At 43.7% G+C, this 144,179-nt stretch overlaps 2 protein-coding genes and 1 long non-coding RNA gene across 5 annotated transcripts; 1 reads left to right on the plus strand and 2 right to left on the minus strand.

The window, feature by feature from the left end:
* Positions 1–9,059: 9,059 nt before the first annotated feature.
* Positions 9,060–73,047, minus strand: TAPT1 (transmembrane anterior posterior transformation 1). 3 transcript variants are annotated; one of them, XM_081876283.1, is made up of 15 exons: positions 73,017–73,047; positions 47,194–47,324; positions 44,740–44,858; positions 39,255–39,278; positions 31,843–32,005; positions 25,446–25,581; positions 24,359–24,456; positions 24,142–24,211; positions 21,533–21,613; positions 19,883–19,992; positions 18,074–18,133; positions 16,084–16,152; positions 14,339–14,415; positions 13,212–13,372; positions 9,060–10,876 (listed from the first exon to the last, which is right to left on the minus strand). In XM_081876283.1, exons 1-15 carry the CDS (start codon positions 73,030–73,032, stop codon positions 10,659–10,661), a joined length of 1,533 nt encoding a protein of 510 aa, XP_081732409.1. In that variant the 5' UTR covers positions 73,033–73,047; the 3' UTR covers positions 9,060–10,658. The 3 variants fall into 3 exon arrangements, with proteins under 3 accessions (XP_081732409.1, XP_081732407.1, XP_081732408.1); XM_081876281.1 differs by lacking the exon at positions 73,017–73,047 and adding an exon at positions 63,580–63,978; XM_081876282.1 differs by lacking the exons at positions 39,255–39,278; positions 73,017–73,047 and adding an exon at positions 63,580–63,978.
* Positions 17,025–18,067, minus strand: LOC309350020. Its single transcript, XR_014160261.1, has 2 exons — positions 17,728–18,067; positions 17,025–17,674 (listed from the first exon to the last, which is right to left on the minus strand). It is a non-coding gene; the product is annotated as an uncharacterized lncRNA (long non-coding RNA).
* Positions 73,048–116,390: 43,343 nt separating the features above from the next.
* Positions 116,391–123,084, plus strand: LOC309350553 (uncharacterized protein; the record flags this gene model as incomplete). Its single annotated transcript, XM_081877519.1, has 7 exons — positions 116,391–116,596; positions 120,294–120,392; positions 120,544–120,618; positions 120,926–121,021; positions 121,173–121,247; positions 121,573–121,719; positions 122,857–123,084. Exons 1-7 carry the CDS (start codon positions 116,594–116,596, stop codon positions 123,082–123,084), a joined length of 723 nt encoding a protein of 240 aa, XP_081733645.1. The 5' UTR covers positions 116,391–116,593.
* Positions 123,085–144,179: the final 21,095 nt, after the last annotated feature.

Here is a 144,179-nt window from a genome sequence, read left to right on the forward strand (position 1 = left end):
AATCTGATTTTCCCAGTTAATTTATCCAGTTCTGCATAGTCTGTTAATTTTGTCCTCCATTCTTCCAAAGTCGGTACTTCTTCTTGTTTCCATTTTTGGGCCAACAGTGTTCTTGCTGCGGTGATTGCATACTGAAAAAGTTTACAGTCTCTCCTATTTATGTCCATTCTTGTTATTCCCAGCAGAAAGGTTTCTGGTTTCTTAACAAAGCTATATTTTAGCATTTTCTTTAGTTCATTATATATCATCTCCCAGAACCCCCTTACTTTCTTACAATCCCACCACATATGCATGAATGTACCTTCTTTCTCCTTACATCTCCAACATTTGTTACAAGTTTTGTACATTTTTGCTAATTTTACTGGTGTCATATACCACCTATATACCATCTTCATAACATTTTCTTTCAATGTCACACATGCTGTAAACTTCAGGTTTTCATTCCATATTCTTTGCCAATCATCCATTTCTATGTTATATCCTAAATCTTTGGCCCATTGAATCATGACCACTTTTACTTCCTCATCCATTGTATGCCATTCCAACAGAATTTTATACATTTTGGAAATTATCTTACAATCATTATTGACAATTTCTGTTTGAAATTTTGAGTCTTTTTCTTTGTACCTTTTTTCTTTCACATCCTTTTTAAACATTTCACTTATTTGATAGTAGTGCAACCAGTCATAAACATGTTCTTTTACTTGTTTGTATGGTTTTAATCTCCACTTTCCCCCCTTCCTTCACCACCAAATCTCCATAGGTAATCCAGTCACTTCTCATATTAATTTTTTTGACACCTATAACCTCTAATGGGGATAACCAATGTGGGACCCCCATTTCTAATATATTTTTGTATCTGTCCCAAACTTCCAATAACGATCTCCGGAAGATATGATTTTCAAATGATTTATTACCCTTTTTCTTTTCTTTCCAAAGGTGCGCGTGCCATCCAAATCTGTTATCAAATCCTTCCAAATCCAGGAGCTTTGTATTTTTAAGTTTAATCCATTCTTTTAACCAGCAAAGACATGATGCTTCATAATATAACTTCAAATCTGGCAGGGAATTTTTTAATGGAGTCTGTCTCATAAGAGAGGGGCAGTGGTTTGTGGGGACTTGTGCCAGCCAGGAGGCAAGAATCTGAGGCAGGGGAAACTTCAGGGCTGGAGGGTGGAGCACAGGATGGGTCGGAAGAAGAGGAGGAAAAAGCAGGCCAGGCAATTGAAGGACTGGGTGCTTCCCCACACTCTCCTGCATCACTATTACCCAGAACCAGGAAGGGACTGAAGAGCGCAGAGCAGAGGAAATTGTCACGCAGACACAATCTCCAGCTGCATGCACACAGCCCATCAGGAAAAGGTACATAAACTGGTAGAGAGGGAGTGGTCCATGGAGCATGGACCTGGAATTAGCTGCCTAGCCTTTAGACTGGTGTGCTGGAGAGCTGTAGAAGCAACTGTGTTATCTTTAAATTAAATTAATTTTTGTTGGAATTTTATCTACAACATAACACAAACCCCCCACCCCCCAATACCAAAATCCACCCTCATTAAACGTGAACATAACATACATTGAACATAACATACAACAATACAAACAACCAAATAAAAGACTTCCTTTATCCTGTATCTGGCCTCCTTATTTACTTCTTATATTATTCCTTTATGAATAATTATTAAGATTTTTCTAATGTCCTGCAGACATTAATCGAAACAAGTCCAGGTATGCATTTTAGGGCACTGTTTTGTGAAGTATTCTCTCCATTTTCCCTATGCTTTTTGAAACTCTTGTGTTAGACAAGAGAAAAGAGCAACTGTGTTATCTTTGACAATAAATACTTAACTATCTGCTGTGCACATTCCTTTGGCTGAGAAGTGCTCCTGACACCTGGCATTTCAATGAAGCTGTAAAGAGAAGGGATGGTTAAATATCATTTGGCCTCAACTTGCATCTTTTATTTTCTCCAACAGCAACCTTGAGGAGAAAGCAAAGCCTTGGGTGGCTGGCTGGCTGAGAACGCACATAGACAAAAATCATTTGAGATACCAAGCTATTGTGGACCTGCACTCGCCCTGTTTTGGTCAATTTCCACTGTAGGATCAAGGTCAAGAGAAATCTGGTTCTGGTAGTTCCCAGCAGAAGCCAGCTGCATACAGAAATAGTTGGCTGGCCTTTGGGACATCATGAAGTCACCTCCTGTCAGCCCAGGCACAAGAATGAAAACTTTCTTCATATGAGAATGGGGAGGATATTTGAATAAAGCAGAGCTTTCCAAACTTTTCATGTTGGTGACACACTTTTAGACATGCATCATTTCACGACACAGTAATTCAGTTTTACAGTGGTACCTTGGGTTATGAATTTAATTTGTTCCGGAGGTCTGTTCTGAACCCGAAACTGTTCTTAACCTGAGGTGCGCTTTCGCTAATGGGGCCTCCTGCTGCCGCCACGCCGCCAGCGTGCGATTTCCATTCTCATCCTGGGGCAAAGTTCTTAACCCAAGGTACTACTTCCGGGTTAGTGGAGTTTGTAACCCGAAGTGTTTGTAACCTGAAGTGTTTGCAACCCGAGGTACCACTGTACTAGCAAATCAAATGTTAAACCAACCCCTTATAAGAGCTTTTGCATGATACACCTAAACACTGCGGCCAACACAGTAACATGTCACAACACCCAGTATGGAAAGTATCAACTGCTCTAATTAGTTTGGCCCTCAGTTTGAACTCTTAAAGTGGTTTCACACTGGGTGGCTAAAGACAGTTCACCAAATAGTTGTTTGCCAACTAACAGGCACTCACTATGGTTTGTGGCAAAGGCAAAGGGCCCCTGGATGGTTAAGTCCAGTCAAAGGCGACTATAGGGTGTGGTGCTCATCTCACTTCAGGTTGAGGGAGCTGGTGTTTGTCCACAGACAGCTTTCAGGGTTTGTGCATGATATACCAGCCATATTTTAACATGTTAGAATTCTTACCACACACCCACAGTCACTCACAAATCAGGAGAGCAATAAAATACCTTCACCACTTAACACAACCAATCTGCCAAGTGATTACAAGACAACCGTGTTAAATTACTGCGCAGGAAATATATACTGTAATCTGTAATCTACCCCCAGCGGCCAACAGTTCTAAACCATAGTGTTGTGCTATAAATATAATGCTTGTTTCTACTCGGAAGAACTATCAGAATTTTGACTCTGAGTCATTTGGAGTCAAGGATTTCATTCAAACATCTTCTGCTGAAGGAAGCAGCGATTTTATTTAATACAAAGTTCCCCAATCCAGAGCAAGTTAGCTACATTTATATCCTAATGAAATCAAGTGGGTCACTGTGGAGAATACATCTAAGATCTGCAGCTCAACTGGGTGTTCCTATTGAGTTGGCAATGCAGACAGGTCAGAAAATAAGTACTGTATTATATTCCTGTAGCTGCTGCTGCATTCAACCACTGCTGTTGAGCTCATAGGTGCAAATATATTGAACTCAAACCTGACGCTTATTTTAGCGGGACAGTTTAAGTGGGTGATATTTAAGCTGCCATTCTACACACATAAACTGAGGAATAGGACTAACACCTGGGTCTGGCTTTGGAGCATATTGTACATTTCTCTGAAATGACCCAGAAAGAGTATGAGAGTTAGAATTTTATTCCTTATCCAGCAAAATGTTTTAAGCAACTGTCATTGATCTTGTTTATGAGCTGGAATTTTGTATGTGAAATCTCTCCCTGCTGAAGATCAAGTTTGTTACATTATACCCGCCCTCCCAATCTTCCTTTAAAAAGTATTCTGTGGCATATTTGATACAGAATTCATCCTTCCCTCATCTGTCACCAGGTATCATAATTGCAACAACAAAATGTGGAAACTCAATTATAGCCATGAGAAGAAACAGAGTATCATCTTCTAAAATGAATCTGTGGATGTAACTGGACCATTTACTTACTACAGCATAGGGTCAAGTGAATAGGAAACTATTTGTACTGGGACACAAAGGTGCATTATTTATCGTTACAAAGAGGACTTTGAATCAAAGTCTTTCAATTGCCCCCACCTTCAATCTAAATCTGAAGAGTTATACTGCTATTGCAATTTGCTTGCGGGTGACGGACGGGAATTGAACCTTGCCCAAACCACAAAGGGAAGACCGTAGGATGTTCATTGTACCAGCATTTTCTCAACACAATCGCTAAGGCTTGTGCAATCTGTGTTCACCGCTGGCATGCAGACTTGTGGGGCTGCTGGCAAGGCTACTGCATGTGAACAAGGAGCTCAAACTGATTTGTGGTACTCAAAGGCAAGTGGGCACTGATAGATTCCATTCCAATAAATAAAAATAATAAAAGACTTGTGCTAAAGTTTCAGTTGCCCCTTAAAAGGGGTGGGGGTAGGGAAGAGACCCTAGTCTTGCATGAAAACCTAGGAATTGTATTTTGGTATATATATATTTTTTCTGTCACCTCCTCCAGGCAATCAAGTCAACCCAGGCTTGCTGTCCAACATGAATCACTTGCCTGAGGTCTATATAAGTGAGCTGTGGACCTGCAGCTAATGCTGGCCGGTTCACTAGGCAAACACATGAGCAGCTGTGCTCACATGTAAGGCCAGAGCAGTCAAATCATCTGGATTTCTGTTTCCCTGATTAAGGGTACAGAGGCTGGCTTTCTTTTGACATAGGCTGACTAAATGCAGCTCCCCACTCTTTAGCCCGAAGCAAGCCCTGTGGACTGAATTGAACACAGCTGCTTCATTCTTGCAAAGGAGAAACCGTAGATGGGAAGGAATCTCAGGTCTCGGTGGTAGGGACACTTATTTAGAAACAAGTCCAGTTGCCATCAGCGGGACTTACTCTGAAGACATGAATACTAGTGGTTTGTCTTATACACAGAGCCATGCAAGCTGTTTACAATCAATTCAATCATAAAATAAAGAAATTAAGTTAGCTGAGCTCTGGTACTGCAGCAATGGCCAGCACCAATAGTCTGAAATCCTGGCAAGTGCATTTACACTAAAGGTGCCATGTGCATGCATGTGAGGAATATAAACCACAATGCAGTATGCAATAAAATTCAACACATGAACCCTACTCCAACCCTACAGTCTATTAGATGAATTGTAGTACATGCACATTGTGCATAAAAAGTGTCAATGCAACTTGAGAGTTTTGGCCAGCACTGTTCATGAATGCATACCCAATTCAGTTGCTGGAGGAGACTCTTGAGAGTCCCATGGATTGCAAGAAGATCAAACCTATCCATTCTAAAGGAAATCAGCCCTGAGTGCTGACTGGAAGGACAGATCCTGAAGCTGAGGCTCCAATACTTTGGCCACCTCATGAGAAGAGAAGACTCCCTGGAAAAGACCCTGATGTTGGGAAAGATGGAGGGCACAAGGAGAAGGGGACGGCAGAGGACGAGGTGGTTGGACAGTGTTTTCGAAGCTGCTAACGTGACTTTGACCAAACTGCAAGAGGCAGTGGAAGACAGAAGTGCCTGGCGTGCTCTGGTCCATGGGGTCACGAAGAGTCGGACACGACTAAATGACTAAACAACAATCCAATTCAGAGTCCATGAAAGTGCAATGTCTGAAAACTATGGCTCTATTTTGCTCACACTGTATTAAGGCAGCCCTGTTCAGGGATGTTTTTAATATGTAATGCTGTATTGTTTTTAATACTGATTGGGAGCCGCCCAGAGTGGCTGGGGAAACTCAGCCAGATGGGCGGGGTATAAATAATAAATTATTATTATTATTATTATTATAACCAACTAATGTGGTTAATGTAGAAATTTTGTTTGAAATTTGGGAGAGATAGGAGAAATAACTTAAGTCTTGCAAGGGTAGAAATGTTTTCTGCTAGACTTCCGGGTTAGCGCGAACGGCTAATGGCGGATTCCCTCCGAGCTCCGGAGGGAATCGGCTCTACTGAGGACGGGTCTTGCCGTGCCGGCGACACGGGGACCCTTAGAAACCGCAGGCGCGGAAGCCTGCGGACTTGGTGACTCGGTGGGCACCTTAAGCGCCCTCCCCGACCCACGAAGAGCCTTTTTAAAGGCTGCGGAGAGGGTACGGAGAGTGGCGTGGTGCTGAGAGTAGACCGCTACCTCAGTGGAGTGAAGCCGCAAGCCATGGCCAGAGAGCGCTGACTTTCTTCCCAAAATTTGGACTGGATAACAAAGGACCCGTGAGTAGTGGAATTTGGACTTTAAAAATTTTATCCTGTGAATTCGGCACGATCGGGGGATGTGTTAAAGGGAAGTCCGCACCCCCTCTACTTATAGACGATTTAAAGCAAGGAACGGAGAATTAAGGCGGAATGAATACTGTTTTGATGATTTAAAAGTTTTTCACAAATTTGATAGAAGAAGATTTTGTGCTGGAGAGAAAGGGAATTTTGGAACTTTGTGTGTAATCCCCCCCCAAAACCCGGGAGTGTCCTATTTGGGTGCCGGAGGAAGAAGTGAAAGGAGTTTGACAGCTGTCAAAGAAGCTGTCAAACGGGCGGACAAAGTAAAGAATTTTGATATTTAACAACTCTTGGAATTAAAGTTGATACATTTGGACTGAGGCGATTGGAAACAAAGTATTGATAATAACAAAGTAACAGATTATTGGAAAAGGACTACTAAATAACTGAAAGCCCCCTAGGGGGAATTAGTGACATTACAATGGCTGCAGAGGGAAAATTACTGGCGAAGATAGAAAAAATGTTCTTTCTCGTGGGAATCCTGCAGGAGCAGAGTATGGCTTTGAGTAAAGTTTTTATGACCTTGAATTCTGAAACAAACAACTCTGCTGAATGCACAAAGGAGACGCATGATAAAAACTCTGCAGCTGAGCAGGAAGAGATGCCTTTGGAATTGACAGAGAAGAAAGAAGGAGTTCAGACACTACAAGTGGAAAATATCAACCAGGAATCTGTATTGTTAGAGTATGAGCAAGAAGACCTTTGGATTACAAACCTGCGAAAGATGAGAAAGAAGAAGAGAGAAGTCCCTGGAGTACTTGGAATATTAAAATTAAAAAGAATAAAGCAACATGATTGGGACTTTCCTCTTGAGTATGGAAAACTAGATGGTCTTTCGCAGCAAACACTCTTTAACATTCTGGATGAAAGAAAATATGATGTGACTCTGACTGAACTCCTTCGGGGTCATAGGACCAACAAAGAGGACTACCAACATAGTTGGCAGAGAGGGACTGACAGAGAATCAGACGCCTCGGACGTGAGGAATCCGGGCTAAGAACTATTTTTTTTTTTTTTTTTTTTAGACATTTGTCTGGGAAGGGACAGAAACCGGGGCAGGGGGGGAGAGAATAGAACTATAAAATGTTTTGTTTTGTTTTACTTGGTCAATGTGACCTATAATTAATATAATAAAGGGAAAATTTGTGGCGGGGAAGTTAGATCGACCTTAAAAAAAAAAAGAAATTAATGATTATAAGAGAATTGGATAAGTTGAATATAGATAAACAAAAAGAATTTAATTTTTAAAAAACAATATGAATATCTTTAAGAGGTTAGGTAAGAACTTGCTGAATTAATTTTGGAACTGGGATGTAAGAGGAGGGGGTGGGGGGAAGTCAATGAAAGTGGGTAAAGAAAATTAGGGTATGTAATTGTATTTGTGTGTTTGTGTGTTCTTGTCTTTGTGTGTGTGTTTGTTGTTATAAAATGTAAAAACCCAATAAAAATTATTTTTTTTTTTTAAAAAAAGAAATGTTTTCTGCTAACACAAGCCAGTTTAAAACAACCACACTGGCTGGAGCTGATCAGAATTGGGTTGGGTTGCTGTCTTCTTCTTCTTCTTCGGCGATCACTCGTAGCCGAGTTGAGTCCGTAAGTGCCTGTGGAGGCCAATTCTGGATCCACACGTCCTTCCACAGTGGGGACATTGGTGGGAGTTGATCACGGTGTGGATTTGCCAAGTGTGCCTTCCTCTTAGCACGTTTCTCCCTTGCGTCCTGAGTTTGAGTGTCTTCAAAGCCCATGACACCTTTGGTGAAGGCAGTTCTCCAGTTGGAGCGCTCACAGGCAAGTGTTTCCCAATTGTTGTGTGTTTATACTACATTTTTAAAGATTTGCCTTGAGACAGTCTTTAAACCTCTTTTGTTGACCACCAGCACTACGCTTTCCATTTTAAAGTTCGGAATAGAGTAGTTGCTTTGGAAGACGACAATCGGGCATCCGCACAACATTAAGCTACCATGGACTATTAGCTATTAACTACCGTGGACATGTGAATGAACAGGCAGAGTATGGATTTATTAAAAGTCGGTTCACGCTTGCAGAGGTTCATAAATCATCAGGATGGTAGAGTGAGCAGGGGAACAGTAACTTTTATTGAGTTCCAACATTCACCACAAAGTTGAGTCTCACACCTCTCATTCCTACCTAGCCTGGCTTTGGAACTCATGAAGAATCAGCAAATCCACAACATTATATCCGAAAGTGTCATCTAGACATTTCACATCAATTTAACTATGATCAGTTCTGTAGTAAATTCATGTCAGCTCCAGCAGCAAGCCCTCAAGTGAGGAACATGAAAACATATTTTTCCCAAGGGAGGTAGGTTGTTAACCAATCTTTGGGGGGGGGGGGAGTAGCATTTAGTTAATTGAAAGGTATTGACCAGGATCCAAATGACCACATACAGCACATCAACAGCACAGAGAGGTTTTCTTTGTTTATTTAGGTCTTCCTTCCACAGGCAGACTCCTGTCCTCCAAAATCATTGTGGAATGGCATGAGATGCTGCTACTGGAAGGAAGTATCACCCCTCATCTGTGTACACAGTAGCACTTTGTACTTACATACAAGGTATTCTGGACCCTAGTGTTAAGTATTATGTTCCATATAACAATATTCAACACTCAGTTTCATTCCAGCAAGAGAAGCAGAGCCTTGGATTTTTTTAAACAAAGGATACAAAATTGATTTTTTATTGTCACACAAGATGCACTTATAAAATTCATACAGAATATCATTTAAGAGGGAAAAAAATCATTCCAAGCTTCCCTTAAGCAACAATTAAATAAAAATTAAATTACAACAAATTCACAAATATTCTGAATTAAATTTTAATGATCAAAATTTGTCAAAATGAACACATCTGAAACAATCATTTCTGTATATTTCTAGCTTAGTTTTAAAATTCCTATTCCCACTGTATTCTTAACTTTGGCCACTTCTTCAAGTTGAAGTGGGAATAGAGGCTTGATAAAAGGGGTGTAGGCTGGTGAATGGCTACTTCAGAACAGCCTATATATTCCCACCTTTTCAGCATTCATTGAAGCCTCTTTATCTGAATTTAATTTCTGTACACTGATTTTATTTTAGCAACAGTATCTGCAGCTTTGGAGGAATAAACATGTATTTTGAATTTTAAAATTTAGTATAACTTATCATTTTTTTCTGGGCCACTTTGCAATAGCTAATAAATGAACCAACAAAGATCTAATCAGCACGAAAAAAATCTCATATTTAAAAAGTTTTAAATATTGCATTGTGTTTCTTAGACATTGCCGATCAGGTAGCAAGAAAGCACTTTGAGTGCAGCAGGCTTTCTCACTATGCTGAGCTGAAATGCCTGTTATTCCAGATTCAACCCTTCTTGAATTCCTCTTTGCCTGTTTCCCAAGCCCTATGCACCCCAAGTAACACATCTTAATACTTCAAAGCCCAAGTACTTCTAAAGCAACATTCATTCTACTTAAAAGTCTAAAACTAAAACCACCTATTTGAGGCTGTTTCCATTTTTGGCCATGTGCAGCTTTTCCAGCAAAGTCAAAGAAATGCTCTCAGCTGATTGACACATTACCATGTGCAAGTAACTTATTTTGTCTATTTCAATGCAAGGGCTCACAGTTGCAAGTGAAACATCTTTAAGTGCCAAGTGCAATCCCACATGTTGATTTTGCCCTTCCTCCCCCAAGCTTGTACACTTTTAACATTTACAAACTCAAGCTTTCATGTTTAAAACACAGTGCAAATTAAACAGAAAGGAAGAAAAAGCTGTTCTTGCCCAGTTATCGCACATTCCACTATTCCCTGTTGTTGGTCAATTTCTGGCTACAGTCTTAACATTTAGACAAAAATAGTATGCAGTAAATATTTCCTTTAAGGGTGATTTATTTGGATTAGATGAAATACATTTTGAACAATCCTCTCGTAGCAAGAATATCTTTATTATGTATTCTACTAAAAGTTTGAAAAAGTCTTTTGGCAGGTGAAGAATTTTGAAATGTTTTGTAGTGGCTTATGAAAGCAGAAAGGGATGCTTGTTGTTAAAGACGCAAACACGTTCCCAATGTTATCCTTCTAATTAAGGGGCTTTATGAATAGTGATGTGTTCTGGAAGCACTGTTTCGTAAAAATGGATTTAAATATATTTCACACGTTATTTTTCAGGAAAGCGATGCTGTAGCTCTGCCAAGCGGTAGATCTTTCAAAACTCACATTTCCCAAAACAACCAAGTTAACGATGTGAGGCTTGATTGGTTATCAAGCCAAGTTATTCACTGTAATAGGTCTGCCATTAATAATTTAAGTTTTTAAATAAATATTTTTAAGTGCCTTGTTTGGCACCCATCCATCGTGGCAGCGCCTGCTGTCCCAACAGCTCAGTATACTAAGCACATTTTATTTACAAAAGTTTAGTCAATTCTGTTTCCACAAATTGTAAACCTGTCTATCTCCAACAAATCTTTCTTTGCAGATCTGTGTTTTGACTCGGAACTGTCCTGGCTTATATCTTTCTCATCTCCATCAGGAGTTGTCAGGAACTGATCCGAGTTGCTTGTCACAAGTTGTGGCGCTGCATTTTCCTTCTGGTGTACAGGCTGACTGGTCACGGAAGCAGACAGGTTTTCATCTGTGGAAATTCATGCACAGAAAACAGAAATTAGGACTTCGCACAGTGGGAGAAGACGCTGATTACAGATCTGTATGTTTATTGGCTTGTCACTGCAATGCAGGGTTTGCAAGTTAAAGATCTGCTCAACAGATATGCAAGGCAACTCAGTAAACTTGGGGTATCAGGTGTATAAAATCCTGCCACTGAATTTCTCTCTTTTGTTGACAGTAGTGTTACATACTCCCGTTTAAGCCATGTCAGTAACCTTCTAACTTTTGCATTTCTAATGTAAAATAACCTTTTTGATACCTTCAGGTTTTTAAAGATAAAACCATACCAGCCCTCTCTGACAACTCTAGTAAGTAAGGGAGCTTAGTTATGGCAGAAGTTGCTAGTGATAACTATGTATGGGTACACAAAGAAATGCTAAACAAGAGCAGGGAAGGATGAATGGCTCGCTGACACATGATTTACACCAACTCTACACTTTACTGTCCTTCAAAAGCACAAATGGAGATACAGTGGTGCCTTGCAAGACGAAAAGAATCCGTTCCGCGATTCTCTTCGTCTAGCGGTTTTTTCGTCTTGCGAAGCAAGCCCATTGACAGCTTAGCGGATTAGCACTATTAGCGGTCTAGTGGCTTTTAGCGATCAGCTGTTAAGCGGCTTATCAGCGGAACAGCTGATAAGCGGCTTAGCGGCTTAGGAAAGGGGGGAAAAAACAAACAAAAAAACCCCGCGGGAACTCGCAAGATTTTTTCATCTTGCGAAGCAACCCCATAGAGAAATTCATTTAGCGAGGCGTTCGTCTTGCGGGGCACCACTGTAGTGATTTACCAGAGATCAATTTTTATTTCACTTTAATTTGCTACACTGGATGGAATGTTCTTTATTTTCTTTTGCCCGATTCTCTTTCACCTTTGAGCCTGCCCAACCCTTGGAAGGTTGGCTGTTGGGCCAAAAGAGGTTTCCCATCCCTTCTCTGATGAAATCATAATAATAATAATGTTATTATTTGTACCCCAGCCACTGGGTTGGGTGGCCTCAACCATGCCACATCAGATACTGAAGTTTTAAACTTTATGGAATTAATCAGGCTACATAGTAAATAAATAATAACTCGAAAACCATTTTATTGCATTTTCTTAAATGCTTAGTTCCTTGGAAGCCAAGTCTGTTGTAAAAGAGAGAGCAGGTGTTTGTCCACTGACAGTTTTTCCGGTTCATGTGGCCAGCATGACTAAGCCGCTTCTGGTGAAACCAGAGCAGCGCACAGAAACACCGTTTACCTTCCTGCCGAAGCGGTACCTATTTATCTACTTGCACTTTTTGGCGTGCTTTCGAACTGATAGGTTGGCAGGAGCTGGGACTGAGCAACGGGAGCTCACCCCGTCATGGGGATTTGAACTGCTGTCCTTCGGATTGGCAAGCCCAAGAGTCTCAGTGGTTTAGACCACAGCGCCACCTGCATCCCTAAGCCTGTTGTTAGGAGCAATGAAAACAAAGGCGAACCTTTTAAGAAATAAAATGATCAAATTCAATATAATTTTTGGAATTGCCCTGTTCAAAGTGCTTATAAATAACCCAGAAAAGATGAAGTAGTCTGTTAGAAGTTCGTCACTGACTGGACTAATATACTTTAATCCCAATACTGTGAGACCTGAGTTCCTCAGTTCTCAAATGTGGTGCTATTACTGTTCGAAGGGCATGAGGAATGGACCAGGAGTGAATGGTGTTTTAACATTACTGAAACTAATGGAGTGTAGACCTAGTAAGCTGCTTAACTGGAAAAATGCTGGAAGCACCTTGTAAGACTAGGATAAAACAAAAACCAAATTCTGTGCTTTGAAAAAAAATCTAGAAATGGAAAAGACCTTAACTTCCTGTGGGCTCACATACTCAGCTTTCTCCTCTCTGCAAGCATGGCTGCAAGAAGTTCAGAGGTTTTGCTTTAGATTTCAATTCAGCCTTAATTGTGAACCCCAAGCGGTGGTTAATTTTAACAATGGTTTGTTGAAACCAGCCAGTTTCATAAACTTTGCCCTGATCCCACAATAAGGCCTCTTACGTTCCCAGAGTTCTCCTGCCAAATTCTTCCTGGAGAAATTAAAAATCCAGGTCTGTTCTAATTCAGAACAGCGAATAGTTGGCATTTCCCCCAAACTGCCAGATATTTTTAAGTGATCAAAAACACGAAGATGTCTTTTGTTGGGTCAATACTGGAAGCAATGCTCTGAGTTACATGGAACCCTGCGGTTTCCTAACACTTTAGTTGGTGCTTCCACTGACAAAGCGAGGCTGCACAGTAGACGAGAGATATGACAGAAGTCCAGAAGTAAAAGGTTCCGCTCACCTTGAGTGGGCTTGTACTTGCTTTGTGATTTGCCTAGTGGTTTGCCTGGGGTGCTAGCAGGAGGCGGATTGAACAACTTCTCTTCCATGTTTGCTTCTTTGACGTACTGGCATGACTTTCCCAAGAGCACAATGCTATTCAGTACTTTGAGTGAGATCAACCTGCAAGCAACAAGTATGTATGAAGTGATTCCAAAAACAGGAAGTGGATATGTCAGAATCACCACTTCTTCCCTCTTAGTCTCCTCCATCCCTGCCTTATTCAATTTTCTGCCATTCTTTTAAGCCACCACTTTCCCCCTCTGAGTGTTTCCACCTTCTCATTCCCATGCCACGACCGCTGCTATTGTGCACCCTGCTTTCGTTTTGCTCCCCTACCCCATCCTGACTTCATGCAAATACAGTGGTGCCCCGCAAGACAAATGCCTCGCAAGACGAAAAACTCGCTAGACGAAAGGGTTTTCCGTTTTTCGAGGTGCTTCGCAAGACAAATTTCCCTATGGGCTTGCTTCACAAGACGAAAACGTCTTGCGAGTCTTTTCCCTTTTTTTCCTTTTTCTAAGCCGCTAATAGCCGCTAAGCCGCTAATAGCGCTAATCCGCTAATGGCCGTGCTTCGCAAGACGAAAAAAACGCTAGACGAAGAGACTCGCAGAACGAATTATTTTCGTCTTGCGAGGCACCACTGTACAGGATTCTGATGTAGCACTACAAATCCTGCAATCGGGGCTGCACATTATTATATATAAAGAAAAGCATTTTATCCTTGTGAAGTATGGTAAAGCCATCTAGTTGCTTGCATTTGTCATGACCCCCCACCACTGCTAAAGAGATGCCAAGGAAGGAAACCAAAATGAGTCAAGAGCAGAAGCATTTTGACAATTAGGGTCCCTGGACCACATAAATTGTCATTCAGATCCATAGGTGTATGTAGTATGGGTTGCTATAAAGAAGGTGCAAGTACATAATCAAGTGCTTTACATTATTGTCTAATACATAAAGAACACTTTCCCATGGCTCACTTCTGACTGTCAAAAGCGACTTTATCCAACTATACTGCTTACATCAATTCTTCCAATTAAAGTCTCCTAAATGAAACATTTTTACAAATTGTTTGATCTGTACTTACCCACAGTAGAAGAGAACAACACAAGCATAAGCCAAGACTCCTTGAACTTTTACTGAACTTGTAACAACTCTGATGAGCTAGAGGAAGAAATGAGTTAACACAGTTAAGCATTTTTTTAAATAAAAGAACGATAAATCTGGGCATTAAAAAATGAAAATAGTTCTAATAATTATGTAAAAGAATTTCAGATATTTTCTATCTTTCTACACATCATCCTTTTTAAGAAACCTTGCGTCTTTTGAAACACATACAGTAGAGTAATAATTTCAGTAGTGTGACATTATCTTAACTACTCTTCAAAGCTGGCTATGGGATCTCTCCTCCCCTTTCATATTGTCTTTTCATTCAGCAGTCCAAGGTAGTGGTGGCAGTACTGCTTGGTAGTGGTTCCAGTTCTACTTAGCCAATTCCAACAGGAGAAAGGGGAGTGTTGCTCAGATCCATAAGGTCGTCAAGGTGGGGCTCTGCAGGATTTGGGAATGTGTTGTCATCAATATGTTGATCACACAGCTCTATTTATTCCTTTCATCACAAGCAGTTGTGGTGGCTGATGTGGTGAACCAGTACTGACAAAGGTAATGGACTGGATGAGGGCCAATAATTGGAAGCTCAGTCCAGACAAGACAAATATACTGTTGGCGAGTGGTTCCTCTGGCAATGTAAATGATCATGATAAACCTGTCTGGAATGGGATTATGCTTTCCTTGAAGGACCAGGTTTGCAGCTTGTGGGATACTTCTGGCCCCAATACTGTCCAAGCAGCTCAGAGTGCCTTCTACCAGCTTTGGCTGGTGGTCCAGCAATGTGGATGTGGATAATCTTGCATCTAGTCCAGGCATAGGCAAACTCGGCCCTCCAGATGTTTTGGGACTACAACTCCCATCACCCCTGACCACTGGTCCTGTTAGCTAGGGATGATGGGAGTTGTAGTCCCAAAACAGCTGAAGGGCCAAGTTTGCCTCTGCTCTGGCAACTTCAAGGTTAGATTGCTGCAATGTGTGCCACCTGAGGCTGCCTTTGAAGATTGGCTGGAAACTACGGGTGGTGCATAACTTAGTTATTGAACATATGTACTGGCTTCCAATAAATTTCTGGAGCAAATTTTAAGTGCTGGTTTAGACCTATGAAGCGTTACATGGCTTGGGACTCCAATACCTTATAGAACACTTTTCCAGCAGTAGACTCCTTGTTATTAAAGGCCTTCCTCTGAGTGTCCCCTTCAGTAAAGATGTGGAGGCTGGTAACAAGTGGACCTCCATTTGTGGAGCACTCTCCTCAAGAAAGTTTGCCCGCCACCAACATCATCATCTTTCCAGTGCAAGGCTACAAGCCGTTTATTCTCCCAGGCATTTGTTAATTTTGCTCTCTCTCTCTCTGCTGGGGCTTTCTGCTGGTTGCTTTTTATAGAGAATATTTTTTCCCCTTTCGGACATTTTTGCAGGATCATTTTAGGTTTCGTTTATTACGTTTTTAACTTGGAAGTCTGTATCACCAAAACCCAAGCTCTCACAGTAAAGTCCAAAGAGACCTTTTAATTTTAAAAGCTAGCTACATAAGAATACATACCACTTTCAGCCAAGCTTTAACCTCACAGTAGTTGAGGAAACTATGTTCTGGAGCTACATCACATAATACCCCTCTTAAAAAATAGCAATTCAAGGGTTCGGGAATATATTTCATCCCTTGGTAAAATTTTCACCACTTACCAAGGGAGTCTGCAATATGACAAGAAATACATGACTTACTAGAACAGCCAATGGGAGAGGAATAAAGCCCATTCTCCTGGAAACTGAGTCACTGTAATCTGTGTATGCCTAGGAGACAAGAATTGAACCCGAGTTTTTAAATGAAGTGTAGAAAACAAAAATAACAGAGCAAGTTCCACTGGGACTGGCTACACATTTTGGATGGCATCAACCTTCCCTGAAGCATCCATTTAAAAAAAGAACAAAATCACATTTTAAAGTGGTGAAACTTGCCTCATAAAATGGCAAATATATTTGTGTGTGTGAATCCAATTAAAATTAATGCAATTTAAATTCACTGACCTATAAAGAAGGATCAAGCCATCACACATTGTATCAGCAGATTACAAAGACATTTAATGGCATACTACAGCTGCGTTATTTAAAGGAAGGACTTGAATGTCATAAACATTAAGGAAAATATGAAATGTGACAGCCATCACCATGCAGTTACAGATACTGCCTTTAAAACTAGGGTAGCTACCTCATCTATTTATTTCTTCCCCACTCCCCATCTCAGCTCTTCCATCTACTTACCAACACTGAAACCCAGCTTCAACACTCGAACAATGCGACTGTTGCTGCTCTTTCCCTCACAGGTATCTCATTCTCCCACAAATCGTGTCCTGAAGGTTGTGGCGGCCAGATGACTGCCCTCCGTCCAGATTTTGCCAGTCCCACCCATTGCCCACTTCCCCGCCCCACTTTTTCCTCTACCTCTGAAATGAATTCTCTTTAATTCTGCTCCCTTTGCATCTCTGCATTACACTTCTTTAGCACCCTATTCCATGACTCAATCTTCGTTACAGGCTGAGGCCGGGTTTGCCTTTCTTCCTCTCTGACAAAACTTCAAACTTGGTCCTTAGCAATTTCAACTTTTATGCTGACTTGCCCTCTGTCCTCTCTTCCTTACCTCCTCTTGATCCCGTCTTCACCAACAACTGCTCTCTCTTCTGTGAAATTCTTACTGTTTGATCATCAAATTCAACAGTGCACACAGCTGAACCTCCCCACATCCAGTTTCTACTGCTTCTGCAGCCTCCAAAACATTCAGCCATTCACAAGGCTTTTTCTGCTTGCTTCTTCGACCCTGCACTTTCTGGTTTCAATTATCACTGACTTCACCTCTCACATGTGGGACACGGGTGGCGCTGCGGGTTAAATCACAGAGCCTAGGACTTGCCGATCAGAAGGTCGGCGGTTCGAATCCCTGCGACGGGGTGAGCTCCCGTTTCTCGGTCCCTGCTCCTGCCAACCTGGCAGTTTGAAAGCACATCAAAGTGCAAGTAGATAAATAGGTACCGCTCTGGCGGAAAGGTAAATGGCGTTTCCGTGTGCTGCTCTGGCTTGCCAGAAGCGGCTTAGTCATGCTGGCCACATGACTGACAAGCTGTACACCGGCTCCCTCGGCCAATAAAGCGAGATGAGCGCTGCAACCCCAGAGTTGGTCACGACTGGACCTAATGGTCAGGGGTCCCTTTACCTTTACCTCACCTCTCACATATTTGCTCCATTCTTCAGTGAACTATACACATCCCTTTGATCTCTAGCCCTGACTCACATCCATGTTCTCATCCAGCCTCTCCCGCTTCTCACCTGCCCTCGGACTGAACAAACGACACTGCTACATCTGAACATGTGAACATGCTCTGCTGATGTGTTTGTGAAGTTTGCTCAGCTTCACATAGAGACGGGAACACAGCATAGTTAGGTACTAGCATCCTATTTAGTTTGAATGCTGAAGATTGTGAATAACAATATTTTAAAATAGAATGGCAAAAAAGAAAAACTAATATAAAACTAAATGTCAAGTGACTCACATTAAACTTGTGCACATCATTTTAATTCCCTGTGCAAAGAGTGAAGTAAGCTTTTTCAAACACTTAGAGACCAACACAGTTTCTGATTAACTGATGGATTCCATTTTCTGGAATAAAACCAGGCACGTCCTTTAGTGTAAGGAACAGGCATTTTTCATTCTGCTACTTACATTTTTCTGTCGACTGCTAACAAGGTCAAATGCAAGACTGGCTCTGTATTCACTGTAGACCTGAAAACAGAGCAACACAAGTCCTTTCATTCTGATCAAAGTAAATACCAGCAATAAAATCAGTACTGTAATTATTAAAAGTAAATTTAGGATTAGCACACTTAGCATTGCCGTACTGTTTCTCAGATACTCATTTATCATTGAAGAGTAAGCTTAACAACTGGATTCCTATGATATGGGATAGGAAAAAGCAGATTCTGTTGGATCAGTCCAGTGCCGTGTGGATATTCTTATCTACACAGGGTTCTGCTCAACCCATATGCAGAATCAAGCATAGAAAAAGATGCAGGTTCTAAGATGCAACATTTATTCAAGTGTATCCATGTAAGAGCTGCATAAGCATTTAAGAGCCCGTATCCAACAGTGTGCTGTAGATATGGCTGATAGTTAAGTGCTTTGTTCCAGAAAAGCTCAGTATGAATAGATAAAACATTGAGTCTATAAACCATTATACATCACTGACCTGCTTTGCTGCAATCACTTAAGTATGTTTCTCTCATAAAAACTAGTATATCTAGGATTGCTTGTTGATAAGTTAATCTTACCTCCAAGCAGATATAGCTGGAATAAGGTGCAACTCTTGTTTTTTGATATTATTCTAAAGAACATTAAAACATCTACTTGGACACTAGCTGAAAAAGCTTTTTTTTTTTTAAAGGTATGTGTCTACTTTCAGGCTACTAAGTCTAATTCTGATTCAGCATCTGCAACGGCCATTCGCTTCAAATGGTGTGTGTGTGAAATCAGGTACTTTGTAGTATCAGTATTATTTATTAATAAAATCTATGTGTTAATATGAAACCTCACAGGTCTGGGTACCAGAATAAATCTAGTAGGCTAGAGCTATCATTTCCATTTTTCACTGCATCATTTCTGCACTCATTATACAAAAGTAGGCCATGTATAACTGCCTTTGGCACAATATAACTTATTAAGTGCATTTATTAAATGTGCTTCCACACTATACTGCTGCTACTTTGCAAATCCAGCCACCCTGTCTAAATCTGACCTCGCTTCCTAAATGCACATATGCGCACACAAATGCAATGAAGGGATAATATTTGCCTCTATTCTTATTCTTTATAATGTCCTTGAAACTAAAACACAATTTTAATGGCTAATATGAGATGGACAAGGCTTGTGGCATTAGCAGACAACACCACTTCATCTTGTAATTTTGGGTTTGTTCCTTTTTTTACTAAAACCCCAAGATCAACCAAGCAGAGCTAGGTGCAGAAGATATACACTTTGAATTAAAGCATTCTAAAGCCCAGGAACTTGTTTTGTGTATCAGATCTGAACTGAGCTCACATTCCTTCCGCACTAAAAAGCTCCAGACATTGGAACCCTTTTTCATAGGGAAGTTACTCAAGTCTCATGATCATTTTTTCCCTTTGCTCTTTTCGGCACCTTTTACAGACCTTCAACAACCATTTTGAGGTGCGGCAACACAGCACTCCAAGTAACAGAGTGTAATGACATTATGATACTGGTAGCACATCTACGAAATTTGCATCATTTTACAGTTGCTTACAAGTGAACCGTATTTGCCATTGTAATGCCTACTTAACCAATATGGAGGGCTCCTTTTGGCAACTCCTCACAATTCTTGATTTACCACCCTGAATCAAAAAGAGGCATTTATTGAGCCCTACATGAGCCTTCTTCATACAGATACTGCATCCGTGCTAAGACCGCATCACACCCAATTTCAAATTTGAATGTACAGTGGTTCAACAATATACTTACATCAGCTGTGATGTCATTGAATTTTGTTATGAAAGCATGTTTTACAATATCTACAGCAATTTCTGATGCAATCACCATACAGACATCTGGAAACAATACCCAAAGATGATCTGTAAAGACAGGGTGAATGTCAGATGTACAAACGTGTCACAAAAAGCAATGACAGAAAAAGGTGAGTACATACTGTTTGGCCCAACAGTCAGAACCTGAATCTGTAAATGTCTACGTGTTTGAAATCTCAGGAAATGCCAAGGTAATAATTGCAGATGTTTTTTGCACCACACAAGCTACAATATTACACACTTGGCCATAATCCACACCAATGTAACTCTTCTGAAGAAAGTGTTGTGCATACAAATTAGGAAATTCTCATCTGTTTAATTTCTGTTCTTCTCATAGACAAGAGTGCCATTCATGACAGGGGGTAGGTCCCACTTCCTAGTATCAGAAGGCCTAAATTATGATCTGGATAGCTAGAATCTATGAGAATAACAGGTGTTCACCAAGTAAGATGTTTCTTCTTCTTCTTCTTCTCTCAACAGGGTCCTGCAGAATTTAATGAACATGGGGATAGCCAAAAGCAGTGCATCTGAGTGAAAGCATGAATACTCCTGTGCCAAAATAACAGGGCCTAAGCTTCCAGTCCTCTCTGGGAGGGCTTTGTGATCAAAGGCAGCCACAGGAAAAGAAAGGAGTCAATGATGCATTGTGAATTAAGACATGTGCTTTTGCTCTGAAAATCTTTTCAGTGAGGCTCTCTTAAAAAACACACCTGCAGACAACCTTCTAACAGAATGTGCCAGGAGAAGCTGGTGGAGGAATGAGTTAGGCCTATATTAACAGCCACCCAGAGAGCAGCAGTAGAAACATTTTTCTTTCTTTCTGAAAGACCTGGCAAGTATTAACCGCTTTCAGTTTTGACCTGAGGATTGCCATCTGTCCAGTTTTAACTTTAACATTAATTTATTTGAATGAATTTTGGGATGCATTTTAATTGATTGTTTGGTTTTATGCATATTGTATTATTTATATGATGTTAGCTGCTCTGAGCCCGGCTACGGCCAGGGAGGGCGGGGTACAAATAAAAATTTATTATTAATTATTTTTATTATTTATAGAATATAAGGTCCCTGCAGACGTCCAGCAAATGCCACTCCTTCTTAGGCACGACAGGGTATATACAAAAGAATGAGCCCTGGAGTGCTAACTTTTGGTATGAATGAAGAGTCTGGCAGGAAGATAACACCATTTTGTTGACAAAATAGAAAACTTCAGTCTACAGAAAACCACCTATATTCTTATTAGCATATAACACTATAGTGTTCATGACTCACTGTGAAAGAACAAGTGTGCTCGTGCACAGAGAGGAAATAGCAACACTGTGCTCCTCTCCTGCTCTGTTACCAAGAGCATTATGCATTATGTTTTAACCTGAATTAAAGCACTTGAATAAATCATTAATACAGCATACACACATGATAATAAGATCCAGTGACAGTACACAGATAACATACTGAAGAATTAATCAAGTCAACCACTTTTGCATTAAAATAGGTACAGCCAAATTATGTTTATGCTGCTGGCAGTCAATACAACTAAAATGTCTTCAAATTTTTATTCTATATTTGTTGTCTGGAAATAAGACTTTACCTGGATTCCATGAAAACTGTTCCATGTTTCTTAGACAAACTATCAGTAACAGCACATAGTTGGTGAATCTCTCCTTTATATCTAAAAAGAATAATAAACTTTTAAGGCTACAAAAATAGCAATTTGCATCACCATTCTACAGAAGAGTTCTTATACAGAGGCTAAATTTAGTAGTGGATTAATATTACTTATAAAAAGCTGCACTCTATGCAAGAGCATGGAACAAGTTTGCGACTGATGTATGGATCCATCAAATCCAACCTAACAATCTGAACATGGGAAATAAGTTCCCTTTATTGTTCATTTTTTCTATGTACATCTGGAATAATATACAACTGTATTCTTCCTCAGGGAGGGAACGGCATACATTCGACACAGCAAAAGTGATGCTCTACAATACTGGATCATAAGTTGGCTTGATTTAATAATTACTGCTATATGTAACATCTGAAAAAAAAAGAAAAATCATTGCTAATCACACAGTACAATCCTATGCATATTTTCTCAGAAAGTGAGTCCCACAGCATTCAATGGGTCTTCCGCACAGGCCTCTAGTTTAAGGAGGCAGGAATGAACTTAAATTTAAGTGTTTGAAACATGTAGAGAGTGACAAAAGATTCTCGGTATTTTTAACAGTGTTACAGTGGTGCCTCGCAAGACGAAATTAATCCATTCCGTGAGTCTCTTCGTATAGTGGTTATTTCGTCTTGCGAAGCAAGCCCATTGACAGCTTAGCGGATTAGCGCTATTAGCGGTTTAGCGGCTTTTAGCGGCTTATCAGCTTAGCGGATCAGCTTATAAGCGGCTTAGCTGCTTAGAAAAAGGGGGGGGGAGGGAAAAAAACCCGCAGGAACTCGCAAGACATTTTCATCTTGTGAAGCAAGCCCATAGGGAAATTCGTTTTGCGAAGCGCCTCCAAAACGGAAAACCCTTTCGTCTAGCGGGTTTTCCGTCTTGCGAGGCGTTCGTCTTGCGGGGCACCACTGTATGAATTTAACACACAATAAAATCTGAATATAGTGTAGCTGCATCACACCTGGGGGTTCCGCTCCAGAGGCAACGCATATAAGCAACACTGAATATAGTCAACGTTTACCTGGCTGCTAGCAAAGGGGGGTGTCTCTTAACTGCCTTCCCTTACTTTCTCTCTCCCCATTGCAAAGAAAGGCGGCTGCCAGAGCCAAGTGAGTTTAATTGAATTCATGCAAGTGATGCGCCTACACTGCACAGAATTAGAAGCAAAGCAAGGCAGCAGTGGGGTACATGGATGGAAGACTGGATTTCATCTCAAAACCAAGTAAGGTGGACAAACCTTGGTCACAATGTATGACTTATCTGGACAGCGTTAAAGCACGAGTCTGGTTGGGATGACATGCTAAACCAAACCATGGCTTAGGTCAGTGCAGGAGCAGACACAGCCTCTTCCCCAGGAGCCCATACATTTGCATTAGGCTATGGTTTGGCTTAATTTTATATGTTAACCAGACCAAAATAAATACATATCTATAAAAGAACTGCTACTTTGTTGTGGTGGGAGCCAAAGAACGTTACTCATGAGTTGGTTTCATGAAAGTCAGGATGAAACAATAGTCAACATGACTAATTTCATTATTCTGCTCTGTGGGACTTGATTAGAACTAACTTAGTCTGGTTCCATCTTTATTAGCCTGATTAAAAATAGTGAAACCTCAAAACAGGATTAAAATTGTACACCACTTCATAACTCACCTATGGTTTTATTTTCAGTACTGCTGTTCAAGAGCAAAACATATCCCAACCCAGATCAGGGTGGTGAATCATAGAATCATAGAGTTGGAAGAGACCACAAGGGCCATCGAGTCCAACCCCCTGCCAAGCGGGAAACACCATCAGAGCACTCCTGACATATGGTTGTCAAGCCTCTGCTTAAAGACCTCCAAAGAAGGAGACTCCACCACACTCCTTGGCAGGAAATTCCACTGTCGAACAGCTCTCACTGTCAGGAAGTTCTTCCTAATGTTTAGGTGGAATCTTTTTTCTTGTAGTTTGGAACCATTGCTCCGTGTCCGCTTCTTTGGAGCAGCAGAAAACAACCTTTCTCCCTCCTCTATGTGACATCCTTTTATATATTTGAACATGGCTATCATATCACCCCTTAACCTCCTCTTCTCCAGGCTAAACATGCCCAGCTCCCTTAGCCGTTCCTCATAAGGCATCGTTTCCAGGCCTTTGACCATTTTGGTTGCCCTCCTCTGGACACGTTCCAGTTTGTCAGTGTCCTTCTTGAACTGTGGTGCCCAGAACTGGACACAGTACTCCAGGTGAGGTCTGACCAGAGCAGAATACAGTGGCACTATTACTTCCCTTGATCTAGATGCTATACTCCTATTGATGCAGCCCAGAATTGCATTGGCTTTTTAAGCTGCCGTGTCACACTGTTGGCTCATGTCAAGTTTGTGGTCAAGTTTGTGTGAACAAGCCCCTTGCCATACTTGAAGAGGAACACCACAAATTACGATCACACAGGTTTTTATGAAATACTACCACCACTGATTTCACACATGCTACATGATATATGATGTATTAGAAGCACACACTCCTGAATTAGCAGCTCACATATATGTACATACCACTGTTGGACATCTGAAACAGATTATTCTTTTCAAACTTCTTGAAAACGCTTCCTTTAATTTCAACAAACTGCAATTTAAAGAAAGTAACACTCTTATACTTTTATTTTATAAAAAAACATTTTCTACAAAATATGTTGACTGAGAACATATAAATCATTTAACAGAAGTACTGTCACACATCAGTGTGATATTTATATATCTATAAATCACTTACATTGTTAGACATCATGATAGTAAGAAGTGACTTGTTGTGCGAGTTGAAGGCTACATTGAGTGTCGTTGCTTGGACCATTATCAAGATAGCATGCAAGACTGTAGTCATATATGTTAAGGTAAATGCTTTTTAGAAGAAAATATTAAATTGCAATATATATATTACGATAAGTTTTAAGATCTCCCCCCCATTAACCAAAGCAGACTTTTAAATATCATTGTGCTATACCAGGCATAGGCAAACTCCGCCCTCCAGTTGTTTTGGCACTACAACTCCCATCATCCCTGACCACTGGTCCTGTTAGCTAGGGATAATGGGAGTTGTAGTTCGAAAACAGCTGGAGGGCCGAGTTTGCCTATGCCTGTGCTATACTATGGAGTAGCTTGCTGATAAACATGCAGTTATATCAACCATGTCCATTGCATGGTTTTAAGCATTCCAAGAGAAGGTTCAGCAATTACTTGTACTGCTTTGCTACGACTATGCCTGAGAAACGTGGGTGTGCATGCCCTACTAATATTTATTATCCATTTCGTAATGTAGTGAACCACTGTTGTTGTTCTTCTCCAGACAAAATACAACTCTGGGTTTAGGTTTAACAATAAACACAACAATGGCTCAGCTCTAGGTAGCATCGCAGCAGCAGGGCCAGGGAAGGAAATAAATAGCTGCCATTTTTCCTCCCAGCACCTGCACGCTGGCTCCTTGGTTTAGCTAAGAGTTAATGCAAGATAGGCCAGGGGCAAGCATTAAAAGCAAGGCTAGCAGGAAAAACATGAAATGTGGACAAGGCTTGTTCTTGGCTATAGTTTGTGGTAAATGGACAGCTTAAGTACAAGTCCTGCATGGCTGGACTGAGGAATTCTCCTTAGTTAATTCTTGCCCAATAGAAGGTTTTCAATTTACTTTCTTTAAAAATCCAGTTCTAGTTCTTACATTAATTAAGATGAAGATTCTGACACAATCTCACAGAACTTTGAATAGGTTTGTAGATAAAATGTAATGGTCCTCAAATCCATGCATTTGAAGTACTATTTTAGCATTCATAGAGATGAAAATGAACTGCAATTCTGACACAAAAGGATACAGACGTACAGCACCGCCATGAAAAAATGGGGAATCACACCTATGTGTGCCCTTTTTCTCTCCTTTGGTTCTGTAGCTGTCCAGTAAAGAGCATCCAAAATATCTTGACCAAAAGATGAAAACAAACGATCAGCTACCTAGAAAGAAAGAGAAAATACACCAAGGAAGTATAAACCAAGATAGTTTAATTTTGTCAGTATGTTCCTCTTAAACAAAGGTAACAGAGTTTATTTTTCCATTAATTACTGCATACTCTCATCATGTCAGTGTCCAACATGAAATACAAATAGGATATTCAAAACAAAGTTAGCTACAATTTTTGTTTTCAAAGTTTCTACTTCCAAGTAGCTTTTCCCTCAACATCTGCAAAGTATCCTTGCTGCTGACTGGTCATGGAATGCCTGTGTGTTATAGAAGTTTTACAATTCTGCTTCAAGCACAAAGTCACCTTATGTGGAGCATTGGCCAGACCTATCAGATTCCACCATTAACCTGTGTGAACAAAACAGTGCAACCAGGAACCTTTGGGGTTCTACATTGCAGGGAACCATTGATAATGGTCAATAAATGTCCCTGATAGTCTTCTAAGAAACTAGAGTTCCATGGAATGTTGTTTGAAGCCACATCTTTAAAAGGATGCAGAAGTATTTATGCGCCCTCCAATTAATGTTTTTAAATTCAACTTGAAGAACTAAATCGTGGAGCAGAAAATGCCATATATTGATAATATAAACTGACTGCACATATAAGTTTCCCCCATAGGGCAATAGCAAAACTGCTGGAATGTCACGTCACTGCAGCTGTGGAAATGGAACTATGAATGTCTGGTCAGAGGGCTGATACAGTGCAGTTGCTGCAACAGAGGCAGGGTTTTGTTTTTTCCTCTGGGAAAATACAGTGGTACCTCAGGTTAAGTACTTAATTCGTTCTGGAGGTCCGTTCTTAACCTGAAACTGTTCTTAACCTGAAGCACCACTTTAGCTAATGGGACCTCCCACTGCTGCCACGCCGCCGGAGCCTGATTTCTGTTCTTATCCTGAAGCAAAGTTCTGAACCTGAAGCACTATTTCTGGGTTAGCGGAGTCTGTAACCTGAAGCGTATGTAACCTGAAGCGTATGTAACCCGAGGTACCACTGTACTCTCAAGAAAAAAGAAGATGCCAAAGAACCCCAAGAGCTGTGAAGGGGAGAAAAGGAGGCACCTTAAGAAAGAAATCTGGAGTGAGCCCTGAAATGCAAAATGGGGCCTGGGGGAAGATAAACAAGAGGCAGCAGATGGATGGGAAGGAAAGACATGTAGGAATCTGCACTGCCCACACCCATCCCAAGCAGGAGAATGAGAATAAGTGTGGATCATCTTCCCAGATAGAAAGCAAAGACACTGTGCCATGGGCCTGGCCTGTCAGAATTCAGCCTGGCGCTGCATGATTTGCCTGCTTGTTTGTACCTGCAGTGCTTTTGCAAGAGAGTCTCTTTCAAGACGGACCAGCCTGGCCTGACTCAGCAGTTCCAGCCAGCAGACACTCGCCAGCCAATTTCAACAGAAGCTTAACAGGAACACTGGGCGCAGTTTTAGGAGCTCTTTCGGGAGAAAAATGGGCAAGAGCACCACCACCCTTTCAATTTTGCTTAGCGTGTGCGCGCGCACCAGTTTGTTTGGCTTGCACTCCTTGCCGATCTTCTACACCCTCGCTGATGTGAGAAATATTCATAAAGCATGAACATTTCCTAAATGATCAAAATCTAGAAGGCAAATGTAACGGGTGATATCCACCTACATCATACTCAAGAGTAGACTCACTAAAATCTATTAGTTCATATTTCACATTAACCTTTAATTATTTTAAGGTCCAATTCTGATTTTTAACATTTCTAATTAGCAATTCTAGGGCTCTTTGTCACTTCAGCTAGCTGGAAGCCCCACCTGATGAAGGGGCTCCCATGCTTTCCAATATGCACAATGCCGTTAAGGCATACATCATCAAATGCACACAAAGAGCTTCCCTACTGCAAAAAGTGTGAACCATCCTCTCTAGATCCAGGTACAGATATTCACAGGGTTGCAGGTAGGCTGTGAATCATGCAGGGATCAAATGGAGACACTGGTTATATGAACTGGCACCTCAAACGGAAGGACGGATCCACTGTGCTTTATACAACTGTGAGTTCTCTCACCAATGTGCAAGCACTATTTCCTGACATACGTGAAGATGTTTTATGACTCTTTGTTTGCTCTGTCTGAACTACTATACAAGTCTTTGTTCTGAAGTGCCTCAGGACAGACCTTCTCAATAGGCACATTGAATTGAGTGAGCTCTGTCCTGTTGCAATAGCTATAATCAACGTTGGATGCCTCCTGGTTGCTGGACTCAAATTAGTCTCCTTGGTTCTGTGGTTTATTCAAAAGATGGTTGTTCCTCACCTTGGTAACAAACAAGGTGGTGTAGATGTGAATTCTTACCACAACTGGAAAATACAGAAGTGACAAAATGAAAGAACAGCTTGGTCCAGTGAGAAATGTCCTTCACATACAAATTATGTATGTTATGTACAAACAGTAAATTATTCAAGGCCTTCCAGTTTCATATATTTGTAAGTGTGCCTTTCTGCATACAAAAGCATATTTTAAGTGTTATCCTCCCCTCTATACTCTATGGGTATTGCCTATGGTTTAGGTTAGTTCAATGAAACTCTCAACAAAAGTACTCCCCCCCCCCCCAAACAACAAAGTAAATTCAACCTCTTCCAGCTCCTTCTTTCTCTTTTTTTGGGAAAAACCAAATTTAGTATAATAGCCCTAAAGTATATTGTGTGGTTTTTTAAAAAATAGTCTCTAAAAATTTTACTTTTAGTAGGACTCTAAATGCTTAGATGCCACACAATACCGCCCCTCTCTTTAAACTGGACTTACCTAAACCCTACATTCCGGCTCCAGACTCCAGAAGAATTCCATGATGGGGCTATGTCACTAGCATTATGTACATTGGGAGTTCAAAAAGGAGCAGGAGCCGGGAAAATATGAATCTAAAAACAAAAACAAAATGTCATTTGCGGGTATTCAGCAAATGCCTACATTACTGGAAAGATCCGGAAAGAGCTCACTCAAAAAATCTGGGGGATTTTTGGTTCGTTTTTCAGAAGTGGTGGGGTTTTTTTTTGGGGGGGGGGATCTTTCAGTGTTTAGTAAGCATGGATGGAAGAATAAACCTGCACATTTCTATTTATGGGGCAAATATAACAAATACATAATTGGCCAAGTTAATGGTTCACCATGAATGTGGAGATTTGCTCCCACTCTGCTCCTTCCCTCGTCAGTGGAAGTAACAAACCATGATCTACAGCATAGTGTCACATCTATCCCAAGTACTGTTTGTTTCACCCAAACAAACTATGATTAGTAAGTGATGACAAACCATTGCTTAACATGACAGTTTCTGACCCTCCAAGTGTCCCTAACTTTCCAGGGAAAAGCCATCCTGGTTTCTGATTTGATCCCAGAATGTCCCACTTTTCCTTAGGATGTCCCTATTTTCATTGGAGAAATGCTGGAGGGTATGCAGTTTGAAGAAAAACAAATCACAAGCTCCAGTTGAGATATAAACCGAAGCCATCATCTGTTGCTCTTGCTGGTTAGAGAAGTGGAGTGAAATGGGAGCCAAGTGACTGGCAGAAACTCTCCAGGATTTCAGATAGGAGTCTGTCCCAGCACTACCTGGAGATGTCAAATTGTATCTAGGACCTTCTGCATGCAAAGCAAATGCTGGCATGGCTTCAGCAAAGGGTAAGTCATGTCTGACTAACCTTTCAGAGTGTCAACATGCATATAGTGTTGATCCCGTTAACATTGTCAAAAGCTTTTTGACAATCAAAGTGCACAAAGTACCTAACCAAAAACTCCTGAGTAAGCTTAGCAGTCATAGAAAAGAGGCTCTCCTGTGGATTATTAGTAACTGGTAAAGAAACAGAAGGCAAAGGATAGGGAAAAAATTGAGTTTTCCCAATGGAGGGATGTAGAAACTGGAGTTCCCCCAAGAATTGGAACTTGGACCTGTGCTTTTTAAGTAGCCCATTAATGATTTAGTGTTGGAATGAGCAGTGAGGTAGCCATGTTTGCTGATGATACCAAATTGTTTTGCGTGGTGAGAACAAAAGGGATTGAGATGAGCTTCAAAAATATCTCTTCTAACTGGCTGAAAGGGATCATTATTTGGGATCATTAAGAAAGGGATCAAAAACGAAAATGCCAGTATCATAATGCTGTCGCAAGAATCTATGGCAAGACTACACTTGGAATACTGTGTTGCCACATCTCAAAAAGGTAACTGAAGAATGAAGGGGTTGGAGAAACTCTCCTACAAGGGACTTTTTAGTTTAGAAATAAGTCAAGTAAATGGAGACATGATAGAGATGCATAATATTATGCATGATGTAGAGAAGGTAGACAGGGAGAAGTTTTTGTCCCTCTCTCATACTAAACATATTGGAGAGCTGGGCCAATATGAATTTCAATAGGGACAAATGTAAGGTTCTACACTTAGGAAGGAATAATTTGTTGCACAAATATAAGATGGGGACACCTGGCTTGACCGTAGTATATGTGAAAGTGATCTAGGCTTAAATGAATTAACAGTGTGATGCAGGAGCAAAAAGGCTAATGCTATTCTAGGCTGCATCTAAAGAAGTATAGCGTCCAGATCAAGGAAAGTAATAGTATAGCGTCCAGATCAAGGAAAGTAATAGTATCACTCTATTCTGCTTTGGTCAGACCACACCTGGAGTACTGTGTCTGGGTGCCACAATTTCAGGAGGATATTGACAAGCTGGAACATGTGGAGAGGAGCACGAGCAAGATGATCCAGGGTCTTAATGTTTAGCCTGGAGAAGAGGACACTGAGAGAAGATACGGTAGCCATCTTCAAACAGAAAGCTGCAAAGCTTAGGACCTGAACCAATGGCTTCAAGTTGCAAGAAAAGAGATTCTGAATAAATATTAGGAAGAACTTTCTGATGGTAACAGCTGACTACCTCTAGAGTTGCCATACATCCAGGAAAACCTGGACATATCCTCTTTTGGGGGGGCCAACATGCCCATCTAGGTGGATATTTACGTTATAAAGGAAATGTCTGGGTTTGGGGTTATTAAAAAATAAATAAATGGGGTGTGTTGGTTTTTTTGGGGGGGCACGTGCATGCTCAGAAGGGCACTGTGTCCCAGAAGTGGAATCACCACAGCAGAGTGAAGCTATCACAGCGAAGATCAGGTAGGTGCTGGGGTCCTGCCTCCGCATGGGCTGCTCTGCATTGTGCAGCTGCTGCCAGCCCGTGCCAGGGAAAGAGGTGCACTAGAGCATCAGCAGCCCCACACGCCTCCTCGGGCTGGCAGCATCTTGGGCTGTCCTCTTTTTTGTTCTTCAAGATATGGCAACCCTACAGTGCCTCGGAAGGTGGTGGACTCTCCTTCATTAGAGAATGCTCTCGTTCATCTCTATTCCATTATTCTAAGGAAAAGACCAGCACGGCAGAAGGTGCATCTGCCTCATTTTCTAAAATCTTCCTAGTCCCTCAGCTCACACCATTCCAGAGAGACTACAGTCCATAGCTGCTGGGGAGAAATGGAGCAGGAAAGTCACACTTGGCCAACCTTTTTCTCCAGACAGATCTCAGGATCAAACCCAAAGTCCTGGATCTAAGGGTCAGCTTTGCACAAACAGGAGTATTTCCATTCACATGAAAGGGGATTGCTCTGGGATTAAACTGTATTTGGTGATGCTTCTGAAATATTTTGAAATATTTCAAAAGATAAATAATAGCAGAGCTGAAAAGGATTTTAAAAAAACCCACTTATGCACATTGCTATACTATTCTTCTGCTTGCTTTAATTATTTTCTTTTTATGCCTTCCTCCCGTCAAGAACATTTGGATGGCACTATTAATGGCAAATCAGTTGTTTTCAAAGACGCTGGACTTTGAAAAGCAGCTTGCTTTTTCACATGTAGGTCTACTATTCATAGAAAACAAAGTCTTAAGTTTCTTCAAACATGTCCAACTTTTGAGACACATGTGAAGTAATTCTTGAGATACCTACCATTTTTTATAAAACTCCTAAAATTGGTTGGGACTATATCTATTACTGTGTTAAATATACACCACACTTTTGTGAGAGTTGCTCTTTTAAAACCCATTACAAATTTAGCTGCTTACAAATACTAAAGAAACTATGGCATCCACAATACGACTTGTTGCTTATCATTGTTGAAGAAAAATGGATCTTTGTCCCATAACAGGGCAGGAAATATATTCCAGAATTACCATAATTCTTTTACCAACTTTGAAATTGTTCCACCTGGAATATTCAGGAAGGAAGCATGTTTTGACAGTTCTGATGGCCATTTGCTTACCTCAAGCATATTATAGATGATGTAGAGTTTAATGACAGACTGTCCTCTGATCAGGTGGTACATCATGGAATAGTCAACATAGTGCATCATGAAGTAGCAGATAAGCAATATAACTCCTTTGAAAATATCACACACCTGAGCGGGCTGCAGCAAGCGTCTATCACTGAAATATAGAAAGTACACAAAACAAATAGCACAATTGTAAACAATAGCCACATATTAAATATGTTTTTCAAAAGTACAGTGGTGCCCCGCAAGACAAACGCCTCGCAAGACGGAAAACCCGCTAGACAAAAGGGTTTTCCATTTGGAGGCGCTTCGCAAAACAAATTTCCCTATGGGCTTGCTTCGCAAGACAATAATCCGAGACCTGGGAGAGGAGAGGGATGAAGAAGATTGGAAGAAATTCAAGATTTATTTAAAAAAACACTGTAATTTGGTTGAATTTTAAGAAAGGACGCCAGATCATAAATCATTGTGCACCACTAAATTAGAAGGAATTAAGATGATAAGTAAATTTGAGAAAAAATTATAAACCTATTGGAGAATTCATAGATTATATTTAAATGAATTTGACACAAGAGTGTAAACAAGATGATAAATTGCTGGCAAGAATTGACAACGATGTAAATGGGAGCGGGAGGCGTGAGGGAGTCCAAAGATGTTAAGAAAAGATGTTATGATATATGTTATACTGTTCTTTATTTTTGCATTTATGTTTAAAAACCCAAATAAAATATATTTTTAAAAAAAGACAATAATGTCTTGCGAGTTCCTGCAGGGTTCCCCCCCCCTTTTCCTAAGCCCTAAGCCGCTTATCAGCTGATCCGCTGATAAGCCGCTAAACCGCTAATAGCGCTAATCCGCTAAGCTGTCAATGGGCTTGCTTCGCAAGACGAAAAAACCGCTATACGAAGAGCCTCACGGAACGGATTAATTTCGTCTTGCGAGGCACCACTGTACATAAAAAAGCACCAGAGCCATTCAACACAAAGCATTTGTACTGAATGGTACGTTTTCTATTTTAACAACAAATACTTAAATTGCTGCTGGTTTTGCCCCCAGTCAATCTAAAACTAACGATTCATACCTAACTCCTTGGTGAGGGTCACTCCGGACTTAAAAACGATACTGAAAGTAATTTGCAAGAGGAGAGCAGGCAACCTGTTTTGCTGAAAGCAGAATACCTCCTTTTTGAATTCAAAAAGATCAGCATTCCAAGAAGTAACCCAGAATAGTCTATTAGCATTACTATTAATTAAATTAACTAATTGGCAAACCAGTGAAGCTAGGGCCAGGCTTGGTGTAATCTGCCCAAACCGTCTTGCCCCCATGAGCAAGCGCTAAATTCTGTACCGGATGAACTATCCGAACTGTCTTCAATGGCAACCCCACCTTGCAACCTTTAATCTAACCTTAGATTACTTTAGATTAGGTTACTTTACAGGTGGCACAGAATCCCACAAACCACTGCCCAATTCCCCTGGATCCTTCTCCCCACCTGTCTGCTCTGCTCACTCAGGCTCCTGTCTGTTCCTAACAGTAATTTATTCTGGATTTTAAAACAAAAATGCAGGTTTATATCATGAGATGGAAATGCGATCAGCAAACAGACACTTAACAGAAATTGGTTTGTGGCCTTATTATGGCTTTGTGTTTGGAACGCTCAAAGAAATGTAGGGACATTTGTAGGCAAAAAGCTTTGGAAATTAATTGTTTTATTAAGGAGAAACATGAAGTAATGCAGAGGTTTTTTTAAAAAATCTGCACATTTTGCTGTTTGTCTCCTACAGATTAAACCAAATTAAATTAATGTGAGTTGGTTTGTGGTTTCCTAATTTTTAAAACTTCTTGATCCATTTATTTTGGGAAATGGTAAAAGCTGAACTCTTGAGGAAAACCATGTGGCTTCAACAGAGGGACTGTGGTTACCGATTAAGTAACAAGCCAGAATTTTAAACCAACTACAAAACCATGAGTCAAGATTCAAGATTGCTTTGAAGATGGAACAAGGTTTGGCTGAAATGGAAAATGAAGTTCACTTGGCTTAACAGCAAACATATGCTTCATTACTTGAGAGCATCTTACATTGCAATCAGGCATGCTGCAAACGGTGTAGAAAGGGGGATATATGCACAGGCAAATTCATATCTCGCTTTATCGAACTTGAGGTACAATTGTCTGAATGTGGCCATCATGTGCTTTAAATTGCCTGAACTATAGAAGAAAATGGATCATACTGATAACAGCTACACAATCTATCAAAAGTATATTGTACTGTCAGCATTAACTCAGAAGATGTGTGAATACATTTTGATGAAGAATAATTAAACCCTGAAATCTGACTCTGGTTCCATATTGGTAAAAAAATGTTTTGTAAAGCCAAGATTTACTGAAATAGTAATTTTACAAAATATTCAGAGGCATAAACATGTGATTAATTATTTTTTCTCTAAATGCTCAAGATTACTCCAAAGCAAGATTAGCCTGTAGCACACAAGAATTGCTATAATCTCAGATCCTCATATAGAATAACTCTTGTTTCAGTCCAAACTCAAATAAATTACAGAAAATGTTTTCAAGCTTCAGGACCTTTTCTTGACAATTTAGAAGTTTTTGTTAGTGTTCTGAATGACAGTGGGTAACTATACCAGTGCTCCCAGGTTCACCCTGGCTTCCTATTTTCTCCAGAGCATTTTCAGGTTACAAGCATAACAAAAAGTCAAGCTCTTCTAAGAGTTAAACTAGACACAACATAGTATAGGCCCAATCACCTAGACAAGGGTGAGTGGTCAGTCTGATTTTAACTGTACTAAACCCTTCCTTCCTTCAACCAAAAGGGGAGCAAAATTCTTTCTCCATCTTACTTTGCCACAATTACTCTCCCCAAGTGGACTTATTCTCAGCTGAGCTCCAATATTGGAAGTTAACGCAGCTAAGGCAAAATTACTTGCAGAGAAGGAGTCTGCCACACCCTTCCTGATGTCTTTTTCATTTTAAGCCCTCCATTCTTCTCTGTGTGCCAGTTACAGATAGGTAGCCGTGTTGGTCTGCCATGGTCAAAACAAAATAAAAAAATTCCTTCCAGTAGCACCTTAAAGACCAACTGAGTTAGTTCTAGGTATGAGCTTTCGTGTGTGTATCTGAAGAAGTGTGCATGCACACGAAAGCTCATACCTAGAACTAACTCAGTTGGTCTTTAAGGTGCTACTGGAAGGAATTTTCTTCTCTGTGTGATTAGGGTAGATTGTGTTCTCACACACACAAAGTTGCTACTATGACATTTAGGTGGGCTCCAACCTCTACCACAAATCTCCAAAAATTAACAAAAGTCCCACCTACCTGGTTACCGATTAAGAGCAACTAGCGCATGCAAAGGAGAGTGACCAATGGACATTCAGCTCAAATTGTCCCTAGACAAATGTGAGCCATTTCCAAAAAATCTGCAAGGTCTTTTCTACCTGAGCACAACACTTTAAAAAACTGTCTGATGTTTGTCAAATTGGTACATATCAAAGAAACTTTGTAATGTATATCAGAATATGTCAAAGAGTAAAGATAGCATTCCAGACAGATTGCAGTTAAGAGCTACCTTTATTATGCACTGTAAATTTAAATAAATTCTGAACCTGTTTCACATAATCGAAGAACTGACTCCATCTGCTGGTTAAGAAAAACACCTACATAGACAAGATTAACACAAGCATACCCTATGCCTGTACAGTAGTACCTTGGTTTACAACCATAATCTATTCCGGAAGTCCGGTTGTAAACCAAAACAGATTGTAACCCAAGGCGCTCTTTTGCCAATGGGGCCTCCCCCCCCCCCAAAAAAACGGGTTGTAATCCAAAAAGAGGGACATGCACTTCCGGGTTTAACGTGGTTGTAATCCCAAATGGTTGTAAGCCAAAGCGGTTGCAAACCAAGGTACCACTGTACTGAAAAAGCTTCAGGATCATACTTCACGGGATAAGCCCAGTGGTTCTCAAGCTTTTCTCAGGTCCATACTTTCAGAATAAAAATTTGATTGCGCCACACTGAATTTTTTATTGATAAAAATACATTGAAAAACAGTTAAGAAACAACTCCTAGCAGTACTCGGTTTTATAACACTGCTCCATATCTTCTTATGCAGCTTATGTTCTTATGCAGCTACATAAGAACAGGAATCATTTCCAAAATATAAACAAGCCTCTTAAATATGTATGCAAACGCAATGAGAGGTGTGAGCTTGTTTTTGCCGAGTAATCTCATTTATATTATGTCTAATTTATGACAAATGCTCATCTCCCTCATGAACACAAAGAAGCCTTTCTCTTTTCTGAACTTTCATATTTGTCAGAAGAAAATCCTTGTTCACAAGAATAAGTCGTAGAACAGCCAATGCTCTTGAAGAGAGGAGTGGATACTGCTTCTGTTGTTTATCCATACTACACATAAATGTTTAAATGTTTATTTGATTGTCCTTGAATCTTCCTGCCGCACTTGCCATCCTCTCCTGCCATACCCTTTTTGAACCACTGAATTATCCAATGTCAAACAATTATCCTATGAAGAGTTGTTCTCAAAATTCTGCAATACTGCACCTCCTAAAACTACTTCTGAAACATGCCTTCCGCTGAACGTATTTGGGGTGAACAGAAGTGTTTCCTGCTTCGTTTGTATGTGTCAGTAAATACTACTTATTTACTTATTATCAAACCTTTATTAGGCATTATGCAAATAAAACCATAAAAGAGAAAATAACATATAAAAACCTTGAAATGTATATAAAAAAGGCAGCAGATGGCTACATACATATATATATATATATATACATATAAAATCAGTGGTTTTCCTTGTTAACCTGCTCCTTGGAGGACTGCTGCCAAAAACTCAGCTACCCCCGCCGTTACCCTTTGGTCAGCGTCGGATAGGTAAAGTCCCACACATTTACCTTGCTGGGGTTCCAGACCACCCGAAAGAGGGGACAGCACGCGTTGACGGAGCGTACTGTGCAATGGGCAATGAAAGAGAATATGCTCTACAGTGTCCGGGACATTCATAGAGCATCTGCAGAATCTCTTGTTTCTAGGAACGTTTTGATATCTTCCCCTGACAAATGCTGAGGGAAAAACATTTAAACGGGCCAGCATAAAAGCCCTACGTTGGGCTGGGATTATTAATTTAGTGACGTAATTGGCTCTACTATCTAAGATATTTAAATCATAGAATGTGGGGGAGCAAATTTTGTTTACAGCTGCCATAATATTTTGTCTCTCGACATCCTTTAGTCTAGTTAGGATATTATGAAAAATGTACTGCTCATTAGAATTGTACAGGGGCTCCAGCTCGATGCCTAAAGATTCAATCTTTTTTTCGAGGTGCTGATACCATCTTGATTTATAGGAGTCTTTGAGCAAATCAGCGAGCAGACTTGATGGAGGGCAGCGAAAGTGGCAGCGTAACCAGTACTTTATTGAGGTGGACCATGCCCAATATTGCAGTGTGTGTATGCCTATTTCTGCACACATTGTTTCATATTTGATCACAGCTGGGAGTCCAAGAATACGTCTCAAAAAGCTGGAATGAATTTTTTTTAAATCACTGTTATATGCTTGGACCCATAGCGGGATTCCATAAAGTAACTGGGATTGCACTTTTGTTTGAAATATCTGAATGGCCGCAGGGATAAATTGATTACCTATCTGGTAATAAAAACGGGCAACTGCTGATGAGGTGCACTTTGCCTGTTTTATGGCATTTGTGCGATGGGTTACCCACCCTAGATTGCTCTGGAATAAGATTCCCAGATACCTATGGATTTTCACTTGTTGGATTTCTTGCCCTCTTATTTTCCATTTCTCTAATTTCCAACCATTCGAGAAGACCAAAATTTTTGTCTTCTCATAATTTATAGAGAGTTTGTTACATTCGCAGTAAAGGATCAGTGAGGATATAAGACGTTTCAGACCCAGGCTCGTTAATGATAGTAGGACAGCATCGTCTGCGTATAATAAGAGAGGAACTGGCTTCTGATTAAGTTTAGGGGCATGTGATTCTATTTTTTGAAGGTAATCTGTCAAGTCTGATAGGAATAAGTTAAATAGAAAGGGGGCAAGAATACACCCTTGTTTTACCCCTTTCGAGTTTGGGATATCTGATGAAAGGTGACCTTTGGTGTTAAGTTTGACTTGACAGGTATTAGAAGAGTGTAGATTTTGCATTAGAATCAATAAGCGCTGATCAATTTTTAATTATGCGAGTTTCCTCCACAACTTTGGGCGGTCAATTGAGTCGAATGCACCACGAAAATCTACAAAAGCAGCGTATATCTTAGATTGCCTTTGGGATCTGTATTTTTCAACCACACAAAGGATGCCTCACTTAGCAGTGCTCAAAGTATAATAGCTGGATCAGGAGTAGCCCTTCAGATGTTACTGCACTACAATTCCCATCATCCCTAATTCTATCGGTTATATTTTATCTGCACAATCAAAATGAATTTCTGGAACAAAAAATGGCAACTAGGCATTCTGTTTTGGCGACTGTAAAGGTAAAGGGACCCCTGACCATTAGGTCCAGTCGTGACCGACTCTGGGGTTGTGGCACTCATCTCGCTTTACTGGCCGAGGGAGCCGGCGTACAGCTTCCGGGTCATGTGGCCAGCATGACTAAGCCGCTTCTGGCGAACCAGAGCAGTGCACGGAAACGCCGTTTACCTTCCCGCCGGAGCGGTACCTATTTATCTACTTGCACTTTGATGTGCTTTCAAACTGCTAGGTTGGCAGGAGCAGGGACCGAGCAACAGGAGCTCACCCCGTGGCGGGGATTCGAACCGCCGACCTTCTGATCAGCAAGTCCTAGCATCTGTGGTTTAACCCACAGTGCCACCCGCGTCCCAACAGGAGTTGTAGTCCAATAATATTTGTAGGGCACCACATTGGCTTCCCCTTACCCAGATGATTCACAAATTGGGTGGAATTTCACGTTACACTTTTCCAATTGTTCCTTCATTTATGCTAAAAAAAACCCCACCCTCCTTCCCCTCATCTCTTCTCAGGGTTCTCCTGACTCTCCAGAAGCACATTTGGGGAAGTGCAAGACGGAAGGAGACAAGTCCCACTGCACCAGCAGGAACCCTTGCGCTGGCTTAATGGAATCCAGGCCCCTTTTTCAGTTATAACCTAAGTTTTTAAGAGCACTCCAAAAAATGTAGTATGTGAACGAGACCCGTTTGGAAACGCAGGCATCACTCAGATGCACTTAGAGAGCCAAGCTACTTCAAAGCATGCATTTTGTGTAAGAAGCATTATTTAAAAGAAGCTAAACTTCCGTAATGTGTTTGCTTGTAGCCTGATCAACAGCAAAAACTACATGCGCACAGATAGCACAACAGCATGCTAAGAAGAAGAAAAAAATCAACACCAACCTCATCCTTAGGCCTCGGTGAGAGCTGTCTCAAAACAAACAAGGCGAAATCAGAAATGGCACGACAATTAATAAGATTTCAAAACACTTTCCCTAAAGAAATTTATCTTAAAATTGAATGGGTGAGGTACTTTTCATGAGATATTTTAGTATCTATTGTTTTCATTCATCCCTGTATCTTAGCATGCACATTACTGACTTTATGTTTGTGTACGTGACAGAGTATGAGGGGGGGGGGGGGAGAAAGTAAAAGTCACATCTGGGCAGGATACTCGGCACTGTTGAAGATAAGCTTTCTTTCATAAAATCCAGAAATGAATGCACCAACCCACAAACCCTTCTTTTCATACCAGTTTTGGCATTTCATCCCTGTTTTAGATTAAGCCAGACTTTCTCCAAACCAGGGAACACTGTCTTAATTACTGTTTAAAGGTAAAGGGACCCCTGACCATTAGGTCCAGTCGTGGCCGACTCTGGGGTTGGGGCGCTCATCTCGCTTTATTGGCCGAGGAAGCCGGCGTACAGCTTTCGGGTCATGTGGCCAGCATGACTAAGCCAGCATGGCGAACCAGAGCAGCGCACGGAAACGCCGTTTACCTTCCCGCCGGAGCGGTACCCATTTATCTACTTGCACTTTGACGTGCTTTCGAACTAGGTTGGAAGGAGCAGGGACCGAGCAACGGGAGCTCACCCCGTTGTGGGGATTCGAACCGCCGACCTTCTGATCGGCAAGTCCTAGGCTCTGCGGTTTAACCCACAGTGCCACCCGCATCCCTAATTCCTGTTTAAACACCTAGATAATCCTGATCCCACCTTATTATCCTGGTTGTTAACAGTTATTAAGCCAAACTGAGACTTTATTATGCAGTAAAGCAAGGACTACAGTATGAAGAACACTTGATATGCCCTGCACATCATTTTTTAATTTAAAACTGATTTAGATACGGCTTATATCTGAACTATGTCTTGAATACAGAGGTGCTCTTGTGTGAATTGCGGGCAAGATGGTCCTTCAATTACTGAGGACTTCCTCCTTCTACAGCAGCCCCCTTTGTCAAATCCAGTACTAGTCTCAGGGGGGCAAAACGCTCATGAGTGGCTTTTCATGGACAAAGGGGACTGTAGCGAGGAAAAGAAGGTAAAAAAGCCCTATTAAGTGAGCAGAGTTCCACTTGCACAGTGATATTTATCTTTCAAAAGTAGCTAATACAGAATATTTTGAAACAAACCCATAGCATTCACAAAGTTTACTACTCACACACAAAAATGCTATTAGTCCTCCCTGCAATTGTTTGTGGCTCATGTGAAAGAAAAAAAAAAAAGAATCAAAAATTTGTCTGCCTGGTCTCTGGAGTTGATTTTTCACTTGCCACGGTTAACTTGACTAGTGGCCATTTACAAGCCTAGGATAACAATTCATTTGACAGCTCCTATTCATGGAAATTCGACTATTAAGATTTTTAGGCAAAAGTGCATGGCGTCTCTTAAAATTGACCGGACAATCTCATTTTAGATTTAATGTGAAAATGTACTCCAACTTAACAATTCATTTCATTACCTTCCTAAATAATTTTCAAAATAAATGATACTGCAACAGGTAGGTAGCATTTGGTTTTCTCTAATTTGTCTCATCCCTGGGTCTACTTTGGTCAGGAAATAGTTGAATACAACCCAGCAAAATTTATGAACAGAAGTGTGATGTTAATAATGTGATGTTGGCTTTTTAACAACATGACATACAATTTATGGGGAGAAATCATTTTAGCTGATAATTTAGAAGAAAAATCAGGATAGATACTCACCATGAAGGAGTCCCATGTGACATCATATTCCATCCTATAAAGGAAGTGAAAGTGCTCTTCCCTTCGGTCTGATTTACAAGAAATAAAAGAGAAAGAGAGAGAAAGAAGGTTGTAATGTTGCTACACTAGGTACGTTGACCATCATGGAAAAGAGGGAAAGTGATTGAAAACTTTATTTTCCCTCATGTAGCACATACAGATTGAAGCAGGAAAAGAGTGTTATTCTCTTTGAGATGAATGGAATATCTGCCTAATTAAGAATTTTGGGATAATCAAGAATTTAACTCAGCAAAAAGGAATTAGATCAAATCTGTGATTGTCAAACTTCCAATATGAGACAAAAGAAAAAGGAAACAGAAGAAAGCCTGTATTTCTAAAAAGCTGATATTACTATTTCGTGGAATTAAATCCGTCGATGGTATTATCTACCAAAAGACTGAAAGCCCTATGGTCTCATATAAGGGGAATACAACAGTACATATATTTATTTGTTAGTGAACACAAATTGATCCACAAAATGAGTTACATGAATTTATTATGCCTTTGGGATCACACTGCAAACTTGGCAGAACATGTAGTCACAAATTACTTAAAATGTGATAAGTTTGAAACAACAGGAAGGGAAATCTTAATGGAGGAGAAAGTATGTATTTCTCCAAAAAGAAATAAAAGATATGGCAGTGGAAATCCACTGTTTTCTGGGTACCAACAAAGGCTCAATTTGTGGCAAAAGTGATTGCTGTATTTAGCAGAATGTGCCCTGGACAGCGATAAATTTACCTTTGACAAAACTGCCATAATCTGTGCTGAGCCCATCACATAGGGCACAACATAAATATTTAAGTTACGAACAAAGCTTTGCTTAAAAGATCACCTTCTAGGAGGAAGGCTACCCCAAGTTTGATTTAATGCTGCAGCCCTACATCAGCTGTGGGAATGATGCAATAACACCTAACTTGGCTTTTCTTCCATGACTGCTGTTCTTTTGGGCAATGTTCCAAGTGCTACCTCGGGCCCCAGGCTTTGCTAGACCCAGATCTGCTATCTGGACCAGCAATGAGTGACACAGTCTCATTTGGCTTGCAGAAGTTGGGTGTACTGAGGCAGCATGACTGACATTCTGAAACTGTTCACCTGGAAATACTCAGGATTCTCAGGCATCAGAAGATACCAGTAAGTGTCCATTGCATGACTACAGAAGTACAAATTTTAATACAATTATTATTTTTTAAGTAATTAACCCTGTTAGCTAAACATCTTGCTCAAACAATCCAAAATTAATCTGGCAGTCTTGAAAGAACCCGTCCCCCTAAGATGCACAAGTACAAAAGAACAGGAAATAATCTTAGCTATGAAGAAATCGCCTTATTCTGTTTTTATCTAGTCCAAGAGTCTGGATGCAGAAACACAGCTATATGCAATATTTGCACTTTACATGAATCATGAGAACGTGAATGAGGATTAACCTCACAAAAGAAAAGGACTGCTATACTTTCAGAGCAATAAAGAATGGGAGAATAGAATCCCGTTTAAATAATTTCTAAGAGACTAGAATAAATGGAGTGTAAACAAAGGCTGGAGATATAGGATATTTAGTCTTTCTGCTGAGATCTTGAAAAAAAAAAAACCAGAATGAAGGGAGGAGCACTTTTGTTTTTACATAGAATGGAATATGATGTTGTGTCTATAGTCCTTAAAAACAGCTCAAACACACCAATGCCCACATAATACTGGAATATGATCTTAAATCTAATTATTTCAGTACTTTATTCCTCAGAATGTCATTTGTTAACAGGCCTACATATATTTTTCTACAGCAATATTTTCACTGTTAAAAACATGCAATAATCAAGAAACTTGAAAACAGCCATTTTTTAACCATGGAAGACAAAATTTATAGTGCATTGTGGAATTAGGTGCTGAATAAAATGACCCAATTAAAGGATTTATTAAACAAGTTGCAAATTATACAGCATCAAAAATGTATTTGCAGCACAGTTCAAAAGGGACATTTCATTCTAAAAAAAGGAGCACATAACCTGATTCTTTGCACTGACAAGCTCAATGGGGAACTGATACCAATTTTGATGTTTCTGGATCGTACTCAAACCTTTCAAAGAAGCTGGATATGCTGAAGTCTTAGCTTCTGACTTCAGTACCAGGTTTTTTCCAGTCCCCTACAACTGGTCTTAACAACAACAGCAACAATAAAACTAACTAACTAACAACTGAGTACAAGCACACCAGACATGGGATATATGGTACATTCCCAATTGTATCATGAAGAATGTGAATGTTTGTCGGCAAGACGATTAATTTATTAAGTGGGCAATACATGGTATGTTCTTTCTACAGACAGGACAGTTAATAAGATGGCCAGCACATCTCTCAATGTTTTCAAGCTGGCTTGTTTCAAAGAAACTAAAGCTAAAATTAACTACCATTTGATCATGTCTGGATGAGTTGACAAGCTGTTGTTAAGCAGAAGCTATTACTACTTACCTTGTCAGAGGAGGTGTGAGTATATGAGCCTGAGGCTTATAACAACTAACTCACATCACTCTGCATTATGATTAAGCCTAATGCTAAATAAATATTGCTACCTATTTAGAGGTATCTGAATGGGTTTATTTTATAATCCTATTATTCTACATTATCAGAGATGCTAAATGATCCTTGGAACTAAGAGGCTATCCTGTAGCATTCTCTTAAATGGTTACTGACAAAATTACCCTGCAGGAATTTAAATACTGGGGTAAAATTCATAAGCTTTAACACTTACATTTAAATAAAGGGTAACATCCTGAGATCCAGCACCGAGCGCCTTCTGACGGTTCCCTCACTGCGAGAAGCCAAGTTACAGGGAACCAGGCAGAGGGCCTTCTCGGTAGTGGCGCCTGCCCTGTGGAACACCCTCCCACCAGATGTCAAAGAGAACAACAACTACCAGAATTTTAGAAGACATCTGAAGGGAGCCCTGTTTACAGAAGCTTTTAATGTTTGATGGACTATTGTATTTTAGTATTTTGTTGAAAGCCACCCAGAGTGGCTGGAGAAACCCAGCTGGATGGGCAGGGTATAAATAAATAGTTGTTGTTGTTGTTGTTGTCCACCTGCAAGCTACAAATTCGGTAGCTAAAAAAAAGAGACATGGGCAGTATTCAACAAAGTAGTTCAATTAGCACAAGGATTTCTGTTGGTGCCCTGAAACTTCCCCTTCCTTTCTGATCTCCATGTGCCCCTGTGCCCTCCGCAGATCTGCTTCAGAGGGTTGGGAGGACCCACAGAACAGATTTGGAGGGTGTGCAGTGAGCATGAGGAGGGAGAGTTGTGTTGTGCAGCTAAGAGTTCTTGCACTAACAGAACTACTTTGTTATGTATTTTGATCCTTTTAGGAAAATCATTATAACTTAGTAAAACAAAAGCTAGAAAATAAGGTTCCTGGCATGCCCTTAACACCAAATTCTGGGAGAGCATGTAGAAATTTTGAGCTAACTGCTATTCAAAACCACAACTGGGTGAGGCTCAAAAATGAATGTCAAGTGTTAGGATTATTTTTTGTTTGCTTTTCAGCATGAAACTGTTTGCAATTTCAAACCAGCTCAAGCCTTAAGACTGACAAAGTTAAATAGGCCAATTAAAGTATATTTAGATCAACTAAGTAAGAGAAATAAAGGAACTTACCGCAAGCCATAACAAGGTAATGTGATGAACCTGAACACTGCCAGAAAAACTCTCAATGGGAGGAGTGTGAACACATAGAGAAAAGCATCCAGGCACAAAAAAATTCCAAAAATCATCAACTAGAGAGTAAAAGGAAAGAGAAATTAGAGTAAAAACTGTTACTTTAAAGATTTCCATGCTGATAAGCATCATAATTCTAAGTCTATAAAATCACCCTTACATTTACCCAAAAGTAATACACAGAAAGCACTTACACACCAAAGACCTTATTAAAACTGCCACAAATACAGAATGCAGAAATCCTCACAAAACCAACATCAGCCAACAAAAGAATAACCTAAATCTTTCTAAAGGTTTGGAAGAACAACTATTTTTTCACAATTTCCCTAAACCTAAATGTGTGACACCATGCCAGTAAAGTAGTGGTCATGATGTTATGAGACTGAAGCACTATTTGTTTAGTTTGGGAAACTTTGTGGAACAATACACTGTGCACTTGGAAAGCGTTCAAGAAAATGTCTGCACTGTAAGAATCAGTCAAAGTTTGCAAACGTTCATGGCTCAATGAGTCCAATCTTTCCTCAATAGATGACCTATTCCTGGACACAATTTTAGATAATCAGCCCTGACCTTCCTTTCACATCACATTGACTACAGTCTATCTGAAGTAGAGACAGGCAGCTTTTGCATAAGTTATTTTAATTTTGAAAGTTGCCTCTCAAATGGAACAATCTATGAAAAAATGTTCAGCTTTGCATACACCAGTATTTTTCAGTTTGTGAATTAGGGAATCCTGGGATTTCTCAATGAGAAAGAAAAGAAATCAAATATAGCTTTTCCGCTGTTGACATCCCATACAAGCCATCCATATATTAGGCACCTTCCTAGGTTGATACACCTCTTAGTTGATGCAGAGTAACAATGAGGTCTAATGGGCCTGGCCAATGTCCCATGTGAACTGAAGGTGTGTTTTAGCCTGGAACATATGGCAAAACCATTTGTATTAAATAGATGTGGAAAATATTTCCTGAAGATAAGGAGGGTGAAAATAATTAGTTTATGGTTCATGCGTTATATGTTAACTGTATAGTATGGAATTGTGTACAGTACTGTTAAATCATCTTTAAAATGACTTCTGAGTTATCACTTTAAAAGGTTTTTTAGAAACCCAGTAAGATTGATTAAATTAGATAAACATATTAATACTTAATCCCAATGTGTAAAAGTTATATTTGAAAAAAGAATCCCACCAATGTATTCTTATTTTATTCCTACCAGCCAATATTAAGTTCAAGTACCACTGTTTCAGTGAAAGAACTAAGTAGATTCTTATGGGCTATTACGTAGTCTGCTTTGGAGCCTTCAAAGAAGCTCACCACACTCAAAAAATGTAATAGTTCAGGGAGCTCAGCTTGTCATATACAACTATCTGCCCCCCAATGTACTTTCTGGGGATTCTCTCAAGTCTTTGGGGGAGATTCAGGGGGAAGAGGGGAGGAAGCCCTGTCGAGCAAATGGAACTCCTTATTCAGGCTTCTGCTAGTGGGACTCCTTACCTGAATCCTGCCAACCGTTAACAACTTTACAGTTTAATAATAATAATAATAATAATAATTAAAAAAAAAAAATTTTATTTATACCCCGCCCTCCCCAGCCAAGACCGGGCTCAGGGCGACTAACACCAGATATAAAACAATTGATTGAAATACAACTTGAAAAACAAGATTAAAATACAACATTAAAATGCAGCCTCATTTCAGCAGAAACTCAAAATAAAGCACACATGAAAAAACCCCACAAACTTCTTGAAGCAGGAAAATAGGAAGGTGCCTTAAACAGAGTCAGACTGTTGGTCCATCTTGCTCAGCATCTAACTCTAGCATTTCAGAAAGGATGATGCAGGATGTCAGTGTTGTCAATTGTTTTTGCTCGGCATCTTTTACAATAGAAATGATGTTTATAGCACCTACATAAGGTTTACCCATGGAAATAAGTTTACAGATAAACCATTTACGAAGGGGTTCCCATTAGTGTGTCTCGTAGGCTGAAACAAGATCCACTCATAATGACTGGCATCTGCTGGCTTTTTTGCCAGGGGCAAGCCACTTTGAAAATTGAGCTACTGCTTTTCTCTTTGGCAGTGGAACTGCTGCAGAGAAAACAACAAGTGAAGCTCTGGCTGCACATGCTGTTCTCTTCAGTCCACACACCCTTTGGACACAAGCCTACACATTCAATTATGGTATCACCATACAAAAGACAAAGTGATGCTTTTGGACTCCATACATAAGACACAGCCCTCAGACCGTGTACAGGGAAAAAGTAATTTTGAAAATTATTTTTTGTTATTTAAAACCTATTCAGAAGTGCATGTTTAGAAAGTTCTGTTATGCTTTTAATAAAATCAGAATTTGAATTTATCAGCCCAAGTAGAACGCTGAGAAAGTAGTTTACCTTTTCCAGCTCTCTTGGTATTCGCATGCACGTATACACTCGTTCCCTCCTTTCTGTGTACTTCGCTTCATTATGTTCCAGGAAGTAACCCCTTGTAAGCTCTGCATTGATGAACCTCAATAGTGAAAGATCTGCAATAGAAGAGGGGAAATTTGCTTTAAAGCAAGTTGTACTTCAATAAAAATAACTTTTTTTTTAGGCTAAAAATATTTGTTTTCCAAGTTCAAAACATGTATTCCAAGTATGGATGGGTTTAAATTAAGGCAGTTTAAATCAACATATTACCTATGACCACATAGTATCTTTTCAATGTTGTTGCTTTCCACTTCACATCTGCTCCTTTTGAGCCCCAAATCCTGCTCAAAACCCAGATGCAGAGTAAGCCAGCAATCAAAATGTTTGCTCATTGCAGCCCATGCGGTTAGAGGCAACCAGGGACGAAGATTTTACAGAACTGATCAGCTGTCAGCTATGGTTTGGTGGTCAACTGCGAACGCCTTAGATGTAACGACAGACTATGGTTTGCCCAAATCAGGAAGTCAGAGAGGAAATTTGGATATGTGAAGACATGCAAGAGGGAAAGGGGAGAACACCAGCATGATGATGGCCAAACCTTGGTTCAGAATTACAGTACAGTCCATACATAATACCAAACCATGGTTGTTCTCAATTTGTTATTCAATTTTAAGACATGATTAAATGTAGCTTTAACATTCTTGTTTTTAGATTTAACTTTAATTACTTTCCATCCACCCACTTCAAACATCTACCCATGTTATGAGCAACTTTTAAAGTGATTTTAGCTTTATTTTTTCATACAGATAGAATCAGAGAATAAAAAAAAATGTAGAAATGGAAGGGACCCCAAGGTCTAAAACCCTGAATGCAAGAATAGACGACTCATCCTGCAATCTCTTTTGGAAACGGGAGATCTAGTGTTTACACAGAGCTCTTTAAACAAGAACGGCATCCACATTTAATTCAGCGGATAAAAATTACCCATTTATGTTTTTCTTGACATGTTCAGGAAGAAAGTACCCCAAAGCCTCACATGAACTCCAGAACAAATTTAGAGTTCCAAATCCATCTACTCATTCCACATAAAACTATGGCCTAATGTGAAGTTAATGTGTAGCTGAAATGCAGACTTCGCAATTCATATTACACTCACTACACCTTACCACCATATAGAGAGCAGCATAATAAAGGAGTGGTGGTTTTAGCATTCTGCAAAATGCTATTCCCAGTTTGAAAGTGTGTGTACACACACACACACACACACACACACACACACGTGTGACAGATCAGCTCAGATTTGTTTATTTCTATCTAGGCATCAGACTCATAATAATAATTTATTTATTAAATTAAGCCACTCTGGGCGGCTTTCAACTGAATATTAAAAACAATGCAGAGTCAGACATTAAAAACTTCATCAAAAACAAACCTTTAACAGTACAAAAGGAGCCAATTAAAAGCTATAAAAATCTGTTCTTGCTTAGATACCAGAATTTGTCTTCTGATCCACTTATGTTATTTTGAGGAATGGGTTAACTGTACCCCTGAGATACTATTAGAAAAACTACAGTGTATCATGTCATTATCTCTACAGAAAGAGGTCTCCTGAATAGAAAGTGGTAAGGATGACATAGGCCAACTGAGGGCAGGGCTTGTGTCACCCTCCCAAACCTGGGAGATGACAATGCAGTCATTCCATACCTCCTTCCATTGACTTTGCACCATTTCCTTGTGCATGCACCCCAGTCTTACATGTCCCTGCTATGTCAGCTTGACCTTACTATTGATTGTTGTCTGCTCCAAAGGGACCCCTAAGACACACCTGAGCTCACCTGGACTGTACCTCTGCCTTTCTGTCACATGTCTTTTGGCTCCTGTACCTTATCCACTTCATGCCAATGACTTGGGCTTCCCTCCTGTGACCACTCACATCTGAAATGATGGGCAAGAGCTGCCTATCACCTAACAGTCAATGTTAGCATCGAAAGCAGCTCAGCTATTTCAGAGTTTGCACGGTTTTACTAGAATTTCTAAAGCTTCAGAGACCACCTCTCTGACATTGTCACTATGCCAATTTTGATAAACTCACACAGAAATTCAGGGCAATCGCCACACAAAGTGAAAACTGCTACAGCTACATTCATGTTTATTGCCCCAATAAAGGCATTCATGTTTATTGCCCCAATCAGCTTGCCTTTTGCTTGACTGGTTATTCTTTTGGGGGTTTTGGACTGTTTGTTGTTTTTAATCCACTGCAGATTTTGTATTCTGCTGAACCCTGGAAAAGTGGCTAGTAATTGTGCTTAATAAATATAATATAACCACTGGAATCTTGAACTCTTTGTTTCAAGAAGACACAGGGGAAAGTTGCACCAGTGCACCCCATTTTTATGTTTATTAATAATATAAACTACCAAATGGTAATTGCACTAACACTTTATCCTCTTTGGTGGAAAAATATATGAAAAGTTCTTAAGATGACAGGCTCAAATCTAATTAAACTGTATCTACCTGATCCCAGAGAGCTCAGCAACTGTTGGCTCAGTCCATTATAGACTATTTATTACTCCCTAGCTCAATTTCTGCTGTATGAGCCAAGAGCTATGCTCAGGAAACACAGATCTTGCCATGTCATCTGCCTAGTAAACAAAATCGCCGCTGTTCTCTGAACCTAATTTTTTAAAACAAGATTTAAAGAACAGAACTAACCTTTACAACCAAAAGCCACTGAAGTTCAACTGTGAAATCATTAGGTCAAGCACAAGTCAGGTAACCACAAACATACAAAAAAATATTGGAGTGGGGAATCACCTTCTCTACTGTTAACTCTACAATGGGAACGAAACTCTTATTTGCAGAGAATGAACCTACTATCTGACAAGTAAGGAACTTAAATGCATATCCAAAATCTCTGAATACAGTATAAAGGCTCCAATTTTGGTTAAGTAACTTGTGTATTCTGGAACGTTCACAAAGTACAGCCAGCTTCAAATATTTGCACATGTATATGAACTGCAGCTTTTCCAAACAAAAGAAACAGGTATGTTGCAATAAAAAAGGTTGGCTGCACAAGGGCATTTGTAACAGTCGTTGCATAAAGACAATAAACTGAACCATAACTTGGTGGATTGTAAGCCACAAATGAGATCTCATTTCCTTGAATGAAGCTCTTTATGCAGGAGGAGAAAGAAATGAGATCTCATTATTTCTTGTTTTGATCAAACCTTAGTTTCTTATTACATCTGAACACACAAACTCTGGTTTGAGCTATCCCTTCAAGTCACAATCAAACCATGCTTTGCAATGCAGACTTGAAGCTCCAGAAGAGAGGAGGAAGTGTTTAAGATGATTGCTTATTTGGGATATTCCAGAGAAAGATGGAAGATGTTCATCTGAATGAAGCCTCTACTTGACTGTGACCAAATAATAGGCAACCAACTGACCAGGTCAGCATTACAAGACCACCAAGAATTTACCCTGAAACCAGACAAGATGGGAAATGATGTTGGCAATCAAGCTGGGCTCTCTCTGAGGCTTCCTCTTGTTCTGTTGGACCAAACACAATGTGGGAGTGGTGGGTAGGCCTGGGTGATATATCGCCCAGGAGTTGCATGAGGGGAAGATCTTGATGACAGCTTCACTCGGCGGTATATTGCAGGTGAAACCGCCGTCTTCTGAGTCCCTCTGCTGCCGAGGGAGAAACAAGCTGCAGCCGGGTGCTGGAGGCAGAGGGACTCAAGAGCGGCGACAGCTTCACCAATATACCACTGAGTGAAACCACCATAGTAGTCTGCCCTCATACTGGCAGAGCGAGAAACCAGCTGCTCCGGCAAGGCACGATACAGCTTGTTCCTCCCTCTGCATCTTTAAACTGCTCAGCTGAGGAGCTCATGGCTGCCCTTGCCTCAGCCAAGCAGTTTTACAGAGCCCCCAGCCCGCCCCTGGCTCACACTCCCCAGCTGAGAGAGCCCTGATCTGGCTCCTGTTTGCACGAGAGTGGTATCAGGATCTCAGCTCCTCAGCTGGGGAGGTGTGCGTTCCGTCAAACTTCTCCCTTGCACCCCCCCAAGGGAAAAGGTTAAAGGAGACCCTACCTCGCCTCCAGCTCGTGCGAGGCAGGCTCATGCTCTTGTCTCATCCGCAGCAGCCTTGGCATGGGGTCGGGCAGGCTTAGCCAGGTGGTGTGAGGGCTCTCTGATGCTGCTGCATTGGCAGCCCCGCCTTGTGGACTTCGCCCGGGAGGGTGGGCTGCATCTTTCCTCCAGGGGTGAGCAACCACCCTAAGAGGAAAGCGGCAGCCACAGGTGAAGGTGACACCTGGTCCGTTTTTGGGTAGTGGGAGCCATGTGAGCAAGGTAGCTTGCCCACCACCCACACTGGCAAAGGGAGCCTCAGGAAGGAACCCCAAGGTCCTTTCTGTCCCCCAGCTGAGCAGCAGGCTGGGGCCAGCTGCATTGGCCCCAGCCCATGAGGCTCTGGTGTGAAAGTGCCTCAACTCCCATGGTGAGAGTTGAGGCAGTTTCACCCTGTGCCTCACTGGCTAGGGCCAATGCAACTTGTTTCAACATCGCGGTTTATCCTGGATAAGGTGTCAACCATTAAAATGAGTGTTTTACCAAGAATGCTTTTTATTTCAATCAGCTCCGGTGATTGGCAAAGTGGATTGCTTCTTGAAATGGTAAAAGGATATTTTGATATATATCTTGGCAAGGGAAAAAACCAAGAATAAAATATAAGATACTGATAGATCCCCCCTGCCAGATCTGAGACTTTATTATGAGGCATCCTGCCTATGTTGGTTAAAGGAGTGGTTGTCATTAAAGAATTCACATATTTTAGACTTAGAAGGGCATGACATTAAGTTTGGTTGGCATGCATATCTGTGGTATGAAAAGTTGAAAATACATAGAGGTTTCACAAATCATATTATTGGAGGGGGGAATGATTATAAGTATAAAAATTTGTTGGAATGGAAAACACCACTTTGGCTCTCGCCTTTAGAAGCCATAGAGGTGTATAGGAAGGAAAACTGGGCAACTTAAAGAAGCTTAATAACAGAGGAGGGTGGCAAGTTTAAGTTTAAAAAGTTTGAAGAATTACCAGGAATGTTAACAACTTGGTTACAATATCACCATTCAAATGAAGTGTTTAAAATGGATTAAAAGCTGGGTTTTGTGACTCAAAACCTCTCAGTTAGAGAGATACCTGCTAAATAGTAGTATTAAAGTGATGTCAAAAATCCTTTGTTTTCCATTCTAATAGCATCTTCTACAAGTGAAATCTTCAATGATACATTGGGACATTGACATAGCACATAATATAGAAATGTCGGTGTGGAAGCGATTATGGAATGTAGATTTAAAATTTACTGCATGTTATGGGCTAAAGGAAATTTATTTGAAAATGATTTATAGATGGTTTAACTTGGAAATGTAGTAAAAGTATTATAAATAAAAGCAACTGCAGAAAGAGGGAAAGTGGAGATTGAAATAAGATATTGGAATTTGATTGTTGAAAATGTTTTCTTTTCTTTCGTTGGTTTGCTGTAAAATGGAAAATTATAAATAAACTTTTTTTAAAAAAACATTGTGGTTTATCGCCAAACCACAATGTTTGGCTGGTGATAAATCACAATGTTGAAAATCCAACATCGCCCACCCTACTGTGGGGGAGGTCTCTACTAAAAAAAAGAAAAAAGGTGTTTGCTCTTTTCTATTAATTAGAGATTTCCCTTTAAATCTATTTGGAAGCTGCGGCTCATGCAGAACATCATGGCACTGTTGACAGCTAACAAGGAGACGCATGCACATGTTTAACTAGTCTTCAGCCACTGCCCTGGTCACCAGTCAGTTTCTGGGTCAAATTCAACATGTTGCTTTAAACTTTAAAGACCTGGGTGGTGTGGAGGTGTCAGATAGCACCTCTATGTTAGCCTGTCAAGATGAAGGTCCTGCTCAAGTTATCATTAAGGGAAATTAAGACATCAACAGGGTCAAGCCCTTCTTAGGAGTAGCCTTAAAAATTCAAAACAAGCAAACACGAGAAGTTGTCATTTGATATTGGTCATTCACAAAGCTGTGCAAGGCCCATCTACCTAAATACAACTCTGGCAAATAAAAGCTGGTCTAATTTTTTTTGCCTGGTGGACATTTAGAAGTCAAATGACATAACTATATTTTCAAATAACTCTGCAACTAAAATGACTGTAGCACTATTCTATCAAGGTTGTCCATGGTTTTTGTCTTTTGCTACTGCTGAAGAAATTAATAAATAATACATTTTTTAAACAAAGAAGTGTGCTTAAAGATATTTTTTAAAAATATTAACGAATCTAAGAAAAGATCTGTAGGATCAGACCTTAGCCCTACCTAGCCGAACATCTTGTTCCCCACAGTAGCAAGCCAAATGCTCCTGGGAAGCTGGACACAAGGAAAAAAAGGTTGTTTCCCCCCAGCAACTGATATTCAGAGACCTCCAGTCCTTGAAGTAGTATATAGCCATCATAACTAGTAGCCTCAACCTCCATGAATTTCTCTATTTCCCCTGGCTATCACTACATCTTCTGGTAGAAAATTCCACAGTTTAACTCTGCACCATGTGAAGACGTATTTCCTTTTGTCTGTCTGAATCTCAAAAAAAAAAAAAAAAAAAAATCAGTTTCACGGGATGGCACTAGGTTCTAGTATTAAGACAGTAAGAAAAACATAACTAGTCACTCATTTCATACCATTCATAATTTTATAAACCTCTATCTCTAACTAGGATTTAGTGCAGGGTCACCTCACCACTCGCCAGTTCCATGATAAATTGTTCTAGGCTTGGAACTGTCATTTATGATATCTAGAAATTTATTTATCTTGACTGAGAAATGCATTTACTCAGTATATATGAAGGAGACTAAAGCCACAGATTACTATCATGCTTTCCCTTTTGGAAGCCAATATCGACCGGAACATTTTGGTAAAGGTAAAGGGACCCCTGACCATTAGGTCCAGTCGCAGACGACTCTGGGGTTGCGGTGCTCATCTCGCTTTTTTGGCCGAGGGAGCCAGCGTACAGCTTCCGGGTCATGTGGCCAGCATGACTAAGCCGCTTCTGGCAGACCAGAGCAGCACACGGAAACGCCGTTTACCTTCCCGCCGGAGTGGTACCTATTTATCTACTTGCACTTTGACGTGCTTTCGAATGGCTAGGTTGGCAGGAGCAGGGACCGAACAATGGGAGCTCACCCCGTTGCGGGGATTAGAACAGCCAACCTTCTGATAGGCAAGTCCTAGGCTCTGTGGGGGCAATAATTTGTTTCCAGTACTAAATTACTTTTTGGACCCCATATTGCCACTCACAGCAATTCTGTATAGGAGTCGGTCCTATCTGAAATATCGCCTCCGGTATGCTTTTCCTATACAGTTTGTATGCAAAGATCACAATTATGCTCACTACAGGCAACCCCCCCCCCCATTTATGTGGGGGTTACATTCCGAGGCACTGTGCATGCTAGTGAAATCACGTATATTTGAAACACCATTGGAAAAACCTGCAAACACCCCATTCCGCCCCTTCCCTGTCACTTCTGGGTTTGGCATGAAGCACGTATGCATAGTTGCACACATACTGAACACAGGCAGAGACATAGGGAAAGTGTTCTAATGGCAATTTATCTCTAGCTCCCTGTCATTTCCCCCCTATAATGTACACATTAGTTGTTCCAATACTTCTGGTACTCTAATGATTGTGATCCCATTTTCCTGGGACTGTTTTCCAACTGGACAAGGACAACAACAGTTGTGATGGAGATAAATGGCCAGTTTATGCCACATGTATTTTTAGTTGCCAGCATCATCTTTTTAGGCACCCAGGAAAACAGGTGTCTGGGGGTTTTCCAGCCCTGTTCAAAGCCATTTTAATGGGAAGTGCATTAAAGTGGCAACGCCTTTGGACTTACTGCTTTTGTGACCACAGGCAGTCAGAATATGTGTATTAAAGTATGTTAAAATGCATTAATAAAGTTACTTTTCCTATCAGAACTCAAATTTCTACAGCTTAAGAGCATAACAGGGCCTATCCAAATGTTGTCATTTTAAGAATACACCCAAGATATGAGTACTTGAAAACGTAACAGGTTAACGTCATTTTAAGAATACACCCAAGATATGAGTACTTGAAAATGTAACAGGTTAACATTATAAACAGATGTATTGTAGATTCATAGATTGTAGACCATGAATTGCAGACCACAAGGGTCATGTACTCCAACCCCCTGCAATTCAGGAATCTTTTGCCCAATATGGGGCTTGCTCAAACCCATAATTCTGAGATTAAGAATCTCATGCTCTACCGACTGAGCTATCTCAACAGTTTGAAAATATACGTAGTATTATAGGTACCCTTATCAGAGAGCAGGGATGGCTGCAACTTCCTTTTGAGGGTACACCTGGTGGCAAACCCAGACCTGCTGTTGTGTAATGTGTAAAGAAAGCAATTTCTTCTTCCAAAGCCAAGAACTGAACTTCCCTTATTTTATTAATTTGAATTAAACATTCTCCTTACTGAAAGTCTGTTATCATTTCCAAACTTTTAGACTGCCCAAAATATATTTTGTTGCAAAGCCGCAATCTGATAGCAATGAAAGAAAGATAATCAGTAACAGAGCATTCTAAACAAGGAAGCCTTATATACTGGATAGCTCAGTTGGTTAGAGTGTGGTCCTGACAATGCAGGTTCGATCCCAGTAATTGCAGATTGCAGGTTCGATCCTAGTAAGGGACAGGTGCATATTCTTGCATTGCAAGGTGTTGGACTAGATCAGAGCTTTCCAAACTTTTCATGTTGGTAACACGCTTTTTAGACATGCATCATTTCATGACACAGTAATTCAATTTTACTAGCAAGCCAGAGGTTAAACTAACCCCTTTCCAGCCCCAGGAGGAGCGTGGGGCGTGTTTACATGGCACACCTACACACTGCAGCTGACACACAAATGTGTTGCAACATACATTTTGGAAAACTCTAGACTAGATGACCCTTGGGGTCCCATCCAACTCTATGATTCTATGAGAACATAGAATCATAAAAAATATAACCTCTTAATAACATTTCTTTGAATTGAAATAAAGCTGCAGTCCTAAACTCAGTTATCTGGAAGTAAGCCCCTGTGAATTAAATAGGACTGAATTCTGAGTGGAATTTTTAGGCTTGTAATTCTCTGTAAAATTAACAGGTGTAAAACGCAAAGAACACAGTGGGGCTTACCGTATTTTTCCATGTATAAGACGCCCCCATGTATAAGACACCCTCTATTTTGGGGGACTCCAAATTAAGAAAACATCCCTCAGCACTACCCATGTATAAGATGAGCTCCAATTTCAAACCTAATTTTTTGGTAAAAAAAAACCTAGTCTTATACACACAAAAATACGGTACTTCCAAAGAAATATGCTGATGATTTTACAGTGGATCACTAGCCTGCAAGGATTATATGAGAATTATCTGAGATACTAATGTGTTTAAAAACTCAAAAGTAGAATTTGCAGAATTGCAAAATGGTTTCTATATTTTATTCAAAGCTGTGCAAATAAGTGTTTAGCATATCCTGAAAATCAACTGAGTTGTATCCCAACTCAGGGTAGCATACATGGACACTAAGCAACATTAAATCATGGATATGAGAATCTACAATATAGATCAAGCTATAATTGTCAGCTTCCCCAACCCCTTGGTGCCATAACTACACTCACAACCATGTTACAACCATAATCCTCCTACTACTGCAATGCGCTCTATGTGGGGCTACCTTTGAAGGTGACCCGGAAACTACAACTAATCCAGAATGCAGCAGCTAGACTGGTGACTGGGAGCGGCCGCCGAGACCATATAACACCGGTCTTGAAAGACCTACACTGGCTCCCAGTACGTTTCCGAGCACAATTCAAAGTGTTGGTGCTGACCTTTAAAGCCCTAAATGGCCTCGGTCCAGTATATCTGAAGGAGCGTCTCCTCCCCCATCGTTCTGCCCGGACACTGAGGTCCAGCTCCGAGGGCCTTCTGGCGGTTCCCTCACTGCGAGAGGTTAAGTTACAGGGAACCAGGCAGAGGGCCTTCTCGGTAGTGGCGCCCGCCCTGTGGAATGCACTCCCACCAGATGTCAAAGCGATAAACAACTACCTGACATTCAGAAGACATCTGAAGGCAGCCCTGTTCAGGGAAGTTTTTAATATGTGACATTTTAGTGTATTTTCATCTCTGTTGGAAGCCGCCCAGAGTGGCTGGGGAAACCCAGCCAGATGGGCGGGGTACAAATAATAATAAATAATAATAATTATTATTATTATTATTATTATTATTATTATTATTATTATTATTATTTTCTATCTTTGACTAGAAGTGGCACACCTCTCAATACAGGCTTCAATGAGCCAATGCGTCTGGCTGTTAACCAGCAGGTTGGTGTTTTGAGAGCCTACCCAGGGATGGCTGTGGGCAGTATTGCAGGGGGTTGGACTAGATGACCCTCGGGATCCCTTCCAACTCTACAATTCTGTGATTCTATGTTCACTTTCACCACACTTTCCAATTTTATGAAATCACAGTTTGTCAGTTCAGATAGCAAACTGGTATGATCAAACCAGTAAGCACCCTACTTTTATTAACTGAAGTGCTCAAGGGGAGGAAGTGGCAAACTAAGCAAACTAGTAAAAGATAGAAGGATGTAAAGCACGTCTGTTAATTATTCCAGTAACAATTTGCTTTGCTGACCACTAAGTTCTTATTAACAGGCTTCCAAGATTACCTTCAACAAAGCTAATAAAAACCATTTTGCCATCAGATACACCTTGTATATTTATTTTAATGACGTTTGATACCATTAATCATTCGCCTGAACCAGTTTTGTGCAATGGGCACTGTTGACACTGTTTTGTAGTGGTTCCAGTCCTATCCCTGGGGTCAGTTTCAAATGACGGAATTGGATTATTATCTCAACCCCGTGTAAGCAGTGTTAGAAACTGGGATCGAAAAGCTCTTCGTCACATGGTTCCTGGTTCCTTGGCAGAAAACAGAATGGCTAGTCAGCTCCCCCCCCCCAAATGCAGCAGCACTTTCTATTTATTTATTTTACAAAATTCATGAATACACAATTCACATCAGTGACACATTGTTAATAGCAATTATTGGACACCACAAATATAAATGGGGCTCAGCCCCTGCAGTTTTGGCCAAAACAATAGTCATTTGAAAAAATTATATTTACGAATACCAGCATGTACCGTATTTTTCGCCCCATAGGGCGCACCTAGTTTTTTTTTGGGGGGGGGGGAAATAAAGAAACAATTTTTTATTCCCCCCCCCAGGCGCGGGGCTGGGGAAGCCTGAGCTTCCCCCGACCTCAGCCCCCAGAACAGGCTGCTATCCGCAGGGATGCAGGCAGCTCTCCACAAGCCTTGGGAGCCCGTGGGAGTTCCCGCTGGGCTCCCACGGCTTGTGCAGAGCTGCGTGAAGCCTGAAGCCTGGGGCACACTGAGCTCAGCGCACCCCAGGTTTTGGGATGCAGGCAGCTCTCTGCAAGCCGTGGGAGCCCAGCGGGAACTCCCACGGGCTCCCAAGGCTTGCGGATAGCTTCCTGAAGCCTGGAGAGCGAGAGGGGTCGGTGCGCAACGACCCCTCTCGCTCTCCAGGTTTCAGCAAAAGCCTGCATTCGCCCCATAGGACGCACACACATTTCCCCTTCATTTTTGGAGGGGGAAAAGTGCATCCTATAGGGCGAAAAATACGGTATATAATTTTTTAATGTGTTTCTGTTATGTAAAGTATTGTGCTAGATTCGTGAAGGGGCTGGGACACCTCAATGTTCAGAGACCCCGCCGTGCAATGTCAGGACATCACACAGCATTGTGTGTGGGTGCCCTCAATCTTCTGACTGTGTGTGGGTGCCTCTGATGTAAAACCATTGGAGCTGTCATTAGGAGATTTGGGGAGAAGTGTAATCAGTACATTAATGCAGTCAACTTTACTTCTCTGTAATATTTGACTCAGAAGAGGCCACATTAGCCCTGAACCAGTGCCTGGACTCTGTGATGGGCTGGAAGAAGGCCAACAAACTGACACTAAATTCCAACAAGACAGAAGCACTGCGGTTGGGTAGGTCACAAGTCCATAAAATTGGTCATTTGTCTGCTGGGGTTGCACTCCCCATGAAGGAGCACATTCCTAGTCTGGGGGTTGGAGCCATCTCTGATGACTTCATGATCTATGGGTTTCTTTACCAGCTCTTTCCATTTCTAGGCCAGGACAGCCTGAGAACTGCCGCCCATGTACTGGTCCTCCAGAATCATCGAATTGTAGAGTTGGAAGGGATCTTGAGGATCATGTAGTCCAACCTTGTGCAATGCAGTATTATATAGCTGTCCCACATGGGGATCAAACCTGTGACCTTGGTGTTATCAGCATCATGTTCTAACCATCTGAACTATCGAGTGGTCACCAATGGATTACTATCATGCGTTGTACGTGAGTCTGCCCTTGAGGTTGACCTGGAAAAGCTGCAGCTAGTGTAGAATGAGGCAGCTCAACTGCTCAGAGGGGCAGAATTCTGCTGTTGAAAGAAGAAGAAGAGGAGGAGTTTGGATTTGATATCCCGCTTTATCACTACCCGAAGGAGTCTCAAAGCGGCTAACATTCTCCTTTCCCTTCCTCCCCCACAACAAACACTCTGTGAGGTGAGTGGGACTGAGAGACTTCAGAGAAGTGTGACTGGCCCAAGGTCACCCAGCAGCTGCATGTGGAGGAGCGGAGACGCGAACCTGGTCCACCAGATTATGGCTCTTAACCACTACACCACACTGCACCAATTGCAGTGGCTGCTAATTAGCTACTGGGCCAAGTTCAAGATACACAAAGCCCTATAAAGATTGGGGCCAGGGTTCCGAAAAGATAATCAAATCCTTTACATGCCCAACCAATCATTGCACACTGCAGGAGAAGGAATCCTGTTCACAACATCTTACCAGGAGAGCTATTTGACAGCATGTTGAAATTGAGCCTTTATTATGACAGCAGCTACCTTTCAGAACTCCTTCCTGTTATGCCTGAGACAGTTGACATCTCTGTGATCTCTCTGATGTCTGTTGAAGACTTTCCTCTTTCAGTAAGCCCTTTTAGTGGAGATTCCACCTCCCCACTCCACCCCGTCCCAATTAGTACCTGTACTGAATGGAAATGGTCTTTAGATATGTAAATGTTTTCATATATGTAAATGTTTTATACATTTGTTGTATTGTGAAATTCCTTTGAGATGCTTTACAGTGATTCACAGATGAAATAAATAATGTAAGAGCTCCCTGTTATTATAAATCTTAAATCAATGTTCATCGTAATGATAGACCTTAAAAGGTGACATGTCATGCTAGATTACAGTTGAGTAACATTAACAAGCCAGGACAAACATTGAGTTCACACTCTCCACCCTTCTCGCCTTCTCCTGTATAGTCAGGGATAAGAGTCCGTATGTTTAAATCATGGTATGCAGTTTCATTCGTACCCAGTGTTTGAAACCCCCATTATTCCAGGAGCATTTTGCGACAGAGAATTTCATTAGTACAAGCAGTTTCTGAGCTCTGGCAGCTTAACACCCCTATCCACCCCGCTTATACAACAGGTAGTTATCAGTGTCCCTGTATTTAACCTGTGCAAAGAAGACATTGCAGCTGTTGCTGCATATTGATTGGTGCTTTCGGCTAATATGGGGAAAATATTATTATGTAACATAATGATGGGTTATGTGGTGCTATTGACAGGGACACTGTAAGGATAGGTACTGGTCTTGCTACTTTTAATTTTTGTTTCTGCAGCTACTTTTGTGCTGCTGACATAGATGCAATCCTTCAGAAACATTTCCAGTAGTAATATGGCCATCTTTTACAGACCACAGGATATCCCACTAAGCACTTTTTTCTATTTTATAATAATAATAATTTTATTATTTGTACCCCACCCCTCCAACCAGGCCATCCCAAGTCAAGCCAATTTGCCAGTGAGGTTACACATTAGTACAGTTTCATCCACATGAAGAGCCGCAGACTTCTGTGACATAATGCCCTAGTCCAGAATGTTATAGAATCTGCGAGTGTCATGAAGAGGAAAAACCATTGCAGCTTTGAGCAAAAAACTAAACTTAATTTTTACATAATCTAATCAGCTCCAATTCCAATAAAGAAATGTATGAGGTTTGCATGTGTTACAAAATTAGTTTCCTATCTGTCCATATTTCATGGGCACCAGAGGTGCTATTATCTATATAGAACAGATGCCTGCAATTTTAACACTATTTGTTTCCTCACGTAGCAAACTATTTCTAGCACCTCCTCATTTTTTCCTTTTTTGAACACAGTTTTTTGGGGAATGATATGATAAAATTATGCCCGTTTCCATTTGAACAATACTTATAATTCTGGAATAAAGCATACTATCTATTTGACATCTAGCAGCTTTGTTGTATAATTGTTCTATCACCTACTGCTGATAGTAATTATTCAGACAGCCCAAATAGTTCTTCTGCTCTTGAGTTCATTTTCCTGACAATTAACCCTAATTTAAATCTGAAATATAGACTTTTAAAATCTCTAAATCGTGTCTCCTGAACCAGAAATGGAGAATGGCAGTGTACCCAACAACTTCTAAGGTGTACTCTAGTAGTAAATATGACTTCTGACACAATTTAAAATTAAACAGGACAAACCTCAGTTTTAAACTCTGCACTCAATTCTCTGTGTGTGCATTGACACTTTCCATCCTATAAATCAAGACACTAGAATTGTGAGTTAACAAAACCCACCTATACTGTCACATCCAATGCTATTATCTCCACTCCGGAGCGGAAAAAAACAATTTTACACAGATGAGTAGTTATATATGTTCAAGCAATAACCTCTTTCCACACCTAGATACTGCATCAATACATTCTGATGAGCTGCAGAATCTCTAAGCATTTTTTCCCCAAACCTCAGTGCCTAAAATTAGATTCCCAAAAATAACTTACTGCCTTTGCCGACATGCCTAATAAACTTCAGCGACTAACTATGTATCAGAACTGGTGCGCACCAAGAGCCTGACTTAGCAAGAGAAATGTGGAGTAGTACACAAGCTTCACCTTAGGTGCTTGTAAAACTAAATTCCTCCAAACTTTTGACAGCACCGAATCTCAAACTTGGAAAAGGCAAGAACAGCAGAGCCAATCAGAGAGCAGTTGGCAAGGCTGTCATGAGAGAGAGAGAGAGAGAGAGAAATCCTCTTAAGTACTTGACTTCAGAGGAACTCTTGTACTGTCTTCCAGAGTAGAACTGCCAGATTCACTTCTTGGTGCACAAAACACGCATGCTGCAGGAATGCTACTTCTACTTCTACAACCTCCTTGCCACCTTTTGATTTAAAAGAGCAGCAACACTTGGCTGAGAGAGGACAACTTTCAGCTTTGATTTCTGCTCGCTCACTCACTTCCTCCTGCCCCCCTGCTCCAAATGCTGTCTGCCAAAAGTCACTCGCCACCCAAATCTCTCCATGCTCCTGAATGCACTCAGCCCTTCATTCCTAGGGAGGAAAAAAAATCACACCACTGGGGCTTATGCTTTAATAATAATAATAATAATAATAAGATTTTATTATTTATACCCCGCCCATCTGGCTGGGTTTCCCCCACCACTCTGGGCGGCTTCCAACAAAATGCTAAAATACAATAACCTATTAAACATGTTACAGATAGGTAGCCGTGTTGGTCTGCCATAGTCAAAACAAAATAAAAAAATTCCTGCACAAAGAAGTGTATCTGAAGAAGTGTGCATGCACACGAAAGCTCATACCAAGAACTAACTTAGTTGGTCTTTAAGGTGCTACTGGAAGGAATTTTTTTATTTTGTTTTGACTATTAAACATGAAAAGCTTCCCTAAGCAGGGCTGCCTTCAGATGTCTTCTAAAAGTTTGGTAGTTATTTTTCTCTTTGACATCTGGTGGGAGGGCCGCCTGGGAGGTCTTGCCCTGGCACCCTGCGCAAGACCCACCTCGCCACCTGGGAACAACCACGAACCCCCCCCCCCCCCCGACTAAGTGCAAGGTGCATTTATTTCCCTCGGTGCCGCCAAGACATTCCCGGAGAGAAACAGGCGCCGTAACCCGAGCAGCCCCTTTTCGCTCCCACCTCTTGGGGAAATCTAAATTTGACAACCGAGAAAGCGGCATGGGCTCGCGTGAGAAGCAGCAGCAGCAGCAGCAGCACTCTGCACGTGCCCAGAGGCACTCGGCTGTTCTTTCCCAGCCCTCTGCACATGCTCGCGGGCGCGCCTGCCTGTCCTTCCAGCCCCCTCCCCCGCTCGCCCCCGCCTCACCTGAGGCCCCGCCGCGCTTCTGCTGCCGGCGGGGGTCGCTCTCGTAGAAGCCGAGCGTCTCGGCGGCGCGCTGCTGCTGCTGCTGCCCGGGGCCGGGCGACGGCGGGCTGGAGGCGGGCGGCGCGGAGCGAGCCGGGGACGGCTGAGGGGAGCGGCACTCGCCGCCCGTGAAGCTGCTCCGCCGCTGCTGCTGCTGCTGCCCGGAGCCCGGCTGGAGCAGGGAGAGCTCCGGGGGGCCGCCGCCGCCCCCCCGCCGCCCGCCTTCCCCGCTCCCGGCGGAGGCGGCATCGGCGACGCCCGCCATCTTCACGCGAGCGGCAGCCACAAACTCCGCTCCGCGCGGCGGCGGCGGCGGCTGCTGCTGCTGAGGGAAGCCTCCGCTGGCCCGCCGGAGCACGTCATCGCCGCGCGACAAGGAGCGCACCAGACGGGCCCACCTCTCCAGTGCGCGCGAGCGGCGAGCGGTCCTGGCGGCCATCTTGACGGAGGCAGGAGGGGCGTTGCCATAGCAACCGCCCTCGCGCGGCCTGCTGCTTCTCCTGCTTCTCCTCCTCCTCCTCTCGCCCAGCCCGAAGCCTCACAGCGACGACGCGGAGGGACGGCGGGCGGGAGCGAAAAGGAAGCGGGGCCAGCCTCCTCTGGCAGAGTTTCAGCCCGAATAACAACACACACACACACACACACTGTGGAAAATAAAAATAAAAATAAAACAATCGCCCGACGTGCTCGTATTATATCGTTCGGCAGCCGCTTTAAACTCGTGCAAATGGAGGCGCGTTTAGCTGAGAGCCCCAAAGCCACGAGGACTTTATTCCCTAAACGGAAAATAAGCTGGGGAAGTTTCTTCTTCTTCCCCACCCGGCTACTCCTGCGCTTCTCCGGTGGGGCTGCTGCCTGGGAACTTCCCTCTTTAGGATGGGGCTGCGCGCAAAAAAAGCTCAGGTTTCCCTTCTGGGATGCGCAGCTCGGGGCGCCCCCTGCAAATCCCACCTGAGCAGCTGCAGAGGACAAAGCTGTAAAAGTTTGCTTCGTTTTGTTTAAGAGAGCATTGAAGGAAGCAGGAATGTAGGGGCTTGCATTTGAAGTTTTATTTGTTTTATTTTTCCCACCCTCGCGTTTCTGATAGCGCACAACTGCCTGCTCCAAGAATAAACACTCCTTGCTCTCAGCTAGTAAAGCTTAAAACTACAATCCTATAAAGGGCCCTATTAATACACTGGGATTTGTTTCCAAGTAAGCAAGCAGAGGCTAGGAATGTAATTTTCTTCTAGATTTCTGGAAATGAGAGGTGAAAAACCATTCTCATACGTCTTTAGCCATGGATGTAGCCAGGAACCTTAATTTGCTATATATTTTTATTTATTTTTATCGATTTGGCTAAACCTATGTCTTAGATCAGTGCTTTCGTTTAAACTTATTCTCTATTAATCCTATCTCCTTTTTCTTTCCCTGCTCATAGGGGCCTCCTCTTTTTCATCTCTGCACCACCATGGACCAAACATTAACTCCTCATCTCTATTTCTCTCTGCACTTCCATTTCTTAAGCTATGCCCTCTTTTAGAGACAGGTTTCCCTGCACTCCTCCTGAGCAGAAGCTCTGCAGGATCAGACCGTAGGTGGCAGACACACCATTTCTTCCAAAGCATTGTGAGAACTGTTGTTTCCCACTTGGAGATCTACAATTCCCACCACCCCATAACAAGCAACATTTCCTGGGAATCTCCAGGGGCGGGAATAATTTGCTTTAAAAGTAGGGTGGTTGGTAGCCAAATGTCTCTGCAATAATTCTCTCTCTGGTGATGGCCCCGGTGTGCAGTGGCATAATACTGGCTTGGAATACAATACTTTTTTATATAGATCTGACAGTTAAAGTGGTAGATTCTACTAAGCTGCTTAATAGATCCATCATTCATGGATTTGTCCACCCCGCTTTGTAAACTAACTAGAGATGGGCAACAAATTCAATTTATTTTTCATTTAAAGGTGAATCTAATAAATGTGCGCTTTCCATAACAGTATGCGAACTGGAACACAGCTAAACTTGGAAAGTTGCACTTATTTGAATTTTGCGGTGCAGGTTTCTAACCAATGCTTGCAAAAATACATACATTAGGGGAATGTGTGCATAAAAAGAAATGTATTTGTGAAAATAACAGATAAAGTGCATTATATTAGGGAAATCTGCTTGCATGAATGTGTGCATTGTTCAAAACTGTTAAGCTGTGTTTTATGAGGATCGTTTTTTAAAGTGCGCATGGCTGAAGAAATGTGGAAAACGGAATTTAAGACTGGGAACATAAGAAACGGAGAGAACCAAAAGTGACAGTTCTAGCAGTGACCATCCCCACCTCATGTGACAGTAAAGTCCTTTCATTAATTATGTGTTGTGTGCAAAGTAGTACTTCCTTTTGTCTGTCCTAAATCCTGATTATACTGCCAATCAGGTGTAGCGTGGGACTGTGATTTCTAGTATTCTCTCTATCCACTTTTCCCACACCCATGGATCATTTTATAAACTTCTGTACGTCATCTTCATTATCATCATACCCCTCACAACCCCAGTCACCTTTTTATCCTAAATAAAATGCTTTTGCCTTTTGTTATATACCAAGGGTGCTCCCAAACCCTTCTTATTCTGCTTGCAGCTTTTCAGCAGCTTTTCTAATGCTACCATATCCTTTTTGAGATTTAACAGCTAAGACCTACACCATCTGGCTGCATCACAATATTTGCAGTTTTAGCTGCAGTCCTTTCCCTAATAATTTCTAACATGAAATTTGTCTTATTCACTGCTCCAGCAGAGTAAGCCAATGCTTTCAGTAAATTATGCAACATCTACTTTAATTTCTATAGCCCAATCAGGCCCCATCTGTGAATGTGGAAACACTTTTCCATGAATCTCATTATGTCATCTTGTTATCCATTCACCCAGTTTGGGGAGTTCCTTTTGGAGCTCTTCAGCCTGATTGGAGTCTTCTGCACAGTTTGTTGACCTTGATTCCAGAGAAGGAATGAATAAGTCCTTTACCATCTCTTTCTCTCTGCATTTTCTCTTTTCTCTACACAACAGGTCACAGTTACCCACTACCGTATTTTTCGCTCTATAACACGCACCAGACCATAACACACACATAGTTTTTAGAGGAGGAAAACAAGAAAAAAAATATTCTAAATGAAATAGTGGATATATGATTTTTGTGGTTCATGCTGTGGCCACAGACATGTGATCTGACAGTGAGTTTGGAGTAGCCCCATGCAAAAATCCTGAGGATCCATGTGGATCCATGCTTTGTAACCACGGAGGAGGGAAGGAAGGGGAACCATGGATCCTCTGCTCATGACTGCAGCAGATCCCCCCCCCCCGCCACCCGCAGGCATTCGCTCCATAACACGCACAGACATTTCCCCTTACTTTCTAGGAGGAAAAAAGTGAGTGTTATGGTGCAAAAAATACGGTATTTTTCTTTCTGCCATTCTCTTTACAGTGTTCTATTTGCTCCACCACCACACCTCACTTTATTTATCCTCCTATAGCAACTCACACTAAGGGAGTCAGATTTGTGGGAGGGGAGTTTGTGCAATACAGCTGGTTGCAACAAGCTGGATAAATTGGCATCAACTTTATAGCATGCCTCTGACTACAGAGAAGAGGAGCAATAGAGAACATACTGTTTGTTGTTGTTTTTTTACTACTACTACTACTACTACTACTACAGTGGTACCTTGGGTTACATAAGCTTCAGGTTACATACGCTTCAGGTTACAGACTCCGCTAACCCAGAAATAGTGCTTCAGGTTAAGAACTTTGCTTCAGGATGAGAACAGAAATTATGCTCCGGCGGTGCGGCAGCACGGCGGGAGGCCCCATTAGCTAAAGTGATGTTTCAGGTTAAGAACAGTTTCAGGTTAAGAATGGATCTCCGGAACGAATTAAGTACTTAACCCGAGGTATTACTGTATTTGCTTTTTTAAAGCATTCAGTTTAAAAGTTTTCAGTCAAAAAGGATTCCCATAGTGCCTTACAGAATGATGAAAAACAAGACAGTCTTTTCTCCCAGGTTTACAATCTATAAGAGGGAAAAGGCACCCATTTTAAAATTCAAAGTTATTTATATAGCATCAACAGTGTGCAAGGTGTTTTGTACAAGAGGACAGAAAAGTTTCCAAGTTGTAACTTAACTCCCTTCCGTATATTCCCCGGTCATCTTGATAGTGCTTCTTTACAACACTGATAGTATATGTAACAATGAATTTCTTATTTAGACCATTCTTACTATAGGCTTTGGTGACTAGAAATGTTCCAGTGCAGCCACCATATTTTCCTTCAGGGCTTCGTTACATTGCCTCCATATTAGGATAGCAAACATGGTGTCCTTCAGAAGTGTTTAAGAGCACTGCCTCCAATTTAGTAGCAACTCCCACCATTTATTTCTATAGAAGAATATTGCTGAAACATTGCAGCAAGTGGAACACGGAGAATGCACGTGCAGAGCAGAGAGATTTAGGGGTGATTTTGCAATGTGTTTGGGGACATGCGACATTCTTGTGAAACTGAAGAGATGGCTATCTCTCTAGGCTTCTGCACAGGTTGATCAAGAAAAGAGATTGCTTAATGGGCGCTGTTGGTCAAGTAACGTTCCTGGAACAACATGGCACGCAAGTTGCACGCCTCCTGTTACGGTGACAGTTGAGACCTGCTTGCAAGTTGGGAAAAGTCAAAGCTCAGGTTGCAGAGAGAGCTTCCTGACCGTCTAAGGTAGGGCAGTTCAAAATGCAGCTCTCAGGGCCTTTTGGGGGGCAACCCTCAGCAGCATTTGACGCCCCCACCTGCAGCCCTCACACTGCCTTCCCAAAGCCAGGAAAACAAGGAGCTGGGCTTCGGGAAGGAGGTGTGAGGGCTCTGACAGGATCCTGGAATCCTCCAACCTCTTCCCAAAACCTAGTTAGCACTTCCCCAGCTTTGGGGAGAAGGACCCTGCCCGAGCCCTGTGCCTCCATCCCAAAGCCCAGCACCTCACTTTTCTGGCTTTGGGAAGGAAGCATGGGGTGTGTGTCAAATTTTGGCCTGCTTCCGTATCCCCCCCACCCACCCAACAAGGCAACGTGAAGCCTGTGGCTTCTGTGTCGAAGTACTCTTGCGGCCCACTTGGGATGAAAAGTTGGGCCACCCTGGTCTAGAGCAATATGGGGAAACCACAAGGCTGTGTTGCTACTGTGTGGGAGGGAGCAGGTCCTATTTTAAAAGCTACCAACCCCAGCCTCCTTTGTTCTACACCCCCATTTTAAATAAATTGAGACCTTCCTACAGAAGCGGAGAGCATTTTTCAGCATCAGCACTGCATTACTCCATGGGCAACTTACTGAGGACCATAGGCCACCAGTGTGCAGGTCTGGAGAAAAAAATGGGCAGAGCAATTGATATGGGTTTTACCTTTGCACAGAAGGCTAAATTCTAACCACACAAATGTCAAGAGATTATACATATATACATGCATCTCTCCCTCCCTCATCCAAACAAGCAAGGCAATGTATAGCTAGGTGTTCAAGAACGCATTCCAGAAATACAAAAGCACTTGAGGAAAACATGGAGCACACACAGTGAGACCAGACGGAGAGGCCATGAGGGCTTAATGTACATCGCCTCGCAGGGAAACATCCTTCAGATGAGTGGAGAACATGAAACACTGATGTCCATGGTGGAATCTTGTTTCCTTGGACACAACTGTTAGTTTACTTGAGCTAAGGTAAAGAAATTAGCAGCGCTCCTAGTAGAAATTCAACCCTTACTCCCAGCCCCTAAAAGATGAAAGAAAGCCTGCACAACATTGGACCATCATCCACAAATACACAACTGCAAGCAATCCATTTAGCATACGGGACCTCCTCTCCTGGTATGTCCCACGGAGGACCTTACGGCCTTCAAACAAAAACATCTTGGAGGTCCCGGGCCACTGGGAGGTTAGGCTGGCCTCAACCAGAGCCAGGGCTTTTTCGGCTGTGGCCCCGATCTGGTGGAACGCTCTGTCACAAGAGACTAGGGCCCTGCGGGACTTGACATCTTTCTGCAGGGCCTGCAAGACAGAGCTGTTCCACCAGGCCTTTGGCCAAGGAACAGTCTGACTCCTTTGGAGATCCTCGTAGAACTCTGGCTCAGTGGTTGCCATTAATTTGATTTTGAATTGATTTTAGAATGCTGTGTTACTTTTATTGTTGTTAGCCTCTCTGAGCCCAGCTTCGGCTGGGGAGGGCGGGATATAAATAAATTATTATTATTATTATTATTATTATTATTATTATTATTATGTAGCTTGGTGTTAAGTGGAAGAGCATCCTGGAAAATAGTGGGTGGGTTTTAATTTAGAATGGGGAAGTAGGTTGAGTATTGTAAAAAGACTTTGGAACTTGATGTGTGGCAACTCTACAAACCCATCAGCATACCCATATTCGAGAGTTTCATTTACTCTGGTTTAAAGAACTCAATTTCAGTTGATTCAGCATCTTATCCAGAAACAGCCATTGTGGCTGATTCTCCTGAATGGGAAATCAACTCTGTGGAGATTACATCTGGAATGCACTCTTTGCCTCGGAATAAAATGAAAGCAACGAAGCATAAAATGTTTCCATGTGGGTGTATAAATTTGTAGGGAAAACACTGCCACGAATACAATGGATGGTACAGTGGTACCTCGCAAGACGAATGCCTTGTAAGACGAAAAACTTGCAAGACGAAGGAGTTTTTCGTTTTTTGAGTTGCTTCGCAAGACGAATTTCCCTATGGGCTTGCTTCGCAAGACGAAAACGTCTTGCAAGTTTGTTTCCTTTTTCTTAAAACCGTTAATACCCAGGGTGCATTCAGGGGGTGCAGTTGCGACTTGACTTCGAGGAGCAACTCATAGCACGCGGTGTGTAGTCTTTTTTGAGGTTTTTGAAGACTTTGGTGATTTTTGAAGCTTTTCCAAAATCCGTGCTTCGCAGACGAAAAATTCACAAGATGAAAAAACTCGCAGAACGAATTAAGGTGCTACTGGAAGGATTTTTTTTATTTTGTTAGAACGAATTAATTTCGTCTTGCGAGGTACCACTGTATTTAGTAGTACTTATCTTAATTACAGTTTGCCATGATCCATTCTAGACCCCAGGTTTTAAGTCTATATAGTCCATTTACACTTATGCTCTGGGATAGCTCAGTCAGTAGAGCATGAGCTCAGAATCATGGATTCAAGCCCCACATTGGGGGAAAGATTCATGCCTCGCAGGGGGTTGAGCTAGCTGACCCTTATGCTCCCTTTTAATTCTATGATTCTATTCTATGAAAAGCAGCCAAAGCTCTAAAGTGCCCTTTTACAATCAACAAATACCAGAGCTATTTCTAACACTTTTGAAAGTAACTTAGAGGAAAGCATTTGCTTCGCAGCAATGAATAAGCAGATGTTTTGAAATGATTACCGTGGCTACGTAAGCAGGCTAACGTTGAGCAAGACATGTGCGTAATTATATATGGAATGCATTTTTCACGTCGGGTCTCTGGCCAGAAGAAGGAAGTGGAGAGGCCTGTTTTAAAAGTCTGTTGACTTTTAAAAAACCGGCAAAGGGCAACCCCAGTGTATGGCTAAGAAGGGTGAAAACAAAACACAGAATGAGTCACTCTGGGAACTGCTCCCAAAAAAAGAGGCACACTCAAAAAAAGATGGGAATGCCAGGGAAGTCATTCTGTACTCGTCTGATCTGATCTCATCATTTTCAGGCCCAAATTCAAGGTGCACACATTGCCACCTTCCCTACAGACCATCGCTGGTGCTAAGGTCAGCAGAAGCCCTCTGGGTAGCTTCAGCACCCTCAGAGGACTTTTATTGTGACTGTTATTTGTTTTGGACTAATAACAAAACCCTAAGGTGTTATCTGAACCTCGACTCATCCCCCTTTCTGCCTTGACATTATCTCCTCCTCTTCATCCTATTGCTTTATTAGTATTTGTGTTGGTGCAAAGAGAGACAGAAAGGATGCCAAGAGCCAAGTTTGGGGCTTTTAAACTCAAACGTATTTTGACCTGCATGAGAGAACCCCAGCAAAGATTTAAAATCACAAAACATGCAGCAAAGCATGGTAATATAGGTTAGTAGACCTTTAAAACGTGTCCCTCCAAGTGAATTCAAAAATGTTATATAATAATAATAATAATAATAATAATAATAATAATAATAATAATAATTTATTTATACCCCACCCCATCTGGCTGAGTTTCCCCAGCCACTCTGCGCAGCTCCCAATCAAGTGTTAAAAACAATACAACGTTAAATATTAAAAACTTCCCTGAACAGGGCTGCCTTCAGATGTCTTTTAAAGATAGGATAGCTGTTTATTTCCTTCACATCTGAAGGGAGGGTGTTCCCTTAAATGTTTCTGTCCAAAGTTCCCTTAAAAGTTTCTTTCAAAAGTTTCCATCTTCCCCCCGGCATAGGAAAAGACCACACATTTGGTAAGTTAAAAACTGGTTTACTTACAAACTCTTCAAAGATCAGATTCATGAGCTTTTCCATACATCAGCCAGAAAAATTGCACAGGCAGTAAAACTTAGCTGAATTACAAAGTTGTGCAAGCTCCTGAATTATTGGTTAAGGAACTCAAAAATGGCTACTGAGAACCATGTAGCTGAGTTAAAACCCTTTTCATGCTGAGCTTTATAGGTAGACTGGGGCGGGGATAATAATAGGCTTGATTACCTATTTCCTCCCAAGGTAAAGAAACTAACATAACTAAGCCTGGCAGGACAGCTTACTCTATAGTATTAACCCCTTCATGCATTAGACTTCAGCATGTTGGTTATGTGAGGCTGGTTATCCCATACCTTGTGCATTCATTATAACTGCAAATTAGATACGATGTGGAAAATTCATTGTCATAGTTCCTGATATTATTAGCATTGAATAAGGCTTTGGGTTTTTTTTCACCCATTCCCCATGCTTTTTTCTTCACTTTAAATCCTGCTCTGAAGCAAGTGCTTCAATAAAAGTAAGATGGGGAAAATAGCCCTCCTTCGCTACAAATCATCCCTTCTTTTGCTTTACTTTGTTTTTAAGAAAAAAGGGCGAGAGATCTCCCTCCCTCTTTCCCTTCATGTCTTGTTTGTCCCTTTTCTCTAACAGGGATCTCAGAACAAATACTACACGCTGTTCCTTTCTTATTTAAAGTGAAACAAGATGGATGGAGTTATCTGGAAACACACCAAGCCCGGTATTTCCTAATAAAAGAGCAGAGAGAAACATTTGGTTAATTTAATAAAAGAGCTCCAATTAGTATTCACTGAAAAAGTTTGTAAATGGATGAGCTACTTATTGCACTATGTCTGTAATCCATAGAGTTCTATGCCAGGTCACAGCAGGGGTTCATGAGAAATAAATTAATTGAATTAAAGTCTCCCGTGAGCCCAAAGCACTCACTTAACACAGGAAACATCTGTCGAAGTGGACTGTACTCTACAGAAGCTTATGCCGTAATAAAAGCGTGAGTTTTTGAGGTGCCACAGGACTTTTAGAGGTTTTGTTGCAGGAGAGTAACACAGCTGCCCTTCTGGAAAATGGAAACAAATTGCTTTGGCCTTGCCCTTTGCAACAAGTTTCTAAAGAGAACGGATCCTTTGTCCCCGACTCAGAGATGTAGCAGAATTACAGTACTTGTGTTCAGCAAAGACTGCATATTACGTCTCTGCAGAAGTTATTGTTTTGCCAATTCCATTCACATATACGTACAGTGTTACCTCAGGTTAAGAACTTAATTCGTTCTGGAGGTCCATTCTTAACCTGAAACTGTTCTTAACCTGAAGCACCACTTTAGCTAACGGGGCCTCCCGTTGCCGCTGTGCCGCTGCCACACGATTTCTGTTCTCATCCTGAAGCAAAGTTCTTAACCCAAGGTACTATTTCTGGGTTAGCGGAGTCTGTAATCTGAAGCGTCTGTAACCTGAAGCGTTTGTAACCCGAGGTACCACTGTATATTGTAATGGGGCAAGGATCCCCTAAAATCCCCGGGTGCCAGGTCCCCCCCCCCATTTCTGAAATTAGTAAATGTGGGGTTTGGACTGTACAGTGGTACCTCGGGTTACATACGCTTCAGGTTACATACATTTCAGGTTACAGATTCCGCTAATCCAGTAATAGTACCTCGGGTTAAGAACTTTGCTTTAGGATGAGAACAGAAATCGTGCACTGGTGGCGCGGCATCAGCAGGAGGCCCCATTAGCTAAAGTGGTGCTTCAGGTTAAGAACAGTTTCAGGTTAAGAACGGACCTCCGGAACGAATTAAGTACTTAACCCGAGGTACCACTGTATAAGGGAGTCATTGGAGCACCCCACAATTGCCTAATCTTGTCACAAGCAAGAGACTTGTCACAAGCAAGAGACTTCAGCCGGGAGATAGAAGCAAAACAGCGGCTTGTGGGTCTGATCTTTATTGTTGCAACAAGACTTCCCACTTCCACAAAGAACGAAGCAGCCAGAAGCCCCAAACAATGGTTACAACAGTATTTTAAAGTTTCCCAAAGTTTAATACATTTTCAGAAGCATCATCAAGACATCACAGAGATGTCACAGAAAAGGTGTGGTCTCAGGTAGAACCTGAGATCCAGGCATGCCACTGTCACTCAAATACAGTCATACCTCGGGTTGAAGTAGCTTCGGAATAAGTATTTTCGGGTTCTGCTCTGCGGCGACCCGGAGGTAATGGAGCGTGTTACTTCTGGGTTTCGCTGCTCGCGCATGTGCAGACAGTCAAAATGACGTCACGCGCATGCTCTGCGGCGACCCGGAAGTAATGGAGCGTGTTACTTCTGGGTTTCGCCGCTCGCACATGACGTCACGCGCATGCTCTGCGGCAACCCGGAAGTAATGGAGCGTGTTACTTCTGGGTTTCGCCGCTCGCACATGACGTCACGCGCATGCTCTGCGGCAACCCGGAAGTAATGGAGCGTGTTACTTCTGGGTTTCACCGCTCGCGCATGTGCAGACGGTCAAAATGATGTCACACGCATGCGCAGAAGCGGTGAATCGTGACCCGCACACACGCAGACGTGCAGACACGGGTTGCGTTCGCTTCAGGATGTGAACGGGGCTCTGGAACGGATCCCGTTCGCATCCAGAGGTACCACTGTGTAGTCTTTCAGACATACTCCATCACAGTACAAATGAAAGCATTTGCAGTTCCCTGGTCCCTGAGTCAAGTCAAATACAGTCACACCTTGGATCCCAAACACCCTGGAACTCGGTCGTTTTGGCTTCCGAGTGCCGCAACCCCGGAAGTGATTGTTCCGGTTTGCAAACGTTCTTTTGGAACCCGAACGTCTGGTGGGGCTTCTGATTGGCTGCAGGAGCTTCCAATCAGAAGCTGCAATTTGGTTTTCGAATGTTTTGGAAGTCGGACGACTGCACACCTCTTTGTCTTGCCCAGGCTTCATCCCACCATGGGATGGGTAGGAATTGTGATTGAGATGGCTATCTGTCTGACACTCTTGGGGCAGGATATCACCGGTCACGACTCCTTGCGAAGTCCCTGTGGATGTGACTGTACAACTTCGGGATTTTGGTGGGTTCACTCACCCCTCCCCTTACGCCTCACTTCCCTGGGTCCTAAATGCCATTGGAACTGAGAAGACTGATACAAGGATGTGATTTCTTATGAATTTCCTTAGGAGCTTGGCTAGAGGTCCCGGGCCCTAAGGAAGCCAGACTATCCTCCACCAGGGCCAGGGCCTTTTCAGTGATGGCTCTGACCTGGTGGAATGCTCTGTCTCATGAGACTAGGGCCCTTCAGGATTTAACCTCCTTCCGCAGGGCCTGTAAGACAGAGCTCTTCCGCCTGGCCTTTAATTTGAATTCAGCCCGATCTTTTATTTCCCTTCTCTTCTCTTCTCTTCTCTTCCCTCCCCCTTCCCTTTTATGAAGATTACCCGCTCTGAGACCCCACAGCTAATTCTCCCCGGGACTCCTCGCTGGCCCAAGTAGGACCAATTCAGCCAGCTAGCCCTGGAGATTATCTAATGCTTATTTCTCTTAAATTGATTTCTGAATTTTGAATTTTATTGTTATTCATGTATTTTATGCTGATTTTACAATTAAGCATTTTAAATTTGTTGTTAGCTACCCTGAGCCCAGTTTTTGAACCAGGAAGGGCAGGGTATCAATAAAAATTTATTATTATTATTATTATTATTATTATTATTATTGGTGCCATCCAGGAACAAAGACCAGAGATGGCAGCATCAATACCCCGGCAAAAGGTGAGATATTCAGCATCAGGCAAGGAGAGGGTGGGGTAACCACTGAGAGTCTTGGGACCATGGCTGCCCACTGCTTTGGACCCAAGCTGGCTGAAGCTTTGAGAGGAACAACGAGAGACACTCTTGGGGGGTGTAATACTCAGCACTCACTCAAAGCTCAGGTGTCAATCTGTGTAAAATTGAAATTGAAATACTTTATTGTCACTTGTACAACTTGTATACAGTGAGATTACACGAGCACCGCCCACTCAGCTCTCTTAGTCTTAATTCCCCCCGTTTACTGACGCACACCCACCAAACCCGAAAGTCAGTTTTCCTGTTGTTATCTTTTCATTCAGCAGCCTAACAGCCCACGGACAGAAGCTGTTTTTTACCCTGTTGGTGCGACTAGTCATGCTTCTATATCTTCTGCCTGAGGGCAGGAGATCAAGAAAGTGACGGCCAGGGTGTGAATCATCCCTGAGAATTTCCCTCACTCTCCTGAGGCAACCTTCTTCCGCTATTTCATCCAGCAGATTCACGGGACAGCCCATAATATCTTGTGCTGTATTCACCACTCTCTGTAGGCACTTCCTATCAGATTATGTCAAACCAGCGAACCACACCATGATGCAGTATGAAAGGAGACTTTTTATTGTTGACCCATAGAAGGAGATCATAAAAGGTTGATTGACATCATTCTTCCGCAATACTCTGAAACCATGTTTCTTATTCTTGTCTCTGCTGTGCCTCATTCCCAAGCAACATAAACCCTGGTTAAAGTGCCAAGACCCCTTGAATCTCTTGCCACCACTCAGCAGAGATGTGTGTGTGTGTGTGTGTAACACTCTAAAGTCAGGGAAGGGGTCCACTATTAATAACAAAGGCATGTACAGCTCAACATCCCCTCGGCCACATTGCCTCCATGTTCTTACTCAAGCACCTTTGTCTCAGCTTAAGTCTGACACCAAAAGTAGATAAAGTTGGGAAGAAAGGCAGAAGAATGAGCAGTGGTAAGTTTGGGAGGGTCCCCTTTCCCTTCACGTTTTGGTGTAAAAATTATGGGGCAGTCTCACAAATAACAAACACGGCAGCCTCACTGTGGCCCTACACTGATATTGTTAAGTTGTGGGTGAACATATCAGACGACACAGCAATTCTTCAAACAGCTCTTGTTTATTCACAGGCCAGAACTGAACTGAAGGGTTCAGCCAGCCTGCTTATATAGAGCTCCACTAGAACGCAACAGTAACCATTTTCTGTAACTATCCAATCACTGAACGTCACTTTCAATCCCTTATTTGCATATGTGGACCTGAGTGAAAACTATCTACAGTAACCCCCTGCCGGCCCAGGGTGAGAACTTCAGTACATAACAGATATAGTGTAAAGCAGGGGTCAGCAACCTAAGGCCCATGGGCCACAAGTGGCCCATAGGGGTCATTTAACTCGCCCCCGAACCGAGCCGCCCGCTTGGCGAATCCCCGCGCGCTGCGCTAAACCGGTGCAGCACGGCACGGGGACTCGCTTCCACGGCACCGGAAATCGCGTTTACGCAGGCGCAGATGCTGGAAATCGTGGGGGCACGCGTGATCCAGTCCACTGAGGGATCTCCGCTGGAGTGAACCAGCCCAGGTGACCCCTGCCGACCCCTGGTGTAAAGGCTCTTTGTAGTTCTCATCGGTCACCAGGCCACAGTTCAAAAAGTGCTTCCTCTTCCATAGAGAATTTGCCACCCTACCTGGTTCCGTCACTTTAATAGTTTTGCAGAAACACAAATTTTGGCGAGGACAGCTTGTGATATCATACCTGAAGTTCAAAAAAGGTAGCCATGGGGGGAAAAAACCCTGCAGCTATTGGAAGTACAGTGATCTTTATTGCATTTGCTAAACCTGTGTGCTCCTGTGTCACAAGACCGCGTGATAACAATGTTTTCTTTACAAAACAAATTCCTTCCAGTAGCACCTTAAAGACCAACTAAGTCAGTTCTTGGTATGAGCTTTCGTGTGCATGCACACTTCTTCAGATACACTGAAACAGAAGTTTCCAGACCCTTCTATATAGTGAGAAGGTGGGGAGGGGTATTACTCAGAAGGGTGGTGGGAATGGGTGATTGGCAGATAGCTGTGATGAGCCTGTTGACGACTCTTAACGACTGCAATAGGTCTTACAGGAAAAAGCAAGGGGTGAAAAGGTGAAAAATGGCTTTGTCATGTATAATGAGATAAGAATCCAAGGTCTTTGTTCAGGCCAGGTTTCTCCATGGTTTTAAGTTTGGTGATAAGTTGTAATTCAGCAGCTTCTCTTTCCAGTCTATTTCTGAAATTCCTTTGTAGTAAAACAGCTACTTTGAGATCTTGTATAGAATGTCCTGGGAGATTGAAGTGTTCTCCTACTGGTTTCTCTGTCTTGTGATTCCTGATGTCCGATTTATGTCCGTTTATTCTTTGGCGTAAGGTAATGTTTTCTTTGCTCTTTCCTTGCCAGGTTGGTTGCAAAAACAGACCTTAGGCTAATTTCCACAAAGCTGCTTTCACAAGCACTGGGCATGATTTCTTTATATAATCATGATCTTAAAGGGTATAGCAATTTATTAATTAAAATGCAATCAGGTTTAGAAAGGTGGGGTGCTAAAATTTAAATAAATATATAATGAACATCAAATCCAATTTTAAAAGCACAAATTAAAAAAATGTACGGTAAGGAGCGGATCCTGTTCCATTCGTTGTTTTGGCCGTGGATGTGAAGGCCATAGTCATAATTAGAGAGCATGTTGCTGAACTACAACTCCCTTCAGTGCTGGAAAGCATGGCAGGGATGATGGGAACTATAATTCAGTGGCATCTGGAAGGTCAAAGATTCCCCATATCTGATGCAGAAAGTGACGGAACTATTCTCCCCCCCCCCCCACATAATTCTTTCCAGAAAAATTAAACACAATTCATTGACAGTGGGGTTACTATTTTTAGAACTTTATTCACTTTTTCACATACCTGTTAATTGAAAAGTGACATGTAAACTTGATATTTAAGCATCAAGAAACATATTTGCTCTTTTAAATGTTCTGAAGCACCAAACAGAATACATGGACTCATATGGAATATTGGTTGGCATCCGTCAGTCTGGGGAAACAGCGGAGGAGTGTGCCTTCGAGGTTGAAATCAAACCGTTGTAGAGTTGCAGTGCCTGTTGTGGCTGTAGAGACCGATATGGGAGAGACATGTTTTGTTGCAGCTGGGGCAGATGCACCACGGCATTTCTTCTCTCTGCACTCCTCCCAGAGGTCATTCCTTCCTTTGCTCACTGCAATGGTTGTGCTGTGGGTTAAACCACAGAACCTAGGAATTGCCGATCAGAAGGTTGGCGGTTCGAATCCCCCAGCGGGGTGAGCTCCTGTTGCTCGGTTCCTGCTCCTACCAACCTAGCAGTTTGAAAGCATGTCGAAGTGCAAGTAGATAAATAGGTACCTCTCAGGCGGGAAGGTAAACAGCGTTTCCGTGCGCTGCTCTGGTTTGCCAGAAGCGGCTTAGTCATGCTGGCCCCATGATCCGGAAGCTGTACACCCGCTCCCTCGGCCAATAAAGCGAGATGAGCGCCGCAACCCCAGAGTCGTCCGCGACTGGACCTAATGGTCAGGGGTCCCTTTACCGTTTACCTTTACGGTTGCCCAACCTGACTGATTTGTCTCCAGGTGCTGCAGTTGCCTTCATGGGATTCCCATACAGTGGGGTTGATGTTGTCAGCCTTCATTTGCCAATGTCTTTGTAACGCAGAGTCGGTGTGTCAGCCAGCGACAGACTTTGGGCTCTCAAATTTCAGTGGCGCCCTGTTTGACGCTAACATTTGGTGCCCCCCCCCCCACGCTTCTCATGCTCTGCATTATTGCTGTGGCACCCCCTGAAGTATGGTGCCCAACACATGCTACCCTAAAAACTGCCTCTGTGCCAACAGGCTGGGTGCCTGAAGCCAGTTTCCCACAGAGCACATCCTTGGGAATACGTAAACCCTAAGCCAAACCATGGCTAAGCAAAATATCGGAGGGGTAAAGCAGGAATACAGTGGTACCTCAGGTTAAGAACTTAATTCGTTCTGGAGGTCCATTCTAAACCTGAAACTGTTCTTAACCTGAAGCACCACTTTAGCTAATGAGGCCTCCCGCTGCTGCTGCTGCACCGCTGGAGCACGATTTCTGTTCTCATCCTGAAGCAAAGTTCTTAACCTGAGGTACTCTTTCTGGGTTAGCGGAGTCTGTAACCTGAAGCATCTGTAACCTGAAGCATATGTAACCTGAGGTACCACTTTACATGTTTCTCAAACTCCACAAAAATGCTTTGTTTTGTTTGCTGTAAACTTCTGAGGAAGGGATTTCAGAAGGCAGAGTTGGATAAAAAAAATATTTATTTTACGTAATAAAGAATAAATCAAGATATCATTTTGATAGGTAAAGGTAAAGGGACCCCTGACCATTAGGTCCAGTTGTGGCCGACTCTGGGGTTGCGGCGCTCATCTCGCTTTACTGGCCGAGGGAGCCGGCGTTTGTCCGCAGACAGCTTCCGGGTCATGCGGCCAGCATGACTAAGCTGCTTCTGGCAAAACCAGAGCAGCGCATGGAAACGCCGTTTACCTTCCCGCCAGAGCGGTACCTATTTATCTACTTGCACTTTGACATGCTTTCGAACTGCTAGGTTGGCAGGGATCATTTTGATATTTTGATTTATTCTTTAACAACAAAACATTTTATCTCTTCACTTTAGATTTGTACTTTAATATGGCCGGTTTTATTCTGCCAATTTTATTCTGTACATTAGCAGAAATCTAGGGACATTTCTGCTGATGAGTTCTGATGTAGTAGAATGTATCTGCTGCTGTCCTGTCATCTGGCAGGCCACGCAAGAAGCACTTAGGCTGAGTGTTTGGTATTTGTAAGCACTAACTCTTGTTGCCCTACCTTTGTGTCAAATACGATGGCAAGGCCTTGAAAGCTTCCCAGTTCCATTTTCAAATTGCCAAACCTTGTCACAATGGTTGTTTCCATCATCTACAATCAATTACGCAACCCCCAAATCAGATTAAAAATAAGGAAAATATACAAAGAGCATTCAATTCAGCGAGAAGGTGTTCTGTATTGGCTTCTCATTGAGCCTGGGTACCACAACAAGTATATTTAAGGAAATGGTATTTATTTAATGAGAATGGACAAAAGCTTGGACACAGCCACAGAACCTGGGGCTCAGTTGTGATAGAAAGGACTTGGGGCTCAGCCACAGCGATGGAGTTTAGCTAAAAACTTAGCTAAAAGCAGCAACGCCAAGAGTTTTGAAAGCGGGTGCTGTAGTTGGTTCTTACAATGACAGGGCTATGCTTGGCTGGGCGTTGAATCATCCGTGGTGTGTAAGGGCATAAAACCCCAAAAATGAGCAAATAAAGTATAGGTAATATTAGAAGCAGAGAGAGCCAGGAAGGACATAATGAAGCGAAAGTGAACAGGCTGCAGCGATCAAGTAAGGAGAAACGAGTTGTGAAATCTGCAAACCCCTTTCTCTTACTTTGCCACATCTGGGCATCCCCTAGAACAGGCATCCCCAACCTTCGGCCCTCCAGATGTTTTGGACTACAATTCCCATCATCCCTGACTACTGGTCCTGTTAGCTAGGGATCGTGGGAGTTGTAGGCCAAAACAGCTGGAGGGCCGCAGGTTGGGAATGCCTGCCCTAGAGTCTTTTTTAAAAAAATCATGGCGAAGAAGGGCAATCACAAAAGGTAGAAGTTCTGTCCCACTGCCACCCTGCAATGACAGGTCATATGCCAAATGACAGGTCATATTAAGGTAACCAATTTTTTTCCCAATGAATCCGGGGATACTTTTCAACTTCCTACTACAGTGGTACCTCGTGTTACGTACTGTCCCCCTTACCAATGTTGTGGGTTACGCACTCCGCTAACCCAGAAGTAGATGCCCCTTGTTGCCCTAGGATGCGAGTGGAAGTTGCACTCCGGCAGCACGGCAGCAGCAGGAGGCACCATTAGAGAAAGTGTGCCTCATGTTACGAGCTGTTTCCTGTTACGAACGGACCTCCGGAACGGATGAAGTACGTAACACGAGGTACCACTGTAAACAGATGGATTGAACTGATGAATGAAGAAGTGAAAGAAACTATGGTCAAATGGGGCGCAAGATGTCAGACACACGATATACTTAGAGCAATGGGAGAAATTCTGGCGAGAAGATATACGATTTATCACCTCCTATACGATCAAAGAAAATTTTGTTAAAATGTTCTACAGGTGGTATTTAACACCGGTGAAGCTGGCCAAACTGAAACAAACTGAAACCCAACCTCTGTTGGAAATTTGGTAAAGAAGCAGGAACAACAATACACATATGGTGTGGTTGTGAAGAGATTAAATTTTGGGGGAGAATAATACATGAGGAATTAAAGAAAATGTTGAAAATCCCAATTGTTAAAAAACCAGAGGCATTTCCCCTAGGTTTGATAGGGAAAGCTACGCCACAAGTGAAAAAAAGAATCTCTCTACAGTGGTGCCTCAGGTTACATACACTTCAGGTTACAGATTCTGCTAACCAACCTAGAAATAGTGCTTCAGGTTAAGAACTTTGCTTCAGGATGAGAACAGAAATCGTGCTCCGGTGGTGTGGCAGCAGCAAGAGGCCCCATTAGCTAAAGTGGTGCTTCAGGTTAAGAACAGTTTCAGGTTAAGTACGGACCTCCGGACGAATTGAGTACTTAACCCGAGGTACCACTGTATATGCAACTACAGAAGCCAGAGTAGTGATTGCTTCTAAATGGAAAACTCAGACCTCAAAAGAGGAGTGGATATGCAAATTAAATGAATATTTAGAACTGGCAAAGCTAACATCAATTATAAGATATCAGTCAAATCAAAAATTAAAAAAGGAATGGAAATGTTTTGAAGATTATATTGTTCTAAGAAAGATATGCTAATAGGCTTAGAATAAAAATGTAAACTGGGTGGGGCAGCCTGTTTTTTCACATGAAACCACAGTGGCTATTTTGGGTGCCGTGTTCTCACACCACAGCCTCACCCTGAAAAAAGTGGGGTTTTTCCTGGGCCACATTTTTGGGCATCATTCAAGACCGTGCCTCCAAAAGTGTTTTTTTTCAGAGCGTTGGGTCTTTTGTGGTAATCTGTTCTTCCCATCCTTTCAAATACCTTGCTTATAGGTTCTGGGTACACTTCAAAGCTCAGCCCTTATGGGGTCCCAGCCACCTGCCTTATTAATCTACGGGATTTCAGTCCTGAGTCCCTTAAGGACCTGGCAGCGCCCCTGCTTAGAGTGATCAAGTCACTTAATAACCACACTGTTTTAAGTCAGGCACACAATTTTCCTCGTAGGGTCTAGCTCAGGAGAAAGCAGTTCTGTGAGTTTTCAGGAGAAGGCAGATTACTGCTATACAGAGTACTGACTGGTCACCCTGTGTCACATCATGAAGGAATTCTCTATCCAAAGCAGTTTTTGAGTTTGAAATACCATTGTGGTTGTTGTTGTTTTTTAATACAGTGCCAAACAAGTGTTGACCAGATAAACTTACAGGGTGCTAAGGAAAAACTTGTTGAGTAGCACAAGAAGGGGCAGAGAGGAAGAGGAAGCCAGCTTTGGATAAAGAGGCAGGTATGTTTGTAAAAAGCGAAGTGGGGTGGATAGGTGTGGAACAGAGCTTATTGTACAGAAGGGGGTGGGTTGCGTGTTGAGGTCCCCAGGGCCACCCCAATAACTCACACATCACACCAAATTTTTGTTTAAGGTTTTTGGCATAATTTTGGCCACAACTTTATTAAAATACAAACATGTGAGTGGTTGCTTAGGCATTGGTTGCGACTAGCTGCCCCCACCGTGGGGGACAGTCTGACATTCCGCACGCCTGCGAAAGTCAGAAAAGGGGAATACACTTAGGGGTAGCGACGGAGCAGGGAACCTGCCCTCAGCCCTCCCCAAAGGCAGCCAGGAGCTCTTGCAGTGGCCCAGTGACAGGGTGGACAAGCAATAGTTAGCCCCCAATTCCTTTAACGGAATCCCTTGCAGCAGCAGCATTAGAGGGACAGGCACAGCCAATCCATGCCCCTCAACCAACCAAACCATAAACCAATGCCTAACCGCAACCTTACAAGTTGTGACGATTTGCTACGTAGTAGGCAAAACAACCAACTGGCCCAGCCAATCTACCAGATGGACAAAATTCCTACCAGGCCCCTGCCTCAAGAGCAGACGACCCCATGACAGGCATAGCAAGGTCAAGCGAACAACCCTAATTCTAGGGAGCGGGGGACGGGCAATCCGATGCACGGGTGAGAAGAGGAAGCCCTAGACTTGCGCAAGGAGTTTTAGCATTTCTGGCTGTCAATCAACAAATGGCAACATTAACTTCTTCCCAAGGACAAGGGAAGCCCAATCGCATCAGTGGCCAACGGTCAATTAGCCTGGCCCACAACTTTGGAGTGTCCTGGCGGCCCCCACAGCAACACGTGCTCTCCATGAAGGAGAACACGCTAAATCACTCTGCATCCTTTATATTATTATTTACTAGATCTCAACCCAACTGTTCCCTTTTAACGTTGCTCACAACAATACAAACAATAAGAGAGAAGTTTTTTCTCCCTCTTTCACGAGAGCCAGGGAAAATGAATGTTGAAAGATTCAGGACAAAGGGAAGCACTTCTTCAAGACAGCACATTGTTTAAATTATGGAATTCGCACCAGAAGTTGTAGTGATGATGGACACCAACTTGTGGGCTCTGCCCTCTGCTGGCATGAAGTCCCCAGAAGACTACCCCACAGAGAGAATCCAGTCTTTGGCAGAATCATAGAATCGATGAGTTGGAAGGGACCACAAGAGGTGTCTAGCTCAAATCCTTGCAATGCAGGAATCTTCTTTCCAACATGGGGCTCCAAGCCATGGCTCTGAGATTCCCTCCCCCCCCACACCAAACTTGGTATAAACCAACACAAAATGTGTAGAATTCATACCTTAAGATATCTTTCTCTGAATCTTACTAACTTCGTGCCTTTTCTGCGAGAAATGGATCGCCAGACCTCATACCACCCAAAACTACCAAGGCAAACTGCTGTGAGGAATGGTGGAGACCATCCTATGAAGAACTGATTGAAAGACCACCATGAAAGAAATGGTGCAACAGAGTATCAGGAGATATTGTTCAAGTTCAGGTATAAAAAAAATCTGTCAGAATCTCAAGAAGTATTGGAAACAGTAGACTACTCATTTAAAAGAGTAGTTTTAAATCATGTTCTTCTGGCACAACCTTTTCTCCTATTTGTGCTACAATTTCTTAAACCAAGGCCAATTGGCCAGTGGTCTTTCTTGGCCAGGAAGAATGGGATAAATTGAATTTCTAAATTGAAGCAATGAGTAATAATCTGCAGATGGGGTGATCACATCATCTATTTCTATGCTGATGTCGTACCAGTGGTTTTTGAGCTGTGCTCTGTTGAACCTTGGGGCTCCTTGAGAGGTGAGAAGATCAGGAACGGGAGACAAGCTTCATGAAAACAGCTCGGCCACCAAGCTTGCTATGCAATGTATTTTGGGGCACATTTTGTTCATGTGGGCCAATGCCAAGGTTAATCACCTGTGAGCTCAACAGGTCTCATGTGAATGGAGTGTGCTCATTCCTGAGTCCTCCGAGGGCTTAGTAGTATATATGGGGAATTCCTCAGCAGAGGAGCCCATATGGAAAAGGTGGGAAGAAATGTGAAAAACGCTTGTTTACACTGAGCACTTTTGGAGCAATATTGTTCTTTCCATGGCTGCTGTTCACATAAGAGCATTGAGAAACATTCAACACCTGCCATAACTAGGACTCATTCGGAGAACAAGGAAGAGGACACCATCAAGTGTTCACAGGCTGATCTGAGTCCGGTCATAGGTCAAAGGTATGGAGGCTGTCTGTCAAGGGCGAAGTGGGGTCCAAGGCAAGGAGCCGGGCGTGGTCAGGAACTCTGGAAGAGCAGGACAGGGTGCCGGCAGGAACAGGTTACCAACGATGTTGCTCCCGCAACCTGGGACTGGGCTGACTGGCCTTTATCTCCTCTAAGGGTGGTCCCGGCCCACAGGTGACTCGCCTCTCCTGGCCTTAAGGCGAGCACTCCTCCTGTGAGAACTTAGTTCCCTCTGCCTCTCTGCCCTGAGCCTCTGCAGCTCTGGGGAGGCTGGAGGGTTACTGGACCCAGAGGCAACCTCACCTTCCCCTGATGGAGCTGAGAGTGGAGCACCTGCAGACAATGGGTCCTTGATCACCTCTGGAGCCAGAGCAGAGTCAGCTGGTGTCTGCTCCTGAGGATCCGGCACAGGTGAGAGCCCTTCAGGCTCAAGCCCCTGCCCCAGCTCAGCCAGCCCTGGAGGCGGGGACTCCTATGCAGTCTGGGATTCCTCAGGTTCAGCCTCTGAATCGGATTCCCAGGCTATCACACTGAAGGACACAAGACACTACCTTATATTGCACCAGAACATTAGCTCTCTCGAGTCCTGTATTGACCATTCTGAGTGGCACCTCTTCCTTTTTCACCTGTCTAAAACAAAGCAAAGAAAAACTGAAGTGCAGGTGGTTTCCCATGAGGCAAGACACAGTGAAAACAGCAAGAACCTTTATTGAACTACATAAGTGGGAAACAGGAGCAAAGCAACTGTTTATATACATTCCCGAAAGCCTGGGCCACTCCCATGCCCAACGTGATTGGCTGTCTAAACTTCCAAGCTGCGAATCACGACTCAAGAGTTCAAGGGCCAATGGCAGAGGCCCAAATCCTAAAATGTTCTGTGATTGGACATCATATATTGAATCAGAACACAGGAGCTCAGAATCCTTAGTCCAGACTCAAGCTCAGGCAAACACAGGTCACTGAATACATAACAAAAACCCCTGTGATTAAACCGTTATACTGCCCGAGACTGCAAAAAACCGTTTCAGAGCAACAGAGCGAGAAAATTAATGTGAGGAAGCTAGCCTTCTCCTTTACATGCTAGCCTTCAGGCTGTGAAGGGTTTAAAAACAGAAATGGGGGGCTGGGGATGGCTAAGGGATATCTAGTTCTACCTAAGTCCTGGAAGAAAAGCTGTGAGCCCAAAGAAGTAATAATAATAATAATAATAATAATAATAATAATAATAATAATAATAATTTATTTATACCCTGTCCATCTGGCTGGGTTTCCTCAGCCACTCCGGGCGGCTTCCAACAAAGCATTAAAATACAGTGGTGTGTTAAACATTAAAAGCTTCCCTAAACAGGGCTGCCTTCAGATATCTTCGAAAAGTCTGGTAGTTGTTCTTCTCTTTGACATCTGGTGGGAGGGCATTCCACAGGGCAGGTGCCACTACCGAGAAGGCCCTCTTCCTGGTTCTCTGTAACTTGGCTTCTCGCAGTGAGGGAACCGCCAGAAGGCCCTCGGCGCTGGACCTCAGTGTCCGGGCAGAACACCGAGGGTGGAGACGCTCCTTCAGGCTTACTGGACCGAGGCCATTTAGGGCTTTCAAGGTCAGCTCCAACACTTTGAATTGTGCTCGGAAACGTACTGGGAGCCAATGCAGGTCTTTCAAGACCGGTGTTATGTGGTCTCGGCAGCCGCTCCCAGTCACCAGTCTAGCTGCCGCATTCTGGATTAACTGCAGTTCCGAGTCACCTTCAAAGGTAGCCCCACGTAGAGCGCATTGCAGTAGTCCAAGCGGGAGATAACTAGAGCATGCACCACTCTGGCGAGACAGTCCTCAAAGTACTCAAATAGTCCCAGTACTCAGAGTCCCAGAAACTTCTGTAGGAAGTTTTGTTTGCAGGCTTTCCTACTGTCATGCGGGAGGCTTGTAGTACTCTTTGCTGTTTCCAAATGGCTGCTTCAAGCTTGACCAGTAATTGTTGTGCTTTCAAAGCAGAGATGCCTTCCTCCCATCTCTCCTTGGCATGGCTTGGGTGCAACTTCTCCCACCTCCCGTTCTGCATTCCACCACCCTCCAGCCTCAATGGCTTTACTTTAGCCTTGTCTTTACTTTAGTGAATTACTTTAGCCTTGTCTAGCTCCCCATGTCCCCGTCTCGGTCCTCGTCTCCACCCCCATCATCCAGCCCGGACACTGAGGTCCAGCACTGAGGGCCTTCTGGTGGTTCCCTCGCTGTGAGAAGTGAGGTTACAGGGAACGAGGCAGAGGGCCTTCTCGGTAGTGGCGCCTGCCCTGTGGAACGCTCTCCCAGCAGATGTCAAGGCAATAAACAACTATTTTACTTTTAAAAGACAACTGAAGGCATCCCTGTTTAGGGAAGTTTTTAATGTCTGATGCTGTATTGTTTTTAATATTCAGTTGGAAGCCGCCCAGAGTGGCTGGGGAAACCCAGCCAGATGGGCAGGGTATAAATAATAAACTATTATTATTATTATTATTATTATTATTATTATGTGGTACAATTACTGCCTGGTCGACTATTCACGTGGGCCTTAAAGAGGTCAGTTATTGTGTTACACAAAAGCAAGGCAGACTCTCAAGTAACTCTTCTGTTCACGTTTCCTAGGCTACACCAAAAAGAGGAACTTGTGCATCTCTCTCTCTCTCTTCCAGTGCTACATTTGTTTATTTCATACAATTCATATACTGCTTAATACTAAAGAAAAAAAACCCTCAGAGTGGTTTACAAAAAGAATGATACAATAAAATTAGCGCTAAAAACAGTTAAGAACAACTACTAAAATAATTAAATTAAGTGATAAACCAAAAACAAATTAAAACACAACTCAACATATCTGGGTAGGATTGTCTAAACAAGAATGTTTTTAGCAGGTGCTGAAAAAAGTAGTGACGACACCTGCCTGATGTCAATAGGTGTATGTGCGGCCAAACTAAAAGTTTGATATCTTACAAAGCCAGAATAAATATTATGTGGCTTCTGTAACGGTGCCAGTTCCGCAGATCAAAGTGATTGAGTGGGCATATATGGGTTAAGGTGATCTCGCAGGTAAAGTCGTCCCCAGTTGATCAGGGCTTTATACATGTTGTGTTGGGGCAACAAGAAAACACATTAGAAAGAAGCAGGCCTGTGAAACACAACACTCCTTTATTACTACACAACAGCAAGAAGAATAAACACCCTCTGGAGCTCTGCAGCATGCAAACTACAGGAGATCAAGAGGTGCAAAAAGAATACACTAATAGCAGCACCTAGAACCTGACCTGGTAGCAAGTCAGGAATCAGTTCAGATCTCAGAGCACAGACGTTATATGCAGGCAAATTTTCATCCTCATTAGCAATCATGCTGCAGCATTTTGCACTAACTACAGTTTCTGAATTAAGTGCAAGGGACCAATCATACAAATCAGGTAATTCTAGCCACCGAGGCTACCAGTTACAGACAGACTCATAGAATCATAGAATCATAGAGTTGGAAGAGACCACAAGGGCCATCGAGTCCAACCCCTGCCAGAGCACTCCTGACATATGGTTGTCAAGCCTCTGCTTAAAGACCTCCAAAGAAGGAGACTCCACCACACTCCTTGGCAGCAAATTCCACTGTCAAACAGCTCTTACTGTCAGGAAGTTCTTCCTAATGTTTAGGTGGAATCTTTTTTCTTGTAGTTTGGAACCATTGCTCCATGTCCGCTTCTCTGGAGCAGCAGAAAACAACCTTTCTCCCTCCTCTATATGACATCCTTTTATATATTTGAACATGGCTATCATATCCCCCCTTAACCTCCTCTTCTCCAGGCTAAACATGCCCAGCTCCCTTAGCCGTTCCTCATAAGGCATCGTTTCCAGGCCTTTGACCATTTTGGTTGCCCTCCTCTGGACACGTTCCAGTTTGTCAGTGTCCTTCTTGAACTGTGGTGCCCAGAACTGGACACAGTACTCCAGGTGAGGTCTGCCCAGAGCAGAATACAGTGGCACTATTACTTCCCTTGATCTAGTGCAACTCCATCCAAGGTAGGCAATTGAGCAGTTTCTAAGACATGGGAGCTTGCTAAGATTGAAGTTCAGCTTCCTTTTCCTCATCCATCTCACCACTCCATCCAAGCACAGCTTTTCCTAATTCTGATGTTATGGATAACTCCTAATGGCTGCTCTCAGCAGCTTCGCATAGATATTAAATAGAATTGGGGACAAGATGGTGCCCTGCGGCACCTCATAAGGTAGTTGCCAGGGGGCCAAAAGGCACTCTCTCAATGCTACTCTCAGTCCCAAAGGTAAGGGTGGAACCACTGTAAAGCAGTACACACACACACACCACATTTCCATTTCCCATAGCTGGTCCAGGAAGAGACCATGGTCAATGGTATCAAAAGCCAACGAGAGATCAAGAATTGGAGCCACGCCACACTCCCCTTGTCCTGCTCAATCCAACCATCAGATATCAAAGAAATAAACAACTGTCTGATTTTTAGAAGACATCTGAAGGCAGCCCTGTTTAGGGAAGTTTTTAATATTTGGTGAATTATTGTATTTTTATCTTTTGCTGGAAGGCACCCAGAGTGTATGTATAAACAAACAAACAAATAATAATTATTACTGCTACTACTACCATGAGTGGCTCAGTCTCATGGCCAGGCCTGAACCAAGTTGGAATGGATCTAAATAATCTTGCAGCACATCTAGCTTCTTCTGGAAACTAGGAGAGTAGACCTCCTAAACTCAGGTCCTGCAGGTTAGTTTTTATGTCTGCCCAAACTGGGTGAGTGCAGTTCAACATATCTTTCTGTACACATCCTGTGTTACCTCTACGTCAGGGGTAGGAACGCAGGTGGTGCTGTGGTCTAAACCACTGAGCCTCTTGGGCTTGCCGATCAGAAGGTTGGCAGTTCGAATCTGTGTGATGGGGTGAGCTCCTGCCAACCTAGCAGTTTGAAAGCATGCTAGTGCAAGTAGATAAATACCGGGGAGGTAAACGGCGTTTCCATGCACTCTGTTGCGCCAGAAGCGGTCTAGTCCTGCTGGCCACATGACCCAGAAAGCTGTCTGTGGACAAACGCTGGCTCCCTTGAGCTGAAAGCAAGATGAGCACCGCAACCCCATAGTTGCTTTTGACTGAACTGTCCAGAGGTCCTTTACCTTTTTACCTACCTCAGGGGTACAACACAGTGGTGAGACTGCACAGCAAGGTGCTGGGGCCCCCTATTTTGGCTCCAGTTCAGAGCCGTGATATGCTATGGGGTCGCCATGGATGATTACATGCAATGATATGGCCACCTATCCTCTTCAGAAAAAGGCAGTGGTGCGGCAGATATATCTCAAGCCTAAAAGTGAAGTTTCATTGAAATGACTAGATGATTGGCAGTGCTCCCTTTGAGCCAGGGATAGCAATTCATTTTAATTTGTGTAAATTACCTGGATGCATAATATCCAATTACGCTAAAAGCAACAAGTCAGCTGATATGGTGAATTAATTAGCTAGATGAGGAAATGGTATTAAAGAGAGCAAATGACTGCGATTTATTGAATGCTGAGTAGTGCCGGACATTGGGGGGGAAAGATACATTGTTTTTAGCAAGCAGCCATCTCAGCAAGTCAAACAGGACACCACTGCTCACAAGATGGGCCAGACGTGATCACAGGCTCAACAGGAACTATTGGCTTCGTTGTTAAAACACAGGGAACAAGGAAAGCTGGCTTCTCGTCCTGGAGGGAGAACTTCACATTAGTGTCTTTTTGTGCTTCAGTTTCTGTGTCTGTACAATGGGTACAACTGCTAACCACCCCCTTTCCACTTAAGGATTGCAGGGCTGACTTTGTTAAGACCTGTAAAGAAGAGGGAAACCCTCAAATGAAAAGTGCTGCAACATTTTGTAAAATACGAATATATTAAATGTATTGTACACAAAATATCACAATATAACACGTACTAGTGCTGCAGTTGGTATGAATTTAAACTGTGTATGTGTGTGTGTGTGTGTGTGTGTAGTGTAGTGTACAGTCCTACAAATCACTATTCAATGTCTCCATGGAATGTTATTGTTGTTGTCGTTGTTTAGTCGTTTAGCCGTGTCCAACTCTTCGTGACCCCCTGGACCAGAGCACGCCAGGCACTCCTGTCTTCCACTGCCTCCCACAGTTTGGTCAAACTCATGTCAGCAGCTTCGAGAACACTGTCCAACCATCTCATCCTCTGTCATCCCCTTCTCCTTGTGCCCTCCATCTTTCCCAGCATCAGGGTCTTTTCCAGGGAGTCTTCTCTTCTCATGAGGTGGCCAAAGTATTGGAGCCTCAGCTTCAGGATCTGTCCTTCCAGGGAGCACTCAGGGCTGATTTCCTTCAGAATGGATAGGTTTGATCTTTTCGCAGTCCATGGGACTCTCAAGAGTCTCCTCCAGCACCATAATTCAAAAGTCCTACAAATCAGTATCCAATGTCTCCATTGAATAGTATAACTCTATTGTACTGAAGTCCAGAGTGTTGGTTCCCTGTGTTCTAGTTGAAAAACGTATGCATGGAGGATTCTGATGATGAGACACATGGGTAAAATCTCTGTTTCGTCAGGTCAGTCCCAGTACATTGCTAAATGATACATGCCATGCTGTTGATGACTAATATAATACAATACAATCTGCAAAAAGCCACATATTCAAGTATTACACTTACATATACAATCAAACCTTGGTTCCCGGATGGCTTACTTGCCAAACAAATCGGTTCTCAAACACTGCAAACCTAGAAGTAAGTGTTCTGTTCTGAGAACGCTTTTTCGGAAGCTGAACGTCTGGCACGGCTTCCACTTGAGTGCAGGAAGCTCCTGCAGCCAATCGGAAGCCTCGCCTTGGTTTTCGAATGGTTTTGGGACTCGAATGGACTCCCGGAACGGATTAAGTTTGAGAACCAAGGTTCCACTGTATAGGCAACTAAATGCTCAACCATTAGGTCAACTCCTGCCTTGTGAGGGTGCTCAGCTCCTGGTAAAATGCTGACTCAGATACTAATTCTGTGCTACAAGGGTGACATCTCTCCCTCAGGATTGTGGGTGCCCGCTGTCGCAATGTAGATGTGGCGTTTGCCCTCCTATGTGTGTGACATCATACTGGGTTCATAGGGAAAGGGTTAACTAATTGTAAAATGACTAACCAATGGGAACCCAGGGGGCAGATGTATAAGGTTTAAGCACAGAGGTTTTTTAGTGACTTAGTGTTGTTGAGAAGACAGTCTGGAGTCAGAAGAGACAGAGAAGATAAGTCTGTGTGTTGGGCTGGTCTGGTGTGAGAGAGTGAGAGAATTTGTTAAGAGGAGTCAGTCAAACAGTTGAGATAATCAGTCAGAAGGTATTAGGAAGGTATAGGCCGGTAAAGAAACTAAAGTTAAGATACTGACAGGAATATTATCTGAGAAACCTGTTAAGTTGTGGGTGAACATATCAGACGACACAGCAATTCTTCAGACAGCTCTTGTTTATTCACAGACCGGAACAGAACTGAACTGAAGGGTTCAGCCAACCTGCTTATATAGAGCTCAACTACAACGCAACAGTAACAACTTTCTGTAACTATCCAATCACTGAATGTCACTTTCAATTCCTTATTTGCATATGTGGATCTGAGTGAAAACTATCTACTGTATCCCCCTGCTGGCCCAGGGTGAGAACTTCAATACATAACAAAAGCATAAACTTGTTAATGTTTGTAAAACAAACTTGGGGGTTTTTTTGGTTCACTTTTAACAACTGACAGGACTCAGTGTTTTACCAGAGAGTAACGGGTTGGTGGCAGCGGGGAAGCGAGCACAGTGGTGGCACAGGGATCAATAGACCGTTAAACATCCGGGGACCCTGTGTGATCGCCACAGCAGACATGCGATGTTACACGCACACACCTGCAGGCAGGTTTTTGTTGTGGCAGCTCCTCTTCCTCCTCCTCTCCGCAGCCAGAGAGGCACCCTTTTCCGCTGGGAGGGGCACGGACCCTTTGCCTCCATATCCGAGGTGCTCCTTTGTGGAAAAGGGTGCTTCGCTTGCTGCCTAAGGAGGGTGGCGCTGAACTCCTCTCTCTTAGATCAACGCTCCTGCTGCCTGCTGCCCTTTCTCATTGACTTTGTGGGTACCCAACCCCCACAATTATATACAGTCGTACCTTGGAAGTCAAACAGGATTTGTTCCAGAAGTCTGTTCGACTTCCAAAACATTCGGAAAACAAAGTGCGGCTTCTGATTGACTGCAGGAAGCTCCTGCAGCCAGTTGGAAGCTGCGTAATCCGCGTTGGACGTTTGGGTTCCAAAGAACGTTCACAAATCAGAACAGTTGCTTCTGGGTTTGCGGGAGCCAAAACGTTCAGCTTGCAAGGCGTTCAGGATCCAAGATATGACTGTACTCTTATTTTCCATATACAGAATTGTGTTTTATGAGGTTTTTCTCTCTGTATTCCCTTGTTTGTAAAATGGCAGCTTTCTACAATATGTTGACTAGCCTTCTTGAACACTAGAAAAGAGCACCTCAGTATACATTATGTCTTCCTTTAAAACTATCCTACACACTTAAAGAGGATGCGGGTGGTGCTGTGGGTTAAACTGTAAAGCCTAGGACTTGCCGATCAGAAGGTCGGCGGTTCGAATCCCCGTGACAGGGTGAGCTCCCGTTGCTCAGTCCCTGCTCCTGCCAACCTAGCAGTTCGAAAGCACGTCAAGGTGCAAGTAGATAAATAGGTACCACTCTGACGGGAAGGTAAACGGTGTTTCCGTGTGCTGCTCTGGATCGCCAGAAGTGGCTTAGTCCTGCTGGCCACATGACCCGGAAGCTGTACGCTGGCTCCCTCGACCAATAAAGCAAGATGAGCGCCGCAACCCCAGAGTCGGTCATGACTGGACCTAATGGTCAGGGGTCCCCTTTACCTTTACTTTTCTACACACTTAAAAAAAAAAAAGCAAAACTTTCTTCTCCCAGATGGAAGAAAACAGGACTACCATTATCTTATAGAGCCACATGCCGTTTTAGATACAAGTAATGAAAAATGGAGGATCAATGCCCTGGGAATATATATTATCTATATTAGACACCCTGTAATAAATCTTTGGAGCAAAGCTATTTTATGCTTGATTTGCTCTGAACGTGTCGTTCCCATTTAGCATCAGCTCTTCAAAGCAGATGCCAAAATGGGGGCACTGGCTGGAACAGTAGCTGTATTGAAAGAGTCCTTGCTCCCTCAACTACAGCTTCACTCATGAGTCTGCTGATCAAGCAGTATATTGAGTCTTGTAAAGAACTCTACTTCAGGAGATGGCAACTGTCACAGGGTGCCATTCAAAGAAGTAATCCATTAAAAGCCAGGGCTGTCAAAACTTTCGATCTTCACTTCTTGATGATGGGGCCACTGCAAGAGGCACGAAGCTGCAGCAGATGGAGCAATTGCACTTGACCCACCATGGCTGCTCTTAAGCTTGTGTGCAACTTGAGAGGCAAAAACATAAATTCATGCTAAAGGACTGTTACAAGCAAGATACAGTGGTGCCTCGCAAGACGAAAAGAATCCGTTCCGCGAGTCTCTTCGTCTAGCAGTTTTTTCGTCTTGCGAAGCAAGCCCATTGACGGCTTAGCAGATTAGCGCTATTAGCGGCTTTTAGCGGCTTATCAGCTTATCGGATAAGCAGATAAGCGGCTTAGCGGCTTAGAAAAAGGGGGGGGGGAGGACAAAAACCCCGCAGGAACTCGCAAGACATTTTCGTCTTGCGAAGCAGGCCCATAGGAAATTCGTTTTGCGAAGCACCTCCAAAACGGAAAACCCTTTCGTCTAGTGGGTTTTCCGTCTTGCGAGGCATTCGTCTTGCAGGGCACCACTGTAAAACATGGTAGCTCTGCGTCTAAAGAAAGTGCATAGATTTTAGTACGTAACCAATGCACTGAGGGCACTTGGCCAATAAGAAGTTGTTCTGAAAGAAAAGAAGTGGAGACAAATAAAGTGGAGGAAAAAATGTAGAAGAAATAAGCAACTGGGGGAGTGGTTTTATAGGACTCAGGATCAATGTTTCCATTTCCCCCAGGGAAACCTGCTACTTACTGCTGAATCAGAACAAGCGGCAATTACCGTATTTTTCACTCCATAAGACACACTTTTTTCCTCTTAAAACCTAAGGGGAATGTCTGTGCGTCTTATGAAGCGAATGTGTGGTCCCTGGGGCTGGGGGGGGGGGGGACCCGGGCTTCCCTCACCAGCCCCACAAGCACGGGGGTCGAGCAGCTCTAGGGTAGCCCGCGAAGCCTCCGCAGGGCAGTGTGGAGCCTTCATCCAGCTGCCCTGGGGAGACTTCGCGTGGCTATCCCTGACATTTGCGGGAGGTGTGGGAAGGGACAGAGCGAGGCTCTCTCACTTCCCCCACCTCCCGCAAAAGCCCTCAAGAGCCGCATATTTTTTTCCCTTGAATTTCCCTCCCCCCAAAAGTAGGGTGCGCCTTATGGAGCGAAAAATACGGTAGGTTTTCTGAGAATTGCCATTCTGGTTCAGCAGTGAAAAGTGTGTTTTGCAGGGGAAAGCTATGGGACAAATGTAAAAGCGTTCGGCCCTGTGCTTTCTAGGCACGGGACAAGCGGAAGCATGGACAAGCCTTAAGTGCCACCCACTATCATTTCACAGTGGGGACTGAGCCCCCTGGAAGCGGGTGGGCAAGTGGGTGGCAGGGCCCTTCCTTGGGCTTAGTCCTTGCTCTCCCAGCCCTTCCTTCTGGGCCCCACCTTCTAGGGCAATGGTTTTCAAAAGGTGTGGTGTGGCACACTGTCGTGCCAGGAGAGGATGGCAATTGTGGCAGGAAGATTCAAGGACAAACAAAGGAACATGTAAACATTTCAGTATGGTGTATTATAATATCTTTCCCTATCTCTATCTATCTATCATCTTTCTATCATCTATATCTATCTATCATCTCTCTCTCTCTCTCTCTCTCTCTCTCTCTCTCTCTCTCTCATCTCTATCTATCTATCTATTTATCTATCTATCTATCTATCTATCTATCTATCTATCTATCATCTACTATCATCTATCTCATCATCTATCTATCAAGCTATCTATCTCATCTATCTATCTATCTATCTATCTATCTATCTATCTATCTATCTATCATCTATATCTATCTATCTATCTATCCATCTATCTATCTATCTGATCATCTATCTAGCTATCTAATCATCTATCTATCTATATCTATCTATCTGTCTGTCTGTCTATCTATCTATCTATCTATCTAATCATCTATCTAGCTATCTAAGCATCTATCTATATCTATATCTATCTATCTATCATCTATCTATCATCTATCTATCTATCTATCTATCTATCTATCTATCTATCTATCATCTATCTATCCATCCATCCATCTATCTATCATCTATCTGTCTCTATCTATCTATATATCTATCTATCAATGGAGATGATAGATAGATAGATAGATAGATAGATAGATAGATAGATAGATGATAGATAGATAGATAGATAGATAGATGATAGATAGATGATAGATGATAGATGATAGATAGATAGATAGATAGATAGATAGAAACAGTATTGAAGCCTCTTTTCAAGAGCATTGGTTATTCTTCTACAGTTCTCCATGACATATTATTGTGAACAGGGATTTTCAACTCTGACAAATATGAGAGCTCAGAAGAGAGAAAGGCTTCTTTCTGTTGACGAGGAGACGAGACTTTGTCTCAAATTAGACCTAATATGAGACTACCCAGCAAAAGCAAGCTCACACCTCTCGTTGACTTTGCATACATACTTAAGGAACATGTGTAAGAGGCTCGTTTATAAATTATGTTTTGTGGGTGATTCATGTTCTTATGCAGCTGCAGTGTTTTGTACTTTCTGGATGTCCCATGATGATATTATAAAGCAGTTGTGATCTGTGTTATAGAACAAGCACGGCTTGGAATTGTTTCTTTTTTGTTTTCTAATGTATTTCCTACCAATAAAAAAAAGAATCATAGAATCATAGAGTTGGAAGAGACCACAAGGGCCATCGAGTCCAACCCCCTGCCAAGCAGGAAACACCATCAGAGCACTCCTGACATATGGTTGTCAAGCCTCTGCTTAAAGACCTCCAAAGAAGGAGACTCCACCACACTCCTTGGCAGCAAATTCCACTGTCGAACAGCTCTCACTGTCAGGAAGTTCTTCCTAATGTTTAGGTGGAATCTTCTTTCTTGTAGTTTGGAACCATTGCTCTGTGTCCACTTCTCTGGAGCAGCAGAAAACAACCTTTCTCACTCCTCTATGTGACATCCTTTTATATATTTGAACATGGCTATCATATCACCCCTTAACCTCCTCTTCTCCAGGCTAAACATGCCCAGCTCCCTTAGCCGTTCCTCATAAGGCATTGTTTCCAGGCCTTTGACCATTTTGGTTGCCCTACTCTGGACACGTTCCAGTTTGTCAATGTCCTTCTTGAACTGTGGAGCCCAGAACTGGACACAGTACTCCAGGTGAGGTCTGACCAGAGCAGAATACAGTGGCACTATTACTTCCCTTGATCTAGATGCTATACTCCTATTGATGCAGCCCAGAATTGCATTGGCTTTTTTAGCTGCCGCGTCACACTGTTCGCTCATGTCAAGTTTGTGGTCAACCAAGATTCCTAGACATTTGACATTTGCCCTTATCCAAATTTTGCAATCCAACCAACCAATGTTTACCAAAAAAATAAATTGCATCTATTAGGGCAAAACGTTGCATAAAAATGAATGCATTAGTGAAAATAACATACAAAATTAGAAATTAGGAGAAATTGTTTGTAAAAATGTGTGTGTTAGTCAAAGCTGCATACAAAAGCGTATTAATCTGCACTAAAATGCTGAAGAATTTTCAGGAGGGTTCCTTCATTTGTTTTCGCAAAGCTGTGGAGAAGTGGATTTAAGACTGGAAAAATGAGAAACGGAGAGAACCAAAATGGGCAGCTCTTCCATCCCTAATGCTGACTTGAGTTGACCCGAAGACTCTGGTGCTTGTTTTGTGATGACCCAAGTCACGAATGCAAGCCCCCACCAGATTCTGCAGCTATCAAGTAACGAATGTGTATGTGTCCATCGTAATGAAAGAAACTTTCTGGTGCTGTGAGGAACCGGTGAGATGTAATGGAGAGCAATGGTGTAATGCGGTGAACTGTAATGCAATGAAATAAATCCACAACTCCAGCTCTCACTTTGGGCACAAACCTCAGACTAAGTCTGCAATCCTAGGTGTGGGCTAAGTTCTATTGAATCCAGGAATAATATTGACCTTTGCCAGGATTACTGAGAAATGCACATGAAGTGTCTGACCACTCTGGTGCTATTATTTTTTAATTTTTTTAAAATGATATTTATTAAATTTTTCAACAAGAAAAAAGGTTACAAAAATAGTAAAAAAAGAATACAGAAAATACAAAACCAGAAAAGAAAAAATAATAAAGACAAATAAAAACAGTTAAAAATAAATCCCTCTTTCTATTATCTTACCACTCATTTACTTATTTCCATGACTTCCTCACACCGCCCTTTTTTGTATTCCATTTGATAATTAGTTCAGCAAATCCATACCCTCTTTGTTTACCCTTAATTTCTTGTCTTCACATATTATAATTTCAAAATTTCATCTAGTATCAATCCATTTTTACATATTCCTTTTGCCTTATTGCTAAAACCACTTCCTTTCATTCCAACATCATTAACATTCGATAATTTTGCAGTGTTTCTGTAAATAGTCTTTAAATTTCTTCCAGTCTTCTTCCACCAACTCTTCTCCCTGGTCTCGGATTCTGCCCGTCATTTCCCACTCTGGTGCTATTTAAATGCTGTATAGATTATAACAAATATATAGTGGTTATTATGTAAAGGCATGCATCTTGCGCATAATGTTCCAAGATAGAATTCTGTGTCCTTAACTCGGGTTGTACAGACATTAACGTTTACTCTGATTCCAGCACACTCCCTCCAGGCCTGTTTGAAGCTGTGCAAACATGAAGTTGGCCACAATCCATTTGTTTCCTGTCGCCAAATCCTGCCACTCTACGTATTTTAAAGTCAGATGGAAGCTGGTTTGAGGGAAGCCACATCACTTTGCAGTAAAGCTGATGTGGGTGCATTGGTGACAGCCATTGCACATGACCATGACTTGCACTGACACTTTCATGGCTAAGTGCCAGGAGGGCTGCAGGCATGAAGAAACCAAACAGGTGATGTGCATTGGGGTGAAGACGTCCCCACCCCTCGTTCCGGGGTGCAGCAATATAAAAATATGACATGAAACATGGGGGTGGGGTTGCCTTACTGTGTTTTAAGCTGCTATTGTATACAGTGGTACCTTGGGTTACAGACGCTTCAGGTTACGGACTCCGCTAACCCAGAAATAGTGCTTCAGGTTAAGAACTTTGCTTCAGGATGAGAATAGAAATCGTGCAGCGGTGGCAGCAGGAGGCCCCATTAGTTAAAGTGGTACCTCAGGTTAAGAACAGTTTCAGGTTAAGAACAGACCTCCCTAACGAATTAAGTTCTTAACCCGAGGTACCACTGTACTGTTATGAGAATTATAAGGAGTGGCAAGGATCCTAATTGCTAAAAACTGGAAAAAAGAAATTGTGCCAACAAAAAAGGAATGGCAAGACAAACTGTTAGAGTATATTGAACTGGCTAGATTCAATCAGAGATCACACTAGACAAGAGTTTCAAAAAGCATGGGGAAAATGCAGAGAATACTTCACAAAACAGTGCCCTAAAATACATACCTGGACTTGTTTCAATTAATGTCTGCAGGAGACTTTGTGGATGTTTAAGTTATAATTAGAAAAATCTTAATAATTATTCATAAAGGAAACAGCTTATAAGAAGTAAATAAGGAGGCCAGATACAGGATAAAGGAAGTCTTTTACTTGGTTGTTTGTATTGTTGTATGTTATGCTTATTGTATTTCTGTATTGGGGGGTGGGGGGTTTATGTTATGTTGTAAATAAAATTTTCAATAATAAAAAAGATATAAAATAAATGTACGAAGCAAACACATACATAAATATATAAACTGTGTGTCTGAAAATAAATGTACGAAGCAAACACATAAATAAATAAATAAATAAATAAATAAATAAATAAATAAACTGTGTGTCTGAAACAGTACAGGAAGACAGTCCTGAAACCATTTTGTCTCTCCCAAATTGACCTCAAATGTTTCTCTGCAAGGAGAAATGGGGAAAACCTCCCCATTGTCTCTTTGCTCACAAATCCTGCCTTAAGGGCACATTTAAGATATGAATAGGGTGAGCCTGTGACTTGGACTCTGGAATTAAGTATTTAGCATCACAAAAGAATGGCCAGGTAAACCCATTAACAGGTTTCCTGCCAGACAGGATTCTGCTGTAGGCTGCCCCTTCTGTGATGTATGTATGATGTTTTGGGGGTTGGTCTTGGGCTACAGGGTGGGCAATTTCAAAAGTCTATATAAGGGCTTGCGCACCATTGTTCTGGGTTCCCCCTCCCTCCTGCGTGGGGTGAGTGGGGACCCTGTTGCAACAGTTTAATAAAGATCAGGCTTACTAGCTGCTTTGCTTCTCAATATTCTCTAGTTGGCCTCTGTTATTTTCTACCGATAGAGAACCTACATAAGGACTCTATATGGGTTCTTGGGTATCCCATAAGGGAAAAGGAGCAGTTTTTTTCCCCCTTATAACAATACGTAGCCTAGGTTCCACTCCTCCTGCATATACTGAGAGCCAATGCAGTAGGAGCAAATTTTATGATTACCAGATCTTGGTCCTCTTTCTTCCGTTACAGGGATATGGTGGTATTTTATGGTCCCATGATGTAACATTTGGCAGAAGCTGATACAAGTGCCCCTTATGAACATTCAGCTTCTTAAGTGAGCATGACTTGCCCTTCTTGAGTTAGAGTTCACTCTGTCCTATAGTGCTATTGTCCAATCAAGCCTTTCAGAAATGATTTATCTATGTTACTTACACTTCTTTTTAAATTTGGAAAGAATTATAGTCACAGGGCCGGAACAGATACAAAGGTCAATTTCTGTAGATGATCCTTGACAAAATTTTCTTTAAAAGGGCCTACCAAGAAAATTTATTTATGACATTTATGCGTAGCTTTTGACTTACCCAAAGCGCCTTTACGCAACATATGAGAAAGGGTGTTGTTGTTTTTAAAGCACTAAACAACCCCCACAAATAAAAACAGCCAAACAGTGCAGCCCAATTTAAGTTGCCAGCCCACAGCAAAAAACATATCAGAGAGCAAATATGTTTTCAGCTGGAAATTAAATAAAACCTATCAGACATTCCTTGGCAGGAAGCTGCAAAGTGGGGGGCCTATAGCTGAAAAGGCCTTATTGTGCCCCATTGAATTCTTATCACCATTGTTGTTGTTGTTGTTTAGTCGTTTAGTCGTGTCCAACTCTTTGTGACCCCCTGGACCAGAGCACGCCAGGCACTCCTGTCTTCCACTGCCTCCCACAGTTTGGTCAAACTCATTCTGGTAGCTTCGAGAACACTGTCCCACCATCTCGTCCTCTGTCGTCCCCTTCTCCTTGTGCCCTCCATCTTTCCCAACATCAGGGTCTTTTCCAGGGAGTCTTCTCTTCTCATGAGGTGGCCAAAATATTGGCGCCTCAGCTTCACGATCTGTCCTTCCAGTGAGCACTCAGGGCTGATTTCCTTCAGAATGGATAGGTTAGATCTTCTTGCAGTCCATGGGACTCTCAAGAGTCTCCTCCAGCACCATAATTCAAAAGCATCCATTCTTCAGCGATCAGCCTTCTTTATGGTCCAGCTCTCACTTCCATACATCACTACTGGGAAAACCATATTACAGTGGTACCTTGGGTTAATAACTTAATTTGTTCCGGAGGTCTGTTCTTAACCTGAAACTCTTCTTAACCTGAAGCACCACTTTAGCTAATGGGGCCTCCTGCTGCTGTCGCGCCGCTGGAGCACAATTTCTGTTCTCAGCCTGAAGCAAAGTTCTTAAATTGAAGCACTATTTCTGGGTTAGCGGAGTCTGTAACCTGAAGCGTATGTAACCTGGAGCGTATGTAACCCGAGGTACCACTGTAGTGGGTATCATTTAGGTATCATTCGCTATATGTTGGATTAGCCTGAACACCTGCTGCCATCTTGTGTATACAAATGTGTACTGCAGTTCTGTGGAGGGTTTCTTATCTATCATCTTTATCTATCTATCTATCTATCTATCTATCTATCTATCTATCATCTATCTATCTATCATCTATCTATATCTATATCTATATCTATATCTATATCTATATCTATATCTATATCTATATCTATATCTATATCTATATCATCTATCTATCTATCTATCTATCATCTATCTATATCTATAACAAATTTTATAAAAGGTTGCATTGAGAATCTCTCTTAATCGGTTACTCAAGTAATCTATTTATACTAGAAATAGAAAATACATTTTATATTTCTTTGGCATTTTTTTAAAAAAAGAAAGAAACATTGCTGGTTTATTATCAGAGCTAAAGCTATTGGCTCAAGCTCTACAAACCTGGGAAATATATTGTGCCAACCCTCACCTTGCCTGCTGCTGTCAATTAAGATTTGACCTCACTTTATCCCATCACCATTATACAGCCTGCTTATTTTGCTGTTCTCCAGACCCTCCAAGTGTCCCTATTCTCCAGGGACTTCCCTGATTTAGAGAAGCCGTCCCGGTTTCTGATCTGACCCAGGAATGTGCTGCTTTTCCTTAGGATGTCCCTGTTTTCATTAGAGAAATGTCAGAGGGTATCGAGTTATCCGACTACCGAACCATCTGAAGGAAATCCTGTACAGGGAAGGGTTTGTTTTTTTAAAAAAAAAAAATCTTTAATGTTTTATTATGTATTTGTATATGTTGGAAACCTCCCAGAGTGGCTGGGGCAGCCAAGTAAGATGCGTGGGGTATAAATAGAAAATACAATATTTATCAAACATTGTAGCCTTTAGCACAGGGGTGACCACATTTGGAAATACGATAAACTTGTGGGTGCCACCACAAAATAGCTGAGTACGAGGCTGGGGCCATTTTTGAGGCCCTAATACCAAATCATAGGAACAGAGCTAGAAAACCTTGGAAAAAACTGGAAAGGAACTTGCATATATAACCAATACTGAAGGGTGCAACTAAAAACCAACCGTCTAACTAAAACATGCAGTTTATAATAAGCCTACTTGCAAACGAAACACCTTTAAATTAAAATATTTTAGGATTTCTTACTTAGCATATGTGAAAACTTGACACACTGTTTAGCACTTAATAAATAGTAGAGGTCACACAACCTGCATTGTGTGTGTTCTGTACATGATATACAATTTTAAATCATTTCATGGTTTTTTTTAGAGCAAAGTCATTGATGATGTCAAATGATAAGCTACAAAAATTATAAATTTTGATGTACATAAGGCTAGGCACAGACCACTTCTTGCAACATTGTGGTCTGTAGTTCATTCTTGATCTTTTTAGCCCTGAAAATGACTTTTCTCCTGAGCAGTTTGTTGCTGGGTAAAGGGAAAGGGACCCCTGACTATTAGGTCCAGTTGTGACCGACTCTGGGGTTGCGGCGCTCATCTCGCTTGTGTTAAGAGGAGTCAGTCAAACAATTGAGATAATCAGTCAGAAGGTAGTAGGAAGTTAAAAAGGTAAAGGGACCCCTGACCATTAGGTCCAGTCGTGGATGACTCTGGGGTTGCGGCCCTCATCTCGCTTTATTGGCCGAGGGAGCCGGCGTACAGCTTCCGGGTCATGTGGCCAGCATGACTAAGCCACTTCTGGCGAACCAGAGCAGTGCACGGAAATGCCGTTTACCTTCCTGCCAGAGCGGTACCTATTTATCTACTTGCACTTTGATGTGCTTTCGAACTGCTAGGTTGGCAGGAGCTGGGACCGAGCAACGGGAGCTCACCCCGTCGCGGGGATTCGAACTGCCGACCTTTTGATCAGCAAGTCCTAGGCTCTATGGTTTAACCCACAGTGCCACCCGCGTCCCAATGCAGTTTGTTGCTATTAGACTCAAAAGGAGCTGCAATATTGCTTTTATGTTAGGAAAAGCCAAATGAATCTTATCTTTGATGCAGTCTTGCTAAAGTTCCTGGTGGCATAAATGTTTTTGATCTGACTAATTTTGTTTGATGTAAGCATAGAAATGCTGTATTTCCCCAATGAGGTTAATAGCAACACTGTCAGGATAGCCTTTCATCAGAAGCTTTAAACCTCCACACAACAACTTTTATGAGGAATCTGAATCAACCAGAACGGGGTGAAAATTGTGCAACATTTTCATATACGAGTGCTCTTTTTTCAAGTTGGTTTCAAGCACATCCATCAGAGGAATAAAGGATTTCACGCAAAACGTGTCTCTTAGAGAAAGTCTTTCATTATTAGCATCTGGTGCAGCGCTATAATTTTTTCTCATTCATTTTCTTTTATCCACACACCTGTAGTCTACGTCAGGGCAGGTATTCTTTTGCACCGAGTTAAAGGTTTCTTGGTTTCTCTGAAGAAGTGCGAGAGAGAAGTGCAAAGCTCTACACATGTACCAAGGGCTTTCTGTGGATCATGTAGGCCTTTGCTGGTTTGGGGGAACTAAACTAACTAATTATAGGAACATAGGGACATTGGGTGGCCCTGTGGTCTAAACCACTGAGCCTAGGACTTGCCAATCAGAAGGTCGGCAGTTCAAATCCCCCATGAAGGATTGAGCTTCCATTGCTCGGTCCCTGCTCCTGCCAACCTAGCAGTTCGAAAGTGCAAGTAGATAAATAGGTACCACTCTGGCGGGAAGGTAAACGACGTTTCCATGTGCTCCTCTGGTTCACCAGAAGCGGCTTATTCATGCTGGCCACATGACCTGGAAGCTGTACACAGGCTCCCTCGGCCAATAAAGCGAGGTGAGTGCCGCAACCCCAGAGTCAGCCATGACTGGACCTAATGGTCAGGGGTCCCTTTACCTTTAGGGACATCTAGTCTTAAATCCTGTTTTCATAGTGGCCAAACGATGACCAGAGGAAACCTGCAAGTGGGATCCAGACATACGAGGACTCTTCCCTCCTGAGTTTCTGATCTAAGTACAATGGTACCTTGGTTCTCAAATGCCTTGGTACTCAAACAACTTGGAACCCAAACACTGCAGACCAGGAAGTGTATGTTCCAGTTTGCAAACTTTTTTCAGAAACCAAACGTGCTCAGTTTTGAATGCTACACTTCCATTTTGAGTGTTTTACTTCTGATTTGAGTGTTACGCTTCCGATTTGAGTGCCACACTTCTGTTTTGAGTGTTATGGTGAGGTCTGTCTGTTTTTGCTAATTTGCATTTTTGTGGCTTTTTTGGTTTTTTTTGTGACTGTGTGGAACCCAGTTCAACTACTGGTTGATTGATTGATTGATTGTGTGACTGCAGTACATTGTTTATTGCTTTCATTTTACGGATCAGAGGTCTCGTTAGAGAGTAAAATTCACTTTAAATTGCTGTTTTAGGGGTTGTTTTTAAAAGTTTGGAATGGGCTAATCCATTTTGCAATGCTTTCTATGGGAAAGTGTGCCTTGATTTTGGAACGCTTTGTTTTTGGAACGGAATTCTGGAACGGATTAAGTTTGAGAACCAAGGTACCAGCAGTACTTTGTAGAGGCACAAAAGAATGTATACACACACACTCTCTCTCACACACACACCCTGCTTCTAGGTAGTAGTCAACTGCAACACAGCCCAGTGGTGTAGGGACAGTTGCCCTGGGCGCAAAATTCTTAGGTGCAGCAAATTTTTAAAAAGATAAAGAAAAGAAAGAAAGTAGTAATATTAAATAAACAAATTGCACACCCTCCCTCTCACATAAAAGACCTCCCAGTGCTCATATGGGCAGACTGGGGGGTGAATTTGGGCCAATCCCACTTGTCTACTCAGAGGCAGGGGAGCACGACTGGTCGTGCCAGATGCGGAGTCTTGGGGGTGCCATAGCTATGAAATAAAATGGAAGGTGAGATGTGGTGGAGGTGCCAAATTTTGGTGTCACTCAGGGTGCCAAAGGTTACCGTGGGAGTACGGTTGCCACCAACTGGTATTCAGTAGCACCCGGCCTTCAACAGTGGAGATTGAACAAGGCCAGCATGGTTGCAGCCACTAGCCTGATCATCCTTTATACTATTTGTTATGTACTGAAGTTCTCGCCCTGGGCCAGCAGGGGGATACTGTAGATAGTTTTCACTCAGGTCCATTTATGCAAATAAGTAATTGAAAGTGACATTCAGTGATTGGCTAGTTACAAAAAGTTGTTACTGTTGCTTTGTAGTTGAGCTGTATATAAGCAGGCTGGCTGAACCCTTCAGCCCAGTTCTGTTCTGGCCTGTGAATAAACAAGAGCTGTCTGAAGAATCGTTGTGTTGTCTGATATGTCCACCCACAACACAACACTATTTGCCCCTTAAAAAGCAAGATAAAGGTAAAGGTACCCCTAACCGTTAGGTCCAGTCACGGACGACTCTGGGGACGCGTGCTCATCTCACTCTATAGGCCGAGGGAGATGGTGTTTGTCCTCAGACAGCTTCTGGGCTGTTTACCTTCCCGCCAGAGCGGTACCTATTTATCTACATGCTCTTGCCGTGCTTTCGAACAGCTAGGTGGGCAGGAGCTATTGGTGTTTTGCAACTTTGACCTGTTGCAGGACCATAGCAAGACCTTAGCAGAGCATACGCAGAGTTCCAGAAAGCAATCAGTTGCAGGCAGGATGGACGAAGCAGGAACCAGAACGCTGCTACTAGTAACTTGGTTACTTTGAGGTGTTTATTATTTACAGCAGACTTTACAAGTTACTATATACAAGTACAGAAATGGATCTTAACCAGCTCTCTCTTAACAAACTCCAAACGACTCTCAGAACACCACACTGACCAACAAACTATCCAGTCAGCAAGGTCATAAGTTATTATGCCTGTGTGAGACCTCAACCAAGGGTAGAGCCAAGAACCAAGGTCCCATATCTCCAGGCAGAATTACTCCTTTCTGCTCAGTCATCTTAGCCTTTGGCCAATGCTTAATTGACTCTGTTTAGGGCAGTTTTTAATGTTTAATAGGTTATTCCGCAACCCAAAAATGGCTACAATTACTCGACTCAATTCAGAGTAAAAACAACAAAGCGTTCTGGAACCTAGTGTATGGAGGATTGAAAGCTGAAAATCAACTAACTCTACCACCAATTGCAGAATCCAAATGGTCCCAATATTTTACATCTGTATTTAACAATCTACACAGTGAACTTAAAGGAAATGAAACCCCTAAAAATAAAATAAATAAACTCCAGGAGTGGCCAAGGGTAGAGGAAGAGGAAATTAGAGAGATAGTTAAAAATTTTAAATCGGGGAAATCTCCAGGGCCAGACGGTCTACCAATAGAATTATTTAAGACCTATATAGATTGGTGGGCAGAACCCTTAGCTCAACTGTTTACTCTTATAGATAAATACGGGATCATACCTGAGATATGGTTAAGATCAATAATTATTCCAATCTTTAAAAATGGCGACCCAAAAGAACCAAGGAATTATAGACCGATAAGCCTACTATCAGTGATAGGGAAAATCTACGCTAAGCACCTCTTATCTAAACTCCTTACCTGGATGAAAAATCTAAACCTACCAGGGAAAGAACAAATAGGTTTCTCCAAAGGTTGCTCTACACTAGACCACTGTCTTATACTCATGCATCTGGTTGAAAAATACAGATCCCAAAGGCAATCTAAGATATACGCTGCTTTTGTAGATTTTCGTGGTGCATTCGACTCAATTGACCGCCCAAAGTTGTGGAGGAAACTCGCAGAATTAAAAATTGATCAGCGCTTATTGATTCTAATGCAAAATCTATACTCTTCTAATACCTGTCAAGTCAAACTTAACACCAAAGGTCACCTTTCATCAGATATCCCAAACTCAAAAGGGGTAAAACAAGGGTGTATTCTTGCCCCCTTTCTATTTAACTTATTCCTATCAGACTTGCCAGATTACCTTCAAAAAATAGAATCACATGCCCCTAAACTTAATCAGAAGCCAGTTCCTCTCTTATTATACGCAGACGATGCTGTCCTACTATCATTAACGAGCCTGGGTCTGAAACGTCTTTTATCCTCACTGATCCTTTACTGCGAATGTAACAAACTCTCTATAAATTATGAGAAGACAAAAATTTTGGTCTTCTCGAATGGTTGGAAATTAGAGAAATGGAAAATAAGAGGGCAAGAAATCCAACAAGTGAAAATCCATAGGTATCTGGGAATCTTATTCCAGAGCAATCTAGGGTGGGTAACCCATCGCACAAATGCCATAAAACAGGCAAAGTGCACCTCATCAGCAGTTGCCCGTTTTTATTATCAGAAAGGTAATCAATTTATTCCTGCGGCCATTCAGATATTTCAAACAAAAGTGCAATCCCAGTTACTTTATGGAATCCCGCTATGGGTCCAAGCATATAACAGTGATTTAAAAAAAATTCATTCCAGCTTTTTGAGACGTATTCTTGGACTCCCAGCTGTGATCAAATATGAAACAATGTGTGCAGAAATAGGCATACACACACTGGAATATTGGGCATGGTCCACCTCAATAAAGTACTGGTTACGCTGCCACTTTCGCTGCCCTCCATCAAGTCTGCTCGCTGATTTGCTCAAAGACTCCTATAAATCAAGATGGTATCAGCACCTCAAAAAAAAAATTGAATCTTTAGGCATCGAGTTGGAGCCCCTGTACAATTCTAATGAGCAGTACATTTTTCATAATATCCTAACTAGACTAAAGGATGTCGAGAGACAAAATATTATGGCAGCTGTAAACAAAATTTGCTCCCCCACATTCTATGATTTAAATATCTTAGATAGTAGAGCCAATTACGTCACTAAATTAATAATCCCAGCCCAACGTAGGACTTTTATGCTGGCCCGTTTAAATGTTTTTCCCTCAGCATTTGTCAGGGGAAGATATCAAAACGTTCCTAGAAACAAGAGATTCTGCAGATGCTCTATGAATGTCCCGGACACTGTAGAGCATATTCTCCTTCATTGCCCATTGCACAGTACGCTCCGTCAACGCGTGCTGTCCCCTCTTTTGGGTGGTCTGGAACCGCAGCAAGGCGAATGTGTGGGACTTTACCTATCCGACGCTGACCAAAGGGTAACGGCGGGGGTAGCTGAGTTTTTGGCAGCAGTCCTCCAAGGAGCAGGTTAACAAGGAAAACCACTGATTTTACATGTATATATATATATATGTATGTAGCCATCTGCTGCCTTTTTTATATACATTTCAAGGTTTTTATATGTTATTTTCTCTTTTATGGTTTTATTTGCATAATGCCTAATAAAGGTTTGATAAATAAATAAGTTTAATAGGTTATTGTATTTTAGTGTTTTGTTGGAAGCCACCCAGAGTGGCTGGGGAAAGCCAGCCACATGGGTGCGGCATAAATTTTTTTTATTTTTTTATTTTAATTATTATTATTATTATTATTATTATTATTATTATTATTATTATCTGCAGAAAGCTTTTTATCACAGGACAAGAAATCAGCCCTCAACAACTTAACCGGCAGAAAAAGATTTTTTTGAAAAAATCCCTAAGCCCCGGGGTCACAATTTCCACAAAAATCTGACTTTTGCTAATTCACCCAAAAATGGTGCCAAACGCTTGCAAATGCTCCCCTGAAAGGTTTGGCAGTCAAAACAGAAGGCTTTTTATCACAGGACAAGAAATAAGCCCTCAATAACTTAACCGGCGGAAAAAGATTTCTTTATAAAAACCCCTAAGCCCCAGGGTCACTATTTCAGCAAAAATCTGACTTTTGCCAATTCACTCAAAAATGGTGCCAAACGCTGGCAAATGCTCCCCTGAAAGTTTTGGCAGTCCAAACAGAAGGCTTTTTATCACAGGACAAGAAATAAGCCGTCCAAAACTTAACCGGTGGAAAAAGATTTTTTTAAAAAAATATCCCTAAACCCCGGGGTCACAATTTCAGCAAAAATCTGACTTATGCCAATTCACTCAAAAATGGTGCCGAACAGTTGCAAATGATCCCCTGAAAGGTTTGGCAGTTGAAACAGAAGGCTTTTTATCACATGACAAGAAATAAGCCGTCCAGAACTTAACCGGCGGAAAAAGATTTTTTTGAAAAAATCCCTATCCCAGATTTTTCCAAGAAAATCTGACTTTTGCTAATTCACTCAAATATGGTGCCAAACGCTTGCAAATGCTCCCCTGAAAGTTTTGGCAATCCAAACAGAAGGCTTTTTATCACAGGACAAGAAATAAGCAGTCGAGAACTTGACCGACTGAAAAGATTTTTTTGAAAAAATCCCTAAGCCCCGGGGTCACAATTCCAGTAAAAATCTGACTTTTGCCAATTGACTCAAAAACGGTGCCGAACGGTTGCAAATGCTCCCCTGTAAGTTTTGGCAGTCAAAACAGAAGGCTTTTTATCACAGGACAAGAAATAAGCAGTCGAGAACTTGACCGACTGAAAAGATTTTTTTGAAAAAATCCCTAAGCCCCGGGGTCACAATTCCAGTAAAAATCTGACTTTTGCCAATTGACTCAAAAACGGTGCCGAACGGTTGCAAATGCTCCCCTGAAAGGTTTGGCAGTCGAAACAGAAGGCTTTTTATCACAGGACTAGAAATCAGCCCTCAACAACTTAACCAGCGGAAAAAGATTTTTTTGAAAATATCCCTAAGCCCCGGGGTCACAATTTCATCAAAAATCTGACTTTTGCTAATTCACTCAAAAATGGTGCCAAACGCTTGCAAATGCTCCCCTGAAAGTTTTGGCAGTCGAAACAGAAGGCTTTTTTTTTTAAAAAAAATAATATTTATTGAACATTTTCAAATATAACAGAAGAAAGAAAAATAAAATAAAACATCCATTTTATAACCTTATTTTCATTAATATCCTTCCAGGACTTCCCCGCCCCACCCCCTCTTGTATTCCAATTCCTTCAAATAGATTCAGCAAGTTCTTACCCCAAGTTTTAAACTTATTATGATTAACCCAATGTTAAAAGTGTTTTTCCATCCCCTAAAATCGACCCCGCTCCCTTTTACGAGTTCCCCTCTTTAATATGCAGAACAGATTAAAATAAAAAAAGAAAGAAAAAAGAATAAAGTATAGTTTAACACCCTTTGGATTCTGAATTTCCCTCCCCCCTTTCCCGGTTGCGTTCCCCAATGTCGATCAATGCCTGCTGTCATCCTGGAGATCCCACATCTAGGCCGAAATCCTTCACAAGTCCACTTTGCCGTCTTTTTAAAAGTCTTTGCCGTCTTTTTGGTCATCTTTAATTTCGAACATCCAATCTTGGAAGAACTCTATCTCAAAAAGGTCCATTTTTTCCATCCAGATCTCTGTATTTAAGAGTAAAAACTCCAATTTTGTTTCTTTAGGCCTTTCAAATCTGGATGTCCCAAATGTTCCCACTTCCAGCTTTGTCCAATTCTTGTTGTTCATGTTGTTCTTGTTATTCTCTCTCCTCACTTTCCTCTAGTTTCATTTCCTGCTCCCCTGCAAAAATGTTCTAATTCCAAAAGCTTCTAAATCCTCTACAGAGGCTTTGTTATTCAGGAACAAAACTTTACGTCAAGTCCCTTCCATTCTTCAATAGATAAATCTATTGTCTCCTTTAGCGTAAAGACCTCTGTAGACAAAATAGTATTCCATTTCTGCAGTTTCCCAGGAGATAAAAAGTCCTATTCAAATTCCATACCAGCAATACTTGTAGTGTCCCACAGCCCCTCTAGAGGGATTATAGTAACTCAGTTTCCTTCCAGATCACACCCAACAGTCAAAGTAACTTGTTATTCCTTGTTTTAAACAATTAATATCCAATTTGTAACAAATATAACCGGCAAAGTCCTCGTAACAAAGTTCTCTTTTTATTCTTCAGCTTTGACAGCTCCTTTGACAGCTCACATTCTACTTTTCTCCTCCAGCCCAGTCTTATAATTTTCCATCGTGAAATTAGTAACTTTATCAAAATAAGGTAGCACTCGATCTTAGTTGTCAAATCCTTTGCTTTAAATCCTCTACAACCGGGGGGAGACTGACTTCCTTTTTGCACCTCCCCCGCTCGCTCCGAATTTAATTTTTTCCCCCTTTTTAAGTCCAGTTTCCAATTACTCACGGGTTGTTCTTTTTAATCCAAATTTTCAATAGAAGAAGTCAGCGCTCTCCGCCAAATGGCATGCGGCTTCACTCGGTAGGGGAAGCGGAGGACTCATAGCACCACACCCTCCTTCGCGGGTCGGGGGGGCGCAAACGGTGCCCGCCGAGTCACCATGCCCATGGGTTTCAGCGCCCATGGTTTTTGAGGGTCCCCGTGTCGCCGGTGCAAAAATCAGACTTTCAGGAATTCAGTCAAATATGGTGCCAAACGCTTGCACATGCTCCCCTGAAAGGTTTGGCAGTCAAAACAGAAGGCTTTTCATCACAGGACAAGAAATAAGCCGTCCACAACTTAACCGGCAGAAAAAGTTTTTTTTGAAAAAATCCCTAAGCCCCCGGGGTCACAATTTCAGCAAAAATCTGACTTTTGCCAATTCACTCAAAAATGCTGCCAAACCCTTGCAAATGCTCCCCTTTAAGTTTTGGCAGTCGAAACAGAAGGCTTTTTATCACGGGACAAAAAAATCAGCCTTCAACAACGTAACCGACAAAAAAAGATTTCTTTAAAAAAAACCCTAAGCCCCGGGGTCACAATTTCAGCAAAAATCTGACTTTTGGGAATTCAGTCAAATATGGTGCCAAACGCTGGAAAATGCTCCCCTGAAAGTTTTGGCAGTCGAAACAGAAGGCTTTTTATCACAGGACAAGCAATACGCCGTCCACAACTTAACCGGCAGAAAAAGATTTTTTTGAAAATATCCCTAAGCCCTGGGGTCACAATTTCAGCAAAAATCTGACTTTGCCAATTCACCCAAAAACGGTGCCAAACGCTGGCAAATGCTCCCCTGAATGGTTTGGCAGTTGAGACAGAAGGCTTTTTATCACAGGACAAGAAATCAGCCTTCAACAACGTAACCGACAAAAAAAGATTTCTTTAAAAAAATCCCTAAGCCCCGGGGTCACAATTTCAGCAAAAATCTGACTTTTGGGAATTCAGTGAAATATGGTGCCGAACAGTTACAAATGCTCCACTGAAAGGCTTGGCAGTCGAAACAGAAGGCTTTTTATCACAGGACAATAAATCATCCCTCAACAACTTAACCGGCAGGAAAAGATTTTTTTGAAAAAATCGCTAAGCCCCGGGGGTCACAATTTCAGCAAAAATCTGACTTTTGGGAATTCACTAAAAAATGCTGCCGAATGGTTGCAAATGATCCCCTGAAAGGTTTGGCAGTCAAAACAGAAGGCTTTTTATCACAGGACAAGACATCAGCCCTAAACAACTTAACCGATGAAAAATATTTCTTTTAAAAAAAACCCTAAGCCCCGGGGTCACAATTTCAGCAAAAATCTGACTTTTGCCAATTCACTCAAAAATGCTGCCAAACGCTTGCAAATGCTCCCCTTAAAGGTTTGGTAGTCGAAACAGAAGGCTTTATATCACAGGACAAGAAATCAGCCCTAAGCAACTTAAACTGCAGAAAAAGATTTTTTTGAAAAAATCCCTAAGCCCCGGGGTCACAATTTTAGCAGGATGGAGGGCTTGACCCTTATGCAATAGGGCAGCTTCAGAGATTAGGGCAATGCCAGGCTCAGCCCCAAGCCCCTCCTCGGATGGCCACCTTTCCCCTGAATAAGCAGCCTTGGCAGGATGCAAACCCGTCCCTGGAATGATTTATTATGAATTTCTAAAGATTCCTCCTAAATGGAGGGTCGCTCAAATGCAGCCCGTTGGTGTCAAAGGCTTCTTTGCCCTTCCCTGCTTTGGCAGCTGCAGTACCAGCGCAGTCGTCGCTAGAGGGCGATGTTTCGCAACCTCTCCTGATCCCGCGCTTCGGATTGGCAAAGGAAAGAGGGCGCTGTCAGGAAGGGCGCTTGGTGATTGGTCAAGCACTTTATGAATGGGGGAAAGGAGGAAACGAAGGGGATCGCTGTACGCTACGCTGCACGGGTTTGAGCTACAGACGTGCATGTCTGCAACACGTGCAAAGAGTCGGCGAACAAAACACAGGATCAAAATTCAGGGCGCCACCGGCGAAGTCAGTCCTCTGTTCTTTTCTCCGGTTACAACCTCCCTGATTTCAGAATGGGGGGAGAGTCACATTTATAAGCCCCCCATGGATCAGTAAGGGCATCATCCCCCCCCCCATTTCAACCCAGAGGGGAGGGGAGGCCAGGAAGCAACCCCCCCCCTCCCCTCAGCTGGAAGGGGCCGTTAAAATGGGGAGGGGTCAGAGCCACAGACTTTAAGTCCCCTAAGCTATTGGTCTGAAGCTCAACATCCAAAAAACGAAGATCATGGCCACTGGTCCCCTCACCTCCTGGCAAATAGAAGGGGAAGAAATGGAGGCAGGGAGAGATTTTACTTTCTTGGGCTCCATGATCATTGCAGATGGTGACAGCAGCCACGAAATTAAAAGACGCCTGCTTCTTGGGAGAAAGGCGATGGCAAACCTGGACAGCATCTTAAAGAGCAGAGACATCACCTTGCCGACAAAGGTCCGTATAGTTCAAGCTCTGGTTTTCCCAGTAGTGATGTATGGAAGTGAGAGCTGGACCATCAAGAAGGCTGATCGCCGAAGAACGGATGCTTTTGAATTCTGGTGCTGGAGGGGTTCTGTTTGTCTTTAAAAGGGGGGGTCCAACTCTGTTACTCCCCCCCATTTCCCCCTTAGGTGAGGAGGGGGCACTTGCCCCATGCGCCTCCCGCTGCCAACCACGCTGAGGACTCAGCCCCCCCTTCAGCTGCCTCCTTCCTCCAGCTGCTTCTGGTGCCCTCGCTCCGCCTCCCTCCGCCAGGCCACGCCCCCCGTCTTGGCCAATCAGCGTGGGGCAAGGGCGAAGGGCAGGGCGGGCGAGGGAGGGGAGGCTCCTGTGCTCGCGAGAGTGGCAGGCCGCCTACGCCAATCCGGGCGAGCCATTGTGAAAGGAGGCGGGGAGAGTGGAGCTGGGGAAGGCAAGAGGTGGGCGGGGCTTAGTGGGGAGTGGTCACGCCCACTGGGAGGGTCAAGGCAAAGCTGGGAGGAGCCTCTGGCCGGACTTATTTCATTATTATTACTAATATTAATGAGTAATGAAGTATGAATTTGGGGGGAGAGGAATACATTACATTAGTGTGCGATCACTGCATTACTAGGATATTTCATTTCAATCAATCAGATCTTTATTACGTTAGTAGACCAGCATCAGTAGGGTGAGGTACAATCATTTACAGTCTGTAAAATGTTTTGGACAGCTAAAAGTATTAATCACAAAGTATATATAAAAGTCTAAAAGAAGCTAAAAGAATCTAAAAGAAGGGTTTAGGAGCATTAAACGGATGTGGAAGAACATAAAATTTTGGTATATAAAGACTATGGCTATCAATTTACAATGTACTCTGATATGAGTGTTCATTAAATCTAGAATAATAATAATAATAATAATAATAATAATAATAATAATAATAATAATAATAATTCTTTTTCTCTTGGGAGGTGTGTTCAGCGGTCACCCTCAGGGGAAACAGGTCCCCCCCCTTGGAGGAAATGGACTGATCGGAACCTGGCTGTGACATCGGCTCAGAATCCCAACCTCACTTGGCAGTTGAAGCCAACCCCTGCCTTGATCAGCAGCCTTTGGGTGCCTTATCTGCAACTGTAAAGTGAGAAGATTGACGCCTGGGAAAATGGTGAGGGGACCAGCAGGAAACTGCTAAGGGAGTTTGGAGTCCTTTTATTCTGTTGCAGTTGCAGAGAAAGGAGGGTGGGGGATTGGGGGCCGCCCCAGGTGTCATCACTGAGGGGGGTGGCAAAAGGACAAAAAGCCGAGTTTAAAATAAAAATAAAAATTGGGCTCACCAAACCTTTTAGTTGGGTCAAAAAACGCGGCTGGCACTGGGCGCCACACCGTGGGGGCTGGCACTTACCGGGGGGGGGGGGGGCTGTAGAGTGTCTGATCCTAGCGTCTCTCCTGGGAGTGACATGGTGGCTTGGGCCCCTGCAGGCTGGGCGCTGCCTGAAACGGCAGCGTGGGGCTTGCGTCTGCCCTCTTCCTCTCCCTCAGCCTCCCTAAAGCTGAGGGGGAGGCAGCAGATAGGCTCCAGGTAGCGCCCCCCGCCTGCAGGACCCCCGCGTTGAACTGGGCACCCGAGCGGCTGGCTATGCCGCTGTTCTGTTGTTTCAATTATGGGTGCCTTGAGAGTTAATGTGCTGTGCTTGCTGCCCCACTCGTCCTGATGGACCAGCCCCCCATGGCGCCAGGGCTGTAGGTCTTCCCTGGCTAGCTACTCAATGTGGGCAGGAGAGTTTGCCTTCTGGGTTCCTGTCTCATTTTGGGCTGCTCTCGGACTTCCGGGTTGGCGCCTCCGGCAATGGCTGAATTCCTCTGATCGGGAGGCATTTGCCTCGTGGAAATCTGGGTCTGGCCGCCATGGCGAAGGCGGAGACCCACTAAAAATCACAGGCGGGTGAAGCCTGTGAACCTGGGATTCGGCTGGCACGTTTTGCGCCTCCCCCACTCGTGGGGAAACCTGGTTTCGGGGTTCCGGAGCGACGTGGGGTGAGTGTCACGCTGCTTCGAATTGACTGCTTCTTCCACGGAGCGAAGCCGCATAGCTGTTGCTGGAGAGCGCTGACTTTTTCCTGTGGACAATTTGATCTTAAAGCAACTACCCGTGAGTAGAGCGGAGAGTTGGATTTTTAAACATCTTAATTTGACACCGAAACGGGGAGGTTCAAAACAGGAAGTTCGCCTTCCCCTTTTGTAAAAAGATCACAGCAAAGAGACTGTAAGCTAAAGTCTTGGAAAGCCTATTGTAAAGGACTAAATTTCCATCAGTAGAAAACATCAAACCCCCCTTGGAAGCAGGAGAAGAGGGGAGAAGTTTTGGATTGTGTGTGCCTGCAGGAGAGAGTGAAGAAAGTCAAAATACCACCGCTCTGAACCTGGAAACGGGCTGCTAGTAAGACTGACGTTTTTGGATTGGTCGTTGACAGTGAATAGAACATTCGCTGACAGCTAGCTAAATAAGAGAGATACATTGTTTCTATTCTCTCCGTCTGCTCTTAAAAAGGAGTAAAAGTAACTGAAAATTGAAACTAACTTTATTGTTTGAACTGTGCTTAAAAGGATTGATACAAATAGAAACTGTTTCCCTCTAGAGGAAGCCTTTGAAACTGTTACAAGAGCTGAGCTGGGGGAATTTCCAGCTGCAAGATAAGGCTGTGAGACTTTGGGAATGACCTTGAATCGGTTAAGAATGTCGACAGAAGAGGCCTTAGTGGCTGTATTATGTAAGATAAATGATTCATTGGAACAGCTTCACAAGAAGGTGGATTTTTTGGGACAAAAGGTGAATATCAATACAGAAACTATCCAGAAATTGACACAGGAATCTACTTTGACTTGGCAAACTGCGGAGAAGGCTAGGGAGAAAGCTGTTGCCGTTGAACCTAAAGTAACACAATTGGAGAGAGAAAGAGTCCCAGCCTCATACATGCAATTTGATGATCATAAGTTGATGCCTGTTATGATTGAATCTAAAGGAAAACAGACTTTGAGGATCAGAGCCCTGCCTGAACTGGAGAGGGAAGGTTTGATGGACTTTCTTACACAGGAATCTGCTGATTTTTGGGACCTGGACTTGGGCCAAGAAGAGACTAAAATTGTGAGGGTTTTCAGACTTTACCAGAAGAACTTAGAAGAACAACAGTCAAGAGTGGAAATTTTGAAAGACGTCCTGAAATACCTTTTGGATCTTAGGTTTAACTATGGAGATTTGGTTGCCCTGTCGAGATGGAATAAAATTATCTTTAGGTGGGAGTTTCCCCAAGACCTACTCTTCAGCCTCAAAGGAAGGAAAACAAAAATAAGATCAGTAGAAGACAAAGCAAAGTTCTTGTATAAGTATGAAGAAGACCCGCAGAAGGGACTTGGAAAAGAGAAGATCACCAGGTTCAAGAGGACAGGATCACACTTCAAAACGACCTTGACAGATTTGAGAACTGGGCCAAAACAAACAAGATGAATTTTAACAGGGAGAAATGTAAAGTATTGCACCTGGGCAAAAAAAAATGAGAGGCACAAATACAAGATGGGTGACACCTGGCTTGAGAGCAGTACATGTGAAAAGGATCTAGGAGTCTTGGTTGACCACAAACTTGACATGAGCCAACAGTGTGACGCGGCAGCTAAAAAAGCCAAGGCAATTCTGAGCTGCATCAATAGGAGTATAGCATCTAGATCAAGGGAAGTAATAGTGCCACTGTATTCTGCTCTGGTCAGACCTCACCTGGAGTACTGTGTCCAGTTCTGGGCACCACAGTTCAAGAAGGACACTGACAAACTGGAACGTGTCCAGAGGAGGGCAACCAAAATGGTCAAAGGCCTGGAAACGATGCCTTATGAGGAACGGCTAAGGGAGCTGGGCATGTTTAGCCTGGAGAAGAGGAGGTTAAGGGGGGGGATATGATAGCCATGTTCAAATATATAAAAGGATGTCACAAAGAGGAGGGAGAAAGGTCGTTTTCTGCTGCTCCACAGAAGCGAACACGGAGCAATGGATCCAAACTACAAGAAAGAAGATTCCACCTAAACATTAGGAAGAACTTCCTGACAGTAAGGGCTGTTCGACAGTGGAATTTGCTGCCAAGGAGTGTGGTGGAGTCTCCTTCTTTGGAGGTCTTTAAGCAGAGGCTTGACAACCATATGTCAGGAGTACTCTGATGGTGTTTCCTGCTTGGCAGGGGGTTGGACTCGATGGCCCTTGTGGTCTCTTCCAACTCTATGATTCTATAATTCTATGATTCTATGATTCTAGGTTGGTGGACTATATGGAATTGGCGGAATGGACTGGCAGAATCCGAGACCAGGGAGAAGAGACGGTGGAAGAAGATTGGAAAAAGTTTAAAGACTATTTATAGAAATAATGTAAAATTAATGAGTGTTTGAAAAATGTTGGAATGAAGTTATACAGCTTTAGAAGAAATGTTATAAGGAATTAATTATAGATAGATTATTAGAGTATTAAAGGGAAAATAAGGTTAAAATATGTTAAGACAATTATATGACAGAAATAGAGCAAGATGGAAAGGATTTGCTGAAATAATTAACAGAAGTGGAATACAAAAAGGGAGGTGTGAGGAGGTCGATGAAACAAGGGAATGAAAGTTAAGATATTGGTATGGTAAGAAGTGTGTTTTAAATTGTTTTTGTTTGGTTATGTTTAGTTTATTGTGTTAGTGTTGTGTATTGTTTATATATTGTATTGTATTGGTTTTTTTTCCTTCTCTTCTTTTTCTTCTTCTTTGTAATGTTTAAAAGCAATAAACATTTTGGGCTGCTCTCTTTCTCCTTTCTCCCTGCCACCACCACTGGGTCTCTGCCAGCAGTCAGCCATTGAGGAGGACATTTTCCATGAAAAGGACAATGAAGGAAAAGGCGAGGAGGAGTCCGCAAGACGGCTGGATCTCCTCAGTCCTGACTGGGTAGGTGGCCGTGGCCTAAGCGGTGATAGGCAGAAGGGGAGGGGGGCATATATACCGCAGGATGAAACTGTTGTTTCAGTTATGGGTGCCTTGAGTTTTAATGTTTGGTTTGGTTTTTTAATTGCTCGTTTTTTTGCATCTTTCCTTGCAGGTTCCAAGTATGTCACCCTTTTCCAGTGTTTCCTCCCTGTCCTCCCTGGATTCCCTTTGGGACTCCCTCAATGAGGTACGTAGCAGACAGAGCAGGAGGGAAGCCCTGCTGAGCTGGGCAACCCTGAGGCTGGGGAGGAGGAGGAGGGGGAAGCCGGCCGGCCGGTCAGGCCACCTTCTGGACTGGTCAGGAGCAAGGGGGCAGGCAGGCAGGGGGCTGCTAAGGGTATGCTTGCTGCCCCACTTGTCCTGATGGACCATCCCCCATGGAGCCAGGGCTGTAGGGCTTCCCTGGCTAGCGACTCAATGTGGGTTCCTGTCTCATTTTGGGCTGCTCTCTTTCTCCTTTCTCCCTGCCACCACCACTGGGTCTCTGCCAGCAGTCAGCCATCGAGGAGGACATTTCCCATGAAAAGGAGGGTGAAGGAAAAGGCGAGGAGGAGACCGCAAGACGGCTGGATCTCCTCAGTCCTGACTGGGTAGGTGGCCGTGGCCTAAGCGGTGATAGGCAGAAGGGGAGGGGGGCATATCAACCGCAGGATGAAACTGTTGTTTCAGTTATGGGTTAGGGTTAGTTTTAATGTTTGGTTTGGTTTTTTAATTGCTCGTTTTTGGCATCTTTCCTTGCAGGTTCCAAGTATGTCACCCTTTTCCAGTGTTTCCTCCCTGTCCTCCCTGGATTCCCTTTGGGACTCCCTCAATGAGGTACGTAGCAGACAGAGCAGGAGGGAAGCCCTGCTGAGCTGGGCAACCCTGAGGCTGGGGAGGAGGAGGAGGAGGAGGAAGCCGGCCGGCCGGCTGGTCAGGCCACCGTCTGGACTGCTCAGGAGCAAGGGGGCAGGCAGGCAGGCAGGGGGCTGCTAAGGGTATGCTTCCTGCCCCACTTGTCCTGATGGACCAGCCCCCCATGGTGCCAGGGCTGTAGGGCTTCCCTGGCTAGCGACTCAATGTGGGTTCCTCTCTCATTTTGGGCTGCTCTCTTTCTCCCCTCTCCCCGCCACCACCACTGGGGTCCTGTCTCTGCCAGCAGTCAGCCTCTGAAGTGACTATCAAGGAGGAAAAGCCACATGTACCAGAGAGCCCCCCAGAGGAGGACAGGGAGGACAAGGAGGACAGGGAGGACCTTGATTTGGCGTGCCCCCCACCTGGAGAACACCTGGAGGCAAGCGTAATTGAGGTCAGACAAAACATTCATTCATGACATATGAAAAGCTTCCCTGAACAGGGCTGTCTTCAGATGTCTTCTAAAAGTCAGATAGTTGTTTATTTCGTTGACATCTGGCGGGAGGGCGTTCCACTGGGCGGGTGCCACTACCGAGAAGGCCCTCTGCCTGGTTCCCTGTAACTTCGCTTATCGCAGTGGGGAACCGCCAGAAGGCCCTCAGCGCTGGATCTCAGTGTCCGGGCAGAATGATGGGGGTGGAGATAATTCTCCTGGGTTGCTTTTTGTTTGGTATTTGTTTTGTAAGATAACTCTTTTGAATGCGTTTCCAGGTGGCTCCTGCCAAATGAAGTTATTAATTGCAAAGTGGGTTTGGCGATAATAAAACCATGTTGGCACTTTGCAAAGCCGGTTCTCTCTGGGGTTTTCCTGCCTCCTATACCTTCCCCCCACCCGCTTGTTCTTGGTTTTGTGTCTCGTTCAGATCTCTCCAAGGCTGGCCACATGAGAACTTGGGAGAGGAGTGTTCCCTACTGACTACCACCCTTTCATATAACGCCTCGCCCCCAAAAAGAAAAGGAGGGATTATGACAGCCTGCCACCACACAGGCCCTTCTTCGTGTGGCTCCTTCACAAACGGTCTGGAGGGCAGCAACACAAGAAGGGGCCTTTTCTGTGGTGGATCCCACTTGTGGAATGCTCTCTCCAGGGAGGCTCATCTGGCGCCTTCATTATGTATCTTTAGGTACCAAGCAAAGACGTTTCTCTAGAACAGAGCTTTCAAAACTGTGTGTCGCAGAACCTTAGTGCTCCTCCCAGGGCTGGAAAAGGGCTAGTTGAACTGAATCCCTGTGTTGCGAAATGAGGCATGTCTCCTCATTGTGTCCCCAACATGGAAAGTTCTGCGCTAGAACCAGCCTTTGGCTAATTGAACAATGCATGGCCTTTTCAACATGCTTGTGGATTGGGAGGTTGGCTTATGACTTCGTTTTTGTTTTTAATACATATGTTGTGTTTTTATTTTGTATTTTTATCCTGTAAGCTGCCCTGAGAGCTTCAGGGTTTAATTAATCAACCAATTGATTGATTGATTGATTAATGATTGTGGCATTTTCCCAGAATCTGGAGGTGAATTGTTTACTTTTCTCACAGGACTGCGAGGAAGAGAGGGCCCCGAAGAGCCCCAACTGCCTGGCTTCCATCATCTCCCGGATTCGCAAGATCTTCAGAAGAGCGCCGCCGCCAGCACCACCAGTGCCACTGGGGCAACCCAGTACAAGAGCCAGCAGCGGGGCGCAGGCAGAACGGAGGCCACTCTGCACGCGGCTCAGGCGCTGGATGCGGCAGCATCGCAGCTGTGTCCACCCCGAACCAAGGTGAGGAGGAGTTGGGAGACTTGCACTGATCCGCCCGGGGGGATTTTGTCAGCCCCTCCCCCACTAAGGGATGACACTCGGGGCAATACCCCCCCCCGCACCCCACCTTCCTCCGCCAGTGGTGGCTGGGGAAGTAGCACCTGGAGGCGCGCGAATCCCTAAGGGACATTTCCTTTTTGTTGTCCTTGCACAGGTCTTAATCCTCGTGGTCTGAACTGGAGAGGAAAGATCAGAAAGATCAGAACGCGGAGGAAAGCGGGGCGAGAAACCCAAACTCTCGTGGCCCTACGCCCGGGGGGATTTTGTCAGCCCTCCCCCCAAGGGATGACACTCGGGGCAATACCCCCCCCGCACCCCACCTTCCTCCGCCAGTGGTGGCTGGGGAAGTAGCACCTGGAGGCGCGCGAGTCCCTAAGGGACATTTCCTTTTTGTTGTCCTTGCACAGGTCTTAATCTTACGCCGGCGTCCCACACGGCCAGCCCCAGTCCTAGAGCCTGTCACCTTTTGAGATTATGGAGCGGAACAGAGAAGACAGCGGGCAAAGGGTGGACGGCGAAGGAGAAGTGCGAGAGAACGACAGCGTCTGCGAGAAGTGCGAGAGAACGACAGCGCCACGCTGCCCACACCCAAAGGAGGAGGAAGGAAAGGAGGAAAACAAGCGAGCAAGAAGGGACAGCTAAAGAAAGAACTGAGAAAAGAGACAGCGAGACCTTCTGGGGGTCAAAGAAACTACAATGAGAAGGAAACTGAGTTTCCTCCCCCCCCCCAGCTTGCTGATGGTCCTGCAATGTTCTATTTACTTTTTATGTATAATTCTGTATTATATTGTTGAACTGTTTTCTTAGGTGATAAGCCTATAAAGGAGGGATTTAAGGGAGGGGGGAAGGTATTAAGGGAAGACTTTGAAAGGAAAGGCAGAAAATAAAAAGGGGTGGGAAGAAATAAGTGAGAGGGAACGTGTAAAGGGAAGATACAAAGCATTATATAATTTTTGATTATTGTTTAAAATAAAGAAATAAGTTGGGTTTTAAGCGATTCCAGTCTTTTAATAATTTCTTTTTGTTCCACCACTGGTAAATCTGCAAAGGAGGCAATGAGTTTGATCTCTTCTGGTGGTGTCAGGCCACTTTCCGGATGGTCATTGTCCTTTGCTAGGGGAGAGGAGGCTACATAGCTCTTCTCCTGGAGTAGAACACCCCCTTCGGTGACCACTGGTGGATCGGGTTTAGCAGATTTTGAGCCCTCTTTGGTTATTGCCTCCAACAGTAGGGGTTTAGGCGTAGAGTCTATAAAAGCTCTCGTTGGTACTATCCCACAGCGAAACAAAAATGCTTTCTTGCGTAGTATGATAGTGGGAATTTTTGTGGATTGGAACGCAAGCAGGACTCTCTGAGATTTATGATGATGGACAAGGGGGAGGACTGCACAGAGGTCAATTTGTGTTGCCTCCATATTTAAAAGCACCTTTAAGAGATCCTTGGCACCCCCCAGAGTTCTCCATCTTGGGTCCCCATTTTGTATAGTTAGGCTCACTTTCCTTGGTGTTAAGATCAAGGATTGATGACCTAATTGAAGGTTAAGGTTGTATTTAAATTTGTCAGTACGCTTGTTATTTAAGGACAAACTCCTCGTCCCCTTCCTCTCTTCAAGGGACTTAACACCGGCTGACGCTGGGGAAGTAGTAACTATTGTTGATATTGCAGTGTCCCGTGCACAGCGGAATGATGAGGAGTACGTGCACATACTCTAAGTTGCTTTCTTTACTTTTCAAAGCTGGTTGGTTACAGAAAAACATCTTGCCTCTGCCGGAGCAGAGAAAGCATCCTCTCTCCTCTGAAGCACGGAGAGAACAACACTGAACTGCAAAGAACAGTGAAAAACAGGAAAACCAGTGTACGTCACATCCAGTCTCCTTTCCCGTGAGAAAACTCCAACAGCAATTGACTGTGGAATGTAAACATTGTCTTGTGACAAGCATTTCACTGCACAGTGAAGAGAGCAGAAACCAACATCCTCCCCCTTTCTGTGAACATCACTGGGCAGCGTGTTCGTACAATATCAGTACAAACCCAACTTCTGCACATAGGTACAGTGTTGATCCCTTGATACAATCTTGGACAATACATCAGCAGGAATTTCATTACCTGGCATATAGGACACCGTTACGAGTCCCTTCTGAATACGTTCCCTAGCATGTTGCAACTTCAATTGCAAGTGCTTCGTGCTTTGCTTACAACCTTCAGAATTCAGCAAAGCCAAACATGCTTTGTTGTCCTGGTAAACCTGGATTGGACATTTGACAGGAATTTTCATGTCTTTGCACAATTGTAACAACCATTCACAATCTTTAAGTGAATAAGACAGTGCATTCAGTTCAGCTTCACAAGTACTTAAGCTAACTGTTGTTTGCTTCTTGCATGACCAATCAAATAGACCCTGATTGTACATGTAGCAAACTCCAGACGTACTTTTCCTGTCTGTAGTGTCACTTCCAAAACTTGCATCTGCAAATATCTCAAGACCACCAGACTTCTGATTGTTAAATCTCAGTCTGTAATGCATAGTGCCTTTCAAATACCGCGCTATGCGTTTCAGAGCTTTCCAATCCTTAACAGTAGGATTGTTGACTTGTCTGCTTAGCAAATTACAGCTAACAGCAATGTCTGGTCTTGAACATCTGGCAATGAAGTTTAGCTTGCCTAGCACACTTCTGTACAGTGTAGTGTCAGAAAATGCTTCTTCAGTGTCATCTACCTGATAACCTGTTGTCATGGGTGTGTCTACAGGGTTAGCATCCATCAGGTTTAGTTTGCTTAACACATCAGCAATTTTCCGTGACTGGTGTACTAGAATGTTACCATCTTGATCTCTCTCTATTTCCAGAGATAGGTAGTTGTTTACCTCACCAAGATCTTTCATGTCAAAGTGCTCTTTCAGTTGAGCTAGGGCGTTATTGTACATTGTGACATCTTTCCAAAAGAATAAAAGATCATCAACATAAAACAAGCAATACAATTTCTTTTGCCCCTCCTCTTTGACAAATACACATGGATCAGCTTTCCCTTGTTTAAAACCTAGAGAAAACAATACTTCAGTGAGTTTTGTGTGCCAACACCTTGCACTTTGTTTGAGACCATAAAGGGACTTCTTCAGAGCACAAACAAATCCCTGTTTTACCTGTACGCCATCAGGTGGAAGCATATAAAGTGATTCATCTAGAGATCCGTACAGAAAAGCTATATTCACATCATGGTGACTAATGTGTAGATTTTCCTCTGCAGCTAGCTTGAGCATAAGCCTAATGCTCTCATACCTCACTGTGGGTGAGTAGGTCTCGTGATAGTCTTCACCTGGTACTTGTGCAAAACCTCTGGCTACCAATCTGGCTTTGTGTCTGACTATCTTGCCATTTTGATTCGTCTTCGCTTTGAAGACCCATTTGCTTCCAAGCAGTTTCATTCCTGGAACTACTGGAACTAGGTCCCATGTTTTGTTCCTTTCCAAGGAATCAAGCTCAGCCTTCATTGCATTTAACCATGGCTCAGCTTCCTTTGAATCCAAATCCTGGATTTCTTGGAAACTTGAAGGTTCAAATACCTTCTTGGAGCTTTTAACAGCTGTTACTGCTATCTTAGCAAACTCATCAGCAAATCTCTTTGGAGGTCTGCCTTTTGTGGCTCTCTGTGACCTGCGAATTAGCCGTAGGTCCTCAACACTCTCCTCTTCCTTCTTAGGAGAAAAGTGGCCTATTGTGAACAATGGTTCCTCCAATTCTTGATCAGAGCTTTCAGAGGGTCGCACTCTTGAAATCCTCTGAATCACCCGATTCAGTTTCAGACTCAGAATCAGAACCTTCATCAGTGGGTGTGGGTTGTTGTGGTTGCTTTTGACTATCCTCAGTCTCATCACTGTCATCAGGATAACATTGGAAAATTCCCACATTCTCCCCCCACTTGGCATTGTACTCAACACTTCTTGTGAGCTTAATTGTCTTTGAGTCAGTCATCATTATTCTGTAAGAACCTTTCTGATAACCTAGAAAGATACCATGCAATCCACGCTTGTCTAACTTGGAGTTTTGTGGTGAGTGAACCCACATGTCAGAACCAAAAAATTTCATGTGTTTGATGTATGGCTTCTTGCCAAACATCTTCTCATACGGGGTACAACCAATCGCTGAAGATAACCTGCGATTATAACTGTAAGTGAAACATGAGAGAGCTTCGGCCCAATAACTCTCTGGAAGATTGGCATCATGCAGCAAGGTTTTTAACCCTTGAAGCAATGTCTGATTTGCTCGCTCCGCAAGACCATTCTGCCATGGCGAGCGAGGACTAGACAAATCGTGTTGAATTCCTTTCTCAGTCAGAAAAGCTTCAAACTGCTGAGAAGTGAATTCTCCCCCGCGATCACTGAAAAGAGTCTTTACCTTCTTACCATGCACATTTTCCAACCAAGCACAGAATTCCTTGAACCTAGGAAAAGCCTCTGATTTCTGCTTGAGATTGTACACATAAATATACCTGGAAAATGCATCAATGAGAACCATGAAGTACCTGTTTCCACCCAAAGAGGGCGCTAGTGGTCCAACCAAATCAGCATGAACAATTTGGTATGGTTCTGTAACTTGCCTACTAGACACCTTACCTTTTGCAGCCATTTTCACCTTGTTTGCTGCACATGCCTTGCACTTCATGTGGTACCTGCAGGGTTTAATAGTCATACCTTCAACCAAGGCAGGCATCTTAGATACTGCCTCAAAATGCAAATGACCAAATTTTCGATGAAAATCATGAATACATTCTGCATGCAAACTTTTGTTAGAACCTGCAATGCAACAAGTTTCATCCTGCACAACATCATCATAATACAAAACATATAAACGATCAACATATTCAGCATGCAATACATAATCATTTTTCTTTGTTATGATGCACCTTTTGTTCTTAAAGGAAACGTCAATATTCCGCTCATTCAGCTGTCCAATGCTGAGCAGATTATGTTTGGCATCGGGCACATAAAGCACATTCTGTATCGATAAGTCCAAACTGTGAAGAACAACAGTTCCGTAGCCTTTACTGGGGATTGTGTGGTCATCCGCCTGGTGAATCGCACCTTCCTGCGGTGTAAAAGACACGAACAGTCGCTTATCGTTGCACATGTGGTGGGTCGCTGCTGAATCAACCACGAAGAAAGATCTAGACGTCTTCTGGACCTCTGCAACCTTTGGAGTGAAGCGTGAGACCATTGCCTTGTGCTGCGTTGTCCTGGACACTGGACCTTTGCCTTTGCTCTGGCCTCTTCCACGCAATGAGCTTCCACTGCGCTGCTCTGTCTTGGCCCTGGGATATTTGCATTCCCTCTTCATATGGCCTAGACATCCACACGAGTAGCATTTCACTGCCTTCAAAGCTTTGGCGCCATCTGGTGGTTCCACTGCACTATGGGATGACGTCTGTGAAGACTCCCCCTTGCCCATGCAGCTAGCACCCCGGCGGTCCGCTTCATTCAGAATCACGGCAGTAACATAGTCCACTGTCAGCTGAGCAGTAGGCTGTACAGCAATCTGAGTTGCAACAGACTCCCAACCTGAACCCAAAGATTGTAGTATCATGAAGGAATACACAGCCTCTGGAAAGTTGAGTCCTCTCTGTTGCAGCTCATGTCTCAGATTCTGCATCTCCATCAGATGTATACGCACATCTCCACCTTCAGCAAGAGCCATATTATGCAGCTTGTTAAAGTAAAACATAGTGGATCCAGCTTCTGTCCTCAAGTGAGCCTCTCTCAAAGCGTCCCAAATTTGTCTGGCTGAGGTCTTATCACACAATAGACAGAGCTCTTCTGGGGATACTATCAATGTAAGAGTTCCCCTTGCTTTGGAATCTTTAGCTTGCCATGCATCTGTAACTGGAGCTGGGGGGGTGTCTGTAATAACTTCAAACAGACCCTCTTTCCGCAGAATAGCCTCTGCATAGAGAACCCAGTCCGCATAGTTTTTCTTATTGAGCTTTGGAATTCCAAAAGCATCAGCTAGCTTTGCATTCGCCATTTCTGCTGCGTTAAATCAAGCTGCCTGACTGCTGCTTCAAAACCTCATTCCAAAGGCAAGTTCAAAAGTGCTTTGTCTCTGCTGCCTTAAATCATGCTGCGTCACTACTTTCTGCAGCTGCTTTAGCCCAAAAGCACTTTTAAAAGTTACTTTTGATTTCCCCAGCATAGGAACTTGATCCTTTGAGCCTTTGCCTATGCCCGGCAAACGGCTTTAAAAGTTCAAAGTCCAGCCATAAAGCCACTAATTAGAAGCTGGCAGGCTGCCCGGAGCAGTAGCACATACCTCATCAATCATCTTGACACGCAGAGCAGATACCGTCCGATCCGTCCCTCTGCCGCTGTTCCGATATCTGGAGCCCATTCTCAAGATGACTGCGTTTTTCTGGGCCCATAACCAAAATATTGTTGATATTGCAGTGTCCCGTGCACAGCGGAATGATAAGGAGTACGTGCACATACTCTAAGTTGCTTTATTTACTTTTCAAAGCTGGTTGGTTACAGAAAAACATCTTGCCTCCGCCGGAGCCGAGAAAGCATCCTCTCTCCTCTGAAGCACGGAGAGAACAACACTGAACTGCAAAGAACAGTGAAAAACAGGAAAACCAGTGTATGTCACATCCAGTCTCCTTTCCCATGAGAAAACTCCAACAGCAATTGACTGTGGAATGTAAACATTGTCTTGTGACAAGCATTTCGCTGCACAGTGAAGAGAGCAGAAACCAACATCAACTAGCTTTTGTTGGAGGCTGTGCAGCTGGGACGAAAGATCATCTAGTCTTTTGAATATACAGTGCAAGGTTTTGATTATTAAATGGGACTGTTCAAATGTCATATGATTGGCCGTGCCAAGGACCAGTTCCTCCTTCTGAGGAGAGACTACACTCTTACTGTTGGCCGCATCGCTTGTTGTTTGTGGAATTATTCGCTCTTCGTCTTTAAGTGCTGACGCGCAGTCAATCAGTGGGTTGAAACGGTTCTGCGTTTCTACCATGTAGGAACAATCCAGTAGATTACTCCCTTCTTTAAAGTGACATGGTTCGACCCTTATTTGCTTTGATCTCGGAAAGGGAGCGGGGACCATCTCCTCGGGATCTCTAAGACGTTTCCCATATCCCATGGTTCAGATATCGAGAAGAGGGGGGATAGTATTTCAACGTCAACTCAGGTGATAAATATTTCCTTCTAGCCAGCCAGCACTTGCAGTGGGGGTATATTTCGCTGCCTGTTCATATGAAAGTCGGCGTCTTCACCCTCACCCTCACAGGCCGGCAATTTAGGTCTATTTAGATCTACAAGGAGACTACCAGTAAGCAACACAGACCATTCCTTTGAAGTCCTACTCCCACCAGGACTAAGACTAATATAAGATTCTTCTTCAAAGCTTATCGCAGGGCCCACCGCAGTTCGGTCTCAGATGAAAGGGAAACTCTCAGATGAAAGGGAAACTCACAAAGGCCTCACCTTGAACAGGGGAGTTTCTCGTCATGCAGCTTCGAGCTTGGTCTGGATTCCGAACTCGGCTGCAGTAGAAGTTCACAGCAGGTTTCCTTCAGCTGTTAATCTTCCTTATCACTTAAAACAATTAGAGTAGAGAGCGGCGACACACAAACGGGAGTTCCCACAGGGCTTTCCGAGCAGTTTTTCTTAATATGTCTTTGGCTTAACTCAGCCTGCCTGCCAGTGAAGTGTTTCCCAGCAGCTGCAGAGATCCTTTTTTTGTAAAAATAATAAAAATGCTGATAAAGGTAATTAAAAAGCTGATAAAACTAGTAAAAACTAATATAAACTAATAAAAACCGCACAACTAACACAGAGCTCAAATCAATGCTTCCTCTAACGACGCCATCTTGGGAGACTCATATTAAATTTATCTTAATTAGTGGTTGAGAGATTATCAGAATCCTGAAATTTGGGAAATCACATTTCAGACTCCATTGCCATTTTCTTTGAAGATTTATTAAGCAGGGAAGCAGGTAAACGGAGAAGAGGAAACAGAGTTCTGTGGCGCAAACCTCAGTTCTCCTGAACGAATTACGAAGAAAAAGATATTCTGGTCACCCCAATGGTCAGTGGGGGGTAGAAACTGTTACGATATGGATGCAATGCAGCTGCAAAGTGTTGGCTTGAAAAGTAAACATGATGGGAATGTTGGGACTGTCCGTGGGAAACAGCGGGACAGTCAACTCACAGTGCGAAGCACTGGAATTAGCTCAGAGTGTAATATGAGCTCTTCCGTTTATTCCTGTCCTGGAAGTACAGGAAGTGTTTTGTCTCTACACTGCTGGAGTTTGAAGAGAGCAGTCATGTTTTTTGTAACGCTGCAAAGACAGAAATAAAGGCATGTAAATACGTTTCTGTCTATCTCTTTCCCCTGCCAGGGGGCAGGAAAGAGGGGGGGGTGTTCTTCTCACGTTTGAGAAGAATCGCCAATCCAGACCTTGCCTGCGCCTGCTGGGGAATGCAGCCAGGGAGGTCAACAGGGAATCATGCCAGGTGCCTTGGAGAGTTGCCAGTTTCTCCTGATATGGGCTTGATTTCCCGACAGAAACGACCCTGAAGAGGGATTCAAAGGCTGCATTCCAGAGATCCGTTTGAATTCATTCCATGAGTGCATCACATACCCACAAATACTCCTAACTGTTCCTCTTTCTTGCACCTTCTTGTCTTTCTGGTTAGGCCGTACCTCGTTCCAGGTGTACAGAAAGATGTCAGCCTGGATATGCCAAGGTGGTTCTAGAAGGAAAGCCCATTTGCTGCTATGCTTGTGCTCGGTGTGCGGAAGGGACCTTCTCCGCCCAGGAAGGTGGGTGACTCCAAGGGGGAAGAAATTTCTGGAGAGAGTAAACACAGGGCAGAAATCCAGTCTCACACAATTTTTGTGAGAATTCTGCAGACATTGTGGGATGTGGCTCCTTCCTCAACTTCTTTAGGATTAATCCCCTTCATTACATCCTGGAAGAGAGTTGAAAGGAATGATCATAAGGAAGAAATCTCTAGGATTTCTTCAAAACGTAATAAGCACCGATCATGAGGGATGTAAGTGATGCTACAGCCATTCTTTTTATCTTCCACAGATGCAGAACATTGCACCAAATGCTCAGAAGATCACCATTCAAATAAGGACAGAGATCAATGTGTCCCCAAGATTACCACCTTCCTGACTTATGGAGAATATTTGGGAATGGTTTTAGCTTCCATTGCCCTCTTCTTGTCCTTTACAGCAGGCATCGTTTTGGGAATCTTCATTAAATACAAGGAAACTCCCATTGTCAAAGCCAACAACCGGGACCTCTCCTACATCCTCCTCGTCTCCCTCCTGCTTTCCTTTTGGTCCTCCTTCCTCTTCATCGGGCGCCCAAGGAAAGAGACCTGCCTTCTCCGACAAACGGCCTTCAGCATCATCTTCTCAGTTGCTGTTTCTTCTGTCTTGGCAAAGACCATCACGGTGGTGCTGGCCTTCCTGGCCACAAAGCCCGGGAACAGAGTGAGGAGATGGCTGGGCAAGAGTCTGGCCAACTCCATTGTCATCTCCTGTTCTGGGGGGCAAGTTCTCATCTGCACCATCTGGCTGGGCTCTTCTCCCCCATTCCCAGAGCCCGACATGCGCTCCCAGGTGGAAGAGATCATCCTGCAATGCAACGAAGGGTCTGTGGCCATGTTTTACGTTGCCCTCGGCTACCTGGGCTTCTTGGCTGCCACCTGCTTCACGGTGGCTTTCTTAGCCAGGAAGCTGCCTGGCTCCTTCAACGAAGCCAAGCTGATCACCTTCAGCATGCTGGTCTTCTGCAGTGTTTGGGTGTCTTTTGTGCCCACCTACCTGAGCACCAAGGGCAAGTACATGGTGGCCGTGCAGATCTTCTCTATGTTGGCCTCCAGCGCTGGGCTTCTGGGCTGCATCTTCCTTCCCAAGTGCGACATTATTGTGCTGAGGCCTGATCTGAACACAAAGGAGCACCTGACAACAAGGAATTAAGGGGCATCTGATTCTTGAAATAGTCCATGTTCATGATGTCCAGAAGTGCATAAAGGAAACACAGCTACTCATCCATGTTGCTTATTCTCCATCTCTGAAAGAGATTGTGTTCATTCTTAGCCTGGATTTTAGGAAGTCCTGTTGACATGAACACTAAGATGGGAGGAAATGTTTTGCTCCCTTGCTTTGCCAAGGACTACAATGAGTCCTGGTCTACTGCCCTCAGTTTGTAAACTATTATCTTATAATAATTTTGTGTTTTGGAAACTTATATTTATCTCACAACAAGATAGTTTAGAGGGAGAGGAGTTAGGTTTTTGAGTCTGTTTGCTTTGTCATGACTACCTATTAACCATATCAATTGTAATATTCCACAATACTGTTTGGTTCTGCCAGTTCTATGTATTCAATTTTCTATGCGCCATTTCCCGCATTTATGCACTATCATTCATAAGCTCACTTCACATCATTTCGTTCTCCTAAGCTTTGTATATCAATAAACTGAGAAATTCATTTAAGACATCTTCCGTAGTCTGTTGGTTTAATTTCTGTACTGTGTAAGCTCTGCTCCCTGTTCCAAAGAGTAGCAACTGACCTTAGCCAAGCCGTGACTGGGATACAGTGAATTTTATTGCGTTGGCCAGGGGTAGGGATAGGGTTAGGGGCGGGCGAGGCAGGCGAGGCAGGCGCCAATCTGGGTGAGTCATTGTGAAAGGAGGCGGGGAGGGCGTTCCACAGGGCAGGCGCCACCACCGAGAAGGCCCTCTGCCTGCTTCCCAGTTTGTGGCACAGGTCATCATCCGATGAATTTAGAGCTTCATTTATTTCTGTGTTTATATTTAAAGAAATGATGCATTTTAAAAGTATTGCACATTGATGGTAATATTAAGAATGCACTTAAAATTACTACGCACAACAATGAACAAGTGATTGCAATGCACACACAGTTAAGCAGCATAAATATTTGTTAACGAAGTCTATTCTTGTTGTGATTATTATTACTTTTATTGCTACTAATACCAGTGGCTTACAAGACTGAGCTCTATTCTGCCTTGGTCAGTCCCCATCTGGAATACTGTGTCCAGTTCTGGGCACCACTATTTAAGAAGGATGTTGACCAATGGGAAGAAACCCCTCACCCCCCAGAGAGATGCCGGCTCAAAGAGCCGCCTGAGCTTAGACTACGAAGCCTCTGAGGGCGTGCAGAGTGCAAATCCCTCCCAGAAGTGCCAGAGCAGGATCCCCCCCACCCCGAGGGCCCCTCTCTCTCCCGGGCTCACCTGGGGGCCCCGTCCCTGCCAGCCTCTCTCGCCTTTGAGGGCGTGCAGAGTGCAAATCCCTCCCGGAAGTGCCAGAGCAGGATCCCCCCACCCCGAGGGCCCCTCTCTCTCCTGGGCTCACCTGAGGGCCCCGTCCCTGCCAGCCTCTCTCGCCTTTGAGGGCGTGCAGAGTGCAAATCCCTCCCGGAAGTGCCAGAGCAGGATCCCCCCACCCCGAGGGCCCCTCTCTCTCCCGGGCTCACCTGGGAGCCCCGTCCCTGCCAGCCTCTCCGGCCTCTGAGGGCGTGCAGAGTGCAAATCCCCGAGGGGCCCCTCTCTCTCCCAGGCTCACCTGGGGGCCCCGTCCCTGCCAGCCTCTCCAGCCTCTGAGGGCGTGCAGAGTGCAGATCCCCCAGGGGCCCCTCTCTCTCTCTCCCGGGCTCACCTGGGGGCCCCATCCCTCCAGGGGCCCCTCTCTCTCCCGGGCTCACCTGGGGGCCCTGCCCCTGCCATCCTCTCCGGCCTCTGAGGGCGTGCAGAGTGCAGGATCCACCCCCCAGGGGCCCCTCTCTCTCCCGGGCTCACCTGTGGGTCCTGCCCCTGCCAGCCTCTCCGGCCTCTGAGGGCGTGCAGAGTGCAGATCCCCCCAGGGGCCCCTCTCTCTACCGGGCTCACCTGGGGGCCCCGTCCCTGCCAGCCTCTCTGGCCTCTGAGGGTGTGCAGAGTGCAGATCCCCCAGGGGCCCCTCTCTCTCTCTCCCGGGCTCACCTGGGGGCCCCATCCCTCCAGGGGCCCCTCTCTCTCCCGGGCTCACCTGGGGGCCCTGCCCCTGCCAGCCTCTCCGGCCTCTGAGGGCGTGCAGAGTGCAGATCCCCCAGGGGCCCCTCTCTCTCCCGGGCTCACCTGGGGCGCCGTCCCTGCCAGTTTCTCCGGCCTCTGAGGGCGTGCAGAGTGCAGATCCCCCCAGGGGCCCCTCTCTCTCCTGGGCTCACCTGGGGCCCCGTCCCTGCCAGACTCTCCGGCCTCTGAGGGCGTGCAGAGTGCAGGATCAACCCCCCAGGGGCCCCTCTCTCTCCCGGGCTCACCTGGGGGCCCCGTCCCTGTCAACCTCTCCGGCCTCTGAGGGCGTGCAGAGTGCAGATCCCCCCAGGGGCCCCTCTCTCTCCCGGGCTCACCTGGGGCCCCGTCCCTGCCAGCCTCTCCGGCCTCTGAGGGCGTGCAGAGTGCAGATCCCCCCAGGGGCCCCTCTCTCTCCCGGGCTCACCTGGGGCCCCGTCCCTGCCAGTCTCTCCGGCCTCTGAGGGCGTGCAGAGTGCAGATCCCCCAGGGGCCCCTCTCTCTCCTGGGCTCACCTGGGGCCCCGTCCCTGCCAGCCTCTCCGGCCTCTGAGGGCGTGCAGAGTGCAGATCCCCCCAGGGGCCCCTCTCTCTCCCGGGCTCACCTGGGGGCCCTGCCCCTGCCAGTCTCTCCGGCCTCTGAGGGCGTGCAGAGTGCAGATCCCCCCAAGGGCCCCTCTCTCTCTCTCCCGGGCTCACCTGGGGGCCCCGTCCCTGCCAGACTCTCCGGCCTCTGAGGGCGTGCAGAGTGCAGGATCAACCCCCCAGGGGCCCCTCTCTCTCCCGGGCTCACCTGGGGGCCCTGCCCCTGCCAGTCTCTCCGGCCTCTGAGGGCGTGCAGAGTGCAGATCCCCCCAGGGGCCCCTCTCTCTCTCTCCCGGGCTCACCTGGGGTCCCTGCCAGCCTCTCTTTAAAAAAAAAAAAAAAAATTATTAATTTTATAAAACAGAAATCAACATACATAACAACATGATCTTTCTCATTAACCACGTTTCATTCTCATCTTTGGACTTCCTCACATCTCTTGTTCCTGCTTTCTAAACACATAGATTTTTCTAGCAAATTATTCACTTAGTTCACTTTATATCATGTAATTATCCAGTATTAAATCTCAAATCTTAGAATTTAAATCACTCTTTTTTTTTTTTTTTTAGAAAAAAACCTAATTCTAGCATATTGTTCATCCAAAATTTGTCTTTTCTTTCAGTCACATTTAAATTTATATTCTTTGTTATGAATTTGTTGGAACCATCTTATTGCAGATCTTACATCTTTCTTAACATTCATACAATTTACAGTATTTTTGTAGACAGTCCTTAAATTTCTTCCAATCCTCCTCCACCAGTTCTTCTCCCAGGTCTCGGATTCTGCCAGTCATCTCTGCCAGTTCCATGTAGTCCATCAGTTGCATCTGCCATTCTTCCAATGTGGGCAGATCTTGAGTTTTCCAGCTTTTAGCGATGAGTATCCTTGCTGCTGTTGTGGCATACATAAAAAAGGTTCGGTCCTTCTTTTGCACACTCTGGTCAACAATGCCCCAAAGGAAGGCCTCTGGTTTCTTAGGGAAGGTATACTTAAATACCTTTTTCAGCTCATTATATATCATTTCCCTGCCAGCCTCTCCGGCCTCTGAGGGTGTGCAGAGTGCAGGATCCACCCCCCAGGGGCCCCTCTATCTCCCGGGCTCACCTGGGGGCCCCGTCCCTGCCAGCCTCTCCGGCCTCTGGGGGCGTGCAGAGTGCAGGATCCACCCCCCAGGGGCCCCTCTCTCTCCCGGGCTCACCTGAGGGCCCCGTCCCTGCCAGCCTCTCCGGCCTCTGAGGGCGTGCAGAGTCCAGATCCCCCCAGGGGCCCCTCTCTCTCTCTCCCGGGCTCACCTGGGGGCCCCGTCCCTGCCAGACTCTCCGGCCTCTGAGGGCGTGCAGAGTGCAGGATCAACCCCCCAGGGGCCCCTCTCTCTCCCGGGCTCACCTGGGGGCCCCGTCCCTGCCAGCCTCTCCGGCCTGTGAGGGCGTGCAGAGTGCAAATCCCCCAGGGGCCCCTCTCTCTCCCAGGCTCACCTGGGGGCCCCGTCCCTGCCAGCCTCTCCGGCCTCTGAGGGCGTGCAGAGTGCAGGATCCACCCCCAGGGGCCCCTCTCTCTCTCTCCCGGGCTCACCTGGGGGCCCCGTCCCTGCCAGCCTCTCCGGCCTCTGAGGGCGTGCAGAGTGCAAATCCCCCAGGGGCCCCTCTCTCTCCCAGGCTCACCTGGGGGCCCCGTCCCTGCCAGCCTCTCCGGCCTCTGAGGGCGTGCAGAGTGCAGGATCCACCCCCAGGGGCCCCTCTCTCTCTCTCCCGGGCTCACCTGGGGGCCCCGTCCCTGCCAGCCTCTCCGGCCTCTGAGGGCGTGCAGAGTGCAAATCCCCCAGGGGCCCCTCTCTCCCCCAGGCTCACCTGGGAGCCCCGTTCCTGCCAGCCTCCCCGGCCTCTGAGGGCGTGCAGAGTGCAAATCCCCCAGGGGCCCCTCTCTCTCTCTCCCGGGCTCACCTGGGGGCCCCGTCCCTGCCAGCCTCTCCGGCCTCTGAGGGCGTGCAGAGTGCAGATCCCCCCAGGGGCCCCTCTCTCTCTCTCCCGGGCTCCCCTGGGGGCCCCGTCCCTGCCAGCCTCTCCGGCCTCTGAGGGCGTGCAGAGTGCAGATCCCCCCAGGGGCCCCTCTCTCTCTCTCCCGGGCTCACCTGGGGGCCCCGTCCCTGCCAGCCTCTCCGGCCTCTGAGGGCGTGCAGAGTGCAGATCCCCCCAGGGGCCCCTCTCTCTCTCTCCCGGGCTCACCTGGGGGCCCCGTCCCTGCCAGCCTCTCCGGCCTCTGAGGGCGTGCAGAGTGCAGATCCCCCCAGGGCCCCCTCTGTCTCCCGGGCTCACCTGGGGGCCCCGTACCTGCCAGCCTCTCCGGCTTCTGAGGGCGTGCAGAGTGCAAATCCCCCAGGGGCCCCTCTCTCTCTCTCTCGGGCTCACCTGGGGGCCCCGTCCCTGCCAGCCTCTCTCGCCTCTGAGGGCGTGCAGAGTGCAAATCCCCCCAGGGGCCTCTTTCTCTCCCGGGCTCAACTGGGGGTCCTGTCCCTGCCAGCCTCTCCGGCCTCTGAGGGCGTGCAGAGTGCAGATCCCCCCAGGGGCCCCTCTCTCTCTCTCCCGGGCTCACCTGGGGCCCCCGTCCCTGCCAGCCTCTCCGGCCCTTGGGTGACTCTGGCCAGCTGGACGGGCTGCAGGCGCTGGTGTCCCTGGCGGACGAGGAGGGTCATGTGGCCCTCGGAGGGGAAGGGGCCACCTTCCAAAGGCCCTGCAACTCCCGCCAGCCTCCGCCGGCAGACTTCCCAGCATGCACTGCCAGCTCCATTAGGCCCATGGTTGAATCCCAGCATGAATAAATTTGAAATTTACTCGTTTTTCCAGTGTATAACCAAATAATTCAATCTCAAGGAGTCTTATGTTTGGCTTCGCTTATTAGCTTCATGGATAAATTAACCTCTATTAGGTTTCATTTCATTTCTCTCACGTCCTTCTTCCCAGCATGCTTTGCTGCCCCATCATCTCACAAACAAAGATCCTGTGTCCTATAATTGAAATTTACTCATTTTCCAATGTATAACTAAATAAATTAATCCCAAATTGTCTTTGGTTAGGTTTCACTTATAAGCTTTATTGGTAAATTACCCTTTATTAGGTTTCATTTCCCTCACGTCCTTCTTCCCAGCATGCTTTGCTGCCCCTTCTTCTCCAAACAAGGATCCTGTTTCCTATAATTGAAATTTACCAATTTTCCAACGTATAACTGAATAAATACATCTGAAAGTGTCTTTCGTTAGGTTTCACTTATTAGCTTTATTGATAAATTATCCTTTATTAGGTTTCATTTCCCTCACGTCCTTCTTCCCAGCATGCTTTGCTACCCCTTCTTCTCACAAACATGGATCCAGCTTCCTATACTTGAAATTTACCCATTTTCCAACATATAACTGAATAAATAAATCTCAAGGTGTCTTTTGTTAGGTTTCACTTATTAGCTTTATTGGTAAATTATCCTTTGTTAGGTTTGATTTCATTTCCCTCATGTCCTTCTTCCCAGCATGCTTTGCTGCCCCTTCTTCTCCAAAAATGGATCCTGTTTCCTATCATTTTATTTTTCTCTAGGTGTATTTGGATTCTTCCATTTAAACTTGATGGAGGGGCAGAGCGATGGAAAAAGAGAGAAGGCTTTTCCTCACAGCCTTTCCCTCGCCCTTCCCAGGCTGCCCTGCGCAACCTTCCTCCTGGCCTGCTAATAAACTAAGAATAACCAATTATTATACTAATAAACCCACATAACCCAGGAAGCCTCCCAGAGACCTCGTCCTTTTCCTCATTCCCTTGGAGGCACCTAGAAGGGCTTCCCCCTTTTCCCGACGTCCCGCGGCTCCGGCGCCCTGGACAACAGAGGCCAAAATGGCCTTGGCCACCCGCCAGTTGTTTTACCTGCAATTTAGAGCTCCAAAAATGCTTTAAATGCATGTTGTGGCTGTGATTTTTACAGTGCTTTTAATATTCTGTTGGGAGCCGCCCAGAGTGGCCAGGGAAAGCAATATTATTATTATTATTATTATTATTATTATTATTATTATTATTATTATTATTATTATTATCTCATCGCCTTGATTGCAATGAAACCTAAAGCAGACCCATTGAAATGCAATTATTAACTTGGTTTCGGGGGTTTACACCAACTATTCTTCTTTTCGCAGTTGAGATGTTATTTCTGACCATTCACTTTGTTCTGATTGGTACCTGATTGATAAACTCATTCTTTAACGTCATCTGAATCTCTTGCTATTGGTTTATAGATACAAATTCTGTTCTTAACCTGAAATTGTTCTTAACCTGAGGTACCATTTTAGCTAATGGGGCCTCCTGCTGCCGCCTCGCCGCTGCCACGTGATTTCTGTTCTCATCCCGAAGCAAAGTTCTTAACCCGAGGTACTATTTCTGGGTTAGGGGAGTCTGTAACCTGAAGCGTCCGTAACCCGAGGTACCACTGTATGTATATAAAGTCAGAACATTATTGTAAAGTTACAAGAAAGGAGATTCCAAACCAACATCAGGAAAAACTTTCCGATAACAATGACTCGCGAATACAGCATAGAAGATGCAGAGAGAAGCCCCGAACAAGGGGGGCTCCTCCTTTTAAAAAGTTTCTCCAGGTTACCCCCAACACCTTGTTGGAAGCATCACACACATGTCGTGAACATGTCATAGAACAGGTGTGGTACTGGGGTGAAAACTGATGCCGTGTCCATCCAAAATGTAAGACAGAGGGAAATACCTGCCATCTCTGACCCTCCAGACCATGTCAAGTACCCCCCCCCTTTGTCTTTCCAATACACTGAGACCGGGAGGACAGGACATTGTTTCCTGGATGGGTTTGTGTCCGACCCTCCAAAGTCAGGATGGAGGGCTTGACCCTTATGCAATAGGGCAGGTGGCGACGTGACCATAAGCTTCAGAGATTAGGGCAATGCCAGGCTCAGCCCCAAGGCCCTCCTCGGATGGCCACCTTCCCCCTGAATAAGCAGCCTTGGCAGGATGCCAACCCGTCCCGGGAATGATTTATTCTGATTTATTTCTCAAGATTCCTCCTAAATGGAGGGTCGCTCAAATGCAGCCCGTTGGTGTCAATGGCTTCTTCGCCCTTCCCTGCTTTGGCAGCTGCAGTACCAGCGCAGTCGTCGCTAGAGGGCGATGTTTCGCAACCTCTCCTGATCCCGCGCTTCGGATTGGCAAAGGAAAGAGGGCGCTGTCAGGAAGGGCGCTTGGTGATTGGTCAAGCACTTTATGAATGGGGGAAAGGAGGAAACGAAGGGGATCGCTGTACGCTACGCTGCACGGGTTGGAGCTACAGACGTGCAGGTCTGCAACACGTGCAAAGAGTCGGCGAGCAAAACACAGGATCAAAATTCAGGGCGCCACCGGCGAAGTCAGTCCTCTGTTCTTTTCTCCGGTTACAACCTCCCTGATTTCAGAATGGGGGGAAAGTCACATTTATAAGCCCCCCATGGATCAGTAAGGGCATCATCCCCCCCCCCATTTCAACCCAGAGGGGAGGGGAGGCCAGGAAGCAAGCCGCCCCCTCCCCTCAGCTGGAAGGGGCCGTTAAAATGGGGAGGGGTCAGAGCCACAGACTTTAAGTCCCCTAAGCTATTGGTCTGAAGCTCAACATCCAAAAAACGAAGATCCTGGCCACTGGTCCCCTCACCTCCTGGCAAATAGAAGGGGAAGAAATGGAGGCAGGGAGAGATTTTACTTTCTTGGGCTCCATGATCATTGCAGATGGTGACAGCAGCCACGAAATTTAAAGACGCCTGCTTCTTGGGAGAAAGGCGATGGCAAACCTGGACAGCATCTTAAAGAGCAGAGACATCACCTTGCCGACAAAGGTCCGTATAGTTCAAGCTCTGGTTTTCCCAGTAGTGATGTATGGAAGTGAGAGCTGGACCATCAAGAAGGCTGATCGCCGAAGAACGGATGCTTTTGAATTCTGGTGCTGGAGGGGTTCTGTTTGTCTTTAAAAGGGGGGGGGGTTCAACTGTGTTACTCCCCCCCATTTCCCCCTTAGGTGAGGAGGAGGCACTTGCCCCATGCGCCTCCCGCTGCCAACCACGCTGAGGACTCAGCCCCCCCCCTTCAGCTGCCTCCTTCCTCCAGCTGCTTCTGGTCCCCTCGCTCCGCCTCCCTCCGCCAGGCCACGCCCCCCGTCTTGGCCAATCAGCGCGGGGCAAGGGCGAAGGGCGGGGCGGGCGAGGCAAGCGGGAAGGGAGGGGAGGGGAGGCTCCTGTGCTCGCAAGAGTGGCAGGCCGCCTACGCCAATCCGGGCGAGCCATTGTGAAAGGAGGCGGGGAGAGTGGAGCTGGGGAAGGCAAGAGGTGGGCGGGGCTTAGTGGGGAGTGGTCACGCCCACTGGGAGGGTCAAGGCAAAGCTGGGAGGAGCCTCTGGCCGGACTTATTTCATTATTATTACTAATATTAATGAGTAATAAAGTATGAATTTGGGGGGAGAGGAATACATTACATTAGTGTGCGATCACTGCATTACTAGGATATTTCATTTCAATCAATCAGATCTTTATTACGTTAGTAGACCAGCATCAGTAGGGTGAGGTACAATCATTTACAGTCTGTAAAACGTTTTGGACAGCTAAAAGTATTAATCTTTTTTTTAAAAAAATATATTTTATTTGGGTTTTAAACATAAATGCAAAAATAAAAACAGCATAACATATATCATAACATCTTTTCTTGACATCTATGGACTCCCTCACGCCTCCCGCTCTCATTTGCATCATTTTCAATTCTTGCCAGCAATTTATCATCTTGTTTACACTCTTGTGTCAAATTCATTTAAATATAATCTATAAATTCTCCAATAGGTTTATAATTTTTCCTCAAATTTACTTATCATCTTAATTCCTTCTATTTTAGTGGTGCACAATTATTTATGATCTAGCATCCTTTCTTAACATTCAACCAAATTACAGTATTTTTTTAAATAAATCTTGAATTTCTTCCAATCTTCTTCGACCCTCTCCTCTCCCAGGTCTCAGATTCTGCCAGTCATCTCAGCTAGTTCCATATAGTCCATCAGTTGCATCTGCCACTCTTCCAGTGTGGGTAGTTCTTGGGTTTTCCAATTCTTAGCGATGAGTATCCTTGCTGCCGTTGTTGCATACATAAAAAATGTTCTGTCCTTCTTTAACACCTTCTGGCCGACAATGCCAGAAGTATATGCTAAAAGTATTAATCACAAAGTATATATAAAAGTCTAAAAGAAGCTAAAAGAAGCTAAAAGAAGGGTTTAGGAGCATTAAACGGATGTGGAAGAACATAAAATGTTGGTATATAAAGACTATGGCTATCCATTTACAATGTACTCTGATATGAGTGTTCATTAAATCTAGAATAATAATAATAATAATAATAATAATAATAATAATAATAATAATAAAAAGGTGTTGCAATGGAGGAGTGCAGGGAAAAGAAAACTCCTGGCACTCATTCTTTCTTGCTACAGAATTAAAAGATTTCTCTCCTTTTCTACTTCTTTTTCTCTTGGGAGGTGTGTTCAGCGGTCACCCTCAGGGGAAACAGGTCCCCCCCCCCTTGGAGGAAATGGACTGATCGGAACCTGGCTGTGACATCAGCTCAGAATCCCAACCTCACTTGGCAGTTGAGGCCAACCCCTGCCTTGATCAGCAGCCTTTGGGTGCCTTATCTGCAACTGTAAAGTGAGAAGATTGACGCCTGGGAAAATGGTGAGGGGACCAGCAGGAAACTGCTAAGGGAGTTTGGAGTCCTTTTATTCTGTTGCAGTTGCAGAGAAAGGAGGGTGGGGGATTGGGGGCCGCCCCAGGTGTCATCACTGAGGGGGGTGGCAAAAGGACAAAAAGCCGAGTTTAAAATAAAAATAAAAATTGGGCTCACCAAACCTTTTAGTTGGGTCAAAAAACGCGGCTGGCACTGGGCGCCACACCGTGGGGGCTGGCACTTACCGGGGGGGGGGCTGTAGAGTGTCTGATCCTAGCGTCTCTCCTGGGAGTGACATGGTGGCTTGGGCCCCTGCAGGCTGGGCGCTGCCTGAAACGGCAGCGTGGGGCTTGCGTCTGCCCTCTTCCTCTCCCTCAGCCTCCCTAAAGCTGAGGGGGAGGCAGCAGATAGGCTCCAGGTAGCGCCCCCCGCCTGCAGGACCCCCGCGTTGAACTGGGCACCCGAGCGGCTGGCTATGCCGCTGTTCTGTTGTTTCAATTATGGGTGCCTTGAGAGTTAATGTGCTGTGCTTGCTGCCCCACTCGTCCTGATGGACCAGCCCCCCATGGCGCCAGGGCTGTAGGTCTTCCCTGGCTAGCTACTCAATGTGGGCAGGAGAGTTTGCCTTCTGGGTTCCTGTCTTATTTTGGGCTGCTCTCGGACTTCCGGGTTG

Source organism: Podarcis erhardii, assembly GCF_964252035.2.
Source record: "Podarcis erhardii genome assembly, chromosome: 9".
In the NCBI taxonomy this organism is placed as follows: Eukaryota; Metazoa; Chordata; class Lepidosauria; order Squamata; family Lacertidae; genus Podarcis; species Podarcis erhardii.

Coding starts and splice junctions, on each gene's coding strand:
- TAPT1 (XM_081876281.1), bottom strand. CDS start 63,883: ATGGCGGGCGTCGCCGATGCCGCCTCCGCCGGGAGCGGGGAAGGCGGG. Junction 44,859..47,193: donor TACCAAGAGAGCTGGAAAAG/GTAAACTACTTT, acceptor TTTACTCTCTAG/TTGATGATTTTTGGAATTTT. Junction 18,134..19,882: donor TCAATGACATCACAGCTGAT/GTAAGTATATTG, acceptor CTCTGTTTTCAG/GTCTACAGTGAATACAGAGC.